At 35.0% G+C, this 124,937-nt stretch overlaps 12 protein-coding genes and 1 non-coding gene across 20 annotated transcripts in view; 6 read left to right on the top strand and 7 right to left on the bottom strand.

The window, feature by feature from the left end:
- Window positions 1-35,472: 35,472 nt before the first annotated feature.
- Window positions 35,473-40,190, bottom strand: LOC132605501 (senescence-specific cysteine protease SAG39-like). Its single transcript, XM_060318635.1, has 3 exons — window positions 40,093-40,190; window positions 36,370-38,420; window positions 35,473-36,094 (listed from the first exon to the last, which is right to left on the bottom strand). The coding sequence occupies exons 2-3, from the start codon at window positions 36,893-36,895 to the stop codon at window positions 35,502-35,504; spliced, it is 1,119 nt and encodes a 372-aa protein (XP_060174618.1). The 5' UTR covers window positions 36,896-38,420; window positions 40,093-40,190; the 3' UTR covers window positions 35,473-35,501.
- A 2,724-nt stretch (window positions 40,191-42,914) lies between these two features.
- Window positions 42,915-46,118, top strand: LOC132607491 (protein WHAT'S THIS FACTOR 9, mitochondrial). The gene is made up of 2 exons (XM_060321479.1): window positions 42,915-42,999; window positions 43,961-46,118. Exon 2 carries the CDS (start codon window positions 44,239-44,241, stop codon window positions 45,481-45,483), a length of 1,245 nt encoding a protein of 414 aa, XP_060177462.1. The 5' UTR covers window positions 42,915-42,999; window positions 43,961-44,238; the 3' UTR covers window positions 45,484-46,118.
- A 520-nt stretch (window positions 46,119-46,638) lies between these two features.
- Window positions 46,639-50,647, bottom strand: LOC132607490 (leucine-rich repeat receptor-like tyrosine-protein kinase PXC3). 4 transcript variants are annotated; one of them, XM_060321478.1, is made up of 3 exons: window positions 50,530-50,647; window positions 47,419-49,684; window positions 46,639-47,322 (listed from the first exon to the last, which is right to left on the bottom strand). In XM_060321478.1, the coding sequence occupies exons 2-3, from the start codon at window positions 49,562-49,564 to the stop codon at window positions 46,997-46,999; spliced, it is 2,472 nt and encodes an 823-aa protein (XP_060177461.1). In that variant the 5' UTR covers window positions 49,565-49,684; window positions 50,530-50,647; the 3' UTR covers window positions 46,639-46,996. The 4 variants fall into 4 exon arrangements, with proteins under 4 accessions (XP_060177461.1, XP_060177459.1, XP_060177460.1 ...); XM_060321476.1 differs by having other exon boundaries at window positions 49,754-50,609; XM_060321477.1 differs by having other exon boundaries at window positions 50,396-50,609.
- Window positions 50,648-60,289: 9,642 nt separating this feature from the next.
- LOC132608366 (serine/threonine-protein kinase WNK8-like) lies at window positions 60,290-61,309 on the bottom strand. The gene has a single exon (XM_060322398.1). The coding sequence runs from the start codon at window positions 61,307-61,309 to the stop codon at window positions 60,290-60,292; it is 1,020 nt and encodes a 339-aa protein (XP_060178381.1).
- A 7,825-nt stretch (window positions 61,310-69,134) lies between these two features.
- LOC132608365 (probable protein phosphatase 2C 55) lies at window positions 69,135-70,166 on the bottom strand. Its single transcript, XM_060322397.1, has one exon. It carries the CDS (start codon window positions 70,164-70,166, stop codon window positions 69,135-69,137), a length of 1,032 nt encoding a protein of 343 aa, XP_060178380.1.
- A 1,108-nt stretch (window positions 70,167-71,274) lies between these two features.
- LOC132607489 (zinc finger CCCH domain-containing protein 49-like) lies at window positions 71,275-77,315 on the bottom strand. Its single transcript, XM_060321474.1, has 5 exons — window positions 77,098-77,315; window positions 76,906-77,010; window positions 74,295-74,564; window positions 73,601-73,824; window positions 71,275-72,353 (listed from the first exon to the last, which is right to left on the bottom strand). The coding sequence occupies exons 2-5, from the start codon at window positions 77,008-77,010 to the stop codon at window positions 71,519-71,521; spliced, it is 1,434 nt and encodes a 477-aa protein (XP_060177457.1). The 5' UTR covers window positions 77,098-77,315; the 3' UTR covers window positions 71,275-71,518.
- A 2,635-nt stretch (window positions 77,316-79,950) lies between these two features.
- LOC132608590 (U2 spliceosomal RNA) lies at window positions 79,951-80,146 on the top strand. Its single transcript, XR_009570472.1, has one exon. It is a non-coding gene; the product is annotated as a U2 spliceosomal RNA (small nuclear RNA).
- Window positions 80,147-81,437: 1,291 nt separating this feature from the next.
- Window positions 81,438-85,912, bottom strand: LOC132607488 (mitochondrial carnitine/acylcarnitine carrier-like protein). 3 transcript variants are annotated; one of them, XM_060321470.1, is made up of 4 exons: window positions 85,652-85,911; window positions 85,286-85,383; window positions 82,897-83,296; window positions 81,438-82,105 (listed from the first exon to the last, which is right to left on the bottom strand). In XM_060321470.1, the coding sequence occupies exons 3-4, from the start codon at window positions 83,286-83,288 to the stop codon at window positions 81,604-81,606; spliced, it is 894 nt and encodes a 297-aa protein (XP_060177453.1). In that variant the 5' UTR covers window positions 83,289-83,296; window positions 85,286-85,383; window positions 85,652-85,911; the 3' UTR covers window positions 81,438-81,603. The 3 variants fall into 3 exon arrangements, with proteins under 3 accessions (XP_060177453.1, XP_060177454.1, XP_060177455.1); XM_060321471.1 differs by lacking the exon at window positions 85,652-85,911 and adding an exon at window positions 85,512-85,646; XM_060321472.1 differs by lacking the exon at window positions 85,286-85,383 and having other exon boundaries at window positions 85,652-85,912.
- A 6,020-nt stretch (window positions 85,913-91,932) lies between these two features.
- On the top strand, window positions 91,933-98,690 carry LOC132607487 (glycosyltransferase-like At2g41451). Its single transcript, XM_060321469.1, has 11 exons — window positions 91,933-92,546; window positions 94,474-94,623; window positions 94,766-94,818; window positions 95,483-95,591; window positions 95,668-95,802; window positions 95,958-96,002; window positions 96,670-96,857; window positions 97,128-97,269; window positions 97,600-97,646; window positions 97,829-97,916; window positions 98,037-98,690. Exons 1-11 carry the CDS (start codon window positions 92,235-92,237, stop codon window positions 98,325-98,327), a joined length of 1,560 nt encoding a protein of 519 aa, XP_060177452.1. The 5' UTR covers window positions 91,933-92,234; the 3' UTR covers window positions 98,328-98,690.
- Window positions 98,691-103,051: 4,361 nt separating this feature from the next.
- Window positions 103,052-104,518, top strand: LOC132608364 (UPF0481 protein At3g47200-like). The gene has a single exon (XM_060322396.1). The coding sequence runs from the start codon at window positions 103,052-103,054 to the stop codon at window positions 104,516-104,518; it is 1,467 nt and encodes a 488-aa protein (XP_060178379.1).
- A 6,079-nt stretch (window positions 104,519-110,597) lies between these two features.
- On the top strand, window positions 110,598-114,341 carry LOC132607485 (protein IQ-DOMAIN 12-like). Its single transcript, XM_060321468.1, has 6 exons — window positions 110,598-110,838; window positions 111,415-111,557; window positions 111,637-111,948; window positions 112,567-112,797; window positions 112,948-113,079; window positions 113,271-114,341. Exons 2-6 carry the CDS (start codon window positions 111,480-111,482, stop codon window positions 113,775-113,777), a joined length of 1,260 nt encoding a protein of 419 aa, XP_060177451.1. The 5' UTR covers window positions 110,598-110,838; window positions 111,415-111,479; the 3' UTR covers window positions 113,778-114,341.
- A 257-nt stretch (window positions 114,342-114,598) lies between these two features.
- LOC132607484 (DNA repair protein recA homolog 2, mitochondrial) lies at window positions 114,599-119,494 on the bottom strand. Of its 3 annotated transcripts, none has more exons than XM_060321465.1 (8): window positions 119,299-119,494; window positions 119,083-119,131; window positions 118,037-118,242; window positions 117,283-117,370; window positions 116,357-116,529; window positions 116,106-116,252; window positions 115,886-116,023; window positions 114,599-115,409 (listed from the first exon to the last, which is right to left on the bottom strand). In XM_060321465.1, the coding sequence occupies exons 1-8, from the start codon at window positions 119,371-119,373 to the stop codon at window positions 115,104-115,106; spliced, it is 1,182 nt and encodes a 393-aa protein (XP_060177448.1). In that variant the 5' UTR covers window positions 119,374-119,494; the 3' UTR covers window positions 114,599-115,103. The 3 variants fall into 3 exon arrangements, with proteins under 3 accessions (XP_060177448.1, XP_060177449.1, XP_060177450.1); XM_060321466.1 differs by having other exon boundaries at window positions 118,037-118,239; XM_060321467.1 differs by lacking the exons at window positions 119,083-119,131; window positions 119,299-119,494 and adding an exon at window positions 118,820-119,012.
- Window positions 119,495-124,163: 4,669 nt separating this feature from the next.
- LOC132607483 (protein FATTY ACID EXPORT 1, chloroplastic-like) overlaps window positions 124,164-124,937 on the top strand; it is a 6,251-nt gene continuing 5,477 nt past the window's right edge. The window contains exon 1 of the mRNA XM_060321463.1: window positions 124,164-124,540. Coding sequence (XP_060177446.1) covers window positions 124,436-124,540 — 105 coding nt within the window. The 5' untranslated portion in view covers window positions 124,164-124,435. The remainder of the gene's footprint in view (window positions 124,541-124,937) is intronic.

The following is a 124,937-nucleotide window of genomic DNA, read 5'->3' as shown; positions in this document are numbered from 1 at the left end:
AAAAAATTAATTTTATTTTAAAAAAAAGTTTTGAAAAGTTTTTGTTTTTGATTTTTTACACCATGGCCCCACCCCCCATCCCCCACCCTCCACCAAAAAAATGTTTTTTTAAAAAAGATTTTGAATTTTTTTTTGTTGTGTTTTTGTACGAACCACCCCCGCGCCCCACCACCCCCCACCCTCCCAAAAAAATTAATTTTATTTTAACAAAAAAGTTTTGAAAAGCTTTTGTTTTTGGTTTTTTGCACCACCCCCACCCCATCCACCCCTCTCCCCGCCCTTGCCCCCCACCCCCAAACCCCACCCAAAAAAATGTTTTTCTAAAAAAGTTTTTTTTTTTTTTTGCGCCTCCCATCTCCTCCCCTCCCCCCCCTACTCCCCAGCCTCCCAAAAAAATAATTTTATTTAAAAAAAAAGTTTTGAAATTTTTTATTTCTGATTTTTTTGCACCAGTCCCACCTCATCTACCACCCCCCCCCCCCACCAGCAAAAAAAAAATCTTGAAAAGAATTTTTTTTTTCTTTGGTTTCTTACTCCACCCACCCACCCAAAAAAAAAAATTCTTGAAAAGAAGTTTTGAATTAGAGAAAGAGAGATACCTCTTCTATATGTTGATCCTAGCAAACCCGGAAGAAGGCGAACAAAGAGGAGGTGTGGAATCGGGGAATCATTGCGAATGAGGAAAAATAAATGATCCTTATGCAAAACAGCTGGCACAAAAAACAACATGTCCAAGCCGAAATGCTCCATAGTTGTTAATTGCACTGTGTTGTAATAATAGTTATTTTTTGGAACTTTATGACATTTTAATGTTGTTCTTTTTTAGAATGATAATTTATGTTCTTGGTGTTTGTGAACTTGGTTTATATGATATGATATGTTGATCATGTTCAAATCACAAATGTGTGTATTCTTGTTAATAAATTATTGAACAGTTTCCAACAAGTAATGAATCTGTTGCAACAACTCTGTAACTTGTTGGGTTTTATCCAACAAGTAACAAGACTTATTGCAGCAACTAGTATCTTGTTGGGTTTTTTCCAACTGCTAAAAGATTTCTAACAAGTAAGCAATCTGTTGCAACAACCGACAAGCCTTGTTACGGCAACTAAGTTACATGTTGGGGTTTTCCCAATAAGTGGAGTGACTTGTTGTAGAAACTGGGTAACTTGTTGTGTTTATCCAACAAGAGTAAGGACCTGTTCAACAACTATGTCACTTGCTGCAACAGATACTACACTTGCTGCAACAAATACTACAGTTGTTATAACAGATACTACTTGATTCACCCATATTTAGTGATCAACAAAGGGAATCAATGATATTTAGTGATAAATAAAGGAAATCAACGATATGTAGTGATCAATATATAATACTTAATTAATTTGATGGTATTTTGAGTCAGGAAAGATGATCTACTAAGTCAGTATGCACTAAATCGAGTGATCATTAGAGTGAATTGATGTGAACTACTTGATTCACCCATATTTAGTGATATACAAAAAAAATCAACGATATTTAGTGATCAATGTATAATACTTAATCAATTTGATGTATTTTGAGTCAGGAAAGATGATTTACTAAGTCAGTATGCACTAAATCGATGAATTGATGCGAACTACTTGATTCACCCATATTTAGTGATAAACAAAGGAAATCAATTATATTTAGTGATCAATGTATAATACTTAATCAATTTGATGTATTTTGAGTCAGGAAAGATGATTTACTAAGTCAGTATGCACTAAATCGAGTGATCATTAGAGTGAATTGATGTGAACTACTTGATTCACTCATATTTAGTGATAAACAAAGGAAATCAACGATATTTAGTGATCAATGTATAATACTTAATCAATTTGATGTTTTTTGAGTCAGGAAAGATGATTTACTAAGTCAGTATGCACTAAATCGAGTGTTCATTAGAGTGAATTGATGTGAACTACTTGATGCACCCATATTTAGTGATAAACAAAGGAAATTGACGATATTTAGTGATCAATGTATAATACTTAATCAATTTGAGGCATTTTGAGTCAGGAAAGATGATTTACTAAGTTAGTATGCACTAAATCGAGTGATCATTAGAGTGATTTAATGCTAACTACTTGATTCACCCACATTTAGTGTTAAACAAAGGAAATAAATGGTATTTAGTTATGAATATATATATATATATATATATATATATATATATATATATATTAACATCCTTAATGGATTAGATAGTAATTTCATGGATTACATGGACAATTCTAAGTGTATTCTTCCTAAATCGAGTGATCATTAGAGTGATTTGATGTGAAGTACTTAATTCAACCATATTTAGTGATTAAAAAAATGAATTCAATGTTATTCAGTATAAACAAAGAGTTCAATGTGATTAATATCGTGAATATGTTGCAACAATTGAGGAGTTGTTGCAACATATGAGATACCTCCTGCAACATATGTTGCAACAATGGAGGAGTTGTTGCAACATATGAGATACCTGCTGCAACATATGACCAACAAGGTGAGTAATTTGTTGCGTCAACTAAGCAACTTTCTTAAAAAGATTAGTAACTTGTTGAAACAGATTAGTAACTTGTTGAAATAAATTAGTAACTTGTTGCAACTTCTTCAACAACTGTATGCATTTGTTGCAACAATTAGTAAGCAAAATAAATAAGTTAATAAACAGAAATTGTTCAACAGCCACCTTGGCTCCAAAGGTAGAGCTTGTTGTAACAATTACAAATCTGTTGGATATATCTTCTACAAACAGAAGCAAATAACTGAAGTTATGTCCAATAGATTAGTGAGTCGTTGCAACAGATTGTCTACTGGTTGCAAAAAGTGTAGAACTTGTTGCAACAACTACAAATATGTTGGTTATCTTCTACAAACAGAACCAGATAAATACCAGGACAAGAACAAAAAAACTATCTGCTGGATATATTTTTCTAAATCCTGAACCATACCAGGACAACAGAAAAACCATCCATTTCAGTACAAACACACAACAACAACAACCTGGATTTTATCCAAACTTTTTCTAAACCCAAAAAAAATAAATTCAAAACTTCCTTTCAAGTTTTTTTTTTTTTGGAGTGGGTGGGGGGGGGGGGGGGGTGCAAAAAACCAAAAATAAAATCTTTTCAAAACTTTTTTAATTTTTTTTGGGGTGGGTGGGGGAAATAAGAAATCAAAAAAAATAAAAAATCAAAGCTTCTTTTCAAGAAAATCATTTTGGGGGGGGGGGGGGGGGCTGAAAACATAATAAAGAAAATCAAAACTTTTTTGTGAAAAAGCAAATAAAAAATATATTTGGGGGGGGGGGGGGAGGGATGGAAGGAGGAGGAGGGGGGCTGGTGAAAAAGCAAATAAAAAATATCAAAATTAAAAAAAAAAATTGGGGGGGGGGGGGGGGGGAGGATGGGTGGTGCAAAAAAAAACATTTTTTTTGGTGGGGTTTGAGGGTGGGGGGTGCAAAAAACCAAAAATAAAATCTTTTCAAAACTTTTTTAATTTTTTTTGGGGTGGGTGGGGGAAATAAGAAATCAAAAAAAAAAAAATCAAAGCTTCTTTTCAAGAAAATCATTTTGGGGGGGGGGGGGGGGGGTGAAAATATAAATAAAGAAAATCAAAACTTTTTTGTGAAAAAGCAAATAAAAAATATATTTGGGGGGGGGGGGGGGGGAGGGATGGAAGGAGGAGGAGGGGGGCTGGTGAAAAAGCAAATAAAAAATATCAAAATTAAAAAAAAAATTGGGGGGGGGGGGAGGATGGGTGGTGCAAAAAAAAACATTTTTTTTGGTGGGGTTTGAGGGTGGGGGTTAGGGGGCAAGGGCGGGGGGAGGGGTGTGAAAAAACAAATAAAGAAAATTATTATTTTTTTTGAAAAAAATACTTTTTTGGGGGGGGGGGGGGGGGGGAGGAAGAGGAGGAGGGGGTGGCTGGTGAAAAAGCAAATAAAAAAAAATTAAAACCTTTTTTTTTTTTTAAAATAAAATAAAATTTGGGGTTGGGGGTGGGGGGGAGGGGTGTGAGGAGGAGAAGTGGGGCTGGTGGATTTTTTGGGATTAAGTTGGGTCTTTTTATATTTTGTAAAAGATTAAGAGGTTTTAAAAATTATAATTCAGTTTCATTTTAACTTAATCACATTTTTAAGATAAGTTTGACTTTGGCTGGTCAAACTTGTCCCCATTTTTAATTAGTGAACTTATTTGTCACCTTTAGTTTATTTGGAGAAGTGGAAGCCATTTGGCTGGACACGTTATCAGAAAGGGGATATGAAAGGACTGTATAAGAGTAAAAATATTGACTGCCAACTTTGAACTAAGGGTGTCAAGTGGGCCGGGCCAGCCCGGTAAACCCGGCCCACCATCGGCCCGGTCCAAGCCCACTAATAGGTGTAAGGGGCTGGGCTAGGTGGGTTTTATTAGGGGGCTGGGCCGGACAAGGTGGACAGCCCACCAGCCTGGCCCACCATAAGCCCGGGTGATGGCCCATCGGGGCACCGGCCCGGCCCAGCCCGACCCACTTCAAATTAAAAAAAAAAAGATAAGTATTACATTTATTACTAATAATAAGTATTTTAAAAACATTGTATCCCAATAAAATAGTTGTAGCTATAATTGTGGGATTCTTAAAATTTTGGAAGCAAATATATGAAATATTTATTAATTATTCAAACCATAGTTAGAATCTTACTTTAGTTAATTAAAACTTAACCATTAATTTTAACTCATGTAATGTGTCTCTTATTCAAGTAAGAACTTGAGAAAAATGGAGACAATAAAAATGAAGAGGAATCGAATTCGTTAATATTTAATTGCTACTAAATGAAAAATAATTTACCTCTGAAATTGCTGATGCGTGAAATAAATCAAATACCCCTTTTAAGTTACTATCTTGCTGTTGGCTTACACAAGTTCAAAAATATTTCAATAGGTTATACAGTATACTATATAATAATATAAACTATTAGTTATATATATAATAATATATTAATATAATCTTATTAGTTTCAAATATTTTATATATAATAATAATTAAATATTTTTTAGCATATTGAAATGTCTCCACCGATGATGGAGACGTGACAATCTGCACATGACATTAGGACTTAGGATCAGATGAGATAATTAAATTAAGAACTTTGGTTTAGTATCAAAACTCATGTGCATTGTTCCCATTTAGATGAGTAGGAAATTTAGAGAAAGAGGAGAGTAGGGAATTATGAGATAATATGGAGAAGAATGAATGGTATTTATAGTTTGAAAATAGGGCCAAAGTATAATTTAAGGAACTTGAAGGTTAAAATAAAGTTGACAACAACTAGATTTTAAAGTATTAAACTTAATAAATTTTAGCATTAGAATTTTTTTTTAAAATAATTAAAATCCGGCTCGGCCCACTAACTAAAACCCGGCCCGGCCACTAACTAAAACTTGGCCCGACCCGGCCCCGACCCGGCCCCTTGTGGCCCACATTTAAATGGCTCGGCCCGGCCCACTTGAACCCTTAGATTTAAAAAAGTTTACTGTTTATGTCAAATCATAAGTATTAATTAATCAGCAGTTAAATATCATATTAAAATTAGCAAACAGGCCCAAAATTAGGCTCTATGTCTGTTGAGAGAAAATATTTACGTCACGTAGCCCATAGTTTGAGTTTGTTATTTATTTTAGCCCATCTTCGTGTATAAGCACCTTTTATACATTGTTATACAAGGTTGATACATTACGTATAATAATGCTTTTCCCCTAGATATAATGTTGTATAATATCAGGCTACTTGGCGAAATATTTTATGTTGGGTTGTATATATTTAAGAAAATTTCCAAACAGATATGTATTTATTTATTAATTAATTTGGTGTAAAATGTGAATAAGATTTTCTTTTCAGCACATTTTTGGGGGGTGAGTTGATTCGACCTACTAGTAGGAGAGAAAAAGATGGTTTATAAATTCGAGTCTTTGCAAATTATGCCTATAGTGAATTGCAATCAATAATTGATAAAAAGGAAATTGCAATCAATAGATTATAACTCCAATTTACACGCTTGAACTCGCGATGTAACGGTCCACTGGGTTTTCTAAGTTCTTAAAATTCTTGTTGTTCTATTTTTCTTTTCATTTTTTGTTTTGGTACTTCATTTTGAATTTTCCTAGTATATATATAGAATAGGATAGGATATTCCACTTAAAAAATTGTTGAAGTTCTCTGAGGGAAAAAAAATTACTTAAGAAAGTGGTTAGAATTAGTTTTTTTTTTTCCCGTGTTAGAATTAGTTTTTCAAACTTTAAAAACTCAGCTTCAAGTTGGAGTGGAAGATTGACTACAATGTGTAATCAAACAGTTTTTGAAAAAACAAAAATTTGAAAAAAGGGAAAAAAAGGGGAAAAAAACTATACGTCCGAACGATATTTTTCTATTGTATATAAACAGGAAAGGTGTACGAACGCGGCCTGTACAAAAAGGATGGTAAATTGTAATACTCTTGTAAACTTTGCCCATTTGACACATTGCACTTGTCTTTAGAGAACCACGTGTGGCACTTTAAACATTATTAACACTACATTTAGGTTTAGTGAATTTTAATTCCGAAAGCAATAGCTATTTGAAGAACTCTATGAGATTCTAGTGCATGAAGAGCACTAATTTAAAGTTCATAAAGTGATAAAGGAAATCCCCTTGAAAATTCAATAAAGGAAATCCCCTTGAAAATTCATTCTCCTTTATAAAGATTCGAGCTTCAATGTGTCTCTTTTATCTTAATGGGTTGTTTCCCACTTCGACAAACAAAAATGCTGCGGTGCGTAGAGCTCAGATTAAGGAACACCGACACGTTGATAGAGATTTGGCACAAATATTTCCACGCAAGAGTGTGTGTATATATATATATTATGTGGATGTGCTTTTTTCGTCTTCTACTTTCAGTTTCAGAGTTTGAGATGAAAGACCATTTTGTAGTGAAAAATTAACAAGAAGGCCTATATTGATACGCTCAATGGACATTTCTCTCTAGATAATTTGAACGAGACATTTCTTTTGCATTATTGATTCCTAATAACAAGCTTTAACTTGTTGATTTTTTGCAGGATTCGTTGTTACTGGATAATAACGATAGCTATATTCCCTTTAATTGTAATTAAAAAGAACTACAAATTAAGATTTTAACTCCATGTCTTTGATTAAGAGATGTGAAAATAGTTAAAAGAGACGAAACGGAAGAAAAAACTCAATGGAAATGGTCCATGTTCTTTTATCCAACAATTGCTTGATTTGATTAATTCGTAGCCTGTTGTAAATATTATATTTGTCCATGAATTTACTTGTAAGTTGATGCCCACCAAAATACTTGGGCACCAAGTTGTTACTTAGTGGCCACCAAGTTGTTCACTTATGGCCACCAAGTTGTTCACCCATTTTCCTCCTATAAATAGGAGGTCCATTTATAGAATTGAAGAGGCAATAAAAATCTCTCTCTTCCTCCCAACTTCTTTAGCTATATCTCTTGTATCGTGTACTTTTAATATTATTTCATAACACGTTATCAGCACGAGACTCTGTCATTTCGAGTTTGATTATCTATTTTAGGTGTAATTCTTGGAGTTACACGAATACGAGGGTGCTTTACTGGAGAAATCCTCATAGTCGGAGATCTTTGGTGATAAGGAACCAAAGTGATGCCTACGGTTGTGGAGATTTTCTATCAGACAATCATCTAAATATAGTAATGAAGAACACGCTCATTTGCTTTATATTATTGCTTGGAAGTGTTCAGCTAGAGCATTCATGATCTCCACAAAGGTAAGGTTCCAGTGAACTAGAATCACTGGTCATAGGTAACCCAATTTAAATATGATCATTGAACACCTTCAATTTCATTTCCTTGGTACCAAAGCGGCAGAAAGCTTTATACTAATATTCTGCAACACGAAGGTAATTTTGCAAGTGAAGATTTAAATGATCTAATTCATGTGTTTATATGATATTTTTTAAAATTATGCTTATAACCACCAGAAGTGATTCAACCTCACGGTGCTTTATATTAGCTCCTAAAGTAGAAATTGCTTTGTAGCATATATTCTGAAAGATATGTTGGAGAAAAAAAAAAACCTCTAAATTATATGTATGTCGCGATTTGCTCCTAAAGTAGCAAAATCTTAAAAGAAATTCTAAGCTATCACAATTTGATATGCTTAAGGCTTGCACGTTCAGATGATTGTGTTATATTTCTGAAGAATGAGAACTTTTGATATAAGCTATAAATATAGATCCATTCCCTGAAGTGAATGTGATAATATGTAGTAAAGCCTATAAATATAAACGTGCATTTTATTGTGAAAATATCATGATTCATCTCCAGAAGAGGTAGAATAATTGAGAAGAAATATTCTGAATATGATATGCTTTACTCCTGAAGTACTAAACTCATAAATTTGCTCCTCGACTAGCAAACGTTGAACTCTACTCTCGAAGTAGTAGAACTTTGAGCTCTACTCACAAAATAGTAAGACTCCGAATTCTACTCCAGAAGTAGTAAGACTATGAATTTTACTCCTGAAGTAGTAAGGCTTTGAATTCTACTCCCGAAGTAGTAGAATTATGAAATTTACTCCTAAATTAGTAAATATTTTTAAATTCACTCCTGAAGCAGTAAGACGTTGAAATTTACTCCCGAAGTAGTAAACCTTTAAACTTTACTCCCGAAGTGGTAAAACTTGAAACTTTACTCTTGAAGTAGTAAAACTCTGAAACATTACTCCTGAAGCAGGAATTAGTAAAATATCTAAGAAATATTCTGAAGTAATGTCTTCTTGTGTTTGAGCAAAATAACGAGCTATTGATGAACGTCATACTTCAACCACATTTAAATAATCAGGTTTCGTTCCCCGAAGTGAATGAACAAATACCACAACTTATCTCCTGGAGAGATGAAATACAAGGAATATACATGTTATTTTTTGTGGTATGAAATTAAGACATTGCAACACGTACCTGTCGTACGTTGAAACATATTAAAGTATCATTCTAAGGCAAAAAAAAAAAAAGCAAAATAGAATGTTTCTACTATAACCACATTGATACATTATGGTTAGTTGTTATTGATTTCCTTGAAGGAAATAACAATTAATGTATCTCTTTATGAAGGATGTGATTATTATGTGGTTGACGCTTAGATACAAAACATTTAGTTAATGATGAATCTCCCTGAAAGAGATGTTTGAAATATTGAAGTTTAGAATTCAATGTCTATTTCGTGACACCAGTAGTGTCGAAATTTGCTTTCATGGTACCAAAAGTATTTAAGAAATATTTGGTAATAGAAATTAATGATCAAAGGCTCCAGAAGAGCTAATTATTTATTTACAAGTATCATGACACTAGCAGTGTCCAAATAATATCTGATTATGATACATAAATTGAAGTCTCTCGAAGAGGTTATATGTGATAGCACCATTTATCCAAGATCATAATTGTTACGTTCGGAAAACAAACTGTGGTAGACCTGAAGTTTACTAACAATAAAAATGGTTATCATATTGAGACTACAAATGATCGGAATATTAAATATCTTCAAGTTACTACGGGTAAGAAATACACATGTGAAATGTTACTCGAGCATGATGAGATCACATACTACGATAAACCAGAAGTTTATTGATATACAATTTCATGCACTAGTAAACCAAAAGTTTATTAAAATAAATAGCACTCATCATGGTAAACTTGAAGTTTACGGGTACAGATAATTTTATCAGTTGACAAGACCATTTTGATCATCCTGATTTAAATCTGATGTGCTAATTGAGTATTAAAAACATATTGAAGAACTAGAAGATTCTTCAAGAATTTGTTTGTGTTGCTTGTTCTCATGATAAGTTGATTAGGGATTCATAAGGTAGCTTGGAACACCAAAACTCAATTCCAAATGGCGACTCTGTAAATAAAATAATCCCTTTTCAAAACCGTCACTTCAAATGGAAAAACCCTTTAATAATAAAACTTGCGCGTTTATAGCGGGAGGGCGCAAAAAGGGGTGTGACAGCTCTGACGACTCCGCTGGGGAAAGACTAGAATTCGAGCTTTGTGATATTGCCTTATACTTTGCTTTTATTATGTTTTGTTGGACCTAATGTGATAATTGCCACTCATTTACCGCTTTGATATTGTTGAACTGTATTATAAAATGCCTTCTCTCGCGCACCCTTCTGAGTCTCTGAAACACTTCACACACGGGCACAGGAATGCAGTTATGCATCCTAACTTTCTGTCAAGATAAAGCCGGAGCGTCTTGGCGCCCGGTGGAGGATTTTAGTCACACATGTTAGGCGGGAGAGGATAAGCAATGAAGTCGGAATAGCACTGCTACCGACAGTATTGCCCCTCCCCGGCTCGAGTTGTCCGCTCGGGTGACCTAGTCTAGACACATTTTCCATTAGGTCTTAAACCTAGCAGAACTGAAAACACAGAACTGGTATCCCTAGTAGGCTACGCTTATCTGCATCACGTGCATTTGACTTAGTGGGACTCCGCACAGGGGTCGGGTCTGACTAGGACAGGTGACCTTTTTATCAGACCAACATGTGCATCCAATGTGCTAATTGCAATATACTTGGAAGGTGCCTGATTGTTGACTGGCTTTAGGATAGCCTAGGGGGTTCGAGAGAGATAAATATCACTAACTTTTGGGCCATTTAAAAAAAAAAACCTGTTTGGCCCTACCCTTTTTGAAAAAAGTCAAATATCATCCCCATTTTTTTTTTTTTTTGAGTTTATACGAACTACGCGAGCCTGATTCTCACCGTCCGTGAGATACGTAGGCAACTCTCCTTGAGTTTGGCCCCACCTTCTCAGGTTTGAGAGGTTCATTTGTGTAGTCCTTTTGTCCATTTGTGTCAGGTTAGTTGTCAAAACAATAAAGATACTAAGTCACTTCGCAGAGTCCTTTTCATAAATTAAACATACCCACGAATCGGTGACAGGGTATTTAGACAATTCACTCTAGGTTTGATTTTTCAAGTCCAATGTTGGGCAAGTTTGTTGAGTTTTGCTATCTGGGTCACAGTAGACTGCTGTCATAAAAAATAAAAAAAAAACTATACGGAGATTGACTGTGATTTTTCTTGCCTTAGCTTTTAAAACCACATATTTTTCTATAAGTTTATTTGTCATCCACGTGCATTCATGAGTCCAAGTCTAAAAAGGTCATTACTTTAATATCCAACGGGTCTAGATGAGTCTTAACCATGTATTTACATCCATAGGTACAACATGTTTTATCCGGGCCGTGGGAAGTGTCAAAAGAGGAAGCGAGATGGGAGTATACCACTTCAGGTTGTTCATGAGGTCCCTTGGAAACTTTGGACATGGTGGAATGAAATGGATGTGCTAGAACACACAAAGATCTTTAAGCATTTGGGTTCTTGACCAACATTATGAAAATCGACCCTAGGAGGGACGTGATTGATGCTTTGCTATCCTTTTAGGACCCTACAAAGAATGTGTTCCGATTCTCAGACTTCGAGCTGACCCCTACCTTAGAGGAAATTGCTGGCTATACCGGACTTGGAGAGAACCTACACCGCCAGAAGCTTGTAGCCCCAAGACTTATTTCTGTGAACAATTTCCTCACAAAAATGAACATTGCTAAGCGCAAAGAGGGTGAGAAGAAAAAGGGCAAGGAAGAATTTCTGGATGAGGGTTGGGAATCCCTGGACAAAGGTTAGGTTTCTTTAGAATTCTTGTATGAGAGGTATGGGAGAAAAGACAGGTTTGAGAGGTTTGGAAAAAGGCTCAGTAATAAAGGAAAGTTTGAAATTTGGAAAGACCACAATCGTTTTGCCTTCATGGTGGCATTTTTAGGAATAATGGTCTTCCCAAGAACGGGGCAGAAAATCAACATCCGTTTAGCCGGGATAGTAGACGTCTTGACCACAAAGAAAGATCATACCATTGTGTCAATGATCTTAGCGGATATTTATCGGGCCCTGACAGTTTGCCAAAAAGGAAAGGGTTACTTTGAAGGGTGTAACATATTATTGCAAATGTGGATAGTGGAGCATCTCTTCCGACCCCGTCACGTGGCAAGATTTGTTCATGATCGGAGTGATTACATTTCAAGCTATGAAACTAGGGTAAAGGATTATAAGCAACCGGACGGTGTGGAGGCATGGATTGGAGAATTTCGTTCATTAACGTCAGATAAGATCACTTGGAACTTCCCTTGGTTCCCTTAGAGAGAAGTCATATACACATCTACGCATCGCCCATTTCTCTTATTGATGGGTATTAGGGGTGTTCCAGGCGGGTCCTGATAACTAAATCCCATTTTCCAGGAGGGTCCTGATAACTAAATCTCATTTTCCAGGAGGCTCCTGCTAACTAAATCCCATTATCCAGGAGGGTCCTGATAAACAAAATCCCATTTTCCAGGAGGGTCCTGATAACTAAATCCCATTTTCCAGAAGGGTCCTGCTAAACTAAATCCCATTTTCCAGGAGGGTCCTGATAACTAAATCTCATTATCCAGGAAGGTCTTGCTAAACTAAATCCCATTTTCCAAGAGGGTCCTGATAAACTAGCCCAGTTTCGATTTTATTGTACCAACAACATGGCAGAGTATGAAGCTTGCATTTTGGGTTTAAGGTTAGCTATCGACATGGGGATTCAAGAATTATTGGTATTGGGGGATTTAGACTTGCTACTCCACCAAGTTCAAGGAGAGTGGGAAACCCGTGATTTGAAGCTTATACCATATCGACAGTGTTTGCAGGATCTTTGCAGACGGTTCATAACAGTAAAGTTTAAGCACATTCCTAAGATTCATAATGAGATTGCTGATGCTTTGGCCACCTTGTCTTCAATGCTCCAGCACCCAGACAAGGCTCACATTGACCCTTTACACATACAAACTCGTAATCAACATGCTTATTGCAATATAGTCGAAGAGGAACTTGACGGTGAGCCTTGGTTCCATGATATTAAAGAATACATCGAGTCGGGGAGATATCCAGCACATGCCACCAGTGACCAGAAGAGAACTATTCGATGACTGGCAAAGAAAATTCTTCAAGCAGGCTATTATTGGCTCACCATGGAGCGGAATTCCATCCGTTTCGTTCGTAGGTGTCATCAGTGCCAGGTACATGGCGACTTGATACATTCTCCTCCTTCAGAATTACACACAATGTCTGCTCCATGGCCTTTTGCAGCTTGCAGGACTAAAAAAGCCGTAGTGGATTTCGTTCATTCCAACATCATTTGCAGGTTCGGGATCCCGAGGACAATGATTACAGATAATACGGCGAATCTCAATAGTCATCTGATGCATGAGGTATGTCAGCAGTTTAAGATTACACATCGGAATTCAACTCCATATCGTCCGAAGGCAAATGGGATTGTGGAAGCTGCTAATAAGAATATTAAAAAGATACTCCGCAAAATGGTGCAAGGTTCGAGACAATGGCATGAAAAGTTGCCTTTTGCTTTATTGGGTTATCGCACAACTGTTCGCACTTCAGTAGGTGCAACTCCTTATTTGTTGGTATACGGGACCGAAGCGGTTATACCTGCAGAAGTTGAAATCCCGTCCCTTCGAATCATTGAGGAAGCTGGAAAATGGGATCTAGTTTATCAGGACCCTCTTGGAAAATGGGATTTAGTTTATCAGGACCCTCCTAGATAATGGGATTTAGTTATCAGGACCCTCCTGGAAAATGGGATTTAGTTTAGCAGGACCCTCCTGGAAAATGAGATTTAGTTATCAGGACCCTCCTGGAAATGAGATTTAGTTTATCAGGACCCTCCTGGATAATGGGATTTAGTTAGCAGGAGCCTCCTGGAAAATGGGATTAAGTTATCAGGACCCTCTTGGAAAATGAGATTTAGTTATCAGGACCCTCCTGGAAAATGGGATTTAGTTATCAGGACTCGCCTGGAACACCCCTAATACCCATCAATAAGAGAAATGGGCGATGCGTAGATGTGTATATGACTTCTCTCCAAGGGAACCAAGGGAAGTTCCAAGTGATCTTATCTGACGTTAATGAACGAAATTCTCCAATCCATGCCTCCACACCGTCCGGTTGCTTATAATCCTTTACCCTAGTTTCATAGCTTGAAATGTAATCACTCCGATCATGAACAAATCTTGCCACATGACGGGGTCGGAAGAGATGCTCCACTATCCACATTTGCAATAATATGTTACACCCTTCAAAGTAACCCTTTCCTTTTTGGCAAACCGTCAGGGCCCGATAAATATCCACTAAGATCATTGGCAAAATGGTATGATCTTTCTTTGTGGTCAAGACGTCTACTATCCCGGCTAAACGGATGTTGATTTTCGGCCCCCTTCTTGGGAAGACCATTATTCCTAAAAATGCCACTATGAAGGCAAAACGACTGTGGTCTTTCCAAATTTCAAACTTTCCTTTATTACTGAGCCTTTTTCCAAACCTCTCAAACCTGTCTTTTCTCCCGTGCCTCTCATACAAGAATTCTAAAGAAACCCAACCTTTGTCCAGGGATTCCCAACCCTCATCCAGAAATTCTTCCTTGCCCTTTTTCTTCTCACCCTCTTTGCGCTTAGCAATGTTCATTTTTGTGAGAAAACTGTTCACAGAAATAAGTCTTGGGGCTACAAGCTTCTGGCGGTGTAGGTTCTCTCCAAGTCCGGTATAGCCAGCAATTTCCTCTAAGGTAGGGGTCAGCTCGAAGTTTGAGAATCGGAACACATTCTTTGTAGGGTCCCAAAAGGATAGCAAAGCATCAATCACGTTCCTCCTAGGGTCGATTTTCATAATGTTGGTCAAGAACCCCATATGCTTAAAGATCTTTGTGTGTTCTAGCACATCCATTTCATTCCACCATGTCCAAAGTTTCCAAGGGACCTCATGAACAACCTGAAGTGGTATACTCCCATCTCGCTTCCTCTTTTGACACTTCCCACGACCCAGATAAAACATGTTGTACCTATGGATGTAAATACATGGTTAAGACTCATCTAGACCTGTTGGATATTAAAGTAATGACCTTTTTAGACTTGGACTCATGAATGCACGTGGATGACAAATAAACTTATAGAAAAATATGTGGTTTTAAAAGCTAAGGCAAGAAAAATCACAGTCAATCTCCGTATAGTTTTTTTTTTTATGACAGCAGTCTACTGTGACCCAGATAGCAAAACTCAACAAACTTGCCCAACATTGGACTTGAAAAACCAAACCTAGAGTGAATTGTCTAAATGCCCTGTCACCGATTCGTGGGTACGTTTAATTTTTTAAAAGGACTCTGCGAAGTGACTTAGTATCTTTATTGTTTTGACAACTAACCTGACACAAATGGACAAAAGGACTACACAAATGACACAATCACCTCTCAAACCTGAGAAGGTGGGGCCAAACTCAAGGAGAGTTGCCTACGTATCTCACGGACGGTGAGAATCAGGCTCGCATAGTTCGTATAAACTCAAAAAAAAAAAAAAAAATGGGGATGATATTTGACTTTTTTCAAAAAGGGTAGGGCCAAACAGGTTTTTTTTTTTTTTTTAAATGGCCCAAAATTTAGTGATATTTATCTCTCTCGAACCCCCTAGGTTATCCTAAAGCCAGTCAACAATCAGGCACCTTCCAAGTATATTGCAATTAGCACATTGGATGCACATGTTGGTCTGATAAAAAGGTCACCTGTCCTAGTCAGACCCGACCCCTGTGCCGAGTCCCACTAAGTCAAATGCACGTGATGCAGATAAGCGTAGCCTACTAGGGATACCATTTTTGCGTTTTCAGTTCTGCTAGGTTTAAGACCTAATGGCAAAGGTGTCTAGACTAGGTCACCCGAGCGGACAACTCGAGCCGGGGAGGGGCAATACTGTCGGTAGCAGTGCTATTCCGACTTCATTGCTTATCCTGTCCCGCCTAACATGTGTGACTAAAATCCTCCACCGAGCGCCAAGACGCTCCGGCTTTATCTTGACAGAAAGTTAGGATGCATAACTGCATTCCTGTGCCCGTGTGTGAAGTGTTTCAGAGACTCAGAAGGGTGCGCGCGAGAAGGCATTTTATAATACAGTTCAACAATATCAAAGCGGTAAATGAGTGGCAATTATCACATTAGGTCCAACAAAACATAATAAATCCAAATAATAATAAAAGCAAAGTATAAGGAAATATCACAAAGCTCGAATTCTAGTCTTTCCCCAGCGGAGTCGCCAGAGCTGTCACACCCCTTTTTGCGCCCTCGCGCTATAAACGCGCAAGTTTTATTATTAAATGGTTTTTCCATTTGAAGTGACGGTTTTGAAAAGGGATTATTTTATTTACAGAGTCGCCACTTGGAATTGAGTTTTGGTGTTCCAAGCCACCTTATGAATCCCTAATCAAAAGGAAATGACTCTTTTATTATGGTCCGCGAAAACAGAAGACCGGGTAAGGAATTCTATTGACCGGGGAGAAGGTGTTAGGCATTCCCCGAGTCCCGTGGTTCTAGCACGGTCGCTTTATCGACTTATACTTAGCTTTAAACTAATCTTTGGACATATTATGTATCTGAGCCTTGATTTGCTCGTACTTTTATTTATTGAACTTTTACCCTCTTTTTTTTTGGTCTTAACACGGATGCGTAACCGCATTCCGGATCTTTTAAGCGTCTCAAAATAAGATGCATAACTGCATTCTTACTCGAAACAAAATTAATTATTAAAAAGAGTTCGGCCAAGGTACGTAACCGCATCCTTGAGTTATTAGGGTGTCTCGGAATAAGAGCCGCATTCTTAATCGAAACAAAAATCTTAAAACGCACCTAAAGCTCATCTAGCGTTAAATGCAATTATTTGTCTCTGAAATCTGAGACTTATTATTCGGTTATTATTAATTTTCACTCTTTTGACAACGAGTTTTGAATAAATTCGCAACCCATCTCACTCCCTTATAATTAATTAATTAATTAATAATTGGGCTTTAGACAAAGGTCTCGGCCTTAACAAAATTATCCCAACTGTCCATCTAACTTTTAAATCCCAATCAATTTCCATAGGCCACAACATCATTGCAATGATAATTTAAAAAAATAAAATAAAAATGGGATGAGGTCTTATGTAAATAAATTGTTGAACCATATCATGAGGCTATGTGAAAACTAATATCTTTAAACCAAGACAACTTCTTTTTATTTTAACTAATCATCAGAATCTTCATCAAGAACACATCAGAACATTTAAACTACTAATACATGACCCATTAAGACTAATGAACTTCCTAGTATTATGACCTCTTCCAATTTTACCCCTAAAATCTCAAACCATTGCTTAATAATTTGTATAAATGTGATAAAAAAAAAAACCTATGTATCGAGGTGAATTGAGATGAAAAGTACACTACCTCCAGTTATTAGCTCTCTGTCAACAATGGAAAAAAAATGATTCTATAAGTACCGTTCTCAAGCAAAACAACCATGTCATTACTTTTATTTTTTCTCTCTAAATAAGACCACATAAACATAAAAATATGCATAGACATGAACAGAGAAATTCAAAAGCATAACCTTCAGGTATAAAACTCCTCTAATATAAATGAACCATCATCAAATTGAAGAGTAAACATCAGTAGTTCGTCGAACTTACCTGCTAGAAGGTGAAGAAAACTTTTAAAAAACAAAATCGAAGAGACCCGACTTTTGATCGAAATTTGGACTAAAACCTTGCTGGTGATCTCAAATTCGAAACTTGTTATCTTCAAACCCAGTAGAGAAATAGAAAAGGGGCGTCTTCCACTTAGCATAGCCTAGAACTATGAAAATATTTGAGTCATTTTCTATATGGGGCGGCTGGTTTTTTATTCTTTCTGTAGGGTATTAGGTTTTTATGTTATGGAAGTGACGGCTGATGATTTATTGTTTTTGTGTCTTGCGGCTAGGTTTTTTCTCCGGGGTCTTGGGTCCTCCATTATATAATATATATATATATATAAAATTATTCTTTTCCCTCATCTGTGCTTTGATCTTTTTTTGTGCATGTGCTAAATTATGGGGTCCACAAAATAAAATTCCCCTCCTATGTCCTTATTAATCTTTTTCATTTTTCCTTTTTTTTTCTGGCGGGTCCCACGCCCAACAATAACACTCGTGTTCCTCCCCATTTTTGTGATAAAGTTTGTTATAACTTTTGTCATTTTGTGGTGAGGTGGTATAATTTTGTGGAAGAGTGGAGTGGTGAGCAAGAATTATTCTAGGTGATGTGTCAAAAATGGGAGTGGTATCATGTGTGAGTTGGTTAGGGAAAAAGACAAAAGTAATGAGATATTTCTTGAATTATCTAAAAGAAAACTCAAACTAAAATAAAATATACTAACTAATTTAATGAAATAAAATATCACCCAAAATATTGAAACGAAATCAAAATGACAAGAAAATAATTCTCCCAACTAAATAACACTATTACAGTAGCTTAAAACTATTTTATAAAACTCAAAAGTTGTGAGAACTTTAGAAACTAAGAAAACATTTTTTTGGGGAAATTTTCTTTCTTTTGTTGCAAATTAAAACATAACTTATATTCTAAAAATAGCAAATATTTTTTGTTCTTTTTGATTTTCGCAAATAAGCCTACTAAATAAAAATAGAATACAATCGACACGTCAAAAATTAAAATTAAAAGAAATATTTAAACACTATAAAGTGAAACACACGGGGAGGGTCAAAATTACGTGTCTACAATGATATATTGCATACAACGGCACTTGTATGCTTCAGATCAATAAATTATGATAAATTCTCCCCTCACAATTGTTTCAGGGTCAGGAGCTAGATATTTCCATCTTATAGCTTTTGATATGCGGTATATGATTAATGGATATACCATGATGCACACTGATAGATTTCCCAAAGAAAATTGAGATATGTGTTAGTTTTTATAACATAAAGGGGAGAGAATAAGCAGCTAAGAAATATGTTGTGAATTATCATCAGTATGATTCTCAGATAATTGAGCCCGTTTGGATTAGCTCTTAATTTCTGTACTTTTAGTCCCTGTCAAGTTTGTTAGCATAGTACGATTATGTCAGCTAGATTCCTGGGGGAATAACCTTGGCATTGGCCTATGAGCCCGTTTGGATTAGCCGAAAAAAAGTGACTTTTAAGCATAAGTGCTTAAAGTACTTTTAAGTGCTGAAAGTTATTTTATAAATAAACAGTTACTTGTTTGGATAAAAGTGCTTAAAGGGTTTTTTGGAAGTAAGGGTAGTATTGGAATTAATAGAAAATAAGGATAGTATTGGAATTAACAGAAAGTATAAGGGATAAAAGGGTAAAGTTGTTGGTCAAACCAAATTGACTTTTAAGCCAAAAAAAAAAAAAAATTTGGGGTTGAGCAACTTCTTGATTTTGACTTATTTTAAGCATTTTTTTTAACTTAATTTAAGTCGTTTTCTATTTTTGCCAAACACTCAAATAAGTTAAAAATGACTTATAAGCTGGTTTGACCAACTTATAAGCCAATCCAAACGGGCTCTATATCTGTACACAGTACTATCTTTTGGAATTTTATGAATGAAAATATCTAATTTTATCCTAGTTTAGCTTCTTCTTCTTTCATTTTTCCATTCCAGTTTTTGTTCTTGTATTTTAGAGCTACTGTTTCATCCAAATTCTAAAAGTTGCAAATTCGTTTTGCAACATTTTGTATCAGAGCACTTTTCTGAGCTATGTGGGAACAATCACTAATGATATGAAAGAAATCAAAGACATGTTTGATCGGGTAACACTAGAAACGGCGAATTTTACAGTAAGGCAAAATCAAATCGAGGACCAGCATGAAAAGGCTATTGCTGGCCTTACGCGACAATTCAAAAGAAGGATAGAGGTAAGGAGACTACTCAGATTGAAAGATCTAGTGAAATCTACACACCATTAGGTAACTCAATGGCTTGGGCTACATCTGTTCCTATGGGAAATACATCAGGAATTTCTTCTCCATTGAGGTTTCAAGGTGGAACATCAGGTATTCCAACATCTTGGACTACCTCTGTTTCTATTGGGAATCCACCCGCTCTTCCTTTACCAGGTGGTTACCAATATAGAACACCTCAATATCATAATTTATTCTACTTAATAGCAAGAAAGTTAATTTAATTAATCTTTTTTTATGTGGTGGATGCAGATCTAACAATCATCAGTTTCTGCTTGGATTTCTTCTCTCTTGAGCAATGTCTAATATATAATTTTTTGATAGTTACACATTGGTTAAATCATATGTCTTGTCTAGAAGAACACAACAACTAAATAAATTGTGTTTATGCTGATTTTATCTATACAAAAGTGCGATGCGCGGCTGAAAGAATATTAATCATAGCAAACTGTAACCTAACTTGTTTGAGTTACATTAGTTATATGAACTTTAGTAAAATTTCACCTGTCATTTTGTTACTTTCTCTGTCCCTACGTGATACTTTTCACTTCTCGAGATTCAAATTATATGAACTTTGACCAACATTTTAAGATGTATTTTTTCATCAAATTGATATGAGAAAAGTTGTAACTTATAAAATAGTACTTTTCATATAGTTTTCAAATGTATAAATTTTAATCTTAAAATATTGAGTTTTTCTAATACAAAATAATTTAGCTTCAAGGTTTTCAAATTGACTCTCAAAAAGCGAAAAGTTTCACATAAATTGAGACGGAGGGAGTATTGCATTAAACATCAATATCATCCTGTTAACGCCATTTTATTAACTTACCACTAGGTCTTTTTGCCCAACATTTTAACACAAATATACATACTTTCTAAATTTAATATGATATCAAATATGAGTAAACTTTTTAATTGTTTTTGTTGTGCTATAGCCTCCTCCCACTTTCAAGCTTTCAGCATATTCAAGGCCGAAAAAATTTATGATGGCTTCTCATTTGTCATCTCACATTCTCCAATCTTATTCACATTGAACCTGAATCTAAGTAGGTGCAATTGCATCACTTCCACATCTTCTTCCTTGGCCTTCGTGGCAGTAAACCTTGACTCTTAAGCTTTCAACTAAGTAAGTCACGCATATTTATTCATGATAAGCATCAACCTCAAACCTTTGGTAAACTTGTATTCTTTTCTCTGCCCTCTTTCTCAATAAAGAGGATGTTTAGTAGATTACAATATCACCTCACGAATCATTTAACTCTACAAATCATTTCAATCGAGACTAATTCCCCAAAAGTGTTTTAGGCCTCATTTGTTTTCATTAAGATTAAGACGTCTGAATCTTAATACACATCTGAATATTAAGATGTGCATTAAGATCTAGATGTCTGGATCTGAATATTAAGATGTGGTCTGTAGATCTGAACACTAAATGATTAAGACTGTTTGTTTTCAATATCTGAATGTGCATGTTAAATACATTATATCAGTAAAATATTATAAAAATCTCATTCTAGCAAAATATAAAATTATATTTTTGATAGAAATAATATTTTGAATATTATATTTGATAGAAACATTAAACTATCTGAAATGCAAATTAAATTTCTATATCAATATAAAAAATTACTGTAACAAGGTAACATGAATTATTTTTAACAATTCAACATAAATTAATATTTTAATTAAAAAAATTATCCAGCTAACTGCGGCAATTTGAATTATCCATGAGACAAACACACCTGAGACAAGATAAACAACCCACAAACAAGCAAAATACCAACTACATATGAAATATTCTCCGACCTCTTTATTTATAATTAGTGAAACATAGAACCCAGTCTGCATTACATGATCATGCTTTACAAATTGTTCCAGAAACTGAAGCATCAAGAGAGCTAATATACAAGTTGGAGTGTTATATAGTCTCAAGTGAAAAAGGGAAAAAAGAAAGTGACTTTTCTTCCAAATTGAATTGCTTGGATTAATATACTGTTGGAAAATATTATTTGAGAACACAAAAATACATGAAGAAGAAGATAAAGATGAAGGTTTGACAATATGAACAATGAACACAAGATTAAGGCTTGAAACACGTGCGAAACACTTTCCTAAAAAACCATATTTGCTCCCTCTCCTCTGCGAGATTGCTATGAGATTTTATGCAAATAGTTTTAGTAGATATGACAAGCCTCTGAATTTCTGCACTAAGCAAATTGTGAAGAAAATTCTATAGAAAAGCAAAAACTTGAACTTGGTATTTTTTGAATTGGAGAAGAAAGAGTATTTTGCAGACAAGAATATTCTACAGGATTAAAAAGTTACGTTGGAATGTTAAAGAAGTTGGCTTCAAATAGAAGTAGTGGTAACCAAAGAATGAAAGGACACAACCTTTCATTTAAGACACCTTTTCATTTAAAATGTTTAATTTTATTTAAACAAAATTCCAACATAAACATGTACTGGTGTTGTATGGTAACTATAACGGAATTGCAGCCATCACCAATATCAACAACGTGCATCTACCATAGTGCCCCAAACTCATAAATTCCTATCACAGTATAATCTCATCACAGAACCTCAAACTCAGAAAATAAAGTTTCTTTATTACTTTGAGCAAAAAGTTAATCTTTTTTGTAACAGAAATATCTAAAAACACAGTAGGTTGATACATGGGCGGAGCCACTTTTAGCGAAGGGTGGTCAGGTACACACCCTTCGTCGAAATATTTTGAGGTGTACATAGGTTAAATGTTAGATATTATTAGTATATATTTAATTTTGCACACTCTTAATACAAGGAGAAAAAAATTTGAACACCCTTAGCTAAATTCCTGACTCCGCCATTGGGTTGATAAATATCATTACACCCAAAAAAATTGTGAATATCAAAGATACTATACAAAATACTCATAAAGATTATGAAAACTTATCAAGAGGGAAAAATGGTATTTGGTTGAGAAAGAAGAGCAAAGGCGTGAATATTTTTGCCAGAGGCGTGAAAGGTTTTGTTCGTGTATTATTTTAATGAGTCTAAATGGAATAAGACTCTCTACAGATCTGATTTATTCAGATGTATTCAGATCTATTAAGAGGCTTTATAAGGAAACAATTAAGATTCAGACCTCCATTAAAGACAAACAAATGAGGCTTTAGACGCGAAAAAGTACATATACCAAGAGCATATTTTGACAAAACTCGAACATAAACGCCCCAAAGGGTAAATGGGCACATTAATAAGTAATAATTACATTAGTAAGATCCACGGGTAGAAATGGCACCTCTAAAAATCAAGAGAAAAGGCGGAGAAAATAATCACCTCCCACAATGTCTAAGATAATATTGTTATTAAAATGTAAATTGTGCCACTAAGAACAACCCACAGCCTAAAAATTCCCGCAATATTTCATCCATGAATAGTTCGACATCATGCTTAACATTATGAACTTAGAACATATGATTTTAACAAATCTTGTATTGGACAAAACGGAGGAACTTAGAACATATGATTTTAACAAGTCTTGTATTGACCAAAACGGAGGAAATTAGAACAGAACAATGAAACGAAATAATTCTATAAGACACAACTGATGAATATATAATAATAATAATAATAATAATAATAATAATAATAATAATAATAATAATAATAATAATAATAATAAACAACTAATAGAAGTAGAGCAATAATAATAGATGTGATGTTTCAAGCCTTTATTTCTGGAAGGAGGATTTTTAAAAAAATAGTAAGTTCCTATTAACATGATTTATTAAAATGAGAATGGTACCAAAGAATGAAAGAAATCAATGCTCAATTTGTGGAATCAAGTTGCCATTTATTTATGATGAGAACAACTATACCAAAAGTGTAATACAAAAAAATTGAAAAAAATGGATTCAGTGAAACTCCCAAAAAATTAAGCATAAAAAATTTAATGACAATAGTTAAATAATAAAATTCATGACTAACATAATTAGATGTTTCAACACTTGTATTGCTATGTAAAACGTCACAAAAAGGATAAATTTTTAGATGCATGTCGTAACTTGCTCATGGTAGATAGAATACTAATTTTAAATTTGTTACAACCTTGATTATTGTTGTGATTGATGCATTACCTGTTTGAAGCTGACCTTTAAGCTAGTTAACTAGAGGAAAAAAATATGTATGATAAAGGAAGCCAGAAAAACCTTTTGTCAAATAAGTATTCGGTAAATATTTACCCGCACTCCGTGTTAGCATCTACGACCGATGTGGGGAGAACTCAACCATTACACCATACTATATATTGAAGCAGAGTTTAGCAGTGACCCAAAAACTTTAAATCAAAAACAAAAGCCAAAACATAAGAAACTAGTATGAGCCTAGTAAATCATAATCTTTCACAATCCATCGACCATATATAGAGGAGAAACTGAAGAACCATTTATGACAACCTAACTATGAAATTTTATCTTAAAAGGGAACTGAGGCCTCGAAAATCTTGTGAATCCAACACCAGATCATATCCTGGCAGCTCAAACTGGAAAAAAAAAATGGTACTATTCCAAAAAAATCAAGCAGAACAAAGACGACGTAAATGAAAAATTTCAATCAAGACTTGACAATGTAATTTTGGCGCCTGATAGGGTTCATGACCACTGGAGGACCAGCAGTTCGAGGCCATGCCTGGAATTTTTTGTCCGTCTCTTTCCACCATTCATCAGTGGCAACTGTCTTTGGAGTAGTACCTGTTTAAATGTCATAAGTGACTTTAAGCTATAAGCAGCAGCAACAACAACAACAACGTATCTCAAGTATGTTGGGTTCGGCTATATGAATTTTTACTGTCCATATCGAACCATCTAGTCCAATCACAAATCCATTATTATGAAAAAAGTCAAATTTTTAGCACCAGCAGTTCTTATATTTTCTATTGGCATCTAAAATAGGGATAAGCCATTCCGAAATTAAAGGGCTAAACAAGGAAATGGAAACTTGCCTCCAAACAACTTATGGTCAGACACAACAGTGTCACAAACGTACGCAAATGCACATGTTGCCACTGTAGTGCCAACAATGTACTTCAATGCCATATTGTCGAACTCCAACAACTGCAACATAACCAAAAGCCCAATAAGACTCCAAATAGAATCCTCGAGGACTCGTTTTGTAGCTAGCTCCATTTGATCAGCAAAGACAACTCACAACATCCTATGTTGCTCGGACTCTACAAATAAATTGTTGCACCCAAGCATGATCCTTCAAAAATGCATAGCTTTTAGAGGATTCTACATACAACCTGACACTATTTTTGAAGAGTCCGAACAACATAGATGACATCTAAATGATCGCAGTACGACCACAAAAAGCTAAAGACTGCAGCCACATCACATTATACTTAAAGTAAAAGCATAAATGGTAATATCACTTTGTTTGCAATAAAAGCTACAGTACTTAGAAGACAATGGAAACAGGAAAAGAAACATATACACAGACAAGGATGCCTTAACAAAAATAATTGTTCAATTTTAGTTGTAATAAGTGTAGTTTTCTGTAGAGGCGGATCTAGGATTTTAACCTTTGGGGTTCAACTTTTTAAATTTTTTAGCATTGAACCATTATATCTCTAAAGTTATGGGTTCATATCTACTATTTATTGTAAATTTAGTAAACTTTTATATATAAATTTGTACACCGCATCAAAAGTTTGGGGTTGAACCCCAAATTATAATGCTCCATCCGCCCCTGGTTTTCTATGTATGCAGAAGAGAAACTGAAAACCAGTGATATATATATATATATATATATATATATATATATATATATATATATATATATATATATATATATATATATATATATATATATATATATATATATATTATGCGTGTGTGTGAAAAAATCACTTTAAATTTGAATTCATAATTTCAAAAATGTAACTAATCCCGTGCTAAAATCTGAAATGCATCAAGTTTAAATCTTGAACTGGCCGGTCAGTGGCGGATTCAGTAAGGGCCAAGTGGGCGTTGAAAAATTACACAGTATAATCAAGGAGAATTTTTTTTTTTTTAATATATAGTAAATGTTGAATCCCTCGACTTTTTCGTTTGTTAACTTCTTTATATATTGAACCCCTTAGTTAAGATCCTGAGCCCGGTACAAAGAACCAAAAGACTTTGATGCCCATTATTTTTATTTCCCCTAACGTGACATACACAGAGCAATCATCATGTTCTTTCGTTTCCATGCATGTATATATAATACAAACAAACCTATAAGTAGTTCAGAAGCAAAAAAAAAAAAAAAAAAAAAAACTTACTGTGATGTAGTGATGAATGAACAGCAGAGTAGATAAAAAGTCTAGCGATAGTTGATCTTATTATTTATTGAAAATTAAAGCTATTAATACCTTTTGAAAAGTAGTTACATCGGTTGAAATTAATTGGGAAAGTTAAAGGTAGTTAAGCTATTTTCTGCACTATTTTCGCCATTGAATAGTGCAACACAAACTATACGAACTTGAAATTGGGAGCTTGTAAGTTGGGCCTGGACCCAAAATATGTTTCATACGATGAAAAGTTTGCACAGTAGTCTATTTGCACAATATCATTTAAGGCGCAGTCACTTTTATTAAAAACTTTGTATCCATAGCCAATTAAATGTCTTCAACATTAAGATAGTTATTATCGCAATCTTGAAGAAGTGGAATTGAATTTCTAATTGTGAAAATTAAGTTTAAATTAAGTGGTTATTGTTGGAAAAACTTGAAAACATTTGGCCCTATTTTGTGCTGGTCTTTTGCACTTGGGCTACTTGAAAGTGGATCTTTTGCACTTTTGGCCCTATTTTGTGCTGGTCTTTAATTTTTCCCTTCAAATGGCTAGTCTTTAATTTTTGCCATTCATAGTCGAACTTATGCCTATAAGAAGAGATAGAACTTATAGACAGTGGCCAATTTAAGTATGGTTTGGATAATTAATCACTCAACTAGTGTGAGAGTATCATCAAATAAAATCAACAGCCGAGTCTATCGTTCAAAGAGTACATAAATATGCTGACTAATAATACTACCACATAACACTATCACCATGATAAGCCTTGAAGAAGGGAACTCTAGCGACCGTAAGTGCGACGAATTTAGCCTCATTAATGGCGAACTCGCTTTTGATAACTTTAGCGGATGTGGGTTCCTGAGAACCCACACCTGCTACTGTAGATCCGCCCCTGTTCATGATCACCGGAGGACCAGCAGTTCGAGGCCACGCCTGGAATTTTTTGTCCGTCTCTTTCCACCATTCATCAGTAGCAACTGTCTTGGGAGTAGTGCCTGTTTTAAATACCACAAGTTACTGTAAACAGAAAAGAAACAAATTTCCGCTATCCAAATTTTCACTGTTCATGCATGTCGCTCCTTTTAAGCCCGCCTTGGATCATTATTGTACAATATTATTTTTTCTAGCATTAGAAGTTCTTCACATTTTCTATTGGTATATAAATCCAAAATTTTCGCAACTCAATCACAGATGATGGAACCATAAAAGATTTGAACTTTTCGAGCTCTATCTATATATAACTCACTAGAAGTCCACGAAACAAAGAGAAGATGTGTACGAACGAGATATCCAAAAGAAAGAAAAGGATTGAATAGAGGAACTCTTAAGCATTTGGTGATCTCATATGTGTGGATATCAATGATGATAAAGTTAGACAAAAACAATTTTTTTCATCTTCAAAAACTTAACGGTACGCAGAAAACCCTATATTAGCTAGCTCATATTCTCTATCCCCTAAAATTAGCGTAAAATTGAAGGGCTAAACCAAGGAATGGTAACTTTCCTCCTTATGGTTAGACATATCAGTGTCACAAACGTATGCAAATGCAAGTGATGCCACAACAGAACCAACAATGTACTTCAATGCCATATTGTCAAACTCCAACAACTGCAAGATAACAGAAAACACAATAAGACTCCAAATAGAATCCTTCAGGACTGGTTCGCCGGACCCTACAAAAATATTGCTGCACCGTGTAGGATCCTTCAAAAATGCATAGCTTTTAGAGGATCTGACATTCACCTGACAGTATTTTTGAAGACTCTGAGCAACATAGATGATATCTAGTTGATTGCAGCACTAACACAAGAAGCTAAAGATGGCAGACATATTAGACTTAACGTAAAGGCATAAATGGTAATATCACTATTTTCGCAATAAAAGCTACTCCAGTGCTTAGGAAACAATGGAAACAGGAAAAAAATAACCAACCAACTCTGTTTACCATATGCATTAATCAAAACTACCTACTTAATTTCTGACAAAAGAAACAAGAAGCAGACTATACAAAGTGAATAAACAATAGATTGCTGTCAACTGCTTCCTAGTCTTGCAAATATTGCCAACTGAAGTCTGCTGCAATAACATCATTATCAGAACCCAATAATTCCTCAATTGAGAAGCACACGTCACTGTTCATAGCTAAGGCTGTTGTTTGATCAGCAAAATAATCTGATGATTGTATCATATGAGTAAAAGTAATAGGTGTTGTCTCTTCAAGATTCTGCACTTGGTTCACTTGCTCTTCACAACATGTTGACCACTGATCAGGCATAAATAGTGCTGCATTATTTCCTTCATTAAGTACCATAGGAGCACTTCCTTGAGCCACTGGACGCATGACGATCTGCTCATGAAGGTGGTGATCATATCCAGATTCATCGATGCAGATAGGAAACTGGGATGGTGTTGCAGTATTGTTCATAATCTGATCAGCCAATGTTGATGGAATAGTAGCCCCTATACCACACTCAACATTATAGTCGTGTAATTGCAACTGAAAATCATTATCAGATGATGTGAACAGACTTAAAGGACACGAATCGTGAAAATTTGTTGTCCTTTCCTCTGAAGAACTTGTAACATAGTCAATATGATATTGAGTTGAAGGTGTCATTTCTTCAATATTCTGCACTTGACTTATCACCAACTGCCTCCTCCGATCAGCCTTCGATTAAACCTTAAACTGTTTGATTTTTTTCTCTTCAACTTAGTAAAGAAATATTTTTGTTTACCCCGAAATTGGGAAACCAATTGAATTTGTACGCGGGTATAGGATATGTGCTTGGATCTTGATGTATATTTGATAGCGGAAAACAAGCGTGTGAGTATTTGGCGATAAAACGGCTAGTAACGGTGATTTGCTTAAATTGCTACGGACATGAACGTTTAGAAGCCATGTTGAATACTTAATGGAAGAAACACAACGTAAATGGAAACAAACGGCCTTGGCCGGATCAAATATTGAGAGAGAGATTGCATATATATTTTTCTATTACAAGTGTTCTTGGAGGATGAAGAAGACAACCCTTACAAAGGAGGGGGGTGTGCCCTATTTATAGTGTGACCTCCATGGGTCTCATATGATGTGAACTAATAAAATAATAGCAACAAGGACAACTCTGCACTGATTTGGTGGGATTAGACTGACGGCGCCGTCTGACACACGCATGGTGGGTAGTTGACCAGGACAGGACGTTACTGGCGCGTGACCCGCGTTCAACGGCCACCCGAACCAACGGCTACTCGGACCAACGGCCACACGGACCAACGGCTACTCGGACCAACAGCCGTACGGACCAACGGCTATATGGACCAACGACCACGAATGCTCGGGTCACCGGGCTTGGTCGTTCCAATGACGAAGAAGGCAGATCAGTCGGCCCCCTCGCTCCACCGATTTGCCTCGCATCCAATTTTTACCGTATACAGATAGCCCCACACTTCCCGGATCTCCGATCTATTGGAGTAACGGGGAGTGGATAATTTCCGAAACCGGTGGCCATGTAAGCTCGTCGTTACCTTCTTATTTCTTCGTTTTGAATGTTTGCCATTATTTTGGTCATGATCGTTGGTCCGTTTTAGGACAGGTCGACTCATAGTCGTTAATTCACCGTGCCCGTGGGACTTATCTGATGCTTCATAAGTTCAGATGTCTCCGAATTACGATAGGCATTTTCTTCAGGGTCGGTATTTTTTCAACCTTAGCAAAGTTTTTGATGGAGCAGTCCCCGTTTTGGGGGAATTTGCCGAGCTTTGGCTTGGGTCATTGTGACCTTGTCGCCTTTGTCGAATTTCGGGCACAATCCTCGATATAGAGTATGTGAGTGGGGTAGTGCCGGAATACGGCTGTTACCATCGGGGCGAAGTCCTTTTAACAGAAAGACACCCAAGATTTTGTTATACCAGCTTTTGATGACTTTGCGTTTGCAAAATGTTTGTACATATGAGAATTTTAATTCCTTCTGCCTTGTTGTAGTAAATGAAAAATGAGACACGATTCATTATGATCGTTTGGTCCTTACATCGGAGGCTATGGCCGGTGGCCGGGCCTTAGTTTTTCCGAAGCAAATGTTGAATGGGACACGATTCATTATGATCGTTTGGTCCTTACATCGGAGGCTGTGGCCGGTGGCCGGGCCTTAGTTTTGCCGTAGCAAATGTTGAATGGGACACGATTCATTATGATCGTTTGGTCCTTACATCGGAGGCTGTGGCCGGGCCTTATTTTTGCCGTAGCAAATGTTGAATGGGACACGATTCATTATGATCGTTTGGTCCTTACATCGGAGGCTGTGGCCGGTGGCCGGGCCTTAGTTTTGTCGTAGCAAATGTTGAATGGGACACGATTAATTATGATCATTTGGTCCTTACATCGGAGGCTGTGGCCGGTGGCCGGGCCTTAGTTTTGCCGTAGCAAATGTTGAATGAGACACGATTCATTATGATCGTTTGGTCCTTACATCGGAGGCTGTGGCCGGGCCTTAGTTTTGTCGTAGCAAATGTTGAATGGGACACGATTCATTATGATCGTTTGGTCCTTACACCGAAACCTAATGTAGAAGGTCCGGTCTTGATTTGTTGAGCTCCTCCGTTTTCCATTAACCGGGGTAAACCTCGATGTGGGTATAAGTCCCCTAGTGCTTATTCGAGCTGCAAGATCAGGCGAGCGCTATCAAGCCCCCACTCGTAGGCCGTGACCCCGAGTTCCCGGCCGTTTGTCCTTATTTTGTTAAGTAACACGTTGTACTTGTTGCCTCATTAAAAACCTTGTCGAAAAACCCATTTTGGGACAAAACCGTACTAAGGAAAAGGGTGCAACACGCGTTTTCAGACCTAGATCCTAACTTTATCCGGTTCTTGATTTCCTGCAAAAAAGAAAAAGGTTAAACATGAGGTGTCCATACCTTAGCAGTAATATCCCTTCAAATGTGCCACGTTCCGGTTGTTGCACAATCGCTGCCCGTCCACGGATTCCAGCTGACACGATCCTTTGCCCGTTACCTTGGTTATCTTGTACGGTCTTTCCCAGTTCGGACCCAGTTTTCCTTCGTTGGGATTATTGGTGCTCAAGGTATCTTTCCGAAGCACCAAGTCCCCAACTTAGAAATCTCAAAAATTGGTTCTCCGATTGTAGTACCTTCCCATTCTCTGCTTCTGGGTTGCAATACGGACCAACGCGTTTTTGCGAAGTTCATCTGTGAGATCGAGTTTCACAGCTGTGGCCTCCTCGTTTGACTCCTCGGTGGTATACCTGAACCGGGGACTCGGCCCGTTTATCACCCCCGCCCGGAGAAATGACTCGGGCCATCCCTTGATTTTTCCGACCTGAAGCTTGGTTTTCGAGAGTATGGCCGATGCCTTTCCCTCGATGGTCCGGCCTCCGGTTCGTAATTCTTTCGTGATCTCTTCGAGCTTTTGTCCATTTTTACGGGCCCCGGGGGAAGATCGAGTTGGTCATCCTCTACCCGAATTTTTGACTCGTATCGGTTATGGACATCCGCCCAGGTCACAGCCTCGTATTCCAGCAAGCTTTCCTTTAATTTGAACGAAGTCGTCGAGTTCTGAACATTGAGCCCCTTTGTGAAAGCTTGTGCGGCCCATTCCTCCGGAACCGGGGGGAGCTCCATTCGTTTACTTTGGAACCGGTTGACAAATTCACGCAATAGCTCCTTGTCTCTTTGGGCTATACGGAAAATATCCGTCTTTCGAGCCTGCACCTTTTTGGCTCCGGCGTGTGCTTTTATGAAGGCATCGGCGAGCATTTCGAAAGAAGTGATTGAATGCTCGGGCAGATGATCGTACCAAGTCAATGCTCCTTTTGACAGAGTTTCCCCGAACTTTTTCAGCAACACGGATTCAATTTCATCATCTTCTATATCATTGCCTTTTATAGCACATGCGTATGAGGTCACGTGTTCGTGAGGGTCCGTTGTGCCGTCATATTTTTGGATATCCGGCATTTTGAACCTCTTCGGGATCAATTTCGGAGCGACACTCGGAGGAAAAGGCCTTTGGATGTACCTCTTTGAATCCGGCCCTTTCAAAATAGGCGAAGCCCCCGGGATTTGATCCACCCGAGAGTTGTATGTCTCCACCCTTTTTTCGGTCGAGTCCACCCGCTTCGCCAACGTTTCGAGCATTCTCAGAACCTCGGTGGATGGACCAGCTCCGGAGCCATTGCTTTCAACCATCCGTGTCTCATCTCTTCTGGGTTCAGCAATACTCTTCGCCTTTTCCGGGGTCGTTTTACCTCTTCCGTTTTGCAGCTGGGCTATTGCGATTCCCTGTTCGGCAATCGCCGCTCTCTGTTCCTACAACGTTTCAAAAATTAAACGCAAGTCAATATTATCATTCGGGGTATCCGGTTCTTTCCAGACTCGTGTCCCGGACAAAGTAATTGAATTGTTAGTATTTAAAGGGTCAGTGGGGTTTGGCAATCCTCGTGGCCCGCTGCCTTTATTTTCGGCCACGATCTTGTTGTTGTTGACGTGACCAGATTGCCCACTGTTAGCCATTTGGTCCGTTTCTTCCGAGACGGACAGCAGATGTTTCCGATTTTAACGGGTAAGATAGAGATCAAGATCAAAGACCACTATTATCCTAGCCCCACGGTGGGCGCCAAACTGTTTACCCCGAAATTGGGAAACCAATTGAATTTGTACGCGGGTATAGGATATGTGCTTGGATCTTGATGTATATTTGATAGCGGAAAACAAGCGTGTGAGTATTTGGCGATAAAACGGCTAGTAAAGGTGATTTGCTTAATTTGCTACAGACATGAACGTTTAGAAGCCATGTTGAATACTTAATGGAAGAAACACAACGTAAATGGAAACAAACGGCCTTGGCCGTATTAGATATTGAGAGAGAGATTGCATATATATTTTTCTATTACAAGTGTTCTTGGAGGATGAAGAAGCCAACCCTTACAAAGGAGGGGGATGTGCCCTATTTATAGTGTGACCTCCATGGGTCTCATATGATGTGAACTAATAAAATAATAGCAACAAGGACAGCTCTGCACGGATTTGGTGGGATTAGATTGACGGCGCCGTCTGACACACGCATGGTGGGTAGTTGACTAGGACAGGACGTTACTGGCGCGTGACCCGCGTGCAACGGCCACCCGGACCAACGGCTACTCGAACCAACGGCCACACGGACCAACGGCTACTCGGACCAACAGCCGTACGGACCAACGGCTATATGGACCAACGACCATGAATGCTCGGGTCACCGGGCTTGGTCGTTCCAATGACGAAGAAGGCAGATCAGTTGGCCCCCTCGCTCCACCGGTTTGCCTCGCATCCGGTTTTTACCGTATACAATTTTACCTTTTTATTATCCTCATCCCCTCGCGATGAACTATTACTATCTTCGAATATCTCCCATGGCTTCTTATTCCCGTAAAGATCCTCAAGTTGAATATGATCACACGTGAAATTCTTGCAAGAAACGAATTTGAGTAGATAGTGTATAAGGTCTTCATCAACGGGTCGAAACCTAATTCCTAGTCCCAGTACTGGATATTGTGATGAATTTTGGATTGTTTGGTTGATATTCATGTTTTGTTTTCAGTAGAAGAAATTAGCTGAAAACAAAATATTCTTACTGGATCTTAAGAACACTCTTTGAAGAAGGAAAACTAACAAACTGTTTATTCTAATACGTAAAATATTTGGCCTAGTTGATACTACTTATATATACGTAGGGTTGGGCTATAGCCTACAACGCGGGAAGTAAATGGAAACCGAGTTTAACAAGAATTAGGAAACTTTTGTTAATTGCCAAAAAAATAAATTAGGAAACTTTCGTTAATTGCCAAAAAAATAAATTAGGAAACTTTCGTTAATTGCCAAAAAAATAAATTAGGAAACTTTTGTTAATTGTCACAAAAAGAATTAGGAAACTTCAAATGCAGTTTTATTCCTCTAATGTCACTTATTTTTAAATGCAATTTTATGCTACTAAAACCACCCTTATAAAGAAAACCTACGATTACTACCCCTATATTTTAAAACTAAACACGTAAGCCGCTATATAATGGAAATTCTACACAAATATTTTGCATAATTTTCACTATAATAGATCATATAAGTTTTTGTTATTTAAATATCGAATTTATATGTAACAAAGTAAACTTAAGATAATTTGAAGCGAGACCATCGAATAAGAAATTTGAAATGGGAAACGAGAAATTCCTACGTATTAAATCTTATCGTAATTTTTTTCTAAAAAAATTATCATGTACAATATGAAAATATATTACTAGTACAATCGACATATTTTATCAAATTTTCTATATAAGAATTTTAAAAGGTGTGCATTCTAGTAAATGTTTATGCCCCAACTCAAAAGTGTAACTAAAAAATATTTAAATTGATCAATATGTAATTCTTTTAGTGTTTATAGTATAATTTTTATACAACTCAAAAGTGTAACTAAAAAATATTTAAATTGGTCAGTGTGAATTTTCAGTTAAATTTTTTTAATTTTAAATATTTCACTTCAATTTATACAATCTACTTAGTTACATATATACCCCTTACATTTCAAAACTTAATACTTAATCCCCAAGTATGAAAATATTACGTAAGTTAATATTTGTGTATGATTTTTTTATATAAGGTTTAACTGTTTGATTTTAGCTACCCATATTCTAAACAATAGACAATTAAGAAACATTTGAAAGTTCAGTTCTATAAATCTCCAAATCCATTTTTACAGGGTGAGTTTGTTTTATCTTTTGGCGTGGAATTCACAAAGTGCTTTGCCCTCCAATATGGGACTTCCTGGCACGAATCCGAATTTAGTGAGGTCCCAATGCGTGTACCAGATATCAGGTGGGAAAAAAAAAGGAATTCACAAGGTGCTAGAGCACTAATGCGGTGATGAGTTTTCATAACCTAACGAGGGATGTTTGACTTTTTGGTCATTTGTATGTTTCGAGCAATTCACACATAATTCAGTTACTTTAACGTGACAAAAATAATTTTGTGATCTTACCATTATAGTGGGAAAAATTCAGGGGCCATACCTGATATTAAATCGATTTTGGGTGACTATAATTTAGGAATTTAAGTGAAAAACAGGATAAATGATGTAGCTCGTTTACACTGTCACAAACAGAACTATGTACTTCATATTGTATTTTTAACATAAGTTATGGACATGTTTCTTTAGCACATTTACATAATCAAGTGAAATATAACACACCACTTAGCAAATCTTTAGAAATAATAAACATTAAGCCTTTGATTTGGCTATACATAATTCTGTTTGCTTAAGCAGTTGGATAAGAAGCATCCATGGCAATCCCACATAGTCCTTCTTTAGCATCAATGTCCCTTTCCATCCTTATGTATCCATTTTCACCCCAACTAGTACCCCAAGAATTCTTGATCAACCAATATTTAGTCCCATCTTCAGCTTTTCCATAGCCAATTGCTGTAACACCGTGATCTAACTCAGTTCCACACGTGCCCGTAAAAACTCCACTCGTGTAGAATTGGAACGAGAAGTCACTAGCATCTATGGACACCGAAACAGGCTGATTTGCCACAGCGTTGAGAAGTGCTTTTTCACTATTTTTAGGTACTTTTTCGTAGCCTTTGATATCGGCTACATGAGAAGATTCTTTTTTAGTGTTGCAACTTCCATCAGCAGCTTTGTATGGATATGTTTTTTCAGTTGTTATGCCTTTGTTTTTCACTATGAATTCGAACGCGTCTTCCATGTAACCACCTTCACATCCTTGATCTTCACTCGTTCTGTCACAGTCCATCAGTTCTTGTTCTGATAGAGAGATTAAGTTTCCTGTTGATAGTTTAGTAATCCCCTCTGTTGCAGCTATTGCAGAAAATGCCCAACAACTACCTGTTTGTAATAGAAGTATTAGAAAAGAACAAGATAAAACCACTCAAGAAGAGTTGAAGTTATATGCACTAAATGTCTCCCATAAGGTAATTACGGGTAAATTTCTATGACAAGCGCACATTAATCGGTAACTTTATAAAAATAAAAAGGGTATCTAACTGACCAACACATGTCAGATACATTAATAACGTGAAAATATTTACACTGGCAGTGTATATAACTTAGATCGAGAGTTTTAAGGCAATCATTATATATAGTAAGGCTAGATCACTTACCACATTGTCCTTGATCCTTAATAGGTGTAACTGCACCCTTTGTTCTCCAATCCATAGTTGTTGGAACTGCTGTCAAATTTTCATATTTGAATGAAGTAATTTTTGGTTCACAGAATGGAATCTTCAAACCATTTCGTTTAGCTCTAAATTCCTCATTGCTTAAATCTGCAAATGCATTGATTCCCAACTTGTAAGGCTGATTTCCTGCATTATTGAAAGCTTCGATACACTCTGCGTTCTCCTTGAATATCTTGAAACGACTCTCTTTTTCAGCGTTGGTTCTGTATACACGTCCATACTGAATCATCCATTGCTCATATTTTTGCATCATGGATTCTTCAGGAAGTGTACGCGCTGTAATTTGAGACATCCATAATCCAAGAATAGCCAAAAGAAGAACTAGGAACTTCATATCTAATGAAAGGATTAAAGAGATATACTTCACAATAAGAGAATTGTAAGATGTGGATAATGGTGTATATATTTCTTTGGAGATACTGGTATATATAGATTCTTGAATATGCATTAGTGTTTCTCACTTTGCCGTGCCAAATATTGTGATTTAAACTAGCTAGTTCTTTGCCGTGGATGCTGGTCTGTTTAGTAATTATACTGCAGGATTAAAAGGTTCACAATTTATTCTGCTTAATAGCAAGAAAAATTAATTTAATCTTGTTTTATGCGTTTATCTCTTGGGTAGATGAAAATTTAACAATCAATAGTTTCAGCTTGGATTTCATAATCTCTCTTGAGCAATGTCTAATTCTTTTTTTTTTTTTTTGGGTTAGTTACACATAGGTTAAAAAGATGTGTTGTCTAGAAGACTAGGACAACCACTAAACTTCTTGTCTTTATACTGGTTTTATTTATGTGTGTGTTGAATTGGACCTTAAGCTAATTAACTAGAGGAAAAGAATATTTATATTTGAGGAAGCCTGCCAAAAATAAAAACATTTTGTCGATAAATATTTGATAAATATTTACCTGCACCCGGTATTTACACTATACCATATACTGAAGCAGAGTTTAGCACAGAGCCAATAACTTTAAATCATTAAAGAAAAGCCAAAACGTAAGCAACTAGTATGAGCCCAGTAGATCATATAATCTTCACAATTCATCAATCATATATTTAGAGCAGAAACTGAAGAAACATTTATTAGAATCTAACTATGAAATTCTTTATCTTAGAAGGAAACTGAGGGCTTGAAAATCTTGTGAACCCAGCAGCAGATCATATCCTGGCTCAAACTGAAAAAAAAAAAAAAAAAAAGGTTCTATTCCAAACAAATCTATCAGAACAAAGATGGCGTAGATGTAAATTTTCAATCAAGACTTGACAATATAATTTTGGCGTCTGATTGGGTTCATGACCACTGGAGGACCAGCAGTGCGAGGCCACGCCTGGAATTTTTTGTCTGTCTCTTTCCATCATTCATCTGTAGCAACTGTTTTTGGAGTAGTACCAGTTTTAAATACCACAAGTGAATATAAACAGAAAAGAACAACATTCGCTATAAAAATTTTACTGTTCATGCATGACATGTCGCTCCATTTAAGCCCGTCTTGAGTAATTATTATAAGAAATTAGTTTTTCTAGCACTAGAAGTTCTTCACATTTTCTATTGGTATATGAATTTGAAGTTTTTCGTAACTCAATCTTAGATGATAATATCATCAAAGATTTGACCTTTTCGAAAATTGCCAGTAACTCACTAGAGGCTCGGGAAATAAAGAGAAAATGTGCACGAACGAGATATATATCCAGCAACAAGAAGAAGTAAAACGATTGAATAGACGAACTACTGATCATTAAACAATTTTTTTTCCCCTTCAAAAGCTTAATCGAGATGCAAAAAACGTATATTCGCTATCTCATACCCTCCATCCCCTAAATTAGCCTAAAATTGAAGGGCTAAACAAAGGAATGGAAACTTGCCTCCAAACAACTTATGGTCAGACAAAGCAGTGTCACAAACGTATGCAAATGAAAATGATGCCACAGCAGAACCAACAATGTACTTCAATGCCATATTGTCAAATTCCAACAACTGCAACATAACAAAAGCACAATAAGAGTCCAATATAATCCTTCAGGACTGGTTCGCCGGACCCTACAAAATTACTGCTGCACCGTGTAGGATCCTCCAAAAATGCATAGCTTTCTAGAGGATCCGACATTGACCTGATAGTATGTTTGAAGAGTCCGAGCAACATAGATGACATCTAGTTGATTACAGTACTAACACAAGAAGCTAAAGACGGCAAACACATTAGACTTAATGTAAAGGCATAAATGGTAATATCACTATTTTCGCAATGAAAATTAGTTCAGTATTTGGAAAGAGGGAAAAAAACATATAAACAGACAAAAGTGCCTTAACAAAAATCATTGTTCAAGTTTAGTTCTACTAGTAAGTGTGTTTCTCTGTATTCCCAAAAAACCAGCGATACACGTCTTCTAACGTAATCTTGTATATTTAGCAAATGATGGAAATCTCCGTCCAGATCAATATTTCTATATTAAATCTCTGTAAATGGCTCCAAATGGAAATTTCTTTTCCAAAAAGGTAATTAAAAAAAAATGGCGAACTCAAGGAAATATAAAGTCATTAAAAAATGACGAATTCAACAAGGAAATATAAGGTGTCTTTTCAATCAATTAATTGCTCTCAATTCCTAGGTACAGTGGAGGAGCCACATACACTGATCCCCTACTTCGGAAAGTTATACTGCGTAAATAAATTATAAATAGTTTTTTTTTATACATGTGTAAAGTTTTGAATCCTCTTAGTATTTTTGGATCTTTTTTGAATCCTCTTATCAGAATCCTGACTCCGCCATTGGCTAGGTATAATTGGGATAGTAGTATACATCCTTTATGTATCTACTTTGCTCTGTTTATTTATGACCAAAGAATGAATTTTCTTTCGATTTTAAGCAACATTAGCAAATTAAACACAGTACTAATAAGATCTAGAAGATCAGGTACAAACAGGCTATGACTACCATGGTGAAACGAGTTCAACCAAACCCAATAGTTTCTACAAGGAGCCCGTCTGGATGGGCTTCTGGCTTTTGAAGCTATAAGTTAGGAAATCTAGCTTAAAAGTATTTTTTTTATTTTAGTCAAACACTACAAAAGTGGTTAAAAGTTATTTTGGCTTAAAAACACCTAAAATAAGTCAATCCAAACAGGCTCAAGGAGTGTAGTTATATTATGTGAAAACCCAATAAAATTTCAATAACTATTAAATTTGAACACATCACTTCAAAAGTACAACGCGTGCAGTGCTAAGAATCTTAAAAGTCGAGCAATCAAGTTTGAATCTTGAATTCACCCTGGCATAAAGAAGCAAATAACTTCCATGTCCATATTCATATCACTACTAAAAAATTACTATTTTCGCACTGAAAATTTTTTAGTGGCTATTTCCCATTGAATGTCGGTGTGAAAAACCTAAATAGTAGAGTTTTCACACAGAAAATTAGAAAGTTTCCCAGCTTTACCTGTTTCCCACCATCCATTTTTACAGTGAGATTGTTCGGTGGGAATGAAGTGGACATGTTTTATAGCACAAATTTCCCACTAAATGTCGGTGGAAAAAATCTTTTTTCCTAGTAGTGTATTTCTCCAAATGTGACACGCACAGACACAGAGCAAATCATCATGTTCTCCCGTTTTCATGCATGTGTATATATGTATATAGTACAACAACTTACTGAGATTAAGTGACGAATGAAGAGCAGAATAGAGTAAAAGTCCCAGCAGTTATTGATCTTCTTCTTTGTCGAAAATTAAAGCTATTGATACCTTTTGAAAAGTAGTTACATTGGTGGAAATTAAACTGGAAAGTTGAAGGTCGTTAAGCTATTTTTTGCACTATTTTCGCCATTGAATAGTGCCACGAACAGACCATATGGACTTGAAATTGGGAAGTGGGACTTGGGCCTGGACCCAAAACACATGCAGGCAGCAGCAAGTGCACTGTATAACCGTTTTTGGGGCCATTATTTAAGCTATAGCCCTAGTGTATAGAAATTTATAAGGTTAGCCAGATCAAAACCAATTTCAGGTATACGCGATCGAAGTTACAAATATTTGTGTTTGAAGTTTGGTAGGATTCTTCTGACATTTTTAGCTGAAATTTGGCTTGCCAAGGCCTAGCTTTCGGCATTTTTGCCTGAAGGTCGGCTTTGACAAGACAAACTTAATTTTCACATATTTGCCTGAAGTTTAGGTTGCCAAGGCCAATTTTTAAATATGTATGTCTGAATTTAAGGTGTGTATATATATATTTGAAATTGAAAGTAGCTTTCTAAAGTTTGAACTATCAATCTTCATCCCTTCCAATGATTTCAAACTTTTTCAGTAACAACCACTTGATTTAAACTTTATTTTCATATTCGAAATTCTATTTTTCAAGCCTGTAACAATGACGACTTTAATGCTGAAAACCCCTTAACTGACCACGAATGCAAAGGTGTTAAAAAGTGGCTTCCCATTAAATGGCTCTATGCAATAGGGTATCTGCGCAAATTTCCCCTTTATGTATAATCATTTTTGTGAAACTTACATAAATAGCTATCTTTTATTGGCTTCTAACTAGATATAACTATCAAATGTAAAATTACCAAGCGTAGCTACTTTTCTTTAAAAACGCGTGTATTTCTATTTTTTTGAAATATAGAGAAATACAGTGAACAGTAAACACGCTCCAGTGAAATCAGGAGCTATTTATGGAACAGATTTTTTGAAATACAGTGAAATACATGAAAATACAAAATCGGGTTGAGTAAAAATAGGCTATATTTTTAGAACAGATTCTTCTTTTTCTTTTTAAATGGTAAGTTAAATTAAATCAACTATAGTTCACGCATTCCATAACAGCTCTCCAATCTCTCTCAACTTTTATCACAATCAAAACTTTTTAAATTCAAAAACCACTAAAGATCTGAAAACTTCCAAATATAGAAAAATATACGCTGGAATGCAATGAAATATGGTTGATTGTTTAAGAAATATAAAGTTGTAATATGCGTATATACAATGGAATACAATCAAATATATCAGAAACTATTTAATAAATTAGAAATAAAAAATACAGAAATACAGCGAAATACAAAATCGTGAAAATAAAGTGGAGTAAAAATAGGATCTACACCAAAAAAAAAAAGATAAATACATTTAAATATAGCGAAATAATACACTGAAATATACTGAAAAATTAGATATACTGTTTGTTGATACACTGAAATATACAGAAACATTTTATCAAACACTTGGTGGGTATGAAGCTCCACAACTCTCATCAATGGTGTTTCTACAACAACAACCTATTCTCTGGCTCCTAGATGATGCTACAATATCATATTGCTATAATCAATACTATTCTTCATCACTCATAAGATAAACAACACCACATGATTAGCAAACATAAGAAGGATTTTCCTCTTATTTCGGCCTATCCATAGAGATTTAGCAAACAAATTATTACGGCTGAGCTTCGGCCATTGGCTGGAGATCCTCCACTGCTTTTCTTGTTGCCACTGGTGTATTTTTACTTAGAGTATCAATATCCGCCATTAAAATGGAGAGTTAGAGCTTGTTGAAGATACTCTAACAATGGCTGAAAATATATATAAAAAAATTGAATGAAAAGTGAAGGTTAAGACGATGAAATTTATGAACAATTTATACAACAAATAACATAATAAAAATTAGTTACCTATAGAGATTGGGTAACTGATAAGAAAGAAGAAGAAATCGTGCTAATTATGGTGAAGAATAATGGGAGTAAAATATGGTTGTGAATTGAAGATGTGAGAGAAAAATATTTGAAAAAAAAAAAAGATTGTGGGTAAGTGGGAGAGAGGTATCTTATTTTTAGGGAAATATATTGCAGTTACAAAAACAAGTTATAGATGGTAATTTGATAAATAATTAAGCTACCAAAAATAATTTAAAAAAAGTAGCTATTACTAATAAATAAGTTTTAGAGTAGTTATGGGCTGTAAATTTTCCATCATTTTTTTTGTGCGGATTGCCTTCAAAGGCACTGGTCTTTAATTTTTACCCCTCAAATTGATGGTCTTTAATTTTTGTCCTTCGCCTAATATCATGAGGTTTGGAGTTCGAACACCGACTCAGTAAAAAAAAAATCGCAAGGCATAGTTTGGTAGCAAAATTAGGCCTTAAGGCAAAGTTGTGCAAAATTCCAATTGAGTAATTTTTTTGCCTTAATGCAAACCTCTATCTTAAGGTAGAGTTTTGTTTTATGCCTGAAGGCAACACTCTGCTTTAAGGTATCAAAACTCTGTCTTGCGAATCCAAACTCTACCTTGCGATTCCAAACTCTACCTTGCGATTTTTTTTTAAAATTTTTAACTGAGCAGGAGTTCAAACCCGAAACCAAGGGGGTTTAGCGAAGAGCAAAAATTAAAGACCACCAATTTGAGGGCCAAAAATTAAAGACCACCCCCGAACAAGGACAAATCGTGCAAATTGTCAAGTTCAGCCCATGAAACAAAAAGTCCAGCCCAGAGTTCATTTGCTCTCTTTAGGCTTTTAGCCTTCCTCAGTTTTTGCCACTATGCTTTCTATCCCCTACCGCAAAATTCCGTTGACCGGTAAGTTCTTGAGTTTCTTCTTCTTTTAATTTTTTTAATTTTTGTGTGTGTTTCTTTATTTAAGATTTTCATAAAAAAAAAATAAAAAAAAATACCCAACAGCAGATACTGAAACTACCACTTTCTAGCACTAAATTAAGTATAAACAAAGTTGCTAATTCTTGTTTTTACAAAGTTAGTGTCTTTGAGCTCCTATTGATATTTTTTGTGAAGTGGGTTTCTGCTACTTAGTAGAATAAGCACTTAAACATTAAGGAATTGTTTGATATTGCACAATTTTTTTTTATTTTTTTAGAATATGGACTTCAGCTTAGGCTATGCAATGGTAAATTTTGTTTCATAAAGTTTGTGCCTTTAAATTGTTTTTTGAGCTACCATTGATGGTTTTGGATTTTTCTGTTACTTAGTAAAATAAGCACTTAAACATTGAGGAATTGTGTGATATTGTACTGGAAAATTCTTAGGATATGGACTACAGCTTATGCTATGCAACTGTAAATCTTGTTTCATAAAGTTTGTGTCTTTTAATTGGTTTTTGAGCTTCTATTGATGGTTTTGGATTTTTTATGTATTTTTTTTAACTGGGGTTCTGTTTCTTAGTAGTTGGCATTTGAACATTGATGAATTGTGTTATATTATACTAATAATTCTTTGAATATGGACTACAACTTATGCTATGTAACCTTAAATCTTGTTTCATAAATTTTGTGTCTTTTAATTGGTTTTGAGCTTCAATTGATGGTGTTGGATTCGTTCTTGGATTTTTATACGCTGGGTTTCTGTTTCTCAGTAGTTGGCATTTGAAATTGAAAGTGTGAGATTATAGTTGAAGTTTCTTTGTACATCAATGAACAAACACTATTTCTGATCAATTGGGACTTCAAACATGTTAAGATACCAATAACTCCTATATCGTTAGTATCTGTTCCTCCAAACACTCATGTTGTGGTAGTATTTTCAGGTTCTTTGCCTACCAGTGAATATACATACGTGTTTTTCAGCCATTGCCATAGGTTCAAGCTCATCAACAAGAAGGATAGGTGCGAAAAGGCGAGGCAGCCAGTATAATATAGTGGCGTCCAAAAGTCCAGGTGACATGTAAAGTGCATTAACCAGCTATCTGTTGAGAGTGTTAGTTTGCCACAAACAGCAATGACAATTGCTGCTCTCCAGCTTCTTTAAACTGCATATTCTTCTTAGTTTTGGGCTCAGAGCCCGGTCCAACACATAAAGAAAGTGATGGCAATGATCGCCAGGAGAAGCAAGAACTCTGTTTGTCTCTTGCACGAAGTCCTCTTTTCCAACCACTCACTCCCCTACTCATACACACAGACGCAGACCTATGTAGATGTGTACATGAAATGGAAGAAAGACTCTTTTTTTGACTCCATTGATGCCATTCATAGATCAGTTCAACTCAAGCCTTTAATTGCTCTCAAGAACTGCATAATCTCTTCTTCGCCCGACGATTATTCCGTCCCCATTTCTGTTATTTCAAAGAAAGGCTTAGAGTTAGGAATACCCATTAAGGTTGCTCGGTTCTTAAGGTTGTACCCATCTGTTTTCGAGGAATTTACCGGCCCTAAATACAATTTGCCTTGGTTTAAGCTGACCCAGAGGGCTATTGAGCTTGATGGAGAAGAGACAGAGGTGTATGTAAAATCTAAGGATGATATTCTTTTGAGGCTGAAGAAGTTTATACTAATGAGTAGCAGGGAAAAGATGCTTCCTTTAAAGATAATTCAGGGTATGCAGTGGTATTTGGGGTTACCCGAGGAATTCTTAAGGAATCCCGAATACAATCTTGATAGAAGTTTCAGACTTGTGGAAATGGAAGATGGGTTAAAAGGGCTGGCTGTTAATGTTGATGGAAGTGAAAGGTTTTTATCAGTGTTGCAGAGGAATGCGATGAGGAGGGGAGTTTATAATGGTGCGGAAGGTGAGGCAATAGAATTTCCATTGTTTCCATCAAAGGGATTGAGGCTTAAAAGAAAGATTACGGACTGGTTGGACGAGTTTCAGAGGTTGCCCTATGTTTCACCCTATGAGGATTATTCAGGTTTGGATCCAAATAGTGATATAGCGGAAAAACGAGTGGTGGGTGTGCTTCATGAGTTGCTTAGTTTGTTTGTCGAGCATGCTGCAGAAAGGAAGAAGCTATTGTGTCTTAGGAAATACTTGGGGTTACCGCAAAAAGTTCACAAGGCATTCGAGAGGCATCCTCATATCTTCAATTTGTCATTGATGAACAAGACTTGCACCGCAATACTAAAAGAAGCTTACTGTGATAAAGGAGCTATAGAGGGACATCCATTAGCAAAAGTTAGAAGAAAGTACATCAACTTGATGAAGGAGTCGGAGAGTATACTGAAACGTAGAAGGTTAAACAACAGGCCAATTGATCAGGCTATTGTAAATGTAAAGGATTTGGACTGTACAGATGATGAGGAAATGAAACTACAACAGGTCAACTCTACTCTTTGATGTTTGCAACTAAAAAAAGCTTGGGATTCAAAAGAGATGATAAGTGGAAAGGAGAGGGGTAATGAAAGAAAAAAAGAAAGGAGAATGGTTGGGATACTCGGCAGACAAAAATCGTTTAATCTGGAATAGCTTCCCAGGTGGGACAAAGTTTTTCTGGGCGGAAAGGTGGACATAGCTCGTCAATTCTGCATTTCTCTCCATCTGTTAATGGTGATTCCAGTATGGATGGCTCTGACCACGGAACATGCAAAGGGATCGCGTAGCTTACATATTATCAATGGAGCCTCAAGTCTTAAGCAAGAGTATACGATTTGTTCGCCTGGTGCACTGTTGGATGGACAACGCCCTCTATTCCTTCTGTATCTCACAAGCACGACGCTACATGTATGAAATGATGTCGGATTGTTACTGACCTGACTGTATCTTATTGTTTTCCCAGACATCTGATTGCTGTACCATGTGCCACATTTTAAAATTTTCTGTTTCCTTTGTTGAATTATTTCTTTTATTGTTTTCTACCTGACAATGGCCTGTTTCCTCCAATGTTATGAAAATATTGTGAGAGTAATTTAGTTTTAACTATGTCATCGAGTCTGAGCTAAGCATTTGGAACTAATAAGAATTTGTTCATGTTATTGTTACCTTTCTAAAAAAAAAAAAAAGAGTGTTTGTTCATGTTTTCTTGTTTAATTCAAAGATCCAATGCTTTGTTTGGGTATTGATTGAACTGTGGCATGTAAAATCTCGACATTATATGATTTTCGCGATATTGTTTGATACGCTGACTCAAGGAATAATCTACAATGGGGAAGCATAACACATTTGTATAGAGTTACTTCTTATATTGGGTAACGCCTCAATCCTGAGCAAGTGAGGTCGACTATGTGAATCTTCAATGTCCATATCCTTCCATTTAAGCCAATGAAGCAAAATAGTAATCATAGATTTATAGAGTAAATTAAAGCCGAAATGATCTTTTCTCGACAACTCATCAGCTCGTGAAGCATCAGCTTCATCATAAGAAATCTCATTCAACTGGAGATAGGAGTATATGCTATAGTATGACATCAAAAGAGGCCAAAAGAAGAACTATTGTAGCGTCTATGTCTATCTTGTCCTAAAAGAACCAGGAAAACGAAAACAAAAAGTCAGATCTCAAGCTATTTGCAAACATACCACTCCAGTAAGAAACATTGATATGCCAAACCTCCATTTACACATATTGAAGAAAAAGAACTCTATATGATTAAAGGCCTAGTACAAAATAGTACATATCACAACCATATCAAGAACTGCTTCTGCCTTTCACCCTTCCCATCTAACCTCCTGATTCTCTCTAATGTCAAAATCGAAATTACAACTTCGGAGCTGATCATCAGAGAAGAACAGCAACCCCAGCCAATATACATAGTTTAACTATTTTGCCCTCTAGTCTAGGCTAACAAAAGTGAACTTCATACAATTTTGCATTTTCACAGTGATTAAGCAGACTTTTGGATGATACGAGTTTGATTCAACTTTGTGTAACCTCTTGAAGCATTTCTACCACCTTCCTCATTCTTGGTCGTTTTGCTGGAGTGATATCGGTGCACATCAATGCGACCTTCAGAGCTGCAAGCATTTCTTTCCTCCAAGCAAAAGAAATGGTGCTAAGTCTCGCATCGAGTATCTGCTCTGGTGTTTCTCCTCTCGCAGATGCACCGTGAACCCACCTGACCAAATCAACTCCTTCACCAAAAGCTTCATCAACGGGTAGTCGGGTGGTAAGGATCTCGAGTAAAACAACCCCATAGCTATAAACATTTCCCGGAGCTGTTACTTGCATTGTATATGCATATTCTGTTGAAGAAAAGGAATTAGTCAGACACTGGATGAATAAATAGTTTCTACAAAGAAAATAAAATGATTAGCCAAACCTTTCAAGCCATAGAATACCTGGGGGAATATATCCAAATGAACCAGCAACAGCACTAATACTTGCAGTCCCTCTAGATGGATCTAGAAGTCGGGATATTTCAACTTCAGCAACCAAAGGCGTGAATTTAGAATCAAGAAACACATTCCCTGAAGAAACATCGAGATGGATTATGGCCACGTGATGAAGGAACGCTAGCCCTTCCGCAACTCCAATGGCAATGGAAAGTCTTGTAGGCCAGTCAGGTTCATATTCAGGTTTCTGGCTAGACTCATGAAGAAACTGAGACAATGTCCCATTGGGATGGTATTGATGTAAGAGTAGAACGACATCCTCATAGATTGCAAAACCGATAGGCCTAGTCAGATTATCATGACAGAGTTTACTTAGCTTTTCAAGTTCTCTGATCATCTTGCTCTGGTGATGAATTATAGTTTTGTCCATCGACTTTAGACTCTTAACTGACAAAATCATCCCAGAAGGCATGTCAGCTCTATACACGTTGCTGAAAGTACCAGTGGTAATCTTATTCGAATCTTTCCTGACTGCATTTACAACCGCATCAAAATCTATTGCTTGTTTGAGATTTTCATCGAAAACATTCCCTGCTATGATCACTGGTTTGCTACAAATTTCATCAGTAGTATACCCAGCTTCCTTGGTGGTTTTCTCTTGTTTCTCTCTCATCATGAATAGTAAAACAACCACCATCACGGATACAAAAACCGCCAAACCAGAACCAACAACAGCCAAAATGAGCCGGTAGGATTCTCGGTGATGGTAACCATTGTGCTCATAACCAAATCCACAATCACTACTCAAAGGCTCACCACAGAGACCTTTGTTCCCAACAAAGCTTGAATTTAGGCTCTTCTCGAACGGTGCAAAATCAGGTATTGGTCCGGTGAATTGATTGTTTGAAAAGTTAACCTCTATTAAACTCAGCATGCCCTTTAATTCTGATGGAATATTCCCCGAGAGCTGATTATTAGATACGTCTAAAGAAACCAACTTGTCAAGTTTTCCAAGATCCTTAGGCAACTGGCCACGGAGATGATTATGACTCAAATTCAATGAAATTTGTAAGTTCTTCATATGACCAATCTCAGGAGGGATACTTCCAGTAAGATAATTACTCCCCATTTGCAACTCAAGCAATTTTACGCAGTTCCCAATCTCACGAGGTATTTCACCTTTCAAGGAGTTTTGTCCCAACAACAAGAATTGTATTTTGGTTGTGTTGCATATATCTCCCGGTATGGTTCCATTGAACTTGTTGTTACTTAAATCAAGCTTGTTGAGATTCTTGCACCTTAGAACTGAAGTTGGAATCTCTCCATAGAGATTATTCCCTGGAACCATTAACTCCTGCAGATTATTGAGCTCGCCAAACTCAGGAGGGATAGTTCCGGAAAATCCATTCGAAGCTAAATTAAGAAGAGTGAGATTAGAGCATTTTGCAAATCCTGATACAATTTCCCCAGAAAGAGTGTTGTTATCTGCTTCAAAATAAGTAAGACCACTGATATTTCCAATAGTTCTGGGGATGCCACCTATCAGCTTGTTATTCCCAATTCTAATGTTTGAAAGGCCTTTGCAATTCCCAATTGAATCAGGAATAAAGCCAGTCAATTTATTATTAGTCAGAGTCAGATATTCAAGCTTCTCCATAGCAAAAATACTCTCAGGAATTGTACCTTCAAGCTGGTTTGAATGAAGATTCAACAACAAAAGCTCTGAGTGTAAGCCTAAATTAACCGGAATATCGCCACTAAACTCATTCTCATAGGCTGCAAACACCTTAAGATTGGTCAAATTCCCAACCCACATTGGAATAAAACCATTCAATTTGTTGGTAGATATTTGAAAATATTGCAAATACTTCAACCCTTCAAGCTCATCAGGTATTGAACCAGTGAGCATGTTGTTTGAAAGGTTCAATGCCCTAAGGTTTTTCAGCCTACCAAATTCACCAGGAATAGAGTTTCTAAACATATTAAAAGACAAATCAAGAAACTGAAGCTCAGACAAATTTCCAAATGCTGGTGGGATTGAACCTTGGAAGTTGTTATTTGAAAGGTCCAAAAACTTCAATGATTTAAGCTCAGATATTAGTGTCACATTACCTTGTAATCGAAAACCAGAAAGATTTAGCCTTTCCACCATTGAACTGTTTGTGCTGCAACTAATGCTATGCCAAGAACAGAAATCAGAACTATTCAGATCCCAACCAGGTATTGCCAACTCTTTGCCAATTGCTTCCAAAATGGCTTGTTCATGAAGAGCCTGTAAAGTCCCAATTTGAGAACTTAACAACAACGCAACAAGCAAAACAGTGAATAACCTTAAAGTTACCATTTTTAGATTGTTTTTGCAAGAAAATCTTTAATTTCTCCCTCTTCTTTCCCTTTTTTCCCAAAAAAGAAAAAACCCCAAATGGAACAATCAAGAAACCATTAAGGAAGAAAATGTTAGGACCCAATCATAAAACCACAATGGAAAAAAAGGTTTAGAAAAAGATGCAAACTTCAAACACTCAAGAAATTTGACAGCTTGAAGGAAGTGACCCCTTTCAAGAATCTTGAAAATGGAACAGAATAACAAAGATGCAAGCTTTAATATACAAGAAAATGCTAGAACCCAATCATAAAACTTCAAAGGGGAAAAGAAAAAAACCAAAAAACAAGAAGTGTTTTAGAGACAATTAGAGGAGAAACAAAAGGGTTTCTAAAGAAAAAGATCCAAACTTGAAACACTCAAAAAATCTCACAGCTTGAAGGAAGGTGCAATCTTTAACACAAAATGTAGTAACAAGGAAGTACTAATCAAAACTCAAGAATGAACCCCATGTCAAAAGAAGCAGCAAAGAGACACTACAGATTTGATTGCAGAGAAAGGCAAAGGGAAGTAAAATGCAGTTTTAAGGACAAATAAAGAAAGATGATGAAAAAGGTGAAAATAGGTACAAACTTATTTTGATTTTAGGAAACTGCTTACATGGACCAGGTGTTTTCCTATGTTCCTAGTTATTACTCCTATAGAAAGAAAAGAGGGAAAGTATGTTTGGGAGTTTCTGAAAAGAGAGAGAATCTATGCTACTAATGACTACTTATTTGAGTACTCAACTCAACCTGACAGTGTCACGAGAAATGAGCAGTGTGAGTGAATGAAAACTGTATCAATCTCACACTGCTACTGCTACTACATAATACTTCCAATGGAATGAATAAATACCGATGTGGTGCAGTGGATGTGGCCACTTCTTTCTTAATCGGAGGTCTCGTATTTGAGTTTTGGGTATGAAATCTCCTTTTCAGGGAGCGTTTTTCCCAAAATGAAACCCTATGTGGCGCGAATCCCAATATAATCAGACTCTCATGCAAGTACCGAATGGAAAACCAAAAAGGATAGAATGAATAAATCTAAGTAGGCATTTGGCCATGAAAATCAAATTATTTTCACTTTATTTGGTATTTTGAAATTGGAGTTGAAGATGGAGTTGTGTTTGGTTATAGTTTCTGTAAAGAACATTTTGTTGTTTGAATTGAAAGTGAAAATAATTTTTTTTGGTGTTTTTCAAATTCCAAGTTGTATTTGGAATTTTCATGGCCAAAGATTGATTTCTAAATAAAGTAAAAACGTTTTTCAGAAAAAGAAAAAAAAAGTGAAAAGTTTTCATGGCCAAACAGGCCCCAAGTATATTTTTTTTCTTCATGATACTTCGAATGAGTGAATCTTGTCTTGTAAAGATAATTATCATAAGATTATTTTCTAAATATTACTCCATCCGTCCCGATTTATAATCCTTTCGTATATTGTGAATTATTAATTATGCAGGCTTATAGTATTCTTTATGTAGTTTTCAAATATGTAAATTTTATTATAAGATACTCGAAGAATCTATATTTGAAATTTAGTCAAAGAAAAAACCGTTTGACTCCCCAAATAGGTCAACCCTCGTATAAATTAGGACCGAGAGAGTAATATTTCACCAGTTTTATTTTCATCTGGCCCTAATACTTCTTCCTTAAAATTGATTTACTGAGAATATAACTAAACTATGCTCTCTCTTAAAAAAATGGAGAACTTCTTCCTTAAACTGTGCTCCCTCTAATGTTTTAAGTGTAGATGTATTAAGACAGGAACAGGTCCTCAGATCGATCTCACCGCCATCCCTTATTAAAAAAAAAAAAAATAGATGCTTGGCCTATGAAAAAAGGAATCAGTCCGTATGTGGGGCATGTCGAGTGTATGATTAAGTAAATAAACGTGTGTTCACTTTAACAACTTAAGCTCTTAGATGATATGATCATACACTTCAATAAATCTTATGCGGTGCAAATCTTGATTAGTTGGACAAGTAAATTAAGAATTTCAGATGTTAATGATCTAGTTTGATCTTATAGTTCAAATAATCCTGTACTATGATGTATTTGAGATAGTAGTAATAACTAAAATAAAAAGACTTATACAAATTATCCAAGTAATTCCATCTCCTGCCTACCAAAAGTGAAAGTCTTTGTAAAGAAAGTGAAGGACCTATGATAACGACAAGACGTCCTGAATGATCCACGCGTTCGTCGAGCGAAGTTTCACGAAATCTTCCATCTTTGCTTTCAATTACGTCCAAAAAATGACTTGCAAAAATTATGACCGTCCCTTATAAGCTGCCCACTGATTTTATTATCAAGAGGTATTGTATTCACGCTTCTTGTACTATTGGGGGTTCGAATCCCCTCCATCCGCTAGGTCATAAGTTCTTTCTTGCCTTATCTATAGATAAGTTAGTTTGTGTTATATTTATTTCTCTCAGTACATTATTAATTCTCCTGGCGTAAATCCATTTATTGTTAATAGATCATCAATAATATTATTATGATAAATAACTCTTCTATAGAATTCATGAATATTTGGTATTGGTTATTAGTTTACCCCATCTATCCTATTATGATTAAGTTTTTAAGCTTTCGGTTTCTTCTCTTAATGATATGCTCTTTATCATCATCGAAATATTATGATATACTTGAGATCATAAATCTTACCATTCTTAATATGTGTCTAAAATTTGCTACTTCAAATTCATGGTACGCATTAATAATAATTGTAAAAGTCCAAGAAGATGACTGTTTGGATTGGAGGACAATAACAGGAAGAACAAAGTAAGCAAGCAAAAGTAGAATATATCATAGAAATGCCTAGGATTCCGTCCCATGTGAGAGATGTCATGTTGGTCTTCTGCCTTGTCATTCTCGATATGACATTACCAGCACGGAAAATGGGAAGATGTTTTTGTATAAAATATTTTTAATAATTAATATTTCGTAAGTTATATAATATATTATTTTATTAAAAAATCAACTCCTAATATTTTATCATAAAGTTTCTTATAACCATCTTATAATAGACTGGATTACATAAGTTCTTACGTATTATGATGTATAGAATTTAAACAAAATAAATTAGCAGGAAAAAAAGCAAAAAATACTTACTTACAATAAGTGAAGGTTAATTTAAGCAAATGTTCTCTTTTTAGGTTACTATTATTAAGATTTTGTCCTACTTTAAATAATTGTGCAAATATAACTGTTAGACTCAAGTCTAATATTTAGTTATATGTTGCTCAGCCTTATAAACAAAATATTAAACTCCATGTGTTTTATGTTTACAACAACTTAAAGAATTTTAGATAGTGATCTAATATTTTCTCGAAAAGGATTTCTTGATCATGGTCTAAAATGTTCATAAATTGCAATAACAACAACAACATACCCAGTGAAATCCCACAATGTGAGGTCTGGGGAGGGTAAAGTGTACGCAGACCATACCCCTATCTCGGAAGACAGGGAGGCTGTTTCCGAAAGACCCTAGCTCAAGAGAAATCACAACGAGAAAGGTTAGATAAGTATAAGCAGTTCAAAGCAGAATACAAATGAAACTAAAGAAAGCGAATAAGTCAGAATAAAGCAGCCCGAAAAAAAAAGGAAACAGTAGCTACCACAGATAAATAAGATAATCGAAGTATGAGAAACCACATATAGTAGCAAGAAACAAAGGGCAATAAACTATAGATCGAAACAAAATTTCACTTATTTTTTGGTATGGTCATCTGGTATCTGATATCCATTGACCCGAAATCTAGATTCCCGCCGCATAAGACTCATTAAAGAAGAAAACACCCCCTACTATAAATTTCTTTATTTTCAGAGCTCGAACTCCAAATCTCTAATATTAAGAATTAAAAAATTACATTCAGCTTACCACATCTCTGGGTCATCTCGTTATTGTTAAGATAGGAGTTTTGTTTTTGTCTTAGCTTGATCAAAATGTCATCACCATGGTCGTAATCAAATTGCATATTATGCATTTTTAGGGTTTGATATACCTTAGAGATATCGATCTTTTGGAAGATTCAGCTTGTGTCGGGACATGATTAGACCTACGTATTATCAACTTGACACTGAATTAATTCTTCTGGGATTAAAAAAGATTTGACCTTGGATTATAATGTTGATTGGATTATGTTGAGAAAAAAGATTTCTTAACTAACTTCCAAAGCAGCACTATCAAACTACTGTTTTTATAAACACTGAAAAAGAAATACAAGAAAACTGCTTTACATTCTTCATTTAATTAGTCATTTTCAAGAGTGCATAAAAATGTCGCGGGAAATTAATTATTAATCGAAAATAACAAAGAGAAAAAAAGAAAAAAAAAGCAAACAATAGAAAACGTTTAACCATATTGTGTCTTCCTTTTTTTTTTTTTTTTTTAAATTTTTTCTCTTATTATTGTGGGAGCGGGATAGTTTTCTTAATTACAAATGCCATGTGATCATATATTTGTCCTTAATTATTAAGATCCTTAAACATTAGATTTAGCTAAATATTCATGCCAAACATACTATATATAGCTGTTTTAATTATTATAAATTCCAACAGACATGAAAAGGGAGTAGCGTAAAATATTCAAAAACTAATTCGCAAGAATGTAATTTTTGTTTTGGTTTAGACCTTTAGCACAAAAATATCTACTTAATAAAGTTTGAACGGGGGAAATTTTGAAGGCGAATTAATTGAATTATTTCACAAGGTGCAGAGACCCACAAGTTATGGGCAAAAGGTTACAAAGTAGGGCCTTTGCATGTCTCTATGATTGTAAGGTAAAATAAATAAATAAAAAGATCACCGCCTATTGAAAGATAAAACATGTATAGACAGTGGTGAATCCAAGATTTTCATTCAGGGTGTTCGGAAAAAAAAAGAAATTAAATATACACTGTATTTTTTTTGCCGAGGGTGTTCAAAAGTTAATATATGCACATAAACACAAAAAATTTACCTTATATATACACTGTAATTTTTTGCCGAAGATGTTCGGGTGAACACCCTGGCCCCCAAATAGATCCGCCCCTGTGTATAGATATATGAGAAATATAAACTATTTTTAGAAAAATATTTTTAAGTGTTTGATTGGTGAATAAAAAATAATTATTTAAAAATATATAGATATATAAAGATTAATAACAATATTAACTAGTAGGATCTTAACTTGATGAAATTTTTTTGTGTTATGATTGATTACGACAAAATAATGGTTAGAGTACGCAATGTGAAATTAAATATTAAAACTAGTAGAAGGAAAAGTACTTTTGTTAATGAGTGTCAGAAGTGATTTTTTTTCCTTTTATTTTTCTTGATAAATATTTTCTTGAAATAAATTCTAGTAATCGAACATTAGCAAATGAATCCCATAAAAAATATTTTCTTGAAAAACAATTTCGCATTTAAATTCCTCTTCTCAGATATCTTCATGTGTGCGTCGAAGAATTCCATAATGACTAAAGAATAAAAGAAGATTACTTTAGCTTTGGGTGTAATTATCAATATATACTTGAATACTCTATATTCGAATTTGGGGGACTAAAATCATTAGGATTAGGAAAAAAATCTTCACTTATTTTGCATTTATCCATAATATCTTCATAGGAAAAATTGAACTACCGGCAACATAATTTCAAAAAAAAAAAAAAAGTATTTGGCTAGACAAGAATAAAATAAAAGTTGAGATTCTTTTGAATAAAGTTAAATTTAAATCTTCTCCTTTTCTGTACAGGTGCTACAGTAAACCCATGCAAATTTTGTAGTAATGATGAGCTTATATAAATAATAATAAAAAAATATAAATAAAAAATATAAAACCGTTATTACTACATCCATTAAGGCGAATTTTTTCGCAGGAATTAATCATAAATGCAACTTTTGTACATTGGCAATTATGAGCTCGACACCTCCTTTACCATAACCAAAATACTTAATCATTTAATTAAGCTTTTTGCTGCTTACTGTTGGAATTTATTAATTAATTGCCATATAATTGCTTTTCATACATTGTATTAATTAAGAAAACTGATCACTACTGAACTGCATCATTCACCACGCCGTAGCTTTTGACTATTTTGGTCTGCTGTTAAGTTAAAGACGAACACTAATTAAGTTAAATTGGACATTTAATTTATGATTAAGTGCTTAAAATTATGATTATTATGTTTTAAATTGTGTGCAATAAGCTTGTCTTTCGTACATTAAGTGAACTAAGAGTATATTTACAGTCATTACATTACCTAGTTTTTCATTTTAAATTATTATTACTTTAAGGGTACCAAAATCATGTGTACTTTAGTATGATTCTTGTTTAGTTTTTTTTTTTCTCCAATTTTTTTTGACATTTTTTTGGGTAATTTCATCATTGCGAATAATTAAACACGTTAGATATGTACTAAACCATCAGTGGAATTTTGGCAGACGACATTAGCAGAAGGCTAAATTACCCTCCATTATCTATTTCTTCAAAGAAAGAAAATAGCAGAGGATCTTCTTAGATTATAAGAACCAATAATTTCTAGTGTAAAACTTCAGAAAATTTCAGCAATAAAGCCGAGAACTGTTAATAGAAACTGAAAATGTGTGCTTCCCAGATTGGTGTTTGGTTGAAAAAAAAAATCCAAAAAAATGAGTTTGTAAAAAAAATAAAAAAATCAGTGTCTTTTATTTCTTCCCCATTCAATATAGAATTTCTAAAGTTAAGGATTTCGATTCTTGTATTTGTGGCTCAGGAGACACCCCAACTTGACAGCCAAATGACTCATATTTTTCTTTTTATAGCCGAATAATTCTTGAAGGTTAGTGATGTAAGATTCAACACTCAGTAAATAATGAGTTCGTTCCTCTATTATTTGATTCAGAAAACACCTCAACATGACATCCAAATCACTCAGATTTTTTCTTCTATAGCCGAAAAATTCTCAAGGTTAAGTGGCATAAGATTCAAAGCTCGGTGGATAATAAGTCCATCCCTCTACCCTTCTCCACTTAAATATTAAATTTCTATCACGACAGAGTCATGAATCACTTATAAATTGGTGAAATGTTGGTTTAAAACATTGCTCTAAAGAATATTTTTTATATTGCTCTTTAAAAAGTTACTAATACAAGAAAGTCCTGACATGTACTTTGATTTGTCTATTCTTTAGGCAGAATTGATTTGTTTTATGAGTGACAGGGGAGGCAAGAAAGTAATGTATAGGTGAAAACTTACAATTAAATGTTAAGATAAACAGCAACTAACAAAACATTGCCCTGTCTATGCATAAGAACAACTAAAAGAAAACAAATCCCACCTTCCAATTAGTCATTTTCACTACACTTTTACAAAGACAAAAAGGACTATAGACATGACTCCACTCTTAACCAATAACATGTGCATCAGTCATGAAGAGGGTGGCACTTTTCCTTGTTCTCTATCTTTTTCTTTTCTGTTCAAAGTCTTCTATTCTTTCTTAAGCCCCGTGTCAGTCAAATAGGTTCACATAAATTGTAACGGAGGGAGTATTTTTTATTGATAACCAAGAAATCCTCGACGATTTGCAGTGGACGGTTTGTAACTCGACGGATAATAGACGGACACCTCTATCTTTCTCCACATGATTAATTCGGATTTACCTCACATTGACCTATTAAAGGATTTTATGGAAAGGTTTCTTATTTTAGGGTTCAAACTCAACATCTATATTAAATGGGGAAAGGATCTCAAATGTCTCACCAAAACCTTCTACCGTTATTGTTATTATGCTTCTTCGGTGGGTTCTTGTTAGTAGTATTATTGTTTGAGAAATTCTGGAGGGTCCGCATTGCACGACCCGAAACTCGATAATGGGCTCGCTCCTCTATTTATCCTTCTCCATGCCAGACTTCTCTTTATTATGAGGTTAGAACCCATGAAGTGCGCCTATTCCGCACATCAAATGTTGCGCTGTCACTACTAAACCAAATCTCCGAGGCCTACACTTATTCTTATTCTCATCTAAATATCACTTACATATGAATAGGGAAAAGAAAAACAAAAAAGCATTCAAGGAAGTCTTCTTACCAAGCAAACAGGATTTCTCCATGGAATCTAAATCTGATTGATATTGGCTTCTCACTTTACTAGACATACATCATGACCCTTGTATTATGCATTGTCTCAATATCAAGGACACCAAACTACCAAAGGTCCCCACCCTGAAATAAATTACTCCACAAAAGTACCCCACTACTTTAGGTTCTATTGCAAAATGCTATCTTGCTTTATGTTACATCATAGAAGAAGTCTGCAACATATTGCGCTACATTTTTACTCGATTAGTAGCTTATGAGCTTTCTATTGATTGCTCATTACCATAGCTGTTTTTACCAGCAAAATGAAACCTGAGTGCTTTGATTTTGGCCAAAGCCAGCAAATTTAAATAAAACAGTGATCATTGGGAAATAATCTCTTGACCAATTAATGGGAGATGAATGGTGTAATAGTGTATCGGGTGGGCCCCAGCTAAGCGGTTTCTATTGCACCGCCCTAAGTGGGGCCCACGCGATCCGACTAGGGTATGAGACTTCCATATCTCAGAATGTTAAGGTCAAGCTACTAGGACAAGTAGACACAAGAGCTTTCTTATCTAAACTTGCAAATTGTAAGTAATTTCCAAGTCCACAGCTAGGATCAAACTTAATCAAATTCAAAGTCCTTCCATTAGCTCCCATAGATGCTAATTGTTAGAAGTTACAATCATTAAACAGATCCAAAAAAAAAAAAATACAATCTTAAAGGGACATTATCAATTTCCAGGATCAGTAGAACTCCATAAGTTCTTTAACATAACAACATTCAGAGAATTGGCGACTCCCAATAACTGATCATATGATTTCTACAGAAAGTTCCTCCTAATTAATAACTCCTACTGAAAGCTAGATGTCAGCTGAATCTTTTTAGTTGGACTGATGTTTCCCCTTTAAATAGTGTTGTTCCTTTTCTAGACTTATTAGCTCACTTACACTGGCTTGACTTCCTAATTTTGTTATTTTCAGTTAGCTCCCTGTGCTTAGTGTAGAACATGTTGTAAATTGTAATGGAGCTAACACCTCATCTGTTGTACTCGTAGCATCTTCTTGATGCAAGAAATACAACATCAAGAAGATGTGTGATACTTGGCATATTTGTCTTGTCTTTTTCCACGCCAAGGAAGTTCATGTCAAACTTTGTTGGAAATTTGATCTTTGTGGGATGTGTGATACTTGGCATCATAAGGTAGCTCATATTTGGGAAATTAAGAGAGTCTCTTTGTAAGTGTCCATTTTCATAATTGGATTGATGCTATGCCTTTGGTTGGTAAGTTGCGAATGGAAAAGCCATCGGTTTCGTGGCATAATGCAAATTTAGTTCACTGCATAATGTAAGGCAGTGAAGTATGTTGATGAGGTTAGAATGACAACACAGCATCTGTTAGCTCTAAACAAATTAAGTAAAGAAGATGCTATGTACATTAAGGCTGAAGCTACTAGGCCAGCACCCTAAACTTCCTTGGAGAAGATTAATATGCAACAACCCTGCCTGGAGCTCCCAAGTAGCTGTTTATTGTCAATCTGGTAGCACATGTGAGAATCTACACCAGAAAGAGGTTGGTGAAATGGGGAATAATTGAAGACATGAATTGTCCATTGTGTAATGAGGATGTGGAGACCATTGATCACTTGTTCTCTTCATGTAGATGTACTGCTCCTGTGTGGGACAAGTTATAAACATGGCAGGTATCACAAGAAGAGCTATGAAGTGGTCAGAAGAAATGCAATGGTTTGAAAGATACGGAAAAGGCAAAGGGGCATCAGCTACTATGTTTAGACTGACACTAGCTGCTACAGTTTATCACATTTGGCAAGAGAGGAATACGGTAGTTTTCCAAAAGAGACAAAGGCAAACAGAGTACCTCACAAGATTGATCATTAAGGAGGTGTTTGTGAGAGGATGTATGGAGAAATTAGAAAGGAAGCTGCTAAACTTGAACTTCTACCCTGCTTAGATAGTAGTTTGATGTATTGATGTCTTGAACCACTAAAGCTGGGCCTGTCCAGTTTAGTGGTGTTTTGTTTCTGTGTTGTAAACGTTCACTTGGTAATAATAACGTACGTCAGTTAATTGCCAAACAAAAAAGAAATTATCACTCAAATATCAGCATCCTTTTTCCTCTTACAAAATTGATTAAATCTATCATTTGGAAGCTGTGCATTACGAGATCATTAAGACGCCTTTGCAGCTTGATGTTCTCGACCTCTTTTGTCTAAAGCTGAAGAAAGAAATTTATAGAAAAAAAACATAAGCAGCAAAACATTCACTCTGTCAATTACACATTCACAATAAAAGGGAAAACAAACTAAAGAGAAACGCAAATTGCGCAAAGAGGATATATTTACTTTCTCAATAGACAGTCAACTAAATTCTAACATTAACAACAAATTCTGGAAAAGAAAAGGCTCTGGGCTATTCTAAAACATTCCCAAGAGACAATGTGTGAAAAAGAATCAGTCAATTACACCTCAATTCTGAACTAGAACGTGTGTGATTCATCCTATTGCGATCATCACACCAAATACAATTCCTAATATCCCTAGCACAACAATGTAATCCCCTGAAAGGAGGACTACTAAGAAAACTGGCAGCGGGAGCACAAGCCTCCAACGTCGATGATCCACCATTGTATAGAAAGAACGGATCCTTCAGCAACTCTTCCGCAGACGGCCTATCAGACATGGGAAGCATACACTTTTCGATTATATCCTTCACTCTGGAATCCTTTACCTTTCCGAGTGATGCAGGCTTTATACCGGTGTACACTTTCTTAAATATGTGTATCGGAGTGCTGCATTCCATATACGGATATTCACCCGTAACCATCTCAAGAAGACACATCCCGAATGAATATATATCCACCAACTCATTGTATTCCCCGTCATAACACTCTGGAGCCATGAATTCAGGACTACCCTTAGCCTCTTTCTCTTTCATGAAATCACCCTCCGTAAGACTAACCGCCAACCCAAAATCTCCAAGCTTGACTTGCTTCCCATCACTATCAACAAACACATTGTCACACTTGATGTCTCTATGAATAATCTTTGGGCTCTGGCTATGTAGAAAGCTCAAACCTTCAAGAATCTGCTTCCCCCAATTCTTGATACTCGCTAAATCAACGCCAACGCCATTATCATACATCGACAGATACTTCTTCAAGCTGCCTGAGGGGAATAACTCAGTGATAATGTTTAGGGTTTTGGACTTTGAATCAAACCAATACTTAAAACACTTCATAACCCTTTCATGGTTTAAAGACTTCAACATAATAGCTTCAGAAAACAACTTTTCGGGGTTTTTTAACGTTTCATCATCTCCATAATAAAGGATTTGGTTCCATGCAACTTCTATTTCCTCAACACGATCATACCCTATATACACTTCTTTGTAAGCACCACCACCTAACAGTTGATCATATCTAATAAACCTACCACATGGAGATTTCTCAACAACTCTGTATAACTCAAAATCCATTATGGAAACAAGTTAGAGTTTAAATTCAAAATTCAAGAAAACTGAAAAAAAGATTATAAGTGGGGTTCAGAGAAAGCTTCAATTGCAGCTGAGAAAGAATCCATCACTAATGAGAAGCTTGGTTGAAAACACGTGAATTGTTTCTTTGATAGCTTCATATTGGACATTGATAGGAAATTTATCTGATGAATTTTCTTTAAATTCTCTGATTTAATGTATTAAACTGATAGAAGTAAAGAGTGGATGAGAAACCCTAGAAATTTGGTGAAATTATATAGAGATTGAAAGTTCTCAAAGCTGAGTCCAAGTTAGATTAGGGTCAATGAAAATTAGGAATTTTTTTCCCTCTCAATTATACAAGGATTCGGATTGTGAAATATTTATAAATTAAATAATATTTGTATAAACATATTAGTTAGTTAAAATTAATTAATTATTTTCCCATAAGAAAATAAGTTTTTTTTTTTTTTTTTTATGTGTGTGTGTTTGGTCAAACAAAGACTCAAAGGGTAATATAAAATACAGAATTAGTTAACGAAGGTTTTTGTTTATTAAATAAGGTAAAAGACTTAATTTTTTGGTTAACTATATAATATTTGGATAAATAGCTAACTGTATTCCGTTTCTTTCACAAAAATTCGAAGCTTCTGCCTTCATGGTAAAGATTCCCTAATTGAGTTCAATATGAATTCAGATTAATATACACTAAGATCTTATTCTTTTCCAATTTTGTCCTTATTTAATTTGGATTGGGGGCAAAAAAAAAATAGAGATTTGGACTTCGAAATGTTTCTAGATTCCTTATAGAAACAAATCAACAATAATTAGATTAATTTATTTAATATTTAGTAAATTCGACAATAAAAATGTGCTGATTTCCCCCCGCGCGGGCATGCGCACACAAAAAAAAAAAAAAGAGATTTTAGTTACGAAATCACTTTTTTTTTTTTAATTTCTCAAACGGTGTTCGGTATCCGTATTGAAGCCGGACTAAATTCGAATTCGCTCCAGAAAGTCCCAAAGCTCCCTAACAAAGGCGACTTCATACCCCAGAGGACTCGAACCCGAGACCTCTGATTAAGGATGAAAGAGTAATTATCACTTCACCACAATCCTTGTTTGTAGGGGTGTTCATGGTTCAGTTTGAATCGGATTTTAGTTAAAATCAAAACCAAACCAATTTAGTCAATTTTTTAATTAGAATCTATGAATTAGTTAAATATTTTAACTAATTTTCTGGTAAATGATTGCCATATCAGATCCTTTGGCGGATCTCATCGACCCGAAAAAACGCTCTCTATAGAGGGGTTTCTCCTTGAAGGTAGAAGGATCTCAACTGTCCCATCACATCCTTCGACGGTTCTTATTATTTGGGGGTATTATTTTTTATTGATAACTGAGAAATTTCGAAGGAACAACAGCGCACAGTTCAGAACTTTATGGATAAAGGATCACCCCTCTATCCTTCTCCGCCGATTAATTTGGATGTATTTCTTGTAGACCTATTAAAGAAGAAAAAGCTTTTCATGAAGATGTTTCTTTTTAGGATATAACTCTCTAGTTAAAGGTGAACGGATCTTAAATGTCCTACCATATTCTTCGACGGTTGTTGTTATTATTATATTTTGATTGATAACTGAGAAATCCCGGAGGACTTGCCGTGCACGGTTCGAAACTTGGTTCGTAGCCTATCTGTCACGACCCAACCCCGTAGGCCGTGACTAGTGCCCGAATTGGACACTCATGTCACTTGTTAACTATAGTCATTTACAGCTAGCATATCATGAACTCATTTGTTTAGAAAAGACAGGACGTTATTCTAAAGCTGTCACAATTCTGTATGTCATATGCACATGTCTTCTGAGGAGTTAAAACTTTTCAACAACAACACACACACACACACACACATATATATATATATATATATATATATATACGCAAGCCGACAAGGCTGCCACTACACGCAACATTCCAAACATACACACATATGCAAGCCGACAAGGCTGCCATCACGAATGGGTACGCCCCAAACATATGTCATGTTCATACAACGCAACAACAACTATATACAGACCCACACAGATGTCCACAGACCTCTAAGAGTAGTGATAGTATCATATGACGGGACAGGGCCCCGCCGTACCCCGAGTAAACACTTATATATACCATAAAAGGAAGTTATACCACAGGTTAGGCTCCGGAACAAAGAAGCAGTCCAAAATAGCTGAATAGGTACCCTAAGCTGACGGATCTCCAAAACGAGCGTCTGTACCTGCGGGCATGAACGCAGCCCCCCGAAGAAAGGGGGTCAGTACGGAATATGTACTGAGCATGTAAAGCATGAAATGTAGTAATAGACTCATAAGGAGACAAAGTATGTAGGACCCAATGCAACAATCAGAAATTCATAAAACTTGCCTTTGGACATATTTCATCTGTATCATTCTCATATCAATATCGTTATAGAGTTTTGTAATCAAAGCTGCATAATCATTCTGTATATAACATATATATATAACGTGTCCCGGCCCTTTAATGAGGGACTCGGTAATTAAAATCATAGCATCATAAACATAAACATAGACGTGTCCCAGCCCTTTAATAAGGGACTCGGTAATAGGGAATATGCCCTCCTGGCCACCATCTCCATATCATCATGTCATCATATCATCACATCATCATATCATATATATATATATAACGTGTCCCGGCCCTCTAGTGAGGGACTCGGTGATTAATATAGTAAATATGCGCACGAGAACGTGTCCTGGCCCGGGACTCAGTGAAGGATATAGTGGTAAGCACGAGCAGAATAATAAGCAACCACATATATGTAATTCATCTTTTGAGACTCAATAGATAAGCAACTAACCAGCTCTATAGTGATGGGATAATAATCATATTCAATTCTTTTTAAATCTCATAACCAACTACAACAAGAAACGTTTCAGATTTCATGTACATGTATCAATTTAACATAGTGTGGCTTTTGAAAGTCAAGTATACCTCTAGTTGTGCGATTCTTTAAGAGTAGGAACTTCTATACATCATTCATTAGTCAATCATATAGTAGGCTCGTGACAATAACATTACAGAATGAAAGAATCACAAATCATGCTTGGAACTAGAGAGTAGAGTTTACCCCAAGGTTCATATCATTTCATACTTACGTCTAGGACATGCCAAAAGAAAGAAGGAATAGGCTTTACATACCTTTAGCGTTTAGTCGTATTATACTTGTACTTGCTGCCCAATAACACTTATCCTATATCAAGATATCAAGAGCTACAATTAGTCTACAAAGGAATTTAATACATATTTTGACACTCACAATCCCTTTCTAACGTTTAAACGACGTTTCGTTCGCATTCAAACCAACTACATACAACCAATCCAACATCAATAATCATATGTTCAATACCAATCCGGACAGCCCACATAACATTCCAAATACAACATTCCATAACGATTCACATACGGCTACTACATTCTCAAGTTACTCCTAATAATCCGTAGCCTTAACGTTTTCGTGTAACAACTTTACAACAACCCAAACAACGTAAATACAATATATATTCTTAACTATCATTAGTCTTTCCAATTTAAAGAAGACAACATTTCCAAAACAGTTCCTAACCACAACACGCCCAAAACAGTCCCTAACCAATCAACACGCCCAAAACAGTCCCTAACCAACAACATAAAGGTGTCCGGAATTCTTGCAAACGTTTACGAACATACCAAGCAAACCACATATGATTCTTACACATTATTTCATGTCTTCATTTCATATAATTTCAGTAAAATACGACCAGCAGTCACACGATAAATATATCACCAAATTCGTACACGAATAGCTACATTGTCGACACTAAAACCTTACAATGACGCAACATGTTTAATGACATTACTTTCATGATTCTTGGAACTATTTTAGCATCATTTCCATTCTTATAACAGCCCACAAATCCTTCTAATTTCGACCTGAATCATTGCACTTCACTTTCACTAAACGTTCACAACAAGAATCAACACTCAACACATACAAATTCACTTCTAGCACTAAAACAGTCCACTGTTTTGGACTGCTTGTTTGCTTCAACATAATTCATTTCTTTAACACCTTAATTCACATATTCAACATGCATACAATACACCACAATGTTCATAACAACAACAATCAAAATGTGACACAAAACAGTCCATAATCTCCCCTAAAACAGTCCCTTTACACGGCTTCAACACTATTCCAACAACTTCATGATTTTCATCCTTTTATCCAAACTACAACACATTCAATCCATTTCCAATACATGTACAAGAAGATTAAACATGATTTCATTAGAGTCTTAAACACACGGCTCATTTTAATTTTTAGAAAAACAGTCCAATATCCAACATGCCACATCACAAACAAACTTCTACAATCTTTGTTCATTTACCTATGTTGATACATATTCAATTCATCAACAATACAAGCAAAATGAAATCAGCCATGACTTCACCAATACTCATGGCTAACTCTCTACTTCAACTACAACAACAATCCAACAACAACATGCATGAACTATACATTCAAATCGTCATGAAACACAAGAACAATAAGCATTCTTACCTTACAATCTTGTTCTTCACTTTGGCCGAATCTTCAACACTATTGAGGTGCTACACTTCTTTGTTTCGTTTCAACAACTACTACATATTCTTGTACACTAAATGAGGAGTTGATTTGAGGAAGAAAACTGATTTTTTTTTTTTGGAGAAAATTTGGACCTCACTCTCGGCTAGCTCTAGGTCAGGAGTTTCCCTTTCTCTCTCTATGTGTTCTTAACTTGTAAGTGTTGAAATGATGTAGTGAGTTGTGGAGTGAATCAGATTTTTCACTATGTGTATTCCCTACAAAACTTGGACATGTGTACCACACTAATCTTGGGTCAATAACCTTTGACCATGGCACTAATCTACACGGCTACACATGGAAAAAAATATGGGCAGATTTTTTTTGTTCCCAATCCCACTTATGGTTAGTTTAATCCCAATTTTCCATTAATATATCAATGCCAAACGAAATTGTAGTTAAATTATGACTTGAAACGAAACCGGAAGTTAAAATCTCTACTTCGTATCTTAAAATAGTCTTGTCTTTAACTTGTCACGTTTAGTTTAAAACGTCTCAATGTATGAAAATATGGGATATAACACTATCCCTCTATGAATTTCTATTTAAATGTCAGACTTTTCTCTACACAAGATCAGCTACAACTTACAATCAGTTTACTGTCACCCCTTGCAACCCTAACAGTCAGGCCCACAAACTTAACAATGTTAGAGCATTTTATAAGTCTATTCACGGTAAATACTTCATCGCACCTGATGTTTACACCTTACTAAGCACTTTCCTTAGCAGTTAAAACTTAAGGTGACGAGACATATTAGTGAACCGTGTTTAAGCAATGAATGAACAAGCTTATTCGTACTTCATTTATTCTGGTAAAGCAAAGTATGATCAGTTACGATAAGGAGAAATGTGATCATGTTATTAGATCATTAACAATCAAATCTTCCGGTAACAATATACCTTAAAGATCAATTATTAACAATGACACTATGGTTGTTTTGCTAGAATTAATTCAGGCAATAGAGTCCGAGTTGAAGGAAATTGGATTCGGGTCACCCATGTGGGTCAACACGGATCCATTTAAATAATAAATAATAAATATTAAATAAATATATTTATGTTATATATTTAGTTTAAGTTAAAAAGAAAGGACACAACTGTTGGAAAAAGTTCCTGAACAGTTGTACCTATTCAGGAAATATAAAAGAAGTTCTCTGTAGGAGAGAACTACAAGTTCTACAGGAGAGAAGTTCTCACTTTTGAAAAAAGAACTTTCCTTCCTTAAATGATTTGAGTTTCTTTGGATTGTCTAGAGATATTCTACCAATTAGAAACCCAAGAATCGTTCTACTTCTCAAAGTATAATCTCATACCGGGTCGGGGAGGCTCGAAAATGTTGAATTTTCATAAGATCTTTTTTCTTGTTAGTCAAACAGAACTCGAGAATTATCATTATTCCAATATATGGTCATTCGAAGACGAGAATCCATTTTGCATCTCGTCAAGAAAGAGTATTTTCGGGTGATAGAGAAAGACACAGAACTCTACTATTATATATCTTGAAACATCAATAACGATTTTCTTTAGAAATTCGATATATTATCGGCATAATAGATGTCATTTCTAGTCTATTTCCAATTCTCGATTCTAGTATTAAGCTGGGTGGGAGAAGGGGGCATATAAACCAGTGCGGTTATGAAATTTTGCTTGATTTGATTGTTGCCACCCCTACAAGTTTTACCAGTTGTGACAACTGAAAATAATATATATATAATGGCATTGCCACAACATCAGCTGCCTTTTTTGTGACAAAATAACTGGAAGTACTCAATCTATATAGATGCAAGAAATAGGAGTGTTTATTTATTTATATATCATCAAACAGCAGATTGATGCTTTTCACCTTAAATTAAAGCTGGTAGAAGTAGAACAACACCACATAGAGATGATTTTAATAAGAACTCATCCTTTATTTATTGAACAGTAGTAGCATGAAAAAAGAAAGTACTGTAAAAAATAGAGGAGTGAATATATCGACCTTAATAGATAAGCTGACCATATATATAATTAAGTGTAAGTAGTGATTAATTAGCAACTAGAGAAATCACAGAAGCAGGCAGCGCAACGGCAACGCATTAGCCTTCTAATTGTGTAATTACTCTTTTCCCAATTACTATACTTATTTGGGACTGAATGATCTGCAGAACATTCAGACAGCAATGAAAGAACAATAAGGAAGGCAAGTATCACAATAACACTCCATTTTGCCATATTGCCTAAATTGAATTAAGGAGAACGCTAAATAATTGGCCTAGATATATATCAAACACAAAGATTTGCATAGAGGTTTATATATAACTGCTTGGAAAAAGCACTCTTATTATCTTATGTTTTTGAGTGATCTTTGAGTTATATTATATTAGTATTAGTAGTTGTTTGTTACTATTAACGACTATGCTAATTGGCCGGCTGGTGGTGCTGGTCCCGTTTGACGCTTGAATACAAATACTAGTTGATGTGTATCATATTTCGAATGAACAATTTGATGTATGTGCTTATATATAGGCTGTTTCGAATTTTCATTCGGCATGGGGAATGAAAATTAGAAGGAGATGTTCATTTATTTAGTACAAGGGAAGTCAGTTTTATGAGAAATATTATCTTTTTTTATAGTCGAAAGTTATCTTTGTTATAATTATATTAGTAACTTTTAATTTCATATCACTTGTTTCAACCATCAGTAATACATTATCTATCGTAATATTAAATAATTTCAAAAAAAAAAAATAGGTAGTATATAATTTGGTAATATCATTATTAATCTTTAACACTATATATATCTTTCGAATATTACTTTTCACTCACCAACCAAACACTACAAAGCATTTTAAAGCAAAGCAAAATAACTTCCAGCATCACACAGATCTATTTACTAAGTTGTTCACGACAGATGTTATTGTGTGGACAAAAGATGTAATGAGAAATTCGAACGTACAATTATTATTTGCAAACTCCAATCAATCGATCACTAGATTACAGCTCGAATTCTTAATAAAGAATTAGTAATTCTGCAACTTAGACTAAATCGCACATTGATTACATTTTCCGCTTCATATTCTTCTATACAAAATTTGCTACTATCTAAACAAGTGCTTTATAATCTCCACTTTTCTGCTCCATCGAAATTGAATTTTTTTGTCGAATGAATCATTGAATATAAGCAACAATAACAGTAATGTCATCAACCTTTCCTCCTTTATGTATTTGACTAAGCCATTCCCTGTCAGCTGCTCTTGCAAATGGTGTGTCTGCAAATCTATCAAATGAATTATACAATGCTATGTTTCCAATTTGACTAGCCAACTCATCTGCCTCCAACTTCTTATCCATCCCTCTTTGAACAATTTCCTCAATCTCACTTTCATTCATATTATCAAGCATCCCATCCGTTCCAACGATCAAAATATCATCTTTTTCGACGTTTAATTCCATCTCCTGAGCAACGCTAGGATTATCCTTACTATTCCCCAATTGATACGGATAATTAAACTCATGTTGTTGTATAGGCGACTTGTATATAATTTTCCCCTTCCTAATTAGGAAAAATCCACTGTCGCCAACGTTAGCAGCACATACAGTATTTTTCTTGGAGTTTAAGGTTATAATACAAGCTGTAGACGATCCTTCAGAATTTGTGTTTTTGTAAGCTTCTTGAAGAACTCGTTTAGGGTTCACATGACCCTTTGGTTCCTTATTATCTATGGCAATAATTGAATTTGACATAAGCTCTCTTGCGTAAATTCCAGCATCAATTCTCTTTTTTGCCCATCCACCAACGCCATCAGCGATACCAATAGTTTGGTATAATTCATGAATAAAGTGTGCATCTTCACCTAGTGGTTTGTTTGGATTTTCTTTGGGTAAGTATAAAGATCCAGCCACCATTTTTAGGCATGGTAATTTGTTACTAGTACTAAATTCCAGTCTCTCCTCACATTCATCTACTTTCTTGAATGAATATTGATCAATATGACCTAATGATGTGTTGATTGAAAAACTCAAGTCTTGATCAGCATCATGACTAAATTTGAGTCTCTTGTTGCTATGAATATTTGCCAGTGGATCATTAATTTCATAAGAAGAAAAGTCGAAGTACCTCTTGTGCTGCAACTTGAAAACTTCATGGAACTGCTTGGAAGAATATTGATCATGAACTAATGATGATATGCATGCAGCCATTGTGTGTTGATTGAAAAATTTTGGTAAGTAAAATATGGGGTGATGAATGTACTGATGGAAGGGTTACTAAGATATATAAAAGTTGTAATCCTAGTTCTAATAGGTTATGGAAGAACAGTTCTTGGAAACTAATTAAATGGAATTTAGAAGATACGCGTAGTAATTATTAATCCTAGTTGAATAGGTTTGGTTAAACAAAAGTATTTGGAAACTAATACGTAAATGGACTTGCAATTTTTGGAAACTATCAGAACGGTAATTCTACCCCTTCACTTAAAAAAAAAAAAAAAAAAAAATCTAACAAGCAAAAAAAAATAAAAAATTCTGATTGCTTGTAACTTATTTATATAGAATTTCCATTATTAGTAGTATACGTGTGTGCATAATAACAGAAAATTATGAGTAATTATGATCAGTGGTATACCTATGGCTAATTGAATCACCTCATCGTAAAGTAGGGCGCATACAAATTCTCTTATTGATATATAAATAGTTGAATTTCCTTGATAACTTAATTATCGTATTTACTCACTATACAAGTCTACTTTTATTTTTTAATTCCTTGCTCTGCCACTATCTATAACTTTTAGTTGCTCGACTCATTTAAAAGTTTTTTTTTTTTTTTTTATATGTATATTTTACCTTCCGTTCCCAAAATCTAAACGGCTAGAAGTAGTCCTGCATTAACTTCGCTTGAAAAATAGGATGCGTTCCATGCAAATTTATCTCTAATACTTGTACACTCACATCTATTGCAAAACAAGCACCACTCTTCCAATAGTTACTTTAATTTCTCAAGAGATTATACAACCCCATAACTACATGAGGTTTAAAATTTTAAATACATTACCATTCTAGCAAATAAAAGTATTTCTTTCATGGGAATTTTCCTTATGGGCGGAGAAATAAATTTCCTAGCTACAGATCTATAACAAAATGGTTAGCTAACTGCGTTCAGTTAGGATGGCGATGGTCCTAAACTTTCATTGATCATTGTGTACATGCTGTCTACCAAGAATGAAAACGCAGATAAGCTCACGCGTACAATGCTTAGCAAGGCGCGCTTATGCACAATGCACATGTATATATGCCTCGCACTAGTGTAGAATTCATAAAACAGCGGGGAACTTTTTAAAAGAGGGAAAAAGAAGCAGAATGCAATTTGCTCAAATGCTGAAAGGTTTAAATGATGTCGTAGTGTAGCAAATTGAAACTTGAAAGGTTGGCAGAGACGAGAAACCTAACACCAAAAATTTTCATCTGGCACAACCGAATCGCCACTTGATTTAAAATGGCTGCACGTTTACATTGATTCTTCACCCCATTGCAGATCCTTGACAATACTGCCAAGATCAAGGCTGTTGTGTGGCTGCTGTTGCTGGCTGAGGCGTCTGCTGATGTGCTGCTTGCTGACCACCAGGTGGCGGGGGTGCTGTAGCTTGATAATGCGGAGGAAGATACTGTTGATAAGGTGGAGGAGGTGGTGGCATATACCCATAGGGTGGATAATAAGGTGGGTATATTTGACCTTGAGGTGGTGGCCCTCCAGGTGGATATGCATAACGTTGCCCTTGTTGATTCTCAGAACCGCTCTTATTTTCACCAGGACCAGATCCTGTAGTTGAACTAGAAGCCCCGTCCTGGGATGCTACTACGGCACCCATCCTTTGTGGATCCATTGATGGATAATATGGTCTGTTTTGCTGAGGCATCGGGGGTATGTTGAAGTAAGGCGCAGATGGGGGTTGGTCGTGAGTGCCTGGTGGCTGAAGAGGTGGATTCTGCTGCTGTGATATTACTGCTCTAGGCAACAATCCACTGTGAGTCAAAGCAGCCTGCTGTCTTGCTTCATCAGAAACCTCGGACTCTGGCTTGGGAACTTGAGGTCTCCCCCAGAGTAGCTTCAGTCTCAGGCCTTTTATCACCAGCTTGTTTGAGAGTTCCTCAGCTGCCTTCTCTGCACCTTCTCTAGTCGTGTAAGTTACGAAAGCACAACCACGCTGGACCACCATTTTAATGGACTCAATTTCGCCATGTGCATAAAAATGGTCCCTAAGGTCCTGTTCGGTGATTCTTGCATCCACACCACCCACATAGAGGGTTCTAATGCTCTCATCATCCGGAGGCTCCAATGAAGGCATTTCACCTGCTTTATTAAGTAGCTTTAAAGCCACTGGATCATTGACTCTGCAAGCATTTCAGGTACAGTACAGTGAAAATTTAGTCAGTCCAGAACAGCCAGATAGTAATACAAATCATTTCCTCAACTTTAAGTTGGAGAACAATGTAGGATAAATAGCTCTCTGTAAAAGAGGACAAAATATATATATAGCAAACAATTTATGGACACCACAGTCCACAAATCACAGTATTACTGGATTACAAATACATGGATTCCTTCTAACGAAGACAATGAGGGTAAGCAAAAGAAAAGTGACCAGCAAATAGATGCCATAATCAGCCTTGCAATCATGTAATCATGGAGATACATGGTAAGGTGATATCAAAAGTGCATCAAGTATTTCATTGATTGGTCATGAGGAAAATGGTATCTTTCTAGAGTTATGTATCTAAATTATTTATGTCGATAACCATCGAGTTGACAGGGTTGTAACAAGGACCCTTGCTAGTTCCGGCAATCCTACAGCTTTTATTCGAACCTCAAATACATGAAAAAGCATTCACCCAAAATTTTCTTTTTAAACTTCCATTAGGGATTTGAAAAAGCACAGCATCTAAAGATATCTAAATGAGGTAAACCCATATACAAGCGGAGGGGAATAAAAAACCAGAAAGGAATAAGCCACTGATAAAGTATAGGAATGAAGACTGCCAGTAGCAGAGAAGTAATTACACCACATCAGCATTTTTTAGCTGTAGAAACTATGAAAAGTTATTATAATATATTGACAGCAGGACTTAAATTTCAGATCTGAGGTAAATTTACATGTTCATATATGATTTTATTTATGATTTCAATGAGGGTAGAAAAGCAACTCAAGACAAGCTATTCACATCCTGAGTCAGTTGACCAAGTCCAACTTACCGCCTTCCCACATTGATACATTTTACTCAAAGTAGTTGTACTTCTCCTTTCTTACATGATAAACGAGGATATGTAAGCTCCAGGTCATTTCCCTTTTTTATACCACTTGCTGTGCCAACATACTATTTTATAATATCTTTGTGGTCATGCACACTACTCTAGCCTTCATCCTATATTAGTATAGCAACTAAGAAAAAGAAGATGGCATATTACAGAGACTAGTCAGCCTTCATGGACATATCAACAGAAGAGTGAACCACCCTTCTCTCACCCCAATCGCTAAACTTAAGATCAGAAATCCTATTACAAACATATAAATACAGACATATGAGCATCAATGGAAAGAGAAGAAATTTCACATCAGCAACAAAGAGTCAGAACGACATACCCATAGTAACGGTCTTTAATATTTTGCTGTGACAACTCCCCTGTCTCAGGCATCTCATGCCTGTAAGGACATTCCAAACCTCTTGTACATTGACCACGTATATAGAAACTGCAAACATGTGCCCGATTTCTCTTGTAGTATGGAGTTGTTCTTTGAAGCTTCAAGATAGTATCATTTGCACGGACTTTCCCATATGAAGATTCATAATCAATACCAGCTCTTGCCTGGTAAAAAGAACTAACAGTTACTTTGGGGAAAACCAAGAAAAAAGAAAAAAATCATAAACATCAGCTTTTTTTGTTGAGGTGCTTCTTTTAAGTTTTAAATACTTGGTTTCACCAGGTTTAATTTCTTCTCTTAATCTAAAACTGCAGCTCATCCCTTAGTAGTTCCCAGCAAGATTTGGACAGGGACCTAGAAACAGTCTCGACATTGCCAAAATTTCGACTTAAAAGAGAGTTTCAGCTCATGATTTGGCAACTCATCAATTAAATTGTTGTAGTTTTGCAGTATGTCCTCTTTAAGAAAGTAATTCAGTTTAGAAAAAACAAAAAGAAGAGGGGCCAAAAGCTTCAGCGAAATATTTCATTGTCCTTATTTATGTATAAGTAAATTAAATAATCCTGCAAGCAATTAGTTAAAAATCATTTCATTCATAACTAAAAATTGAGCTTCCAGTTAGTAAATCACATACCCTGCGGTCATGCTCCTCTGCAAAATATTCTCTATTTACGTCACTCTTCGGGATGGCATCATTTGAGTTGATACTGAGAGCAGTGTCTCGGACCTGAACTGGCAAACCATATTCAAGATCCAACAGACAAACTTGACAAACATTCTTCAATTTGCTGCAGGTCTGACAGACCTCAGTCTTTTTGTATCTTGCATCCCGACCAGGCCTCCACCTGAACACTGTGAAGGGTCGCGTGCAGATCTTACACTCCTTGTCATAATCTGCTTTTGTCTGTATGACAACCATAACAAGATCAAACATCAGATAGTGAAATTGGAAAAAGAATTAAAGTAAAGGACGTGCAGCTGAAACCAAAACAAAGTCAGACACCAGACTGATTCTACTGTCAAACTGGAGATACTCTTTAAGCAAGAAATTAATTCCTAAAACTGTACGAAGCGAGTCAACATCGCAACAATGTGCCAACGGTAGCAGTGAATCAGGAGAAGCAGTAGGTAGATAAAGGTCCAAACAAAGAGCTCTTTGAGACAGCCACAACGATTCTGATGAAAGTGGTCACGCTTGCTTATGCATGAATGGAATTTAAAATACAGTTTCCTGAACTTGCTCAAAGCCAAGCAATTAAATAAACGCTACCAGAATTAACAGTCCTTACAAAAAGGCTAACAGTGTTTCCTGCAGAACAAATCTAACGCGCATCTTACCTAGGAATTTGAAAGAAACTAAGTTGCTTCCTTCACCAAAGGATCCAACCATATCCTTCACACATTTCACATTCTTAAGGAAAGCTAACAAATATTACATATCACTTAGAACCATACAATTAGGAATCGGACTGTGATATTTCAAGATTGATAAAATGGCAGACTTTACCCTTTTAAACTTCAACAAAAGCACCCTTGTTTATTTAATTTGTACAATGAAATACCAATATTTCTACAATTACTAATCATTATTTATTCCTACTGTATTAATAATATTGGGGTATTTGAAATAAATGATTCTCCAGAATTCTTAAAAATCCACCCAAAACTTCTGAATTTTAGATATATTCAAAAGTAACATTTCTATATTCACCTAAAACCATATCAATCAACCACTCATTCAACTACGCCTCAATCACAAACTTTACTGTTGGCTATATCAATCCTCAATATTCATCTGCTCTAGCCTCTTTGCACCTATATTCACCTAAAAGGCTAAACCTACTCATGTTCTTTGCCAAATACAATTTTCTACAGTTCCACCTAAATAGCAGATAGGATATATCAAACTTGACTGTGGGCCCAAGAATGGTAACCAGAACACCGGGCCCAATTGAAAGCCAGCTGTACATCCCTCTCTTCACCTCCTTGGCTCTTCCTTTGCTTCTCTCTCTCAATATTTTCCATTTCATTTGCAGAGAGACAGAGAAAAAGGAGAGAATTATTTCCTCTTCTTTAAAAAGAAGCATAAAATAAACGAATCAATCCAACAAAATTCACGACACCTATATTCACCTAATTTTTAACTACAACCAGAAAATTTCTCAAGTTCTTCGTGAGTAAAGTTTTCTAAACTTCCACCTCAATAGCAGATAGGAGCAATGCAAATATGAAAACTTTACTCAAGTAAATTTTCAATTTGCAGTCAACAACCAAAAGCATTAGAAATTACAATAACTTCCAGTTCTGCTTCTAAGTTACACGAGAAAAGAGAAAGGGAAATTTTCAAAAATATACAGCCCAACATAAAATATTACACCCTGCAGCCCAATAAACAATGGTATTATAGAAAATTATACCGGGGGGAAAGCATTATACATAAATCATAATGTATCAACCTTGTACAGAAGTATATAATACTCATATATGGGCTAAATCAGGTAACAAACGCAAAATATGGGCTAAAGCATGTAAATATTTTCTCCCAGTAAACATAGAGCGTAAATCCCTCCCCCCCCCCCCCTTTAACAAACCCTAAGACCATTCAGGAGCTTTACAACAACAAAAATATTTTCCTTAGAAATTTGAGGGAAAACATTTTCTGAATCGATAAAAACACACCAACATACCCCCCCTCCTCCACCTTATCCCTAGCTACCCCAAAGCCACTCCCACCCCCAAACCCCTTCTACCCCCACCACCAGAAGTTGCACTCCGAATTCAAAACCCTCACCGTATTTCGCTTTGAACATCCAATGCTCTTAAAATGACATTTTCCAACTTACCCTACCAAACACAAAAAAAATGACTAGGAAAACCACTTAATTTCCGAGAAATATTTTCTTGAAATACATCTTTTGTCATATACCAAACACACCCTCAATTCTGCTTCAAAAAAGTACACGAGAAAAATAACAAACCCTACAAGACCATTCACAAGCTTTACAACAATAAAAAACACATCTCGAAGCTTATTAGGTAAACTATCAGTTGTTCCCTTTTCCTACCTGAAATATCAACTAGATAGTTCAGGTATGAAACGGGAACTCGCTAAAAATTTATTCACCATTATCTCTTTTCAATTGGCAACCAAAACCACTAGAGATTATTATAACTTCCAATAACAAACCCTAAGACCATTTACGAGGTTTACAACAACAACAACAAAAATTGAATGAAAAAATTACCATTCGGACGTATGGACTGTCACCAAGACAGGACTCGCAAATAATAGGGAAATCAGATCTTTCCCATCCATCTGCCTCTGCATCTCTCAACAACCTATGTGCCATCTACAAAATCAATAAATTTGAAAACAGCTCATTACAAGCTCTTTTAGTACTATTTGAAATCTGAAACAGGTTAGAAATTAATAGTACCTGATTAAGGCAATTTTAGGTTTAGTGAAAGTTAGTTTAACGGTAAAAATCTCTTTAGCAAAAACAATATATATATATAGACGTTTGGAGGCGGCGGAACCGTCGGTGGTTGGCGGCGGAGAGAAGAACCTTCCGGCAAAGACAGATAAGAAGACCTTTTTCAAGTGGATTTCCGCTATTCGTTGATGAAATTTCTTAGAATAAAATCTCATGTTGATAAAAACGGATATTTTATTTTGGGGAAAACGGGCTAAAAATATTATTGAATACAAATTTGGGTTAAAAATATTTCTTCCGTCATTAAAATTTTTAAATACATCTCTGTCTTAACAAAAATTCTCAAAATAACTCGATTTCGTTTTTAAATCCACTCCCTTTAAACTCGATCCGACTAAATAAAAAAAAACTCATATAGGTTACCCGCTTCTATGTCTAGTGGCTTCAAATGTAGTACTCGAGAACAGGTTAGTCACGTATGGGTTTTTTATATAGTTGGATAGGGTTTAAATGAAGTGGTTTAAAAATGAAATCCGGTTATTTTGGGAGATTTAGGAATTTCCGTTAAGATAGGTGTATATTTGAAAAGGGAGGGGTATTTTTTACCCAAATTTATAACGGAGGATATTTGAAAAGAGAGGGGTATTTTTTACCCAAATTGATAACGGAGGATATTTTTAGCCTTTTCCCAAAGTGGAGGGGCATTTTTGACCATTTTCCCTTTATTTTATTATGATAAAAATTGAAAAAAAATATTAATTGAATTAAGTAAATTTATTTTATTCTCTTTGCCTCAATTTGTTTGTATTACTTCCTTTTTAATCAGTTCAAAAAGAATGTTTCTTTTATTTTTTGCAACTCTTAAATTTCAATTTTGCACCTAGTAGATTTACGACTACAAGAATAAAGTATATTTTTATAATTTTATTTATTTTTAATTTAATATCACAAGATTTAACTCCGTACAAAAATTAAAACGGAAGGAGTATATAGCACCCAAACTTGCTCTACTACAATTATTTAAACTTAAATTACTTCCAGCCATTTTTAGCAGTAAGTTACCAAGTTTTAGTTCCCCCCCCCCCCCCCCCCCCCCTTCATATCTTTGTGATATCAAGTCTATATTTTTCTTTGAAAATTCAAATGATGTTAATCATTATATTTTTTTCAGATTTTATGTATTTTGAACTATAGATTTGTGACTAGCAATAGAACAATATTTGTTACTGAGTTGGAAGTGCACAACTTGCGTTAACGAAAGTATAATACTCCTAATATATATTTTATGTGTTATATTAAAATTTGTTATTATCTTTCATTACAGATTATACATCCTAATGACAGTATATACACAGTGGTGAAATTAGAATTTTTACTAAGGGGTGTCAAAATATAAAAAAGTAAATATACGACGAAATTAAGAGTGTTCAACACATAGTATATATACATAAAAAAGTTCTTTTAACGTATTTACACATTGTAATTTTTCGACGAAGGGATGTCGGTTGAAATCCCTTGGATGCATGTGGCTCTGCCACTGTATATACGACTCTTACAATGATGTTTCAAAAATAAATTGCTAAATATTAATCGAAGAGAAACCAAAATGATTAGAACGGTTTCGAAAAGTTCAACTATTTTATTTTGTACAACAGAGCAATAAAAATTATCACGGTACAACAAAATCTATTTGGAATTCTATCAAAAAAACAAACTATTTGGAAGAGTGTATAGGTGTTGATATTGAAAAATTAGTGTATAGAGTCCTGCTCCTTGCTGGTCAAGAAATCAAAATATGAGTTATTATGGTGATGAAAAAAGAAAATTGCTCAACATGTACTAATGCTATATAAGAACATGCATGAGATCATGAGTTCATGAATATTTACTGAGGTACATAGTGGGTTAGATTATGAGATAATGTGTGAAGAAGAAGAAGAACTGCTTTGAAGTCTAAAACTCCAAATTGATGAAGTTATTTTTTCTTAATACAAAAATTGTGGGCTTGTATGATCCTCATGGCTCGTACTTGCAGTTTAACTCATTTCTGGTAAGGAAGAATGATAAAAAAAAAATCCTGATTATTATCACTTATAAGGCTATATATGATGCATTACGAACTTTATTCAAAATGAATTGATTTACCAAATATTTTATTTGAATTTTTAGACTATTTGGAAGGTGTGAATAGACAAAATAACACACATCAATAAGTTGTTGAAAACTTAGAAAGAGCCAGAGCAAGGTTATGAGATGGAAACAACAATCCTAAAAGAACGAAGCCACCACTCACGCAAATGATGGTAAGCTTTCTATCAAGCATTTAATTGAAAAAAAAAAAAAAAAAAAAAGATCATAAACTAACAAGTTCACATGAAAACTTTTACTTGGTTCTATAAACTCTATAATATTGGAAATGTTAATAGGAAAAAGGGTGTTGATACATATACATAATATTGGTAAATATATTCCAACATTTACACCAAACCAACTGAATTTACTACGGTTGAGTGATTTACAGTAATAGAAGTATACATTAATTAATCATAGTTAAGTGATAAAAATGTATGTACACATATATGTTGTGTATATTCATCTTGTGTAAGTACCTAGTGCACATAACTTTTTATTCATAATATATGCTACTCTTTTGGTAATTATGCCACACTAATTAGTTTGGTAACTCTAAATTGGGTCTCAGCTATCAAGCTATATTATCTTTACTCAATATTATGTTTTAACGCTTCAAAGAAAGCAAAGGAGTTGTGGAGTTCCAATTGTCCCATACCGGAAGAAGTTAAGAGGTAGACAGCAGAGAGGTGCTATAAAAACAAACGCCCGTTTCCCTAAAATGTCATACCTTTCTCGGCCTTTTGGCTAAGATCAAGTGTAGTATCTGTTCTTATCAGTTTAATATCTGATATGTGAGTCATCGACTCACACGATATTAACTCAATTTTTAAAGGGGGAAGACTCACCAAGGTAGCTTGCTACCTGGGTCTTCACGCGTCGCCTAGGCCTTACACTACAGCCCAGGCCTGGCGCACCCCACCAAATCAAGTCCAATATTTCGATGTTTGCTTAGACTTTCAAGAATGACTCGTGTAAAAAATAAAGCACCAGCACAGGAGTTGAGGTATTAAAACTCAAATGATTCATTAACAATACTGTAAATCTCAGTAGTAGATGAAGTAAATAATTATTATGCCTGAAAAACAAGTTTCTTCATTTCCTAATAATTAATTATTAAGCTCCTTACTAGTACTCTCTCCTTTCATGGCATAATTTCATTAAACTGACGGTAAACAATTTGGTTTTAAAAATATAAGAGCCATTGTAGCAGCGCGCTGTGCCATAATCAACTATTTTCATTGTGCTATGCAGTGTTTTAAAAGGCGTTTTTGAGGCGAGCCCCGGGGCGGGGCGTACCAAAAATGCCTCGGGGCGATGGGTCGGGGCGCAAGTCCCCAAAGGCGTACGCCCAGCAATTTGGGGCGTACGCTCAGGCGTTTGGGGCGAGTTTTTTTTTTGTTGGGGCGTAAGCCTAGGCGTTTGGGGCGAGTTTTTTTTTGTTGGAGCGTAAGTCCAGAAAACTTCTTCAAACTAAAACGAAATTTGTTAAATAAGTCCTTAGTATAATGCCCAAATTTTCAAAAGTCAACATGTAATTACTCAAATATTTTAAAAAGGAACTGAAACATTAAATTTAAAAGTCAAGACCTTTTTTTATTGCTAGAATGCCTAATATATGTTCTTTTCCAATTATTTATCTTGTCTTCTACTATCTCAAAAAAGTAACGAGCAGTTACTTATACTTGTAAGTACGTATAATAGATTGTTCTAATTAGTTTTTTTGTGGGGGTGGAGTATGTATATGTGTGTGTGTGTATGTATATATATATATATATATATATATATATATATATATATATATATATCACTTATTTATTGTTTTCTTCAATTTTTTACGTTATTTAACCAATTTAAAAGTATTTATTATAATTATATCATTTTATAAAATACTAAAAATTAAAGTCCCATGAGGCTTACGCCTCGTGCCTCGGGGCTTACGCCTCGCTGAGGCAGACATAAAACGTCTCGCCTTACGCCCCCGCCTTTTAAAACACTGGTGCTATGAGCAGACAATTTGATTTTATAAGACAGTCATTTGAGTAGCGGGTCATGCTATAATCAATTAGTTTTGGAAGATGGAGCCATTAGAACAGTGCATGCTATAATCAACTATTTTCATTGTGCTATTAGCCTAAACAAGTTTTAGAACCCTGCTTTACTTGTCCACAATTTCCCAAAAGTGTGATCACAGATTTGAATAACTAGGCTACTGGACTGGAAAAGATTTTATTTCTTTACCGTGGAACAAAATGGTTCAAAACTTTAAAGCACAGTTGCTCTGGAAGTTAAACTAGACTTTTACAGAATTCAGCAGAAGAGGTTAGGTTCAAAGAATAACCAATAACAATGTCGAAATCCTTCTCCATCAACAATGAATTATCCCAGACTAGACCTAGTCATCTCATATGCCAAGAAACATGCAGCATTTGCGGGAATGCTACGCCCCATAGCAGGTCCAAAGCCCTTATAAAGGCCTTTGACTCCCTCCGATGCCAAGATCTTCTTGAAAGCATCGAAAAAGCCAGAGAATTTTGGGTTTTTATAGTCATCGATCTGGATTACACTCTTGATGACATCTGTTGGATACACGGAGATCCAGAAGGAACCGCCAGCTAAGCCACCGGCTACAATAAGAGAACCTCTTCCCAACCCTGAAGTGTCTGTGCCTCCTGCAAAGTACTGCTTTAGCAATTCATACATGCCAAACATAGCAGCATTTCCGGGTACTTCACGTGCCAGGGTGGGGCCCAAGCCCTTGAAGAGACCGGCCACACCTCCTTCGGATCGAAGAACATGTCTTGCTACATCCATTGGCCCTGCATATTTCACTGCCACAGAAGCTGAGCCTACACTTGCCAATGCTCCCTGGGCTTGCAATCTGCATTCATATAATTCAACCACTAAATTGCCAAGTATAAGTTGTTCCCTTGTAGTTTTGATCATTGACCAAGCAATGGTAACAGCAAGTAGAAAAGTAAATGTGCTTTCTTTCTATCTACGATGCACATCATAGAGACCCTTTTTCATACTTCTTTGAAATGCTTTACCTAATTCGAGGGTCTATCGGAAACAGTCTCTCTACTCTTCGAGGTAAGGGTAAGGTCTGCGTACACTACCCTCCCTAGACCCCCCCCCCCCCCCCCAATGGTATTACATTGGGTATTATTATTGTATAATGCACATCATAAAAGCGGCAAGGCGGGTCGTGTTAGAAACGGGTTAAACAAAAACCAGGTTACTTTAACATGGTAAAAAAGTAAAATAACCGGCAGATAATACGGAGTGAGAACGCAAGGTAAAAGCCAAAATAAGTTTACACTATCAAAAAGCAAGAACTCATGAAAGATAACAAGTAGACAAATGAGTATTTGATAATATGGATATCCATATTACCCATCTGGATATCCATTTTGTAGTGAATAATAGGGATAATATCCATATTTGATCTAATTTTAAGAATCAATAAATGGGTTGGATTGGATGCTTACTTTTTTGTTTAACCATTTTGCCAGCCCTATCAGCACATGTATACACCAGTTCAAAGGAAGGGAAGGATACAGCATGGCAAACATCTAAAGTTCATTGATCATACAGTTTGGCCAAGTGAGCGAAACTTTGTGAAGGCAAGATTATATACTACATTTTAGTTTTAATGCATTAGAAGCAAACCTGCATTTTATCAGCTCAGTTGGGCAAGCAAGAAAAGACACAGCAGTTCCAGCAACAGCCCCGCAAACGACTTGCTGGTTCACAGTAAGACGGACTCCAGGTTCAGACCTCAAGAACGCCTCTGTTTGACCTCTCACTGTGAAGAGCACAGCATTAAAGGCTGCCACAGTGGCAAGCGGGGCCCCCATGCCTTTGAACAGCCCTCTGGCACCTTCCGCGGCTACTGTTTGCCGGACAGCATCTATAGCACCAGAATATCTTGGAAGCTGACCTGGAAGTGGAGTAGGCTGGCTTTGAAGCTTCACCTTTATGGTATCAAAAGGGTGACCAACGATCAGTTGTGCTGCTCCGCCTACAGTCCCAGCGGCTAAATCCTTCGCTATATCACCCATTGGAAAATCTGGAACACAAAAACAAAAGGGAAAAAGAATAATCAGTCTAAATGTAATGCTATTGGCTATTGCAATGACAGTTTAAAATTCTAAATAGTACAAAAAGAACGATTTGGTGGGAAGGAGAGGATTGCAAGAGTAGATTACATCTTCCGTCCCAATTTATGTGACTCTTTGACACCTTTATTTAGTAACAATTTAATTTCAAACTTCCTATTTTACCTTTAATGAGATGATTTATAGTCACAAATATCTAAAGCTTATTTTAGACCACAAGTTTCAAAAGGCATCCTTTCTTTCTTAAACTATGTGCCCGCTCATGCACCTTCACATAAAATTCGGATGGAGGGAGTATTACTGTTTAGCTGAAGACTTCTGCTAAAATGTTGGTGTAGTGGAAAAAAGAACATCATTAATCTCTGCAGTCAATAACCATGAACCTACATGGCAAAAACAACTAGATATCCTTGTTTTAATACAAAGTCTAGCTTGGGTATTTGTGGAGCTATCGCACTTTTGGGAGTACATAGCACCAAAAAGAATCCAGGCACAGTTCTTCTAAATGAAATCCTTCACAATTTTACACCTCCAGACGTGAGGCACGCTGATAATCAGAAACTCATATGTCAAATGACAGTAAAAGAACAGATCAAAAGTCTGTATGCCAATTTGACTTGTCAGATAATTTTGACATTGGCGTCCTATGACAGTCGGCTACTTTAGAACCAAAGTGATCAAACTGCTTTTGCCTAGAAATTATCTACATACCATGCCTGACAAAACAAAAGAGTGAGACAGCAAGTTAGAACTCCAGTACTATCCCATTATTGTTTTGCTTATTCATAGTAAGGAACAAATTTCTCCCTGTAAAATCGTCTAACCAAAAAAAAAAAAAAGAATAGACATATACACGAATCTCTTCCTTTGGTTCTCAACTTTTCTTCCCCTTGATAAACATCTTAAAATGTAAGGACTCAAGACATGTACTAGAAGAGGAGAAAAATGGAAAACCAATAGTGGTGATCATACCCTTCTTCAGATAGCAGTAGAAAACTCTAAAATCAAATATAACAGAGCCAGACAGTGTCATAAATTAACTACTATTATGTTATTCACAATTCACAAATGCCTCAGATTTCAAAGCTACTGACAAGTAGCCATGGGGGAGGCAATACCCTCTAGTGGACTGTATATAGTCAAACCTGATAGATATTCAAAACATAAAAGCATTGCCATGAATAAAACCCAATACCACCAAAAGTAAATAGCTATATCAAGAAAACTAAAGCGTAATTATGGAATCTAAACGCAAAATTATACAATACATATTCGAAGAGTGGAAAAGCAATCCTTTTTCCTTTTGTTAACTATAAAGAAATCCACCACCGTACATTACAGCAAACACCTCAAAGTTCAAAGTAGTCCTAAGCCACAAACGACCAATTTGCACAACCATAACATATTAAAAAAGAATAATACAAACATTGGGATCGGGGTCTAGATAAAGACTAATACAAGAACAACAATTCTGATCAAAGAATAAGCCGTAACCTGGCTGATTTCCCTTTATACAAGATAAATATCCAACCAAACAAATTCAAGACTTATATCAAGATCTTTGTGAAATCTGAAATCAACAGATGAGCAATGTAACAGTCAATTACTCAAACAGAAAAAATGTGCACATCAAGATATGGCATAGAGAAACAAATCCCAGAAAGGAAAATCAGAAACACATAAGTAAAAGGGTCTGATTCTAATATAAATAAGAAAGTAAAAACACCAAATGTGTATCACTGAATGTCCATTTCCATCAGATCAACTTCTAAAGCTACATACTTTTTGATTTATACCAAACGTTTTCACTCCATGACCATTTTTCAGCACAACAATTAAATTCTAGTTTTCCAAAGGTAAGAGACTTTCTCCACATTTCAACAAAGTTGTAAGCTTTATGCTAATAAAAGATTCTTCTGGTAAAGAATAACAAGCCTTACCCTTTGCTAGTTCCTCTTTATAGATGAATGAATATCCACCAAGTCAATCAAATGAACATCCAAACTAATATCAAGACCTAAGGGTTGCAATCTGAAATCTACATAAGAACAATGTATCAGTCAATCACACAGACATAGCAAATATATAGTACATCAAGATTTGGTAATTGGAAAAGAATAAGCAAAAGGTGTTTGATATTACAAAAAAAAAAAAAAAAAAAAATACCACAAGGGTATCACTCAATGTCCATTTTCAGGCACATCAACTTTCTAAAGGTGGAGCCTTTCTCAAAGTTTTAACAAAGCTATAATAAGGTTTAAGGTAATAAAAAAATTCCTATGGTATCTAGGTGGACTAATATGTACCTGATAAATCTGATGAGTTAAAAATCTTGAAGTAAACTAGAACCACATAAAGGGAATTCAAGAAAATGACAATAATGGGATTTAGAAATTTGGTGGACAATAGATGTTACACTAGTTAAAAGATCATAGGAATAAATTGGATAGGGCAAATGAGGACACAAATTTTGAGCAAATTTCAGCCTCTTTTTCTCTCCTCTAACAAGAAGATCTTGAGAGAGAGAGAGAGAGAGATGGAGGCTCCTATAATTTTGGGTGACTCTTTCTCTATAAAGGGAAATATACAATCACCAACCCCATTACCTATATGTGTCTATTGATTTTGACATATTCCCTTCTTTGTTGTTGAAAAAAGAATTTATATAATACTACCACTTTTAATTTCTTTGATATATTATAAGTTTAGTCTTTGTAATATTTACTAAGTATATTTAAATTCATAATTATTGAAAGTGTGCACTTTTGATTCATTTTTTTTTATTAATTTTATAAATTTACTGGAACTATTAATTGTTCTAACATTTAATTATTTAATGTGTTATGTAAACTTGTAATATTATTCTATATTTGAGGTGATATAGTTATAAGAATAATCAAAATATGACATATTTATCCATATAGGGATAAAAAAAAATAAACGTTTTAATTAATTCTAGGTTAAATGTGTTGATTCTTATATTATAAGGATTAAAATCAGAATTTACAAATAATAAAAGAACCCAAAATGCTATTATTCCTTTTTTTAATCATTTGGGTGTTTGAATCTCACAAGCCAAATTAATTCGAATTAAATAAAAGTAAATTTAATACTTCTTGTTAAGGATGGAGAATTCAGTCAAACTCCTTTCCTGAAGATTTGATATTATTCATTGATGAAGTTTGTCCATATAGTAGAGGAAAGAAGGGAGGAGAAAAAGAAAAGAAGATAAAATTCATCATTTGCTAGAAAATATTACGGATATAATACATAGTACTTAGTTTAGAGAAGTAAATCAGTAATAACATTTTACTTTAAATGGTAATGCTTTTATGTAGTTTCTTTAAATCAAGTAATGTTCCATATATCAAATCATAAATTGATCAAGTCATACACTCTATATTGCATGAACAAAACGATATGATCAAATTAAGTCGAACGACACATAATAGAACTAGTAAAGATTATTTTATAGTATTTTCTGCAGCAAAATGGGTTTGGTAGAATGATTTTAAAGTATTTTTCCAAAAGCCTCAATCACTTTCTCTAAGGACTCTCTGCATACGAATGCATTATCCCACCAAACTTGTCACCTACTTGGCTACTTCTACGGGTAGAAACAACCCTATAAAGGACCCGACACTTTTGTAACAAAAAAAAAAAAAAAATTGAAACCAAATTAACTCATTAAAAAAAAAAAAGAATTTGTGCGTGAAAGAGGGTATTTTTTTTCTTTTTTTAAGTTATCAGAAATCACGTTTTTTTCATACTTTGAGCAAAGATTAGTCATGTTTCAAAACCCCGAAATATTAATATTTTATATAGAACTTAATATATTTTTTTGCGTACAATAACATCGGTTCATTACATCAAGTATACCTAAACGTTTGGATCGTTGTTTTAGGGGTTGTAAAGTGCCCCGAAGTAAGTTTTGTTTGCTTGGAAACTTGTCATCTTTAGATCTAAGTGTCATATTTTATAAGATTTTGATTTAAGTGTTTTGAAATAAAAATAGTATATTAAAAAATAATTCATCCAATACGAGAGGTTCAACCAAGGTATAATATATCTCATTCAATGCTCCCACCAAGGTTTGATCTCATGTTATTGGCATAAAAAAGAAGTGAGTAAAAAAGAGAGGTTAAACCACCAAACCAAATTGATAAATATTACAATGTAGACACTTTTTATTTTTTATATTGTTCACTAATGCTATCTAACTCGTTTTCATAAATTGAATTTCGAACCTCGAAATTGACATTCAAAATATTATTACCACTGGATTAGCATCTCGAAATAAATTTTTTATCATTAGATTTTTACTAGAGAAGAATGAAATTTTTGCACAAATTTGGGGGAAAATTCAAATTGAATGGGATAACGGGCGTTTTTTGGAAAATCGGCTCGGCCAAACCGCCTTGTCCGCGTAGATCTCGAAAAAAATACCCTGAATAAAAAAAAATCGCGTAAATCGGACATCCCAGCGCAAAGTTAAGTTTCAACAATTTACAACTAATTTTCTACCTATGCTCCGGTCCTTATTTTTTATTTACGTGAGTGAAGAGGCATATGTATACTTGATGTAATGAGCCGATATTATTGTACGCTAAAAAAATATTAAGTTCTATATAAAATATTTATATTCCAACGTTTTGAAACGTGACTAATCTTAGGTCAAAGTATGAAAAAAAACCTAAAGACAACAAGTTTCCAAACTTACTTCGAGGCAGTTTACAACCCCTAAAGCGACGATCCAAATATATATGTATACTTGATTTAATGAGCGGACATTATTTTACGCTAAAAAAAATATTAAGTTCTATATAAAATATTTATATTCCGGTGTTTTGAAACGTGACTAATCTTCGGTCAAAATACAAAAAAAAACTTAATTTTGAGTTTGATTTCCAAAGAACAAAGATGACAAGTTTCCAAGCAAACAAAACTTACTTCGGGGCACTTTACAATCCCTAAAACGACGATCCAAACGTTTAGGTATACTTGATGTAATGAGCCGACGTTATTGTACGCAAAAAAATATATTAAGTTCTATATAAAACATTGATATTTCGGGATTTTGAAACATGACTAATCTTTGCTCAAAGTATGGAAAAAACGTGATTTTTGATAGCTTAAAAAAAGAAAAAAAAGAAAAAATACCCCCTTTCAAGCACAGAATCTGTGCGTGAAAGGACCAAATTCAAAAAGTTAAAGTTTGGTCCTTTCACGCACAGATTCTATGCGTGAAGCCTAGTTTGATTTTTTTTTTTAATGGATTAGTTTGGTTCTAAATTTTTTTTTTTGGGTTACAAAAGTGTCGGGCTCCCTTATAAATGCAAATATTCAATACTAGTATCTAATATACTATATCTTTAGAGAATCTTTTCCAAGTTGCAAAAATTAAACCCACCTAATAATGTTTGATTTGAAAGTCGTTATGATTACTGCAATTCCTTCCTGACCATTGCTAGATTGTAATAATAATAATAATAATAATAATAATAATAATAATAATAATAATAATAATAATAGTATCATCAACATGATAGATGTACCAAGCTTAATTATCCTAATATTATTATTATTTTCAGAAGAAAACGAAAGACATTTTGTTTTAAGGGAAACAAGCACAACAAAATGGCGTTTGTCTCTAAGTTTGCATAAATAATTTTGCAAACTCAATTAGTATATGTAATACTTTTTAGTTTTGTATAAACACAAAAACATTTTTTGGTGGAGCTTGGTTAAAACGCAATTTTGTACGGATACGCTTTTTTTTTTTTTAAATAATCTTTTGATCAATTTTTAAACCACGCATCAAGTCTGCAAAACTAGACTCCATTTGACAAATAAAAATGGGAAAAGAATCAAATTTACCCTCTAAATATGATTTATAATTCAGATTTATCCTCCGTAAAAATTTGGAATCAAATTCACCCTTACCCGTTAGGATACTTAATAAATTTACCCTTATTACTAATGGAACACATGGAGCAGTGACGTGACAAGTGTCTAGTTAAATAAAAACACATGGCATATGACTCATTTGTTAATTAAAAAGAAACTTTTAGCAAAAAGAAAAATCCTAATTTCTAAACCCACTTAACCTGCCTATCTCCTACTTGTTCCTGCCCTGGTCATGTCAATGGAATATTTAACCCCTCTTCTTCTCCCTTTCTTCTTCAATTTTCAGAGGACTTAACCTCAGAAGAAAAATATAATCTTTTTTTAAAGGTTTCCTTTACGGGTCGTTTGGTAGGTAGTTAAAATTATCTTAAAATTATAATTTTGGGACTAATTTATCTTATTTATTGGAAGTATTTTATAAAATAATCCCAGTATAAGTGGGATAAGAAGGATATTCCATCTCTTGGGATGGGATGTATTTTATACCTTATTTGATACAAGGTATAAATTTATTTCGGGATAAATTTATACCTTCTACCAAATATGGTACAAAAAATTAGTGCTGGAATATCCCAGCTTATACCATACACCAAACGACCCCTAATGTGTTCAATCACAGGAATATATCTATGTCGAAAAGAAACCAATCCGGCGGCCATGGAAACTTTAGCTACAGTAAATAAATGCACTGACAAAGTGAAAGAAATATGAAATTTTCTTAAAGATAAAATATTCTTAGCCAAAACTAAATGGAAACCGTATCTTTGACATACAAAATCAAGGGTCAAAATATAAAAGAATATTTGAGACTACGATTCCAATGGAAGATTATGTAATCGTTAATTACTAGGAGCTTCTTTTATCCCCTTCATCACCGGCAAAAAGCTCTCACTTCGTGTGGACTTTGTTGCTGTGCTTCAATTGCAGGTGTAATTAGTATTAATTACCAAATGAGTTAAATGTCATGTGTTTTCATTTAACTGGACACTTGCTATGTCATTGCTCCATTTATCCATTCCGTCGGTGATAAGAGCAAATTTATCAAGTATACTAATGACGAGAGAGAATTTGATCTCAAATTTTGATAGAGGAAAAATTTAAACTATAAATCATACTTGGAGAATAAATTTGACTCTTTTCCCAATAAAAATTGATACAATATAACTTCGTCAACCTGAAACTACACGAAGATCTAGCATAATAAGATTACATTAACTAATCAAATTCTATAAATTAAATATAACTAATTTAAACTTTAGTTTTGATTTCATTAGGTAGATTTTAAGATTTTTGATAAAATAATTTGTATTCCTCCTCATTGTTAGTAATATTCTTTCGTCTTTTAAAAAGAAACTCACCATAACCTTTCTACTGTAGTAATAAATTGATTTCTCACTCCTATAACTTCTCTCTCTTTCTTGTAAAAAAAAAAATACTCCTTCTTCGGTTCACTTTTACTTATCCACCATATTATAAATAAATTTTTACATTTACTTATCCATTTTAGCATATCAAGAAAATATATTTTTTTCTTCTTGTTTTACTTTTAACATTAATTACCCAATTTCATATCATTCTCCAAGTCCAATAAAACAATACATCAATTGTGATAAAATACATACTTCATTTATTAATTCTTACGAGGCGTGAAAAGTCAAAAGTGAATAAGTAAAAATCAATGGAGGGAGTATTAAGTTATGGAGCTTACCATACTGATTAATTCAAACCGTAGTGAATTCGATTAAGGTTCTAACCAATTCATATCAGTTCCAAGTTCCATTTTAAGCTAAGCTAATTCAGTCCCTATCAAAAATTGATTTTACTCAAATTCGAGATTTCTAGTTAACGATGGGGAGACAATTACCAGATTAATGTAACCTTGGTAGTTGATAGTTTGTTTGGCCAAGTTTTTTTTTTTTTCAAAATTACTTATTTTAAAAAAAGTGAGGTGTTTGGTTAAGCTTTTAGGAGAAAATATATGTTTCTAGGAAGTAACATAAACAGTTTTTCAGAAGAAAAAAAATAGCTTTTGTCCTATTTTGAAAAGTATTTTTGAGAAAAATACACTTAGAAATACTTTTTAAAAGCTTGACCAAACACTAATTGCTGCTCAAACGTGTTTTTTAAATTAATTGGCCAAACACGAACTGCTTTTTGCCAAAATTAATTTTTGAAAAAAAAAATACTTTTTAAAATAAACTGATTTTAGAAATTTGGCTAAACAGGCTATAAGTAATAAATCTTTGGGGTCATTCTGGTTCGTGAGATAAGATGGGATATTTGAGTTTAAATTTATAATACTTTATTTGATTGAAGAAATAAATTTATATATGTCAATTTATCCGATAAATTTTAGTACTCCCTCTGTTTCAATTTATATGAATCTATTTTTCTTTAGTCCGTATCAAAATGAATGACCTCTTTCCTAATTTAAAAATAAATTCACTTTATGAAATAATTTACAGCCACACAAATATTCAAGACTTATTTTGAATCACAAGTTTAAAATTTTTTCACTTTTTCTTAAATATCGTACCCAATTAAACAGGTTCACATAAATTAAAACGGAGAGAGTATTATTTTATCTCACTCTCAAGTGTAATAACGACTATAATTCTAGAATAACTTTAAGTCTGCGAATCAAATCCACTATATAATCCGGAGATAACTTAGAATAATCCTTATCGATTAGCCCACTAACCCATAAAATTACATTAATCTGGAGTTATCAAACCAAAAAATGACACCATCAACGGAAAAAACGGCTCCTACAAAGTTCCCATATACTACTACACAACTCATAAATCCTTCAGTTTCAACTCTCTCTGCATGAACATATCTCTCTCTGTATATAATATAAACACACACACAAAAACGTATACAACCAAAACAGTTTCTTTTTCTTTTCTTCATCATCATATATACTACTCTACTACTATATGAATATAAAAATATTCACCATTTTCTTTGAATTTTTCACAAATGGCGGGTCTTTTTACAACTCTTAAACCAACCACATATTCTTTAACATCTTCTTTGTTATATTTACTTACAATTCTTTCTATATCACTTGCTGCTTTTGCTTTTGTTCTTCAATGGCGTGGCGGGTTACCCGACCCGAATACCCGATGGGTAGTACCCGAAGATGATCCGAGTGATTTTCGGGTCATGGGTCGGTCAAAACCCGTACGTTCATCGTATGATTGTGAAGATATTCTTGGACAGAGTCGTATGCCATCGTTTCCATACTTCAGGGATTGGAAGTTTAGTTTCGGGTCGGATCTTAGGCCTAAGGTTCGTTTCATGGTTTGTTTAAGTTTTATCCTTGGTGGGTTTTTAATTGAAAATATTTACGCTATGTAGTTTATAGTTTGTTACTCGATTTAGTCCGTATTTGTGTATAAACACCTTTTATACAGTATTATACACTTTGTACGAAGGTTGATACGTCATGCTTTCCCCTCATGTATAATGTTGTATAATACAATAATAACCAGTATAATCTCATGAGTGGATTGCGTTATAATATTATATAGTGGGCTCGTGGCGTAATAGTTTATGTCGGGGCCTTGCATATTTTTTGAAAGTTTCGCTTTTCTTAATCTTGTTTTTGGGTTGTGCTCTTTTTGCCTTTATTATTGATAACTTCATGTTGAAGTATTAGTATTTAAACTTTATTCATTGAAAAAAGATGGACACGTTTCTGTTTTTATTTGCCAATTGTCATTTTGCTACTGTGGATGAATTGTGAAAAAGTTGGTTTGATGATGCTGGGGTCCACCTGTTTGATAAACCAAAGTCTTTGCTCATTAGGTCTTGGCATTTTCTGATTGTATAGAATCAGGTTCAATTCATTTTTGTATATTTTACTCTGCTAATATATAACTAGAGACTACATTTTTTTCATGTGTGTCGTTAATTTGTGGTCACCTTTTAAGTCTCATATTCATATTCATTCAAACTACCACTTGTGGGACTACAATGCGTATGTTATTGTTATAGTATTCATATTCTGAGGTGCTGATATGTTTTAAGAACAAAAGTAATCACACTCTTGAAGTAATGGAAGCAGGGGTGGAGCTAGCTTATAGGTTTTGGTTCACGTGAAACCAGTAGCTTTTGCCTAGATCATGTATACATATTAAGAAATTTACTAAATATCTTTAAATATTTGACGATGAACCTAGTTACTATTATTGTATATTAGCTTGAGAAGTCGCATAGGGGACCCATAAACTTCAAATTCTAACTTTGTCGCTGAATATAAGTATCCAAAATAGACTGAATCTTGGTGAATGTTGAAGCAATATAATACGTGTATTTCTATTTGATTTTAAATGTCATGGAGCAGGATTAGGATGAGCTAATTTTATCATTGTACAAGGTCCTTTCCTTATTTACTTTTGTCTATTTAGATTTTTCTCTCAAGTTTCAAGTTTGATGTTCATGCTTCTGTCTAAGCGTGATTGGGAGTTCTTGAAACATATTTCTCCAAAGAAGATAGAGTGTGGCATACTGGTATCTCAACAGAAGATTAATGAATATTCAAGCAAAGAACTGAAATTAACAGTAAATAGTTAATCTTGAAAAGAGTGTTGAATTGACAGTAACTAAAAAGAAAGTATCAAAGAAAAAGGAGAGCAAGTAAGTTGTAGTAAGTAGTATTCATGGCGAAGATTGATATATGACATGGTGAGGATGTCATACAAATGAGTCTATGACATCATTTAGACATTGTAAGATTTTCATTTTATATAGTTGCAGAACAAACAATTGGCATGATTAGGGAGCATAATTGTCCCTTTTTAATTTTAACTCACTTTTCTAAGATCATGCCCCTTGTTTGCTCATCTCTTTCGAATTTAGCAGTTGCAGAATTTTGTAGATTTGTATTCTAGGCACTTGATAAATAAAATAAAGCATTTTGAAAGGATGTGCTAATTCCTTTTAATGCGGTACCTATACCATTCTAGGCTATGTTCATGCTTTCAATGAGTGCAATTGCACTGGAGAATTTTCCCTTCAATTTTTCCTATTTATTCCTCTGAAACGGGAATTGCAATTGTATATTTACTGTAACTGTCTCAGATATTTAAGTTAAGCGCTAGTATTCTCCCCCTCCCCCAAAACCAACCCCCCGCCCCGACAACTCTCTTCTGTTGGACTTAAAATTATTCTATATGAGTACCCTAAGGGACATGTTACCTTTATGTGATCTTAGGTATCAATCACTACAAGTACGTCCGCTGGCTTAGAGCAGATCCTACCCTGGATATTTTATCATAAGGTTATTGGTGTAACAAACTTTTTCCTGTTTGTGGAGGGAAAATCTGCATCCCCCAATGTATCTAACGTGCTTGAATCCATTCCAGTAAGTGTTCATATCTCCTTAATATTTCCATTATCGTTATTTTGTCTTGAACATTCTGTTTCATCATCTCTACTGTTTTGCGTATTTGGACTTTGACATGTTTCATCTCTTGATTAATATACAAAATTTGTATACTTGACAGGGAGTAAGAGTTGTATATAGAACAAGAGACCTAGAGGATGCACAAGCCAAAAGGTAACTGATCTTTGAATATTTTATTCATATTTTGTGCCTAAACTATGAAGATGAGGTCTCCGTTCAGTAGAGTCTATATTATTTCCTATTGCTTTGGTAAATGTTTCTTATCCCTTCTGAGTCGATATTATTTCCTATTGCTTTGGTAAATGTTTGTTATCCCTTCAGTGGGTTTTATTTTCTGTATTTAGCCTCGTATCATTCAATTGCTTTATGTTGCTAATGGATGCAAGTAATAGTCACACTTCAAAACCCAAGGAGGAGAGACTATTTATCCAAAGCTAGATGAGGAAAATCAAAGCTTGACTATAAAAGCGGAACTTATTATAGCTTTTGTCTTCTTGTCTTCTTTTATTTATAAGTGAGATCAATTTATTCATCAGAGATTGCTAAAGAAGAGACTTTTCTTTTCTACAATCTTGACTTCTCAATTTCAAAAAAGCAACTTTTTCCTGGAAAAGTTGAGGGCATTTAATATCAGGTTGTAATATACTTTGGTGAAGAAGTGATTATTCAAGTTAGCAACTTAAATCAAATTAAATTTAGAGAGTTAAATTTCCGTTTGGGCTAGTTGACATGTTCTGTTCCCTACATATTTCATCGCACCTCTCTAGTAAGTGCACTTATTATTTGATATACTGATCTATAATGTCTTGTGTCCTAGTCGGATCTGGAATGAAACTTGGCTGGCTGGATTCTTCTATCAACCATGCAACTACGAGTTATTTGTTAAGCAGTCTCTTAACATGGAAATGGCCATTGTTATGGCAAGGGTATGATTGCAATAACTTCATCTCTTTCAAGTTATGGTTGCCTTTTGATACACTTCATTGCCTTATAACTCTATAGGAAGCTGGTGTGGACTGGATCATTCATCTTGACACAGATGAACTATTGCATCCAGCTGGAACTAGTGAGTATTCTTTACGGCGACTTCTGGCAGATTTACCCGAAGATGTTGATATGGCGGTCTTCCCTAATTATGTAAGTATTTGAGCTTGCTTTAGGCTGTTCCCTAACTATGTGTAAGCATGTAATTACTTGCGCAAATAACCAAAAAGCATGCACTTGCTTCCTTTTCATTTTCTGCAGTCTTTTCTTCTTGTTGGTATCTTCTCTGATGATGGCAAATATTTCAGGAGAGCAGTGTTGAGACAGATGATGTAAAGGAACCTTTTAGTGAAGTAAGATTTATTATGTCCTTTTTCTTATTTTTCAAGTTTTAGTGTTAAATTCAGTCGTGTTGCTGGAACATCCTCAGTCGCTATACATGAATATCTTTGATTTCTTTTAAAGATAAATATTTGGGGTGTCAAATGGACGGGGTGGGCTAGATTTGAGCGGGTTAAAATGGCTGAGTTAACCCACCCAAAAGTTAGTTGGGCTGAAATGGGTTGGGCCAAAATGCGCTAAAAAGCGGGTCATAACCCTACCCGCCCAATTTTTACTAAGTTTTAATTTCTTTGTTTTGTTCTTTTGTAACTTTTTAAGTACCTAATACAACATTTTTTTCTTTATTATGACTATATATAACATATCAAATTTTAAAAATGTCTTTTGAAAATAATTTGGACAAGGTTTTTATGGTTCAATTTGGGCAACCTATCGGCCCAACTTTTAGATGGGCTGAGCTGATAAATGGGCGGGTCAGTGACCTGCCCAAACTTGAGCGGGTTGGGTTGGTCATGTTTTCATAGGCTAATGTTGCCATCCCTAATAAATATGTATAACTTGTTGGCCGATACTTCTGAAGCAAGTACTTGGAAATTAAGATTTTAATTATGCAACAAAGTTTTCTACATATCTCCTTTTGAGACTGTTTACCAGTAATGCATCTATATCTTGTGGTAGGTCTCGATGTTCAAGAAGAATTATGACCATCTCCCGAAAGAAACTTACTTTGGCAACTACAAGGAAGCAACTCGTGGTAATCCTAACTACTTTTTGACTTATGGAAATGGCAAATCAGCTGCACGAGTTCAAGATCATCTTCGTCCTAATGGTGCTCACAGATGGCATAACTACATGAAAAGCCCAAAGTATGCTTGTTTGGCATGTAATTTCTAACTTGTTTTCCTTATATCTATATTTGTTTTTCATTTATTCCCAGTCCCCTAGAAGCAATGTGTTATCGAAGTTGGCAACACACAGTATGTCATGCTTTTTCACTTCTGTGTGTTCTTTAGAATGGTCTATTTTCTTTATCATGTATTTTTAACTATGGAGTTCATTTCATAAATAAATGATACTGGAGCGCGTAATTGTGTTTCCGCACTTGTCTAATAAAATGTATTTTCTTATTATTGTAGAGAGATCAAACTGGATGAGGCTGCTGTTCTGCACTACACATACCCCAAGTTCTCGGATTTAACGTCAAGACGAGATCGCTGTGGATGTAAACCTACAAAAGAAGATGTGAAAAGATGCTTCATGCTAGAATTTGACAGAGCTGTGAGTAATAGGCAGCTATTGGGCTTAATCATGTCAATCTAGATTACAATCATAATGTTATTGCAATTAAGCAAGTATTGAATGCTTAGTAAACTATGAATACTCTAACAGTGATATGTTGACATGCTAAGTGAACTAAGTGTTAATAGGGTCTAGTTATCTTGAAAATTAAAAAAAAAACTGATGAATTCAAAAATCTGGAAAGTAAGATATATGCAGAAAGCAGGGATTTTGTCCAAGGTGTGCTTACCTTTGTAAACAAATGTTTTTGGGGTCAAAAGATGGATTGTATAGTTTCTTTGTTGATCAATTTTCATCTTTATGGTGTAGGCTTTTATAATAGCTTCAACTGTGACGGAGGAGGAGATGCTTCGCTGGTAATAATTCTTTTAACTTCCCTTCCTCTGAATTCATGCTGATCTGTAGAGTACTTATTTCGTCAAATTCTTCCCTTGTTAGATGGTGAAATCCAATTAATAATGATCTGTAGTTCAAATGGTGCTTGATTTTCTTCTTGGTTTGTATCTTGGAAATGCTGACAGATTCATTCTTGGATCAGGTACCGTCAACATGTTGTTTGGACGGATAGAGCACTCATCCGGAAGCTTATCAAGAAGGGCATATTGACACGAATATATACTCCCATGGTAAGATCAAATGTTACTTGATTGACAAAGTTCATTTGGGTCTATCTTTGATGGCCGTCAATCCTCAAACCGACATAATTACAAGAAGCTGAGCTCATAAAACCTTTTTTCTGCCTGCAGGTCATTATACAGGGTTTGAAGCAATCTGGTGTTTTTGCTTCTGTTATTGCCTCGGCACATAGAGATATCATAAAAGAAGAGTCTTTATCTGCTACTGGAAATAGAAATGCCTCCGGATATCCTCATATTACTGATACTTTTCCGAGAAAGATGGGTCGTATATTGGAACCTCAAGCAACAAGAAGGAAATTCCTGGAATTTAGTGATGAAACTGATCGTCTTGCAATTCCACCCGAATCACCTCCTGGCATGGATGCCATTCACCTATACAAAATACCTTCTGAACAATAATTCTTCTTGAAGAAAAGCACACACTGATATACCCTTGGGAGATAGCTGTACATGAGTTGTGTCCATACTGGAAATTGGTTGCCATAGAATTGTTTCGAGTATCTAGCCAAGAATTCAGATTCATATCTTAGAGTCGCTTGGAATCATAGATAACTATTCTTAAAGATTTGGCCAATTCTTTTTTCTCCATCTTTTTATACCCTAGTGAGAGCTCAGAATTTTTTCAATTTTCAATGTGTAGACATGACAGAATGCTTTGGAGAGTGACAATTTCATTCATGGGGTATATTTATCATTTTAGATGTACAAGAACAGATCCCTTCCATGCCTCAAATCTTTCAAAGATTTTCTTACTTTTATTCTTGTGTGTGTGTGTGTGTGTCCTCGATCGAGCTTTTATTTTATTCAGTTGGCAATGATTGAATATATTCTATTCTGACTTCTATTTCTAGAACTGAATATGATTCTTATATTGTTAAGTATTAATTTGTTGCTAAATCCAGTTGATGAATGATGATGACAAATAGGTCTGGTACAAAAATAAGATCAGCACCTTGTGCATAAAGAGACTCTTTAGTCTTTTTTGCTAAAGTTTTACTTGTTGGGGGCCTCCTAGAAAATTCACCATTGTTGACTGTTGCCTTGGCTATTGAGCTCAGACTGCCAAGACACTTCTCTGTGCAAGTCATATGGTTACAAGTTTACGATGTACAACCTACAAAAGGCAACAGATGAACACTTTATCCTTCCAACATAGTTATGTTATTATTCAGTGTTTAGGATAATAAATTGAAAAGCTTTTGAACCTAGAATGCCAATTGGGGGACATTTAAATACGATATGCGGGTTAAAAAATTGCATACGTAACTTTATTATCAACCGTAAATTTTCATAACACTCTACATTTTTTTTTTTTTTTTTTTGCGGTGTCATTCTCCTTTGCTGTTTCTCGATTACTAAATAACTTTTTTGGACAGCTCAAAGTAATGGTTAGAACAATCAAGGCAACGATGAACGATATTTTTGTATTGCTGATTTTATCTATAAACTTATTAATTAACGATATGCTTATAGGTCAAATTATTCTTGCATGTTAGCAATCCAAACAAATGCTTAACCCATATCTTACCCCTTCAGAAGGAGAAAATGAGATGCCCCGGGCTTAGAAAGAAAGTGTAAAAGGTTTTGGTCATGTAGTTTTTCTGAGTTCGGAGCCTAAAGGGTATAAAAATACACGATATTTATCAAAAGGGGATGACCAAAAATTTATATACCAAAAGGGGTATATCGTGGATCAGCCCACGATATACCCCAAAAAATTTTTGCGGTTGTCAACAAAAATAAAATTAAATAAAATAAAATAAAAAATTAAACGTATAACGTGGACTGATCCACGTTATACAATATATTTTGTATAACGTGGATCAGTCCACGTTTTACAAATATATTTTGTAAAACGTGGACTGATCCACGTTATACCTCTAAAGTTTTTTTTTTTTTTCGAGCACTAAAAAAAAAATTTTGTAAACCTTTTTTTTTTTTTTTTTGTAACACTTAGTGTATTTTTTCATACTTTGACCAATGATTGGTCGTGTGTGAAGACTCCGAAACGTCAATATTTTATATAGAACCTGATATTTTTTTCTGCGTACAATAATGTAGACTCAATACATCAAGGATACGTAGACGTTTGGATAGTCATTTTAGGGGTTGAAAAGGTGCCCGAAATAAGTTTTGTTTGAAAAAACTTAGTGTTTGACTGTAAGGTTATTTTAGTCAACTTTATATATTGAGAAAATTAGTCAGCTTTATTTTCAAAAATTGAAACCGCAGAAGTGAAATTGACATTCACAGCTACATTACCCCGGGAGTTTTACGTTGAAATCTATTGCGTATCATCATCTTATAAGTAAATAAAACTGAAAATTTTACGCCAATTTGGGAGAAAATCGAAATTGAATGGGATAAAAGGCGTTTTTTTAAAAATCGGCTCGGCCAAACCGCCTTGCGGCATTTGCCCGCATAGATCTCGAAAAAATACGCAAGTTCAAAAAAAAAAAAACGCGTAAAACGGACGTCCGAGCGCAAAGTTATGACCATCTAAAGTTTGACGACTTTACAACTAGTTTTTCTCCCTATATTTTTTAGAATTATATTTATATTCAAAATAAAGTTATGTCGTGATTAAAAAATAACACGCGTAAATTAAAACTTTAAAAAATAAAACACTTAAACCTTAAACAAAACTTACTTCGGGTACCTTTTCAACCCCTAAAATGACTATCCGAACGTCTACGTATCCTTGATGTATTGAGCCTACATTATTGTACGCAGAAAAAATATCAAGTTCTATATAAAATATTGACGTTTTGGAGTCTTCACACACGACTAATCATTGGTCAAAGTACGAAAAACACTAAGTTTGAAATTTTCAAACAAAACTTACTTCGGGCACCTTTTCAACCCCTAAAATGACGATCCGAACGTCTACGTATCCTTGATGTATTGAGCCTACATTATTGTACGCAGAAAAAAATATCAGGTTCTATATAAAATATTGACGTTTCAGAGTCTTCACACACGACTAATCATTGGTCAAAGTGTGAAAAAACACACTAAGTGTTGCAAAAAAAAAAAAAAAAGTTTACCAAATTTTTTTTTTTAGTGCTCGAAAAAAAAAAAAAAAACTTTAGAGGTAAAACGTGGACTGATCCACGTTATACAAAATATATTGTATAACGTGGATCAGTCCACGTTATACGTTTAATTTATTTATTTTTTTAATTTTTGTTGACAGCCGCAAAAATTTTTTGGGGTATATCGTGGGCTGATCCACGATATACCCCTTTTAGTATATAAATTTTTGGTCATCCCCTTTTGATAAATACCGTGTATTTTTATACCCTTTAGGCTCCGGACTCTAGTTTTTCTCATCCCCTTTGTTGACCGGGGCTTCTGTAAAATGTGTGCCATCAAAAACCAAACTTGAAGCTCAAGCTAAGAGTTGATGGTAATTAGAGTTTGTTTCGGGGCTAACAAAAGCTCGTGCAAAGAAGATCTATAGGAAAGAATAGGCACAATTTAACTTTGCGAGCATCCTTTTGAATGCCTCATCTATCTCGAACTAATAGAGGAGGAGAGGTGCAGTTTTATCACTAAACTAACTAAAATATAATACATAGTTGAATATGATTGTAAACATGTGAATTGCAAAAATCAGTGCCCTTTTTTGAGAATATAAGCCATTGCTAATCATCAAAACCTGATTTATTCATCGATTCTAAATCATCACTTAAACAAAATGCCTCGGTTTCAAGATGTATTCTTCTCATGATACCAAAAGAATAAAATCACAATTGTACTGTAACAATTTAAAAATAAAGGGGATATGGATGCTAATAAAATTGACATTTATCTTGTCCTTTCTTTTATTTTTTAAATATGTAATAGAAAATTGTAGCCTGGTCTGCGAAGCATCCAGGAGAAGGTTGGGGTTGTGATTATGTAGGCAATATATTTTGAGAAAAACATATGCAGCTGATTTTACGACTCAAATTCGTGACCTATAGATCAAATTGAGACAACTTTATCGAAGCTTCAAGACTCCGCTTTCTTTTCTTTTTATTATATCTCGATAAATCTTTGCCTCTAATTATTTTGCAGGACCACTTAATTATTGTGCGAAGCAAGTATAGTGCTTTGCCTGTAACGCAGTTTTGTAATATAACTGGACTTCCTCTAAACTATATTGTCAAATGGAAAGGTTGCATGGGGCTTTCTGATTGGTCGAGGAATTTTTTATTAGTTTAAAAAATCAGACCTAGTAAACAAATACGTAATGTCCTACATCATCCTCTCTTTTCCAAGTATGCAATCAGCCTAAGCTATTGAAAACTCAGGTTTGCTTCATGTGAACATTGTCCATCTTTTTTAATTAATCAATATAACATTTCCATATCATAGTTATAAATAATAGAAAAGGACTGCAACTTCATGCCTATATTGCCAAATCAATTAGAAGAATTTGGTCTGAATCAGGTTATACTACTATTAGAAAAAAAATAAAAAATTGATGAAAGGAAATCGTCTAACTTGGCAACTTTCATGCTTTAAATAATTAAATTACTTCTCATGATAAAGAACTGAGATAGAGACTCCTTATATAAACAAAATTGACTAGAGGAGTGATAAAGGAACATGAGACAGTGACCGACAACGACTGTGACGGAGTGGTAAGAACTCTTTCATCCTTAAACAGAAGTCTCGGGTTCGAGCCCTAGGTATGGAATCGCAATTTAGGACTTCCCCGCACAAATCTGAATTTAGTTGGCCCCAATGAAGATACCAGGCACCGGACAGCAAAAAAAAAAAAAAAAAAGAGAGAGAATATTGAGACGGGGACTCCTCATATAAACAATTGATTATAGAAAGTTATAGAGGAACATGAGAGTTGACAAGTGAGCAAACAAAACAAATCCAGATAGATGAAGTGCTGACTTTGACAGCTACTAAATCTTCTTGTGAATTAAAAAACAACTTCATGGCAGGCAACTTTGTAGTTTGACATTCTTTGAGTCCTTAAGACTTTTTCAAGTAAATAGATTATATTGTTATCCAAAACCTTACTCCAAAGTCCATATATATATATAAAGTTCCATACTCACTTGCAAAACTCCACAAAAGAGAAAGTTAAAGTCTTTTATTACCTCAAAAACCAACAAAAAATGGAAGGACATACAGAACAACGAGGGGAGTTATTTGCAGAAATTGGTCAAAAAATAGATGATCAAACATATAGTGATGGTGAAGCAGCATCATGTACAACAGATGGGAATGAAATAGTGAATATTATTGTCACAACTGATGATCCAAATCTGCAAGCAGAATCTATGCCAAGAGGTTATACATACTCGTGGAGAAGGCGAATACAGAAAGTTGTACCTCTATTGAAGATGGATGAATACAACAGGCACGAGTATGATCCGAAAGTAGTTTCATTAGGACCTTACCATCAAGGTAAACCTGAGCTGCAGCTAGCAGAGGATTTCAAGCATATAGCCCTTGAAATGTTTGTTTCGGGTAGCAGCAAAGATGTAACTTATTTCTATAATAAGATACTAGAAGTTGTTGACAATGCAAGAAGTTGTTATGTTGATGGCTCCACAGACAAGTACAATGATCATGAATTTGCCTTAATGATGCTTCTTGATGCCTGCTTTATTATCAACCACATCGAGCTCAGCACGTCGGATAGGTATAACAAACTCAGAACCACCAGGCATCATCTTGGAATGTTGGCGTTATCAACAACAGTTCGAGACATGTTCTTGCTTGAGAATCAAATTCCACTTTGGATCCTGAAGCTGTTGATCAGCTTACGATATGACAAAGATGAAGGAGAAGAATTGCTCGAGATGTTCTTGAATTTCACGCTCTTTGGTGAATATGATCAAAAAGGAGAAATGAGTTACAACCATGTAGAAGAGCCTCTCCATCTTCTTGAAGCATTTAGAACAAGACTTGTCTCACAACCCAGTGAAGTCAGGAAGAATTTGCATCGTACTTGCACACCTCAATGGCTAAAAAGGAAGAAAAGCATCATCAATGATCGCGTTAATATGAAAAGTTACATTCACTCCTTTCGTTCAGTGACCGATCTCAAAGCAAAGGGCATTTACTTCAAGCCCAGCTGCACTCATTCATTGAAGGACATAAAATTCAAATCAAGATACTTCTATGGGCAGCTTGTACTTCCAACTTGGTATGTTTCTATCTATACAAAGGCATTCTTCTTGAACATGATAGCATATGAGATGTGCCCGAATACTGTTACTGATCGTGCTGTGACATCGTACGTGTACTTCATGAAATCACTAATCGAGAGCCCAAGGGACGTCAAAGAACTTCGAGAAAAACAAATACTATTCAACATGCTTGGTAGCGACGAGGAAGTGGCAAGAATGTACAAAGAGATCAATACATATGGAGTGAATAACGCACACATTTTCTACAATGTGAAAGAAAAAATTCAAGAGCACTACCATAACAGGGCAAAAACATGGATAGCTGAGCTGATACACACTTACTTTAGGAGTCCATGGACTGCTCTAGCATTACTTGCAGCTACTTTCTTGCTCTGCTTGACTTTTATTCAATCCTATTTTACAATAAATCCCAATCCCAGATCATGAGCTAATATAATTATTTTCTCTTGTTTACTGTCACAAGGAAATAAAGATGCTTTTGTAATATACATTTGGGCTCATGTAAATGTTATTCGGCGTTTTTATGATTTCGAGATTCAAACAAGTCTTTCTTTTACTATAATTTTTTTCCTTATATCTTTTAAATATTTTGACTTGTTAATTTTTGTGACTTATAACACTTCTTACGTAGTTTTCAAATACACAAATTTTATTTTAAAAAAATTAAAATTATATGCCCAAATTCACAGTAAAAAATTAAATGATTTGACTCTCGAAATTCGAACTATGGCACATAAATTGAGACAAAGAGTGTACTAGAGAAGAGCCAAGATGAGGCCCAATAGGAAATGAGAGTAGGTCCTTTTGGAATGTATTGGGCCCTCATCTTGGCCCTTACTCCGGTAACATTCCATTTTTTTTCACTTGGCTTTTTCATCATTTGCTATGGTATCGAAATTTTGGCACAAAATTTATATGGATTATAAGTAGTGTGAATAAGAAAACACATGATAAATGTAATCTCAAATTTCCTAATCATGGTAACCAAAGTACCATGGAATTATCAGGAGGATTTATAGCCATAAATTCATCATGAAAAAAAATACCAAATATTTGTTACACACAAGCTCCTAAAACAAAAACCGGGGATAAGGAAATGTACCTTTAGACGAGCCAAAGTTTTCTTCAGAAAAATCAAGTAAATGTATTGAACCTCCACACAAATATTAGAAATACAGCACCAACATCAATGGTTGTTCAAAAAAAATGAAAAATGAAACCTCTAACTAGAACCACGATCCTCGAACCAAACCGGATCCTTAGGTGTTTAAGGTGAAGTTTTGATGAGGAAGCTGCTAATAGGGTGATTTTCAGTGGCTCTCTATAATGTGTTTTTCAATGTTTGTCATGGGAGATTTGTAGAAATGACCTAATGAGTGGTCCATGTGGTTATGGCCATAATTAACCACATTTGGTGCAAAACATTAATTGCGACAATTTTTTTAAGACACTATGATTGAGACAAAGGCAATATAAACTCTGTGATATGAAATCAGTAGAGTGGATTTCTGGCTTTCGATTCACATTAATTATGTTCTAACTCTTTAAGTGATTTAATTTAGGTCCTGTGACTAAAAGTCATAAAATAAGGTGCCTGTGAAATTTTATTTAGATTGGTTGTGTCATACTACCCTCCAAGTGGTAATGGATTCATTAGTAGTTACTTAGGTACAGAATATACTTAATGCACTCGGATAAAAGAGGTAGTAAAATCGATAATATGGTGTTTGCCCTGAATTAGAGAATATATTAGCGCTTTGCGCGACATAAAAGATACTCCATGTATCAACTATAAACAACTTAGAATATCCAACAACATTATATACAAAAGTCAACTCAAAATTGTCTTTCACTTCAATGAGTCTTTTATTTGAAAACCAAGACCAAAGCTAGAAAAATTGAACGCTCATAGCAACTCTAAACCATTTTTTTTTTAATTATTATTATTATTTAAATGTGTCAATAACTACAGTATTTTACCAAAAATTTGAGATAACTAAATGTCAAGAAATATTAAATAAGAAATCACAAAACTATACTGCATTCATGGATTTAATTATATGGGATAATTCCTTTTTTTTTTCCTTCTCTTCTTCGAAATACAAATTACAATCCTAGTTTCTTCTCTTCTTTGATGGTGTGAAAATATGGAATTTGCCTCATTGAATCTACTTATGGGAAGCTTTGATAGTATCTTCCTCTATCATATCTTTCTACTTATTGGGTGATTCTTAAAACCGAAAAGTAAACGTGTAATAAATAATGAACCAAAGAAAAAAAAAAGATAATAAATTATCTTTACCTGCCTATATAACTTAATTAGAAGAATAAATTAGAGAAAATAAAAATTAATTCTCTGTCATGTATATGTAGTGTTGTACCCCTTCAAATTCCATATGAATAACTTTCCATTTCATGTAATACGTTGTTATTAGAATGAACAACATGACATTGCAATGTACTTGTAAGTTTAATTTAAAGCATGACATGAACGGGGCGAATCTAGAAGGTCGATTATGAGTTTACAAGAATTCAATATTTTTTGCACAAATCTTGTATGCATTCTAAACATCTATAAATAATTGACTGTGAACTCAATTATTAGAATTAACTTAAGGTCATTGTGGGATCTCATAAAATTCAAATCGTGGATTCATGTTTGATTCTATTTTTTGTATTTTACCTTGTAGTCTCTCCTCAGTAATATTACCTATGAGGGGTAAAGTAAATTTATGTGTACTCGTCTTTATGCCCAGGGTGAGCCTAGTTCGGGAAGGGTCGCATCCAGGAGGATATAATGTAAGCAGAAGACTTTCTTGAGGCCAGCATTAGTGATTGGTTTCATGGCTCGAATTCATGACTTATAATTACATGAAGTTAATTTTGTCATTGCTCCAAGGCTCTTTCAAAACCTGCTCCAATAGATTAATAATAAAATTATCATTTTCAAATTTTGTTCAAGAAATCTTACAACTTAGACCAATTTTCAAGATTTTCAACAAACGTATACATTATATAGGATCGTAATAGACTATTTCAAAAAAAAAAAAAATACAAATTTCTTCAAAATGCGTCCAATAAATTCTTGAATGGATTAGATTATAAAAAAAAAAAACCAACAACTCCATTCTTGTGAAATCTTTAATTTATAATCCTAATTAAAGGAACACTCAAAATGAACCTCTCTACGCAGTCAGCGCCAAAAATTCTTGATTCCACTATCAATCTACATACATTTATGGTTTTCCAACATTTCCCTAAAACATGAAACATCTTGAACTATAGGACTTATATTTTGAGAAACGAGAAGATGCAATGAATATATAAATAGATTCCTGTAAAAAAACTTACTCGCTTCTGGCATTTACACTAATGCAAGACGCATGTCTTTTATACATATCAAAGATAAAAGACATGTGCTCCTGGAGTTAAATTGCTTGATTTAATGTAAGTGCCGGTAAGTCTTTACATTCCGCATTCCCAAATCTTAAATTGTAGCTCTTTGTCATCAATTTTTATCTCCATTATTTATTAAGTAAATTCATCGCAAGTATAAAGGTCCTGTTTAGATTTGCTTTTCTTTACTTTATCATTTGGTCTGTATTGATGGTTCAATTTCATTCAGCAAACTCAAGAAAATATAAATCAGAATGTAGACCAGACTCATAGAACTCTGTATAAAGAGCAAAGAATATTTGCTGCTCTGATCTGGACAGACTCAGATAGGGGACCTATCATAAGTACAAGCATAACTTGTAAGTAATCATAGCTTCTTTTTTTTTTTTTTTTTTTTTAAATAATGTGCAAGCACAAGTCCATAATCCTATATTTTTTTGTTAAAAATAATTCTGTGTTTGTAACTTTCTGCGCTTCAAATCCATGCTTAGATTCTTTTTATCATTACACTTTCCCAAATTGTTTTTGCTTGTTGATCTCAAATGTTGATCATCTCCAATCAGACATATGAATGGAGCATGTGAGTGTGAGCTTGTTCGTATTATCGTTCTTTAAGTCGATTAAAGAACAAGAGTTGCGGTAGACTGGCTGCCAGTGTAAAATTATATATTTAATTTCAGTACACGTAGAAAATATAGAGAATAGCTAATGCTTTTTATTTGTATTTGCATAATATTGATATAAGCAATGAATTTAAATGAAATAATCTACGCAGTTAGTGAAGATTTCTATAGTTGACCTCGACTTATTTGAGATTGAGGTGTAATTCTTGTTAGTTTATCTTATAGCCCTTTTGTATATAAAGAAGCATTAAAAATCAATTTAAGGGCTATTGCAATTATGACCCTTCACATTTCTCAAAGATAATAACATGCATGAAGAAATGACTACTGCCACTTCAAGGAGTAACAAAACTGATGAAGAAGAATGTTACCTTTTCTCAGTCCTTTCCTATATCTAATCGAAACTATTTTTAAAAATAAATATAATAACAACATAATTCCCCAGAAAACAAAAAAGAACCCAGAAAGTCTACTTTTCCACTTTCTCACAAAAAAAAAAAAAAAAAAAAAAAAGCGTTATCTTCTTTAACCCCAAAGTGTCAAATTTGGTTCTCCGACCAAATAAATAATTCTCCAATTTGTTACATTTAAAATTTCCAAAACTTTGTACCTTAGAGCAACAAAGTTATTGATGGTACTTGGATCAAAATCTTGGCCTAATTTATATTGATATGATTTTCAAGAACCCTTGAAAACCAAAGATAGACTAAGAGCCTGTTTGGATGGGCTTATGCCTATAAGCTGTTTGCAGCTTATAAGCTAAAAAAAATAAGTTGGATAGTCTAACTTATTTTTTTTGGCTTATAAGTTGTTTTCAGCTTATAAGTTACTTTAGATAAGCTAAGTCAAATAGGCCCAATTATTTTTTTGAGTTTATTTTAAGCACAAAATGACTTTAAGTTGGCTAGTCAAACACTCAAAAAAGCTGAAAACAACTTATAAGCAACTTATAAGTCAATCCAAACGGGCTCTAATTATAAGCTTAAACTTAATTTCCACTTTCCAGTTAATTATTATCCTTGATTACCAGATTGAGGCCATTGAACAACTCAAAAAGATAAAATATTTTTGACAACTCAAGAAGATAAAACAATTCTGCTGGGGCTTAAAAGGAAAGAAGTATATAAAATACTTTGACAACTTTGAGAGTCAAAAGGTGGATAGATGTTCACATGGTTATCTAATGACCCAAAAGTATATGGGACTCGTCACAGAAAGGTACGTGGCCAAACACGTAAACATTTAAGGGTGTTTAAAATTTAATATATATGTAAAAGTAATACATTTTGACATATATATGCAGTATAATTTTTAGCGAAGGATATTTAGCTGAACATTTTTGTCTGCGATCTCTTCGCCCCTGACCAAGTGACGAGTAGTACCTGGAAGCTCAAACTTGTTGGATTTGCTAGGTGAAAAGAGAGAATATAGTTTTTTATATAATAACCAAGCGAAGCTATCGGGCTATTTGACTATATTTTAGTTGAACAGTTCAACACATTATGAAAATATTCGAATTTTGGAATCATTTTTTTTTTTTTTTTGAGCTGGTTTATAAAAAGTTATACTCCGATGGCCTATTTTCAAGACTTGCAATGAACTTGATAAAGATGGTGCTAGGCATCTTCAGAACATAATTTCATAAGATGGACTACTAATTAAAACATTACAATAAACAATAACAACAATGAATACGTATGTCCAAATTCCAAGTTAGTTAGAATCGACAGATGCGAACAAAATATGAAGGTTGAGCTTATTACCCAACATGTTGCACCAAAATCTGTTACTATTCTCTTCATGTCTTAATTCCTTAGAGGGGTAATTTCTGATATGGGTATCAAAAATATTAAGTTTTGTTGCCATATAAAGATGGATAATCAAATCTTGTGTACCTTTAAATTTATACAAGAGATTAAATAATGATCAGTAACTATTACATAATTAACTGAAATACTAAAATTAACTCTCAAACACATAAGAAGGTATTAACAAAACATGTACTAGATAGTTATTCTTCTTTATCCCTAATAAGGCATTAAGAAGGGTTATGGTGAAAGATTACTCGTGGTAAGTACTCCTTTATCCTTAATCAAAGGTGTCGGGTTTGAACTCAGGACATCGGGCTGAGCTTTACCCTCGATATAAATTTCTGACGCAAATCCAGTGAAAACCCCAAAAAAATCCCTACTAAGGCTTACTTCACAAACTCCTAGAGAAAGACCAGTAAAGACGGAAAAAATACAAAACCACCAAATCCAATTCTCTCTTTGGCTATATGTTGAATGCAAAAAGTAATTTCTCAGGTTAAATCAGTAAATTCAAAGCAGAAGGAGACAGTTGAAAAGGTCAGTTCTCAGTTAGGAAAATGACAGTTAGAGAAGAGGGGGATAAGAAGCAGAAGAAGAGGGCCCTTTAATAAATGATGTCCCACAAGTGACTATCAAAAGTACTTAAACATAATTGAAATATCAATTCTTTTTTTCTGAAACTTTTATCTAAAGGTAGCTTTTTTCACTCTTCCACAGCACATGGTGTGCTTCTCAAAGCATAAGTGAGGTCAGTGTTTCTCATTGGATATAAAGAGACATGACTTATGGGGAAAAATGAAACCTATAACATAAGTATTTTGCAAGAATCACTTGCAAGACTTCTGGTTGGATTACCAATTTTTGCATGTTCTTCAAATTGATCTTTTTTAGTCATCCTTTCTTTCAACTACTCTAGGTATGTGCCTTAAATTTCTGCTTACACAATTATTAATATATGATTACAAGAATTCAAGCTCACCAACGATGTCACATTTAGCTGTCATCACAAGAATGTCCCTTTTCTGAAAATGAACAATTTTGCTGATGAGTTCTTGTTTTCGAAAGGGAGCCTCGGGAGCAACAGTAAAGTTGTCTCCGTGTAACCTATAGAGTCATGGGTTTGGGTTCGAGCCATAGAAGCAGCTACTTGCATTTCCGGACCCTGCATGAACTGCGTTTCCCGGACCCTGTGTGAAAGCAGGATGCTTTGTGCACCGGGCTGCCCTTTTGAGGCGGTTCTTGTTTTCGAAGGGTTGTTGGAGGTCACGAGTTCAAGTCGTGGAATCAGCCACTGATGTTTGCATCAGGGTAGGCTGCGTACATCACACCCCGTTGAAGTGCGGCCCTTCTCTGGACCCTGCGTGAATGGGGATGTTTTGTGCATCGGGCTGCCTTTTTGAGGCATTGTTTTATTCATATTGTAGCTTTGCAGCATTTTGTTTACATGGAACGGAATATAAATGCCTCTGAAACTCTTCTCTCAATCTTTCAGAAAACAGAAGGTGGCAGGTGTTTGATAAATCTGTTTGTTTGCTGAAGGACTAATGGATTTCTAAAATGGGAAAGAGAAGAAACTGGTTCACCTTTGTCAAAAGATTTTTCATTCCTGAGACAGAACCAACAGCCGATCAAAAGGTTTGAATTTCAAAGATTTTGTTACTTACTAGTGAGTAATCTTTGGATATCTAAACTGGAATTATGAAAAAAAAATCAGAAACCAAAGAGATGGAAATGTTGCTTTATGAGAAGGTTCAAGTTGAGGAAATGTCCTGCCATAACATCAGCACCTCAGCAAACATCAGCTGATGCGAAAGAAACACCTCAGCAAACTTTAACTGAGGCGAAAGAACAGCAAAGAAAACATGCTTTGGCAGTTGCTATAGCAACAGCAGCAGCTGCTGAGGTTGCTGTAGCTGCTGCCAATGCTGCTGCTGATGTTATCCGTCTAACGAATCCTCCAAATGAATTCAGAAGGAAACGAAAACAAGCTGCCATTAGAATCCAAAGTGCTTATCGTGCCCACCTGGTAAGCATCCAGTTTCAAGATTATTTACATATTTTGTTGAGAATTTAAGTAGTGTCTTGTAAGTTAAAGTGCGAAGTCGCCTAAATGATTTTAAAGGCGAAAGTGAAATCTTGTAAGGTTACGATGCATCCTAGTTAATAGCAGAGCGTAATGTAGGTTTGGACATAGCAGGACTTGAACTGTGACTGAAGCCCAGTGCTCTATCAACTGAGCTACACGCCCAGAAAAAGATAATGAAGCAAATAAGGATTACAGAAAAAAGGCTGGCCTCTTTCTTCTCATCTTATTAAAGGAGTGCGACTATTTATTATGAGGCTCGTACTGTAGAGCAAGCAGAAGAAATCCTAAGGCCACACTCTGTCTTTTTGCCCTTTGGCAGTTAATTATATCGGCCATAAGGTGGTCTATCACCTCGGTTGGGGAAAAAAGCTTTTTTGTTGTACAAATATCCCTTTCCGCTTTATTAAACTCTTCTCTAACAAGGTAGGCATATTTTTAAGAATTTATGCTGCGTTTATGGCTACTTATTCTTTTCCTTTTAACTTTTCAATTTTTTTTTTCTGACCATTGCTGAAATGAACTGGTGCCTGATCTTTGACCTTGCGAAATGTTGTGCAGGCCAAGAAAGCATTAAGTGCTTTAAAGGGTCTTGTGAAGCTCCAAGCAGTGATTAGAGGTGAAATTGTGAGAAAAAGACTCACTGCCAAATTGAAGTGCATGTTGCCACTTCAAAAGTCAAAAACAAGAGTTTATCAAATTAGACTCCCTTACTTTGAAGATTATCATGACAATAATGACAAGAAACTCATCAATAGCCCCAGGGAAAGTATGAAATCTAAAGACCTAAAGGTAAGAAATTCAGCTTTTCTCTAATTTAAGGTACCAAACATGGTTCAACTATTAAATCTAGAAAGAGACCTATCCAAAATTAATAAGATATATCTATCTAGTCCTTACAAGTTTGAAACTTATTATTTATATGGTTTTGTTAATTGGCAGCTTAAATGCAAGAGCCTAAGGGCTTGGAATTTCAACTTGGCTTCAGAACAAGACAGTGAAGCCTTGTGGTCAAGAAGGGAAGAAGCCATTGACAAAAGAGAGCATTTGATGAAATACTCGTTTTCACATCGGGTAACTTCATTCACGCTTGCATTCTCTCGCTCATTTGTTATTAAAAGTAGGAGTTATCACACTATCAATGTATTTTAACATGTTGTACCAGATAACCTGCCTCATTTTCCTAGATTGCTAATCTCATGTTTTATGAACGGGTACCTATAATATCTTTTTAAATGACTTGAAAGTATATTGCTTCTTTTCAGGAGAGAAGAAACGATCAAACTTTACAAGAAGTATTAACCAGACAGCAAAACAGAAGAACCTGCAGGTTTGATCAGTTGGCAGAAATTGAGGCACCAAGAAAAGCAGGCTTATTTGATAAATTGAGATCATTTACAGACTCAAATATTCCTTTAGGTGACATGAATGGGATGACGCAACTTCAAGTGAGAAAAACGCATCGAGCAGATTGCATCGAGGACCTACATTCTCCTTCTTCACTCCCAAGAAGATCATTTTCTAATGCAAAACAGAAGTCAAATATTGATGTTAACTCTTTACCAAATTCTCCTATATTTCCTACTTACATGGCTGCCACAGAATCTACAAAGGCAAAAACAAGGTCGATGAGCACACCCAAGCAACACCTAAGGTTTGACGAGACATATTCGGGTCAATGTTCTCCTTATAACCTCAAAATTTCTTCTTGGAGATCTTTTAACGGTGAAACGAGTGACAGTACCAGAAAGAGCAGAACTTCTAGCAGATAGCTCTGAATGCACAAGGTGTTTACCAAGATTGAAGAATTTCTGTTCTTAGATCCCATATATTTTCTATCAAGCTTATTCTAGATTCAGGACTGCTTTGTTACAGCTCAAAAAACCTGGCTCTTGGAAGAACATGAGCGTCGTGCATTATTATTACTACTATTCTTATAACGACAGAATCCACGCCGGCTTGCTCTTATCAAGGGAAATCAGAAACTCCTAGATTTACACCATTACTTCTAGACATGAAAACAATCAGAAACTGGAGCTATAATTAGAGAAAGCTCCTTGCTGATCTATCTACAGTTGATTGATGAAAGCCAGTGGACATCTTTTGTTACTGGTTTTAACATTTCCTGTAACTTCCCACAGTGTGTATATAGTTCAAAATTTTCTCCCTTTCCCTGCTTGTTTTCCCTTGTTTTATTTATTTGTTGATATATTTGTTTTGGGCGCTTCTGAGTTGAGTATATTGGAAGAAGAATTGTTGTTTGATGTCCTTCAAACCAGCCACTCTATTATTTCATGTAAATTTCTTTGAAGAATAAACTTAGAATTTAAGTCTTACCTTTCTGACTAAACCATTAATTTTGAAACTACGGAAAATGGGTTGGACCTATCAAATGTAGAAGAAACAGCATTTTGACAAACGATCAAAATGGAAAAAGAGGGTTCTTCATAATTGACAATTGGTCTCTACATGAGCGTGGTTGTTGCTTTCTATTGATAATATAGAATTCTGAAGGTATTGATCTGGTATTCTGGTTGCCTGTTTGATGAAATAATCTAAAAGTCCTCGGTAAAATGTGATTAGCAACTAGCCATTAGAAAGAAACAAGAAGTAAGCTCCTCATTTCAATGGGCTTAAAAAGTCTGGTACAATCAATGTAACAAAATAACACTCAGCTAAGCTTGACAGATATCGCATACTACAAATTTGTAAACTTTTGGAACAGAAGGCCATCAGCAAGATAATGACAATTGACAAGAAATACTAATTGTAATGCTCGAGCTGCCACATAAGAGTTTGAGATAGTCGGAAATGTCTGATCCATGATGATGACATCTATACAGAGTAGAAGCAGCCCTCCTGTATGTTTTGCATTAATGATAAACAATTCCAGGAGCAACTCTGCTGATCTAACATCTCGAAACCAGATAAAATTTACTTGACCATTTGCTCGAACCATTCCTTGCAATCGCCAAAGCCGGAAGATTTGTATGTCCACCATCAAGAGGAGTCTGTCTTAAGTATAAGAATGCTTTTCCGATAGTACCAGAGGAAGTATATAAGCATCTTGGAGTTGATTTGAACCAGAAAATGATTATCTAATCAGCTTTTTTACCTCCATTATTTTTCACAAATAGCTGATTTCTTAAAGTTTCGACTATCTTGTCTAAAATGTCACCATTGGAAGCTAGATAATCTTCAGCATCCTGTCTACTATTTAAAACCTGTCCATCTATGAAGTAGCTTCCTCCTCCTTTCAGAATGACTTCACGTTCACAAGCCAATTCCAAAACCTCAGACTCGATGCAAAAGCCTCTTCCGTACTGTATCCTCAGTTCAGCTTCTGTTGCTGCAGGAGCTAGCTTATTTTTAACCACTTTTACACAGATCCCAAGACCAGTAATCTGGGGGAAAAAATTCAAGCAAGCACTAATTTAGGGAATAAAATAATTAATAAAGCCAGTGAAAAAACAACAAAATGAACTCATCTCAGACCAGTCCATCTGAAAAAAGGGAATGAGCAAAACAAAAAAATGCAGGTAAAGAGTTCCCTTTTTAGTTTTTGATGCTGGGGTGAATATAAGGATTAATGATGCAGTTGTATATTTGGTCAATTATGTTTGTGACAAATTTAAAAAGTCAGTTGGGAAATATCACATTCTCCTTCCCATGCTCCAAAGAAAGAGAATGGAATGACAGATACAGAATAACTCATACAACCTTCTGAAAGAATCGTGACATCAAGAATCTAGGTTTTATCTAAGAAAAAAAATAAACAAATTTTAATATTTGGAAGGCCATATAGGATAATTATCATAACCGGTCAATAAATATATTTCTGAAGGTACGAATGAATGAGTCAGAAACATGCAATATCTACCTTTTCCCTAGTTGTAAGCAATTGTTTTCTAATCGTTTTAAGCCGTATGGCAGCATAAAAAGGCAAAGCATTTCCACCACAAGTTACTTCGTCCATACGCCCAGAGCCTCGAACTAATCCTTTGTCAGATCTTCTTACCTAAATAGAGGTCAGATCAGTATGCCAACTGTTACAGAAAGCAGATAGCAACGTATGATGTGTTCTAATAACCAGATCAGACCTGATTAATGAATATAATTATTGTGCTAGAGTTGCATAACGAATAATGAATTTTACGTAGTGCTTGTGTCATAATCTTTGATTGCAAGCCTTTATGAGAGTCACATAAAGTAGCATCAAGCTCAAGTTGGGGAACAAGAGCTGCCACCTGTTAAAAGAAAGAAAAATTAAAAAACCTTCAGAAGCAAAGATGGCTGATAATTTACAAAAGGGAAAGATGATCCGCCTTGAATTATAAAGGGAATCACTTACACTATCGACCACGATTACATCCATGGATCCACTTTTTGTCAGGGTATTGACAATACTCAGCAAATTCTCAGCAGAATCTGGCTGTGAAACAAGGAGATTTTCTACATTAACCCCTATTGCTTCGGCAATGGAGGGGTTCATTCCGTTTTCGACATCCAGATATGCACAATAACCTATCAGTTCAACAGAAATAGGATGAGAGAAAACAAAATTTGAAAATTGTAGAGGAAGGAAATACTAAAATGGCTATAAGATTTCACACTGACAATTCTGGATATCATTATCTCATTCTAAACCTTGAGATGTTTCCTTCCAAAAGGTAAATCATCCTTACCTCCGAGAGCTGGAACCACTTTGTTGTTTACTTTTCATTAATTTCTTTAGAGTAGTCTGATTGGAGAGAACAATGGACTGCACAATGTCCATGAGTACATGTACGTCTGCAGATCAACATGTCTAGTATCGTGACTGTCTAAAGTCTTTTTCCGTTCAAGGCTAAAGTGTGCCTTTGCCAACACTAAGATTAAAAGCAAACTAGTTCAAGGAACAACTCGTTGTTTCCAATCAAAATTAAGAGCATGATTAGAATAAACTGTTTTGAGAGGCACCCAAGGGTGTGGCCTAGTGGTCAATGAAATGGGAGGAAAACCATGAGGTCTCAGGTGACAAGAAAACACCAGGTAATTCCCGAGATATAAAACAATCTAGAAGCACTTGATCCATTTCTAAGCCCACTAATATGCTTATCTATATAAACACACAAAATTTACAGCCGTGACATCTATGCAAAAGAAAAAAACTTAGGAGAGTATCCAACTGGCAAGGATAAATTTTCCATTCATTCTATCATTAAGTGCTATTTAAAATAAAACAAAAGCATACAATAAGTAAATAAGCTAGAAAAGCAAAGTCGGTATATTTTTCACCTCCAAGCTTTTGAGCCTCTCTAATTACATGAAGGGCAAGTGTTGTCTTCCCAGATGCTTCTTGTCCATAAATTTCAACAATTCTTCCCTTTAGAAGGAAATTCAAATCAACTGCAACTGTTAATACCAGCAATATCCTTAAGACGAGAATAGTATCAGTAATTTGATTCAGAGAAGCAGCGGCACTAAAATCATTATACAGATTAGTACAAATTCAAACACATAAAGAAGTACTCTGATTCAGAGAAGCAACAGCCACTAAAATCATAATTTTACAACTAAACATATAATCAATTTTGTGAAGCCTCACAGCAGAAAAGAAGGAGAATAGGCACATAACTATACTCAGAAATCCATTTTAAACCTTTAAAAGAAAACTTTTAATTGGATGCAAACCTTAAACAAGTCGGTTGAGAACAGCAACTGAATTATAAATCAAATACAGGTATAAGCTAAGAAAATTATTGACTATACTTTCCTAATCCTCCTCCTTCCCCTCTCCCCTCAAAGGGAAAAAAATGAACCCAACTTCTAACGAAGGAAAATTGCAAACCCTATCAACAAACATATTTCAAGAGATGATACATCCATGGCCCTTTGAAACATACAGAAAATCAGCCATTACTTGTTTGGGATTACAAATATTTAGACAACATGTCAGCACCACATGAAGACCCCACTTTTACAACTGGCATCCTTGACAAATCTACGTTTGGGATAAAAACATTTACGTAATCACTTTATATAAATTCACCTTGGGTAGTCCTCCAACCCCAAGTGCTAGATCAAGCCTCAATGAGCCAGTAGGTATTACAGGAGCACGTCTAGCACCAAAGAATCGCTGCAACGACAACATTGATTCTTTGCAAAAATCGCCTTCAAGCTGTGAGAGGGCTGAATGCAGTGCAGTTGCTTTCTCTGATGCTCTGGTGTCATCTTGGATTTCATCAAATTCACCTTCTAAACGTTTCAATAGATAACAAGGTTGGAGTATTATGTTGGATACCACATTGAAACATATAGAATAATACCACACAATTGATAAATGCAAAACATATTTCCCCAAGCAAAGTTTTGGTGGCTATGTGAGCAAGCTACGTCACTGAGAATGAGTTACCTTGCTAAAAAAGTGATCAAGTAAACATCAACATGTTCACAATTCTTGGCAAAACTAAATAATTCCTTCTCCCTAATCCTAATATATTAAGGGTTGATGTCTACGAGTGACCCTCTTTTAATCTTTGACTAAACAGGAAACAAGATACTTAGAAGAATTTATTCACTCTCTTTTTTCCCATTTCTTAGTCAACGTTATACAGACCCCATTGAATAATAGAAGAAATCTTAACATGGAGATTAAGCATACAGTGCCAAGAAGGGGACTCAAGGAGAAAACCTTCTATAAAATTCTAGCCTAGAAACATGGCACATCAAAATTCTAATTCAGCCATCATAGAGTTTGGAAAACTAGATAAAGAGGGTATAACACAGAAGCACCAAACACTTAGCAACTTGCAAAACAGGTATTTATACCAACCCTTATACAACAACGCCATACCCAGTATAGTCCCACCAGGTGGAGTCTGGGGAGGATAGAGTGCACGCAGGGCTTACCCTGCCTTGTACACGTAGAGAGGTTGTTTCGGGTAGACCCTCAACTCAAGTAAAGATGAAAAAAATACCAACCCTTATATCCACACAAAAAACAAAAAAAAAAAGAGCTTTTTTATGACAAAAAAGAAAAAAGATTTGAACTTTACAATCACAAAATCAAAACAAGAGAAGATAGTTTTTAGTCACCTGCTGAAGATGCATAAGCACTCAACATCCTTCTCCAAGCATTTCCATTCTGATAACAATTAACCCCAAAAGAAAGCATAATAAGCATAATACTTTTGACAAAAACAGAAATAAGACTTATGACTGAATTTTAAGTTCAAAATAACAAGAACCCATAACTCCAAAAAGAATACCTTTTTTTTTTCTTGTGTATATGTAAAGAGAAAAAAGAATTACCTGGGGTTTGCACAAAGGGGAAAAAGAAAGGCTACGAGAGAAAGAGGGAATGAAACGAAGAAATTGAGGCACCATTGTTTGTTCTTTAGGACATTTGTGCCACTCCTACAATTTGGAGCTTTTAGTAGTAGCTGTATTGTCCTGCCATTAATCTACAAGCAGAGCTTGGTTTTTTTCTTTTATACTACAAGAAAGGAAAGGGGGCATGTTTAAAAAAATGTATATACTCATGTATGGATACTTCACTAACTAAACATTAAAAAAAATTAATACAACTTCAATAAATTCATCAAATTATAAAGTTTTAAGCTCCAAAGTACATATTTTAAATTTATTTAAAAATTAATTTTTTTTAAATTAAATTATTTCAAGATTGATGGAAGAAATTTATAATTCTAACTTGTTTCGTAGATTTCAATCTCTTAGTGGTGATGTAACGCTTGAATTGATGAAGATTTACGTCCAAACTTTCAGCAAACGGATATCCAATTCTACTTTTATAAAGATGGTTAATTATTATATTATAAAAAAATATAGTTGTTATATGGGGATAATTATATTGTTCTAAAGTTAGTTGTTGATGTTATAGGTAAAATGTTGTTATAGAGAAATAAAATATAACATAACAGATTGCTTCTAAAAAAAACTTAGCTGTTATAGAGATATGCTGTTGTACGAATAGTGTTATAAAGTAGTGTTATAGAGAGGTCTGACTGTATTATATTACACAATTTGTGATTAGTTTTAGTAAATAATTATTTGGATAACCAGGTTAAACTATCCTATTGGATTTTGCAATTTTATGTGTGTTTATGCATGGTTCAACTTAAATACCACAATATATACAACTTTTATGCTAAAATGTATTTATAGGATAATACAAATTACTATTGTTTAGGATACACATATTTGTGTGAAAAATAAAGTAATTAACCCACTTAAACTCTACAATGATGTAATTTACTCAGCTTGGTGCTTATACCAAAGATTATATTTTTATTGTGATTAAATGATAATTTAATCTGAAAATAATTATGAAATTATTATTATAATTAAATGATAAAACTATAACTATTATAAAAGAGTGGGTTTGGTCGCCAACCCACTCTTCGATAATTAGTCATAAAAAAATATTAAGATGGGGTCCACATGAAGATATAGGAGATAATTGCAAAAAAAAAAAAAAAGGACTTTTAAATAATGATAATAAGTTCAGAAAATGGTAAAGGTACGCTTAGAGAAAATTTAAAGAAGAGAAATTCAGGAAAAAAGAAATAACGATTTAAATTGAACGCAAAAATTGCTAAAGAAGTCATAAAACAAAAAGATTTAAAACTTATACCTTTGGGTAAGGACAAAAATGCGCTAATTTTAAACACATACATCTCACACAAATAATAAGGAATAACATCAAAAAATATATATATAAACGGTCAAGAAATGTATACACATATTTTCTTAAAATGATGAAGTTGGTCTATACTTAAAAATTTAAGACTACAACAGATGCTAACACATAAAAGCGCTTATCAGTGTTGTTGAGTAGAAGGAGATGATGACATGAAACTCGGTAGGAGAAGGTGTATTTCAAATCTTTCAATTGGAGACCCAAACCAGGAAAGTCATATATGGGAGAAGCGTGTCACGACCCAACCCCGTAGACCGTGACTAGTGCCCGAGCTGGGCACCCATACGCACCTATTTACCAGGTTCGACGTACACTGACTTATACAGATACAAAGGTCAGATATTGTCTTAAGCGGTTGCATATAATCAGATGTATCACAAGGAAGCCGGCAAGGCTATCATAAAACATATCATCCACAAATACATACATATGCATATACATACAAGCCGATGAGGCTGTCACAGCAAACGGAACCGCTTAAGACACAAATCACACAGACACAACAGAACAGTAACTATCCACAACCCACATGTATGTCTACATGCCTCTAATACAGACAACAGAATCATATGACGGGACAGGGCCTCGCCGTACCCCTGAATATATACATACATACATGCAACGAAAGAGTCTATACCAGAATGTGGGCTCCAGAACAAAAGGAGCACTCCAAAAACAACAGAATAGGTGTACTAAGCTGTCGGGTCACCAGAACGAGCGTCTGTACCTGCGGGCATGAAACGCAGCCCCCGAAGAAAGGGGGTCAGTACGAAATATGTACTGAGTATATAAATCATGAAAGACGAAACTCAGAAACATAATTGAAATAAGAAGTATGGAAAACAGGTACAAAAATCAGTATACCAAATGCTTACTTTTGAAACACAAATAATGCATATCAAAATCATGTATAGGGCTCTGGAACGTGGTCGCCACTCCGACGCTGGCGCCACAACACATCATACTACAGAAGATTTCATATCTCCGTACAACCCCGAAACACATCAAATCATCATAGCACATCATACGCCATAACACATCATAACGCCGTATATAAGCGGCACCCTGCCCTGTAGCGAGGGACTCGGGAAACCGTAACACATTATACTGCCGAATATAACATAGTGCGCACGAAAACAAACCGGCCCGGGACTCGGCGAAAGATGTAAATACAGTATGCACGAGCAGAGTAGTGAGAAACTATATGCAATTTAAAAACATTATTATTTTAGACTCAACAAATAAGTAAACTAACCGGCGCTCGAGGGTCAAGACAATAATCATGTGAAATCCTTTCAAAAGTCGTTAGAGTTATACAAAGGTAAGTCTCGGGGACCACGGATGAGTAGCAACAACCATAATACGCTTTAGAATTCCCTAAGAATGTTTTGGAGCGATCCGAGCTCGTCTAAGAAAGTTAGAGACATAATTCGACATAAGACTTTTAAGAATAAAAATTCTTTACACACATTTATTATCCAATCATACAAAGGGCACAAAAACCATAGCTCGACTATATTAGGAATACTAACATCAGAAGTGAATAAAAATCGTCGGCATGCTCGGATCTCAAGAATGGAGTTACCCCGAGGCTCGTATCATAGCTTACTTGCAACTAGGACATGCCAAAAGAAAGAAAGGTTAGGCTTTACATACCTTGCTAGCTTCCTAAGCTAATCTCCACTCAAGTCTCGGGCTCCCCAAGATCTACAATAACGTCATTAAATACCAAGCGTTAGCTACAAGTACTTAGGTATTCAATCCTAAGTTAGCACTTGTCTACAGAAATTTCGGCAGCATCTCCCCTGTAAATACAACCACCCCGAGAATTCAACTCGGCCAAATTTATCAACAACCATACCAACAATTATTCCAACAATACCAACAATCAATTTAAAACATATTCTAACTTTAGTAACCCGCTTTAACATAATTCAACGACATTCCGTTTACATTCACTTCAACTATATACAATCAAACCAACACCAATGCTCGCATACTCAAATACTAATCCAAAGTCATTTAAACAAAATTCAAGAACATTTCAAACCATTCGCATAACATTCAAAATAATCCAACCAAAACTTTATTCCACCTGAAACCTTCCAAATGCAACAAGAGCAATAACAACACATTTCCTTCTTTCAAATTCATGAACTTCACCAACAATTCACATGCTAGCAACATTATTTTCCATAAATACAAGAAATGGTTTTAACATCACATTGGCTTCTAAACAACTCTCCAACACTTACAACTTCAACTAGAATCATTAAACTTTCATTTTCATCATTAATTCTATTACGACAACAACCAAAATACTAAGAAAAATTGATTCATTCTCTTCCACACCACACCATACCTACACGGCCACACACTACATATACACGGCCACACATAACATCCATATTTTCATGAATTTCATCTATTTCTACATACTACAACATACACAAATCATCCATAACATATAAAAAGAAGATTAAACCTTACCTTTTTCCACCACACTTCTCACTTGGCTAGGTTTATGAATTTGCAACAAGGAGTGATTTAATTGCTCCAACAACTATCTCACGTTAAAGAGGACCTTCAAATTAGTAGGAATACTAAAAGAAAATAATTTTTTTGATCAAGATTGAAGTCTTCAAATTTTTGCCTTCTTGGCCGAATATGGTCCTTTTTTTTTGTTCCCCTCCAAATTTCTTGAACTCTCTTAAGTGATGAAGATGATAAAATGGTCAAATGGGTCATCTTTATTCACTTATATTAAGCTCCCATGTGGGCCTTGGCCCACCCACCTTGGCCGGCCACTTGGCCCATTTATTCAAGCCCATTTTTTTTTTGTTTTATAATTCATGAAAAAATTATTTTTCTAATTTCAAATTTGCCCTTAGTCTTCCCTAATTTTTCCATAAACACCTTGTGAATTTCCCTTTTTACTCCTAGTCATTCTTAATATTTCCACATCAATAATTTTCATAAACAACTTGTGTATTAAACAAGATCAAAATATAGTCTTGCCCTTAACTTCTCGCAGTTATCTTGAATTATCCGAATGTACAAAATACGGGATATAACAAAGCGGACTAAGTAAAATAATTTGTTGATATTTTCAATTAATTGAATTATAATACTTTATATAATAAAAATTTCATAATTATTATATTACTAAAAAGTACTCTCTCTATCCTAATTTATGTGACATAGTTTACCTAGACACGAAATTTAAAAAAAAATATCTTTGAAACTTGTGGTATAAAATAAGTCATAGATATTTGTGTGAATTTTAATCATTTCATTAAAATTAAAAGAAAAAATTTCAAGTTAAATAATTTCTAAATATAAAAATATATTATTCTTTTTTAATCAGATTAAAAAAAATTTCATACTATTTTTTGCGGTGGCCATCATCTAGTTATATAAAATGTGTCACGATTTCTTGTCTTTAATTTTTTTTTTCCTTGCCCTTATTTGTTTACCCTGAACCAATTGAGTAAAATTCAATTTTAGGGGCAAACAGATCTGAAGAAACTGTTTGATTTTACATTAAGAATCTACACAGTACTAATTTTCATAGTCAAAAGCTAATGCTGCAGCTCCAGACAAATCAAAGTTTATTAATTGTATGCACCTGACATCATTGACTTTCTCAAAACTCAAACACAATTGTATTGTTTGTCTAGGCTGAGAAATTTTTGGAAGCAAATCAAGATTCACCATCAATAAGCAGCTATGTCTTTGGCAATCTCTCAGCTTTCCTGTTTCTCTTCAATAAATCGCAGATTAGTACAGTTTCATAATCGACCATTACACCCATGTTCTACTTTTCCCCTAAAGGTACAATCTTTCCTTTTTTTTCATATCAAGAAATGATTTTTATGAAACCCCATAATTTTATTTATCTATTATACTTACCAAGACATGTTTTTGCCGAGGGTCTACCGTAAGGTCTGCATACGCTCTGCCCTTCCCAGGCTCCACTTGTGGGATTATACTGGGCTAAGTTGCCCGGGCTCTCTAAAATGGCTGTGGTACCCGTGTCGGATCCTCAAAAAGTGCACTATTTGGGAGGATCCGACACGTAATAGTCGACATTTTTGAAGAGTCCGAGTAACATAGATACTGGATATGTTGTTGTTGTTTGTAGTTACCAAGACATGTTTTAGCTCATAATTTCATTTGGGTAATTGAGAAACTAGTGTTTTGTTGTTGAATTTTCCTTTAGTTAAATTTT

The sequence above is a fragment of the Lycium barbarum genome, chromosome 8 (genome assembly GCF_019175385.1).
Source record: "Lycium barbarum isolate Lr01 chromosome 8, ASM1917538v2, whole genome shotgun sequence".
NCBI lineage: Eukaryota > Viridiplantae > Streptophyta > Magnoliopsida > Solanales > Solanaceae > Lycium > Lycium barbarum.
This window is presented reverse-complemented; position numbering and strand designations above follow the sequence as displayed.

Bases quoted from the DNA above. Each gene is read 5' to 3' on its own strand.
- LOC132607490 (XM_060321475.1), bottom strand. From the start codon at position 49,756: ATGGTAACTTTAAGGTTATTCACTGTTTTGCTTGTTGCGTTGTTGTTA. The intron at 47,323-47,418 runs GTATTCTATGGC...TTTCTTCAACAG, and splicing joins ATTTGGATATATTCCCCCAG to AATATGCATATACAATGCAA.
- LOC132605501 (XM_060318635.1), bottom strand. From the start codon at position 36,895: ATGCATATTCAAGAATCTATATATACCAGTATCTCCAAAGAAATATAT. The intron at 36,095-36,369 runs GTAAGTGATCTA...TATTACAAACAG, and splicing joins TAAGGATCAAGGACAATGTG to GTAGTTGTTGGGCATTTTCT.
- LOC132607485 (XM_060321468.1), top strand. From the start codon at position 111,480: ATGGGAAAGAGAAGAAACTGGTTCACCTTTGTCAAAAGATTTTTCATT. The intron at 112,798-112,947 runs GTAAGAAATTCA...GTTAATTGGCAG, and splicing joins TGAAATCTAAAGACCTAAAG to CTTAAATGCAAGAGCCTAAG. The intron at 113,080-113,270 runs GTAACTTCATTC...GCTTCTTTTCAG, and splicing joins AATACTCGTTTTCACATCGG to GAGAGAAGAAACGATCAAAC.
- LOC132607487 (XM_060321469.1), top strand. From the start codon at position 92,235: ATGGCGGGTCTTTTTACAACTCTTAAACCAACCACATATTCTTTAACA. The intron at 95,592-95,667 runs GTATGATTGCAA...ATAACTCTATAG, and splicing joins TGGCCATTGTTATGGCAAGG to GAAGCTGGTGTGGACTGGAT. The intron at 96,003-96,669 runs GTAAGATTTATT...ATCTTGTGGTAG, and splicing joins TAAAGGAACCTTTTAGTGAA to GTCTCGATGTTCAAGAAGAA.
- LOC132608365 (XM_060322397.1), bottom strand. From the start codon at position 70,166: ATGGCTGCATGCATATCATCATTAGTTCATGATCAATATTCTTCCAAG.
- LOC132607491 (XM_060321479.1), top strand. From the start codon at position 44,239: ATGGCAATGATCGCCAGGAGAAGCAAGAACTCTGTTTGTCTCTTGCAC.
- LOC132607488 (XM_060321472.1), bottom strand. From the start codon at position 83,288: ATGGGTGATATAGCGAAGGATTTAGCCGCTGGGACTGTAGGCGGAGCA. The intron at 82,106-82,896 runs GTTTGCTTCTAA...ATATGAATGCAG, and splicing joins ACTGAGCTGATAAAATGCAG to ATTGCAAGCCCAGGGAGCAT.
- LOC132608366 (XM_060322398.1), bottom strand. From the start codon at position 61,309: ATGGATTTTGAGTTATACAGAGTTGTTGAGAAATCTCCATGTGGTAGG.
- LOC132607484 (XM_060321465.1), bottom strand. From the start codon at position 119,373: ATGGTGCCTCAATTTCTTCGTTTCATTCCCTCTTTCTCTCGTAGCCTT. The intron at 117,371-118,036 runs GTGAATTTATAT...TTCCTTCTAAAG, and splicing joins GGGTTGGAGGACTACCCAAG to GGAAGAATTGTTGAAATTTA. The intron at 116,024-116,105 runs GTCTGATCTGGT...ACCTCTATTTAG, and splicing joins TAATTATATTCATTAATCAG to GTAAGAAGATCTGACAAAGG.
- LOC132607489 (XM_060321474.1), bottom strand. From the start codon at position 77,010: ATGGCACATAGGTTGTTGAGAGATGCAGAGGCAGATGGATGGGAAAGA. The intron at 74,565-76,905 runs GTAATTTTTTCA...GTTGTCATACAG, and splicing joins ACAGTCCATACGTCCGAATG to ACAAAAGCAGATTATGACAA. The intron at 72,354-73,600 runs GTATGTCGTTCT...AAATGCTTGCAG, and splicing joins ATTAAAGACCGTTACTATGG to AGTCAATGATCCAGTGGCTT.
- LOC132608364 (XM_060322396.1), top strand. From the start codon at position 103,052: ATGGAAGGACATACAGAACAACGAGGGGAGTTATTTGCAGAAATTGGT.